Source organism: Scomber japonicus, chromosome 7, assembly GCF_027409825.1.
Source record: "Scomber japonicus isolate fScoJap1 chromosome 7, fScoJap1.pri, whole genome shotgun sequence".
NCBI lineage: Eukaryota > Metazoa > Chordata > Actinopteri > Scombriformes > Scombridae > Scomber > Scomber japonicus.
In genome coordinates, this window is record NC_070584.1 from 6,164,913 (window position 1) to 6,308,869 (window position 143,957).

Consider the following 143,957-nt stretch of genomic DNA (forward strand, 5'->3'; position numbering starts at 1 on the left):
TGAAGAGAGCCCACGCTTTAAAAAGAAGTGGCTCATTTGGGGGAAACAAACGTCAGCTGCTTCTTTTCAGGCATTATGATTTGTGGCTCTTGTGGGCTGCTGCACATGGAAATTTTGCTTTTCAACTTGCTTGCCTAGTTCCAGCAGGCAACGTAAGCGCTGTTTTTGATTGGTTGTAGCCAGGAAGAGAGGAGGGGCTGGTTTACTGTAGAGGCCACATGGTGCTCCAAGGGCAGCATCAGAGATGGACTGTTATTTGGGTCCACCTCAACAAGAACATGTTCCAGTTGGAGCTAAGGTACAATCAACCACACCCACAGTTTTCTTTGCTTGGCTAGAACATTTCAATTTTATTCTGTTAGCTTCACACTTTCCAATTACATATAAACCAAACACCATTGTAAACAAAAATTACAGGCACTAACAATTATGGTTTTTATTGGAGAGCGTTTTATCCCGTTATCCTGCCAGGTTGTTTTAGTCAAAACATATCTGACTCCAGTTGCTGTAACTCAGAATGATGGACTCGTCTGTAGGCTTGCTGTGATTTCCCCTCCCTTGTGTGCTTAAAAGGTAAAAAGATATAAAGAAATAGCTGATAATTATCTTAAATACAGACTGTGGTTTGCCTGCAGCTCATTTTGTTGTGCCAGCCTTTCCAAGCATGACAAACTCCTGACTATCAAATGTCAACGTCAGTCTCTTTATACCTCTAAACCCTTGTATGTTGGTCTAATTTTGTCCAAACTCCTCCTAACACTTTCAACAAACCACACTACAGTTGTCTTGGAAAGGAACAGGGACAATCATTCTTTAGTCTTTCAGTTCTCGGTGCCTCCCAAGTTCAACTGGCATTGTTCCCGTTTGGCTAAGCAAACCACACTTATGAAACACAGTCACTAGAGTTCAAATAATCTGCTCCAACATGCTTGGTGTGCACACACCCACAGTCCATGCTAAGAAGAATGTGAGATTGAGAATGCTGCGGCATGTCTGGAAAGCTGACTGACTGTTTTTCTTCAAAGTGGACAAATATCTCCTTCTTCTTCCCTTAAACACAAGTAATCCAGTTCTATAAAAGCAACAAAAGCTCTCAGAGGATTTATGCTCATTGCTGACTGTACAACTAATAAGATCAGGGTAACCGCCCTGTTAACAGTACAGATTTATATGACATTTCAATATTAGAAATGAAAAATCCACTGGAACATTTTATCAGATGGTATATTTGCTTTGCATATGGTAGTCAAAGCCCTACTGAACTGTCCCAACCAATACTTTTAGTTATCTGAGATGACTTAAGAAGTACAGTGATGGAGGAATACCCTAATTGCAAGTAAGAGAAGATTAAGCTGAACTGTATGTATTAGCAAAAAAAAAAGACATAGAATCACATTGAAATACAGTTTTTCCTCTTCTGTAGTGTGATGTATTTCCAAGAGAAACGGAAAATGTGAGTTAGATATAGTTGCCTCCCTCACCTGCATTGGTAGATCAAGAGGAGGAGGACAAGGATGAATGAATATAAAATGAACCTCAACTGCATTCTTTGGATATGAACCATATTTTTGGACAGAAATCCATGTAGACACCTCCCACTATGAACATGCTTTAACAGTCTTTATTTTCCTTGAGAAGTCAAAATGTCTGCTGTGAAAAGACTCTATTGATTTCATTAATGTATGTAAATGCTAGCTGAATGACAAATGAGACATATTTTGCATTTTGATACATTGATATAAACTACCGAACCTAACCCTACTACTGTAGAAGTTTGATAACAATCCAGGTATTATTAGTGGGGTCATTTACAAGATACACTGTTGGTCCCATTAGCGCCTGTACTAAGCCATTCAGCTGATAGCTCTAACTCCACCAATTTGCGACCAAGGGAGAAAAAACGGATGAGGAGATGTTTAGATAGACGTCATGGTGCAAATGACGCTAGGTTGAAGTTATGCCGAACCATCGCTTTAAGGTCTGATTAGGTTTAGGCACAAAAACCACTTGGTTAGGTTTAGGGACAGATCATGGTTTCTGTTAAAATTATGCCTTTGTTAAGGTTAGAGAAAGATGTGGTGTTGGTGTTGGTTATCTTTGTCCCCAAGGCAGCAATAATAACCACAGGGTTCAGGTTCAGATGTCACATGGAATAGATGGTAGAAATGGGAAAGAGTCCCATGTTTAGAACTTGCGAGCTTTCACGTCACAGGACAGCTCAATGCGGTTATGTGATTACACAGTTGATTGAGTGAGGGTTAAAAATACAGTGCATTGACATTATAACACCATATCCCTCAAATGTGGGTTAAATCTTCTTGAATGACGGTCTTTGGCTGATGTTAGGGATTCCTATTTGCTTTCAGACACTTCTTTATTATGAAGCGCCAAGTCGGATATATGTGAGCTTTCAAATAAATCTGGGATTTCTAGTTTTCTGGTTTCCTCTCCTAATTAGTCCTATGTACGACTTAAATGTTGAGGTGAATGCTATTTACAAGTTGGAATCGTGCAAATTCGATAATTTTTTACATTGATGCCGTTTTAGGCTTTAAGGTTATTTTCTTGTCGTTTATCGCTGGATGAGGTCCAACCAGTGATGGGAGTGCTGCTCTGTGGGTGAGCCTGATCCTCAACCACCTTGTTGGCATGTCATTTGACAGTAGCTGCCTTCAGTGATCTGCCACACTCTGTTTGCTTTCATTGATTTTAACATCACTTACATTGCTATGATGAATGATGAATTTTGGCAGGACTCACTGAATTCTGAACTCTCTTTGTACTGTATCTTTCCTGCACCACCCGTTCCTTCTTCACTCACTGCTCCAAGTAAAGAGGCTGCCATGACAGGCTGCCTGTTTTCTGAAGGCAGGCAGAGAAGAGCTTAGCAGTAGGGAGCTCTGGAGATCAAAGTATTGTACACACACACACACACACACACACACACACACACACACACACACACGTTCTTAGTCTCGGTTCACACTCTAACCACAAATACTGTACATCCAAATACATCCACGCATGCACACACATATGGAGGGATGTGACATATCAGCATCAAAGTAGAAGTGACAAGGTCTTTCCCATGGCACTTTCTGCCGCCTCCGCATGAATATATATACATGCACGCGCACACACACACACACACACAGGGAAAAAAATTGAAATCTGTAAAGGCAGATTAGGGGAAATCTCAACGGGTGTGGCGGCAACACTTTCTCTCTGACAAGAGAATCCCTTTGTGTATATACTGAACTGACAGCTTTTTAGTACTTTGTGTGCGTGCATGCGTGTGTGTTTGGCTGTAAGTGTGTGTGCACATCATGTGTGAGGTTGAATAGGTGTGACTGACTAAGACGTGTCACAGTCCCAGTGGGGATAACTGTAGATTTGACCAAATTAACATTTTCCTCCATCCTCATCCATCTACCCTCCCCGCTAACCCTTGGCTCCTTTGCCGCATCCTAACATAAAAAAAGAGGGGGCGAGATGATCCAGGCAAAGCTACTGTGGTTTCTACACAAACCAGGGATCTCCACAGAGCTCCAGATTCTTTTACATAACAGCTCATCATTCACCGAGCACTGGGGAGATTAAGATGCAATTTTAGATCTTTCTCTGAGGGCGAATATTAAAGAGAGTCTTGGGTTTTCATTTGGCACTTGAATGGGATTGTCTGAGATGCTTCGAGCCGAGCATGGGCAGTAAAAGATGCCTCTGTATGCAAATAAATGTGTTATTTTTCCACATCATATGTTCACAGATATTTATGTTAGTGGAGGTTCTGATTGGCATGGTGAGATATATCCTGTTATAATCAGGGGTTTAATTGAAATGTGGATTGAGACAAGTGCTGGACCCCCTAATGAGACCTCAGGGACCATCATGCATCTTGGTTACAGATTGCAACAAACTGAACAACCCCCATAATCCCTACCCCAACTGTGTAATAGAACCTGTGGCGGCCAAACACTCTTCCTCTAGAGCCAGTGTTTAATTTGTCTATTTTGGGCCACTGTAGAAATATGGCAGTGGAACATGGTTGTCTCTGTACAAGAGAACCAGCTCCCTATGTAGATATAAAGGTCTCATTCTAAGGTAACTACGTTTTCAGGTGATTATACACTAATTAAAACCTAGTTATTAATATTTTATTCTATTTCTGCCAAGTCTGTTCTGCCACCAAATTCTACACACTGCACCTTTAAACCAGAATGTCACCAATTTTATACATCAGAGTGTGTTTTCAGGTGTTGGGGAATACTACTGCATGTGTGAAAAAAGTTGTACAAAGCCTTTTATATCCCCAAAGGGAGATGTGTGAAATCTGCCTCGAGTGATGTCGTTTGAAAATGATAAAAAGGTTACCAGACCCCTGTGGCCCGCTCCTCATCTCCGTTTGAAGCTAGCACCTCCAAGCTAGTTTAGCCACTGCTAGCTTAAGACTCCTGGACACCAAACTGCTGGAGGTCCAGTTGTATGGTGGGTTATGTAGGTGGCGAGAAACATGACAATATAGGTCATAGAAAACACTGACAATGCTGCTATCCTGCTAATAGAGGCACCATATTAGAAAACACACTGCAGTACATGGTCAAATGAGGTATTTGGTCATTTAATTTGGAGTTGAAAGCTACAATGCTAATAGTGTTAACTTCCCAAGAAATGGACCATAACAGTTGGTTATGTACAGCTGGAATATCTGTGTCAGCAGCACAACAATATCTGAATTTGACAAGCATTAGCTAACATTAGCCACCATAAGCTAGTAGCCTGCAGCACCAAAACCACTGAGTGTATTGAGCGTTTTGATTTGAATAGTGGTGTCATTTATTGCTTATGAATTGCACTTCTCAATTTAAAAAAGAAGCTTTTGTCAATTCTTCTTTGAAATGCTACATTGTATGCCTTTAAAGTAAGTGTCATTTAGCCGTAAGACTTGTTTTTTTCTTTGAAAGCGCTTGAGTAATTCTACTTCCTCTTTCTATGAGTGAAACATGTGTAGGAACATGAGCTGTCTAGGTGATTTTAGTACTATGACCTAGCTAGGGTGACACTGAATGAATACCATCTAAAAATAAATAAATCCCTCATTCAGTTCAGAGTTGTAGTGTAAGACAGCCTGAAAGCTATTTTTGGGCTCTGCTACTGTATGCCAGTGTGTCCATTATCCATTTGTCCTTAAAAACTCACAGGCAGATGCCCCCATTACAGTTTTAATGCTTTCTTGTCCAGTCATGAGGTGGGAGTTTCAGCATGACAAATGAAGGTTCCAAGGTTCAAAAATCCTGATACAAGCTGTGATTTCTATGATATAAAACTGGTACAACAGGCAGATATAAGGAGATTGATCTTCTTCTTAGGCAGATCTTCATTTGGCAGATTATCAAAATCATAAGCCCACCTTGATTCAGCAGGAGGAAAAGCAGAAGGAAACAATTCTGCTTTTGCTTTATGGATCAGATGGCTCTTAAACATTCAACGTCTACATGTGTTCACACAAAACATTCTAGGACAAGTACGTGCGAAAAAGAATGTCAGTACTTCCTCTTTTGTGAAATGTTAGTTCATCCTTACCAAATATGCTCTTACATCAGTTCTTTCAATGAATAAAGGAAGCACAAACCAAAGGATGAAATGAAAGTTTAAAGAAGAAAAGAGGCAGTCGTCTACTAAAATGCACACAAGACTACAACAGTAGTTGAGAAAAGAGAAGCAGCTTGTGTAAGGCAGGAAGCATCTTCTCTTTCTGTATTCAGTCTGTTTGGCCTTTGCTCTGGACAGAAAGACAAATGTCACATCATCATCTCCCCCGGGATCCAGCAGTGGGTTTTCTAAAAAAAATCACCTTCTGCTTTCTGTTCTAAAGATAAAAGACTCTGTTCGTGGCTTTGAAGCACTGTCCTCAATTTATCCACGTTTTGTTTTAGGCTGGTGATATCACAGCATACAGTAGATGTAAAAGCTTTAAAATAAAAAGCACAAAACCAGTATTACAAGAAGGTACCGAAGAGTGCTAAAGACAGAACACTTTAAAAAGCCCATGAAATCAGTGAAGCAAGTAATCTAATAAAGATGTAGGAAGTGGAACCAAGTGTGTATGTGGAATAAAATGTATTCAGCTCACCTTTTCTTTCATTCTTCCTCATTTCAGTTCAGGGTATAGAAACATATCAGTGTTAATTAACATTCAAGTTGGCAGGGGGTAAAGATAAATCTCACTACCACTGAGTTCAACCAGCATCAAATGAATTCGTAGCCCAGTACTGTGTGTCTCTTTCTGGTCCTTCTGTCTTTAAGTATATGTTTTTGGGGATGTTGTGGGATGTGTTATATGGAAAATTAGAAATATTTCCATCATGTTTCAATGTTACAATAAGGGTATAAGAGTTACATGAACCTTTCAATGATTTAGACCTACCAATGTATGTATGCAGATATAGTGGAAACATTACACCTTCAAATATTTAGTAATTTCTCATGTACAACTGACGATTTCTCTAAATGATGCATACTGCAGGTTTCAAAGACATTTTGAGCTTTTGGATTCATAGAAAAAAGTTAGTTTTTATCATTAATAACAATACAATACAAAAAATGTCCGTTTTATATATTAATCATTTTCCCTTCAACTTATGTAAGATTCTGTATCACAAGTATACCATCTATGATTGACAACCATTGTTTGTAACTTGGTGCTTTAGTTTTGAGCCAGTTCTCAGTATTAGCCTGCTTTCCAGCCGCCAGGAGGATATTGACCAAATATTGGTCTCCTTCATGCACAGTTTCTTCCAAATGAGGTATAAAACTAGACAAGATTTAGGAATGACATAGCCCAATACTTCACAGAGAGCTGATGAACATCCCTCCAGAAAGGCTGTATATTCATGCATTTCCAGAAAATGTGTGTGTGGTCTGGATCCATGTGGTTACACGAGTTCATCTTTTAGTTTGACAACCTTTGTGAAAACCAAAAAGTCAGGCTTTTATCTATAACTTTACATTTATCAATATGAAATGTAGCCACTAAAATGAAAAGATTACAAACAGATTATATGAGATTTAAATGAATGTCAAATCTTCGTCTATGTTACCATGGTTCCAGCATACAAAAATACAAGCATTATTCAGTCCCTTTTGAGACCTTTACTATGCTATCATTCAAATTAACATTGCTCGTGGTTAAGGTGCTTCATGGTGTGATTCATGAGGGAAAAAACATTTCATAATGCTTGTTATTGAAGTGATTTCCATCCAGTGATTATCCCAGCACTGTATTTTCACTGCATAATCGGCTGCACAAAGTAGCTCACCGTCGACTGCTTTTCATCAGAGTTTGTTCAAACACAACCTGGAAACCACTACTGATGTAAATCTAACATCAGGAGTGCACATTAAATGGCAGCCATGCTCTTTTAGAGTGCTTTATTTACAGCTGTGATCAGCAGGCAGCCTCTTTTTCAGAGTGAATCAGAGGGCTGTTATAACAAAACGTGTTTTCCACGTTCACTGACAGATTCATATAGTGGAGTGTAAGTATCTGCTTTTACACATTTATTATATGACTCTTACTTCAATTCCTAAGTACACTTTAATCCTTGAAAGGTCAAATATCTATTGTATACCTTGAAAATTGAATTGCAAAGTGCATTTAGTCTTTAATTTGTTTATATTGAGAATGTATTGAATGTGTGCTGCGGCTACAACAAATTGAATTGAACTGTGGGTTTTGTCGATACGCTCCACCCCTGGAGCGCAGCGTTTGCACTGTGTTTGTGAAAGTGGGAGAGCATTATTATGTTTCTCAGTGTGTACGTGTATGTGTGTGTCTGTGGTAATATAGGCTGCCTGGATACAGCTGAGCCAATAACAGACATATCCTGAGTTTCCTTGGCAACACTATAGCAACCTTTGCTGTGAATGAGGCTGCTATTTCTGGGAGAATCAAAAGGATGGAAAAACAAGTGTACAGTATATGTACAGTGTGGGATTTTTTTTTCTTAATTACCACACCGTTTTTAAAAATAGTTGCATGAACAGCACACAGATACATTTATGGGGAGGGGGGGTAAGGGAAGCATGTTTGACATTGGAACTGCTCATGAGAAGTATTAGAGAAAGAATAAATGCATAATCACAATGGCAATCTTGTTTATTAGGCAAGTAAATATCACATCTTAAGAAAAGTTGCATAAAAATGTGCATTAAGTATCTATAAGTCAATGTGTCAGGTCCCATCATGATGTTTCTGGGTTGATTGAAATCATTCTTAATCAGTAATAGCACAATATTTTGCACACAGTATTTCACAATTACTATTTTTGCCAAGGCTTATAGGTTTTTAACCTGTTGTCCTTTGCTGTTGTTTTTTATTGGCCATGGTAACAGAAAGGAGAGAGGATCACCACTTTGATCCAGACTAAAATATCTCAACAACTATTGGATGGATTGTCAAGAACATTTGTAAAGACATTCATGCTTCATGCAGGACAAACTGTATTAACTTTGGCAATCCCCTCAAGCTGCTATAATCAATATTTTTTATAAGAACAATATGTTAAATGACAGTGTGTAATGTGAGGGGTTTTGCTCGTAGTGATGAACTTACACATTATGATCATCTTTTTAGCTTTTCCTTTTTTGTTCATTCATAACGTCGTTTTCTGCCACAACAGGCGGCTGTTCTCAGAGAAAAAGCTCTTTAAAAAACCCTCACTGTTCACTACCTGCTCAGCTCCAAATGTCAAACACACTTAGTGACTACCTCATGAACATAGTGGAGCATTTAGTAGCTAAAGAGCTAGATATTTCCCTCAGGATTTGATAGCAAAAACAGAGGTACAAAAGAGTGTATATTTTATAATTACCAGGTGAACAGAAACATGACTCTAAATGAATGTTGTTGCTGTGACAGTTGTAAATAAGCAATGCATGCTAACATCATCTCGCACCACCATCAGGCCAAAATAATTAATTTGTCCAAAATAATAGGTTTATTTCATACCTGCAAAATGAATGACATTCCCCTTAGCTTCAGTTGTACTTTGTGTTTAGTGCCACTTCAATTGCTAACATGCTAATATGCTATACGACGATGGTGTACATTGTAAATATTATTTGCTAATCAGCAGCATGTTATTGTCATTGTGAGTATGTCAGTGTATCATGGCTGTATTAAGAGTCATGCTGCCAGTTTTCTCCAGTGGTCAGTCATGGCACTACAACAGAAAAATCCCCTGAAGTCTAAATATAATTTTCCTTATAGATATCTTTTATTAAAGAGCTAAAACTTTTGATAATGACTCCTCCAACAGTAGACAGAATCAACCATTAAACTTTGTATTCTTATTATTATTTAAACATTGAAGCTTTATATGTGTCAAACTCAGCTCAAAGTAAATCCTATGTGCACACACCAGAAATCATTTTGGCTCATGTGCTTGATGATCAGTTTGATGGTGTCCAGTGTCTGTGGTCTGTGGTCTGGGGTCTAATGTCTGGTATGTGTTCCCATCATCCATCCATGCCAACAACAACCTCATAGAGCCACTAGTACAGTTGTAACATGGCAATGCTAACATGCTGAGGTTAAGCAAGTATGTTGACCATGTTCAACCACTTTAGTTTAGTGAGTTAGCATGCTAACATTTGCTATGGGATGAATTCATATTTTGACCTGATGGTACTAAAGGAAAAGTCCATGGATCATCAAAGTTATCCATGAATGTTAATCCATCTATTAGCTGTTGAGCTGTAGTTCCACAATAAAACATGACTCAGAAATCTCAGAATATGTTACATATGTGAGCGTGTTGCACAGAACACAGGTGCCCAGTGTCTGTCTGACAGTAAATGTGTCTGGAAATGTAGGTTTTCACTCAGTGTCCATTACAGCGATTACAGGAAACAAGGACCAGCACTAAATGACGTATACCAAAACTAAGACTTACCAGAAAGAAGGTTGATGAGTAATAAAGGATGTTCTTCTCACATTACAACAATGATGATACAAAAACATACTTGCTCCACTGGCAACTATAAAAATGTAAATACTAAAAAGATTCAATAAGACTCATGTTAACAGTTCATATCATCAAGACTGACACCCACCTCTAATTATAATGATCCAATGTTTCAGCAGTTTTTCATACAGTCTGGAAGTGGATGCTGTTGAAATCAGGATTTAACCTGGTGGACCTGAAGCCAAACTGTTATATAGTCATTTCACCTGCACCACAGTCTCTGATCACTGCTGACTGTTACCAGAGCGGTCTGATGTCTTACCTTTAAGGAGTTTATGATGTGAGCCTTACAAATGATTATCTCTGATTAAATCTACCACCTGTACTTTCCCTTATCTCTTCTGCTAGTGTTTCTATTTGTGTTACTACTTCTAAAACTAAAAATGAATTTGTATGGATGAGGAATTGAGTGTTTTACTCAGTAATGTGATTTCTCCTTTTCCAGACTTCAATTTGTGCTCTTATTAGTACACTGATAAGATGCTGGTCTGCATATTTTCATCGCAGGAAGCTTGGGATAGACTGAGGGTGACAACAGATACGAGTTGGAAGCGACTATAAGCAGTCACACTATATTCTGAGTTGCTGACAGGAAGCTTTAGCAGCATAAAATAACCGTGTGTGTGTGTGTGTGTGTGTGCGCGTGTGTGTGTGAGAGAGAGAGAGATGTGGAGGATGGCCAAATCAGCATGGTCTAATTTCAGTCCCAGCCGACCCCGAGGCGCCCTAATGAAGACAGAGCTAACAATCAGCTGCCCTGCTGGAAGACAAGAGGGAGAGAAGATGATATTTATTCCAAATTGCAGAATCCAACTTGGTTATTATGTGCATGACATGAAACCTGACAAGCTGTTCAGCCACAGGTCTCCCAGCATTTAGATGGTTGCATATATTAATTTCTCTCTTTATGCACATTAATGACTTGGGGCCATATTTGATAAATGCTTTTAGAGGCATGAATGCATTTGTCTAAACCACCACTGCAGATCTTTCACATTATGTATACACATGAAGTTTGCACATAGAAAACAGGTTGATAACTTTCATGCACCAAATTTGGTTGTATTTTTTAAGTATCATGACTATCAGTTGGAGGTATTGCAACAAGCTGTAAAGACATAACTGACAATAGTACCTTATTAAATTAATATACATGCAGAGCAGACACAGAGCAATATTATCAGAACTTTTTTGTAGTTTTCTGGCCAGCTGATGCAGAAGACAAAGGGCCAGATGCAAGAAACACTCTTACGCACAGATTCGTTCTTAAATCATGCGTACGAGTGATTTACAATCACATCCACCGATTTTCTCTTAGGTACGAACAAAAATTACGGGTGGTGCAGTCCTGTTATCACGTACAACCAACCTGCCGTTCTCCAAAGCAATAAAAAAAATTCCGGGGGGGCACTGAAAGAGGATGCCAGATATAATAATCAATTAATGAACACATGTTTTATGTGTTCATTAATTGATTATTATCCATCCATCTATTATTATCCATAAGGATATGACAGGTATCGCTCATTTAGAACAGGGGGGATTCATCATGTTTACGCAGGTCATTTACGACTGTTTCATGGCGATACAAGTGTTTGGTGAATCTGACCTGGCACACTCATAAATGTCCACCTCTAGAAAAAGGTAAGAGAAATTAAAGATAAGAATCCGAAAATGTTCTTGCATCTGGCCCAATGAGAGCGGTGAGAGTCAACCAATACACTTGTGGACTGTGATATAAAAACAATGAGCTAAAAAGCGTAGTAAAGCTGAGCAGAACTGCAGTGTTGTTGGTAGGCTTGTCACTACAAGCAACAATAAAATGAGTTCTCACATTAACAGGTAATCTATAATACTGATTAGAGCAGCTTTAAATTACAATAATAAGGTTGAACAGTTAAGTAAGGCTCATTTCATTTGCCAAGCAGAATTAGGAGCTATGATTTAAACAATGGCAGCAACATTCTACAATTCGGAGGCCCTCAGATACCAGAAAGTGATTCAAGAAATTTTAAAAAGTTTTATTTCTATTCATGTTAATGCATGAAGGAAATATGGTACGATATAAGACAGAGCTACAGAATGGAGAGCTTACCAGAATGATCCTCTTGGATCATGAACTGAATGTCAGAGTTAAAGGCCTCAGTATGCTTGAAATATATATCCATGCAAGAGAACTAGATTATATAATGCAATGCAACCACATCTACAGGCAATAGTGTGCATACCTGTTCTGTTTTATAGGACAAAAAGCCTACTGTTATAGCCTCCTCCTGGCTACACTACCTTACCCAACACTCTCCTTAAACCCTTTGACATTCGTATCTTTGTAATCATGGCACAATTATTCAGACAAATTGGGAAGACGAAGAAAAGGCTACACAAAAAGTGACAGAAGCATAGTAGTTGTGTGAGGAGTGAAAATATAAGGCTTGAGAGAAAAGTACAAACTCCCTGTCTGTCTGTGCATGAAATGTGCTTGATTGTGAGATTATCTCTTTCAGGAAGTTAGATCGACAGCCAATGTGGCAATCAAAAGAAGGGGTGTCATGTCCTGTTGGATGATTAGACAAACAGTTCAGTACTAAGGTTTTGTGAATTAATCAATCCACTCACTGACCAACATCATTCAACTTGGATCCACGGCAAAATATGCCAAAAACTACTGGCTAGATTATTGTGAAATAAGAAATTCCCCAGATTATGGTATCTAATTCATTTTATAATCCTATGACACTAACAAAGTCTCTGAGAGGGTATCTTAGAAGTAGCTGGCACATCTTTACATTAACTGACTTGTTCCTTTTAATATTAACGATTTTCTGCATATACACAAAATATAACATCTTTTAGCAACAGTTTTACATTAAATTCACTGAGCACATTCTTGTTTTCTTATTCCTCAGATGATGATCCCTTCATGTTTTGATACTCTATGAGATTCGCAACACCTTCAGGCAATAATGGCAGCTTTGCATAATGGGATTTTTTTTAATGCTAAATAGCAGATTGACATGAAATTAGCTGACCACACTCATGTTCTAAATGGGGGGAGCCTCTTTACATTGCATGACCATATGGTCTTCTTCCAATGTCACCCAGAAGAAAAACTTCATGTGGTAATGTTTCTACCCCACTGCGTCTAAGGTGCAGCATTGTTATCATTGTGTTCATTTTGCCCAAAACCTTGATATTGCTAGATGGGATTGTTTTTCTCGATGAATCTTGATGAAGTCTGGTCGTGATATTTTGCAGAAATAAAAGGCTACCAGCTCACAAATGTGAACCAGTGCTATACCACTCAATGGATATAATGTATAACTGTTGGTATATTTAGTCCAAATACTCAGAGAAGGACTTGGATACTTCATAGGCTCATGTAGACTCTGATCTGCACAACACCAACACCAGAGACGAGGCTCTCCGACTTTCATCATTCCAAAAAAAAAAAAAGAAAGACGAGCACAAAGAACCTGCTCTGAATCCAATTAGCAGAGAACTGGAGGCGCAGCAGTGAAGCCTCCGTATCCTCCAAAACTCAGACTGTACTTCATGTTCAGAGGAGTGAGTATTAACATTCAAAAGCAAGATGACACAAGCGTGGACAAGGGCAAGCTGTTATTATTATTCATTAAAGCTGGCTTCTCTTTGATGCTTTCGTCTAGTAGAACTGTAAACCATGGTTTTGGCATGTGTTCTACTGCTCAGGGCTACAACAGATTGGGGGGGTGGGGGTGGGGGTGGTACTGTATGACTTATAACTAGTCAGATTTTTAAAAATACTGAAGTCATTAATCCAAATTTCCCCAGTGCAACCCTAACCTCCCTTAAGGAATGCTTCACTACCGTCCAAGAAAGCACATATTCACTGAACTGTTCAAACATATTTTAGGTCAATTGTATCATGATGTCTGAATGCTGTTTGGTTATGAATGTTGGAATATTATAATTGTGGAGAATTTTGTCTTAATTAGAGCGATTATAGAGAAGATACAGACAAAAAATACGAGTAAAGAGATGCAACAAAGATCATGATATCTCTTAACCACTTGGCCAGTATGGTCAGTATGTCCTCAGCTTTGACTATATTCATCACAAGATGGTTGAGATCCAGTGACTGTGAAGGCCATAGTGTACTCATCAAACCAATCAGTGACCCCTCATCCCATTGTCCTGGAAGAGACAACTTCAATCAGGATAGAAATGTTTCTTCATAGGATAAAGATCATAACTGAGAACAACTTTGTATTGATTTGCAGTGACCCTTCCCTGTAAGGGGACAAGTGGACTCAAACCATGCCAGATCCCCTCACTGTAGGGGTCATGCATTCAAACCTGCTCCAGTTTTTCCTTTAATTTGTCACCTATCTGTAAATGTCTTTGTTTCTCCAGAGTCCTGTTCCAGCTGGCTTGTTGTGTTAACAGTCAATTTCTTAACTGTTTTTGAAAGTTTATCTAATTCCTGAACAGAAAACATTACTCAGCAGCTATTCTTAAGGGTGACCACTCAGTTAGAATTCTTCCTCTCGCTCCAATTACAGTTATATTTTCAAACTTTGAAAAGTCCATTATTGCAACATCGCTTATCTGATTGTGATTAAACTTGGGACCGATGATACATCCTGTTCATTTCCCCAAAGGACGCTCCTGCATCATTTATGAGAGATGACTTGTTCATTGTTTTGGATTAAAACTGTAGATTTTATCGTATGAATTGTCAGCCTTTGAGATGTTAGGACTACTTGTATGCCAATTCATTTAATACAAATTTAAGAGTTCCCCCAAAATTGTTATTTTGGCAAAACCAGTATTGGCACAATATCTGATCCTGCATAGTGTGTAAGTTATCTTGTAACACTGAGCTCAGTAATCACCATTTTGCTTATGCAACAGCCTCAAAGCAGTTACGGCACATGGTTCTATGCAGCTCCTCTCTTTTCCCTTCATCTGATCTCCTCCTACGGTATGTCCACCTCCTCACTCTGTTCCCTCGCTTTCTTTTACTCTTCCTGGATCTATTTTAAAGATGGGGGAGAGGCTGGAGGAGTGACGGAAGGACAAGGTTAAAGAAAGAAAGATAGTGAGAGAGTATGTAAATGTGGACAGATGGTAAATACTTCCCTCCTGTAGGGAGCCATGTCAGACTGCAGAGTACTGCTGCACTCTGCATGACAAGAGCAGGCAGGCAGACTGTGTGTGTGTGTGTATGTGTGTGTGTGTGTGTTAGTGTGTGTGTTAGTGTGTGTGTTAGTGTGTGTGTGTGTGTGTGTGGCTAGGCAGACTCAGTGAATGTAGGTGAAAGGGCTTTGCTGTCAGAACGCGGCAATGCAGAGCCGAGCAGAGCAGGGATAAGCTATAATCTACACTCCCCCGCCATCTTTCCCAAGGGGGTGGGGGTGGAGAGGTGGATCGATGTGGGAGGACGAAGGGTTGGTAGTAAGAGAGAAAGATAGAAGTAGCTTGATTAACTTTTCCAGTAAAAGCAAGGATTTCTGGTATTCTCTTGAGCAGTAATCTCTTTAGTATCGAATACTATGAATCCTTGAAAAAGCTGTAAAGAGGTTGTAAATTTCCCCTCATAGAGAACAGCAGCTAGTCAGCTTAGATTTATTTTGGACTCAGAATCTCATATTTGTGTTTAAAAAGCATGAAAATCCATCACAGGTATAGTAAGACCATCCGTCCATAAGCTCAGTATGTTCCAAATGCAATGCTTCCATACCGCTGTGTCATGCAGGTAACATAATACAGGTTCAAGATTGGTGTCTTGGTGTTAGAGTGTCACTCTAACATGTCATTACCTTTCAGTGATGTCTAAACAAAACTCCCTCTGGTGCAAGTCCATAAGTCAGTTGTCAAGGACAGCTACCAATTGTGTTCTTATTCACTATCTACATGGCTCAGAATGGATTAACAGCTCAGCAGCAAATAAAAACTAAAAGCAGTATGGATTTTAAATGAAGGTAGAGTGATACCTTGGAATAAACTGTAATTTTCTAATACAATAGGCACAAGACACCATAGTTAAATAAACTCCATTTACAGACAGAGTATACACATAGCAGTGAGGTGGTTATATTAGACCCCTTGTTATGACGCATAATAGACGCTTAATAGACACGCACAATCTTAAAATAAAGACACACCCACAATCTGTATCATACAAATGAAGAAAAGACACTCACGAAAGCAGCATTTGAAGAAACAGATGTGGTGTTCTGAATTGGACTTTTGTGTCACATGGTTGAAAACACAACTTCAACCAAAAAAGGAACAAGTCCTTACTCTCACTTCTCATAAATTTTGCCTTTAAATCATTTGCACTCTTCATCCATTGAAATAACTATATTTATGTTGTCAGAGCTGGCGTAAAGGTACAAAAACTATGTTGATATGCGGATGATATGATTTTGTACCTTAACAACTTTCAAGAGGTACAGTGTCTTATCTCTGAGTATTATGGTATGTTCAGACAAAACAAAGTGAATTTTATGCTGTTATAAATTAGAGATGTTGTGAGGTTTTATGAATATCATGAACATACAGACAGGTAAGAGGAACTGATACAGACTGGAACAGAAAACGGAAAAGAACCGGAGTTCCTGGTGAGTTCTATGTTCAGTAAGAGACTGAACTGAACACAAAACAAACTCCTACAGGCAGCTAATGTACAGTAATGTATTCTGGCTGACCATTTCCACACACATCTCTTACTGTGAACAGCTGCTAGAAATATATATACGCATGTTCACTTTCCCTTATGTTTTTACAATGTTTAACTTTTAAATGGACTATAGGCAATACATTCAGATGGAGTGTACATATCATTCCTGTATTTGCAAATCGGCAGCAGCTACTTAGTCAAATGAAAGGGAAGCTTTCACACACCATACTTAACACAAACAGACTCTCACAGACACGGTTGATGCCACCGTTGCTAGCTATCTTACAAATAATGTACAGTAATGTATTTTGGCTGTTTGGGGTGAATAGTCACAAATAATCCATCATATGAGTAATTTGAGGTGAAAATTATCTTTGTGTTTTGTACCATTATAAGCTGGTGTGCTTTGTTTTGGCATTTGATAAGGCTGTTACTCAAACTGGGGCTCCTGGATTGGGCTTCATATCATGCTGGTACCTGACACAACACCCCACCCACCTCCTGCATTGTTAATGCAGGGCTGTTTTCATCCTGAATGCCCACTACAAGTCCAAAGCTACAGTTAACTGCAGTTTATATGAACCATATACATCACTGGTCGCATCCTTGATCATTCTGTAAACTGGTTCAAAGCTCTTCAGAGTCCTTCCTGTCACCAATACTGATCAGTGACCCCAATACTACAATGTTTACCAGATTATAGCACCGGTAAGCCAAGTATATAGACTATCTAGTGCTTTCCAAAGTCACATGTAAAAGGTGAGACATGAATCTTATCATGCACATTTATCTTTGTTTGTTGAAAGTCACGTTACAGTGTCGCCCAAACACGTCTAAACATATCATTCTAAAATTATGTGTAAATGTGATTTTGTTACCGGTTTAACAAACAGCTGTTGCTAAGCAAATAAGACTTGATTGAACAAGTGTCTACTATTATATGATTGATTAAAGGTTGTTAGGTACAAATATGCTTCCCAATAGAATGACAAAGGGAAAAAAAGATGCATTTAATGAATGTTTTGCATACTGTAGCTCTGTTTGAACAAGGCTTTTCTGAGGTTTAGTATCATGGGAATAACTGGATGGGGCCAACTTTGGAGTTTCTAGTACAGATCAATATGATTCCAGTGTTTACACCCAATCAGATACCAGTCAGTATGTGTACTCTCTCATACAGACCCTTATATTCATATGCACTTCTTGCATGTACTGGCTAAACTCGACTGTGCAGTCTTGTTCCAGTCAATGTTAGGTTTTAACACATTCAGCAGGAGGAGAAGTGTTTATTTACTTCAGTCCAGCAGATGAGAACATACCTTGTACTTTGGGGCTTGTGATGTTCTAAATAAATACTGTCAAACCAAAACCACCGCTTCCTCTCAACGGTTTCATAACTGTCTCAGATAGAAACCTAAAAGCAGAAAGGACCGTAACATTAACATTCATGCATTTCAGTACAAAAAAAAAAGGCTGGAGTTGGAATGGAGTTTAAATGAACTGCTCATACTTTAGTGGCATACTTTTAAGTCCCTTGTTATATAACATGGAGCAGTTTTGGCTGCAGGAGATGCTTACTGTTCCTTGGGGAGAAATCTGCTTTCACTGCCTAACAAGACAGAGCTATAAACAGATAAAGATTCTGTGTGTGTGTGTGTGTGTGTGTGTGTGTGTGTGTACATGAGTGTACGTGTGTGTATTTGTGTGGGTGCCTACGTGAGCTTGCTGCAGGCATAAACTGGAAAGGACAATCAACAATTACTGGGAGGTGGGCGTGAGGATGGAGAGGAGGTGGTGGGGGAGATTTAGGAGGGGGAGGGAAGGAGAAAAATGAATCAGGGCTTGTGTGCTTGGTTGGGTCAGATAATGAATTGCTGACTAGAGAGGGGGAGGAAGAGGTAGAGGAGGAGGGCTGAGGTCACTTCAGGCCAACTCGTCTCACAGGAATAGGCAGATGAATATAGCACTGCTAAACAAAGGCCAAACAGCACACAGGAATCTGAATATTAAGAAATTAATCAAGGGGATGCTCTAGACGAATGTTTACAGTTTATTGTCCTGAGTCACCTTTCATAATGTTCTGCATATTACAGGAACTGGGAACTACCCAGTGCTTTTCTTTAACCCTTGCATACTGTTCATATTCTGACTCATAATTAGTCCCTACAACAATTCACATTCATACATTCCCCATCAGCCATTACCACATGTTTGATTATTCTTATGGAAAAAAAGACATACACAATCACTACATATTATGGCCCAGGAGAACATTTTGTAGAATATGATGAATACAACATGTATTAGTTAATATAATAATATAATAATGATAAACACAGGTCAAACATCTACATTTACATACATAAAATATGTATCAGCTGCCCAAAAATGAAAAAAGAGATGGATTTTATTTTATTATTTGTTTACTGTGGGTGTCATTAGGTGAAGTCCATCTAAAAGTAATGTGTATAGGGTGTTTTTACAGCTCTCAAATGTAAATGAACAGTATGCAAGAGTTAAAGGTACGTTTGGTGCAATGTTTTTCAAGTGGGTCCCCATTTAGTTTATTTAACCAATCCGGCATGGCAGAAACCAAAAAACTCAGGGAAGAAGAAGCTAGTAAACTACGATGTAAATAATGTGACATTTAAGGGGGAAAGTGTGAATGTTAAATGAGAAAGGAAATGCATGCAACAGTGAGTGTAAATGTAATTTTTGATTGTTTCCAAGAAAACGCGGCATATTTAAAGGAACCTCAAGGAGTTTCTGACCTCTATTGCCGCTATGGAGTATATTTTTTTATGATTGGTTCCCCATGTTGTTTATCTCACAGACACATACACACACACACCCATGCATGTTTACACTACTGATTACTGACTTCCACGTTTCAATGACAATGAATACTGGTGAAACAATACTGAGGCCTGGAAAATAGTGTCACACTTTTCCGGTGATTAAGGTGGCTGTAATACTCCAAGTAATGTAGCCAAGCAGCATCACAGGCACAGAAGACTAAACACTGGAACAATGCAGGATTTACAACCCTAACCTTAACCCAATTTCCATTTAAGCCTTGTCCACTCTGAGTACAGATATGGATACAGATCATTGAGTTGGTTGAACAGGTACAGATACAGATAATCATGTACTTGCTCACCCCTAGTATACAGTATGATACCCATCACCACATATGCTCACCAAAAGTTACAAATGATGATATCAAAGATGTTTCTCTATAAACTACATTGTTTGGACTTGCTGTCTGCGTTCTCTGGCAGTGAAATGATCCCCATCCTTTCCCTTCAATGGTCTGGGTACTGGTGAGTCTGCAGGTCAAAGTTCAGCCATTTAACAATGTGAGGTGTTAACGAGGTAAATGTATGTTAAGTATAAATGTCAGTGCTGCTGATACTCATGTTAGGAGCGTTGTGACCGCTGTAACTACTCCCACTCTTGTTGTGATGAGTTGAAAATGATTTTCACCTGGACTTCATGTCGCCATGCAAAGGTTGTTATGTTTTCTGTTGCAAAAGTACACCGCAGTTTACAGTAACCAAGATCTTGTTGTGACAAGCACAGCTTATAAAATATTCTGTTTACAGTGAAGGAAAAAGTAGAGAAAATGCAACTAAGCCTCTGATTATGCAGCTGAAACACATTGTGTTAGTGAAACAAAACAAGACATGGATACACTGCAGTTTGCACTGGAGAAAAGTTTTTAAATCTGATCCTCACATGGATTTTTGTTATTGAATATTTTCAAATCAGATTTTCACCCACTGTCCTTATATTAAAATAAACACCATCACATTACTGAATTCTTTTTGAAAAATAAAATAATATAAAACAGCCCTATATGTAATTTGGAATCCTGTATGCTGTGGTTGGCAGGATTTAGTCCTCCCAGAAGAACATGCTGCTCGACTTCTTTCGCTCCTTCAAGAGAAAAGCATTTTCTGCCAAAATACCTCTTGGAATAAACTGTCCAAGATTTGAATGCAAACACCTCTCACTACACCAGTAATACTGTACGAGTTACCAGTGTGAAAGTTCAAGCTGGGAAAATCTGTGCTAAAATCTGTCAGTGTAAATTCAAGCGGTTATCACTTCATAAACAGAGTAAATCCTGTAAAATCTCAAGTACACACTGTAACCAACCGTTTCCACACACACGTCTCTTACTATGAACAGCTGCTAGAAATACATACATGCATATTCACTTTCACTGATGTTTTTACAGTGTTTAACCTTTAAATGGACTATAGACAACACATTCAGACGGAGTGTATATATCATTCATGTATTTGCATATTGGCAGCAGCTACTAAGTCAACTGAAAGGGAGGCTTTCATACACTTTACTTCATGATTACATCTAACAGCTGCATTTTGGTGTGGACTTGTTAGATGGTACATACTGTATAAGTGAAAGAGACAAAAGTCAGCAGAAATGACGTCATTATGTCATGCTCCGTGTGTGTGTGTGTGTGTGTGTGTGTGTGTGTGTGTGTGTGTGTGATTAAAGCTACAAAAGCTTCCCTTTGTGAATGTTTTTACAATATAAGAGGTCTGAGCAGACAGACATACAGTATTAAAACTGTATTTTGGGGAATGCCCTCATAGTTATATACCTGCAACGTTGGTTTGAGTCCAGCTAGAGATTAAATGTCCAATAAAGTCACGAAAAGCCCAAAAAATAATATTAACAAAAACTGTACTTTGGTGTCTGATTAAAAAAAAAAGCACTACTTCAGTGCATGTGGATTGGTTCAGTCTTTATCATCAGATGATGACGACGAATGACATTGCACCTGCAGCGGCCTCACACCCATCAATCAAGCTCTATTTCTCCTTTGTCAGTCAGCTGTCCTTTTCTCTTTTTTTTCCACCTCTAGTACTTTTGGGTTTCACCTTTGTCTTTGCCGTGCAGTGTCAGAGGAGGTGCTGACAGGCTGTACTCAGTGTTCTTATCTGACTTTTAGACTGTTGACCCGTCTGACTCCTTGGCATGCATGAGGATGAAAAGCTCAGGTGTAACTAATAACATTAAATGTTGGCTCGGTTCCACTCAGGTGTGCCAGTAAATCACATCAGTGGGACAGCGTTGACATTTGCAGCGGCCCCTGGAGCAGACACACACCTGAATGCAAAGCAGCTGTTATAATGTTTACATTTATTTATTCGTAGATTAATATTTCAGAAGACAAAAAACGCAGGAGGAAGTGGTTCTATTTTTCTTGACTGTTCTGGTTATTTACTTTTACTGGTTGACATTTATTTTGATGCTTGTGCTGCATTCCTTAATTTTGATTTCTTGGCCAAAGATATAAAGGTTTAGATGGAACAGCCTAGTATCTCAAGGATTTATATTGAGTAAAAGTGCAACATGCTCATATTCACAGTCAACCACCACAATGTTTTACAATCATAATATTGCGGCATCTTTGATATTTTGTAAACACATATTGCAAACCGTCTTTTAATTATGTTCCCAACATGAGGTGAACATGATTATTTCTGTAATACCACACAGTCTTATGAAATGCACCGTGTGAACAGCCTCCAGCCTAAACAAACAATACAATTTAAGACCTTTAAAAAATGATTTTGCCTGTGATTCATCACTGTTGGAAAGCTGCATCTTCCCCATAACAGCTTTTATGTGGGGAAAAAACAATCTTTTAATATCTTTATTCTCATCAACTTTTCATAAAACATCTGTCCTCTCATGGAACATCAACTGTCTGAACGCCATGTCCTAGAAACTCCTCACAGGCTCCTAAATATTGACCAAGATAGGAGTGATTTCCTGTTATGTTGAGACAGTAGATAAGATGCTTTTATTCCTAGTCCTAAAAGTAGAAACAAGAATGTGTCGCGGTCAGGAGTGATATGCTGGTCTGAGAGGCTCGATAAAGACGGCCCCTGATGTCCTCGCTGACTGTTGTTCTGAAAGCATATGTGTGTGTGTGTGTGTTAGATGGGGGTGGAGTGGGCGGTGCTGGGGGAGCAGTGGGGGGAGGCATAAATGTTATGAGAAAGTGATTCCCTTAAGTGCATGTCCTCATAAAACAGTAGGTGTGTGTGTGTGCATAGAGAGAGAGAGAGAGAGAGAGAGAGAGAGAGAGAGAGAGAGAGAGAGAGAGAGAGAGAGAGAGAGAGGGGGGTAAGGGTATTGCATGGATACAGAGGATAATAAGTGGAGATGGGGCAGTGAGGTGAGGAGGGGAAGGGGAAGGAGGGGGAAAAAAGCAAACAAATCATAGAAGCATGATAGAAGTGGAGGAAGAGGGAAGGATGGAGACATTAGAAAAGGGGAGAAAGACTGAAACAGAAGGGGAGGGGGTGAAGGAGAGCAAGCCAGCATGGATGGATAAATGGATGGATGGATTAGATATAGGTTGGATGAAAGTTTAATGATTCCCATTGGGTAGAGTTGGTTGTTGTAGGAACAAAGTGGTAACAGGACACATAGAGGGAAAAAGGTTACAAATAAAAATAAACGAGGATCACGGAAAACCGTAGTATGCAAACGACACTGAATTATTCAACAAAACCCTGAAGCATTAACAGCATGTCCTAGGAGGGCTGAATCGTACTTGGTTGTAGATACTTGAAGACCTCTCATCCAAGGGGCTTCTTCACTTCTAACTGACTGGCAGGAACTCCTCCGTGGGGTCATTATGAAGGTCCCTGACACCACTTGCTTCGTTAGTGCTCCCGGCTGCCGTTACGACATTTGTTAGAGTCGGTCGGAGTCACCTGAGGCCAAGTGTAAGTGACAGTCATTGGAGGTGTCACATGAGAGCGAATGTAAATGGTTGTTACATCTCCTGGGAGGTGGTGAAAGGACGGGGCTGTGGGTGGGGGGGGGGGGGGGGGTAAGTGGTGTCGTATTGAGGGATGGTTTCTCTACTTTGACGTTGATGGCTTCACTCCTCTTTCAAACCATCATTTCAAATCTTGTAAAATAGCTGCTCCTTTTCCTTTTCAGCAGTACACAGTACAAGAGAGAAAAGGTGAAATAAGTCCATGAAAATGTGGATAACAACAAAATATGCATGTGTATAAGAAAGTAAAATACTAGGGCTGTCAAACGATTAATTTTTTTTAATCAAAATTAATCGCAGAATTTCCATAGTTAATCACAATTAATCGCGTTTTGAATTGCATGTTTAAAATCCTGTTATTTTATATTTCAAGGCAGTTTTAAGCCCATAATGTAAAGCATTTCTTACCAGAGTGTCTTAACTGGGAATCAATCACGGCTCTGCTGCGACTCCCACACTCCAAAATGGTACTTTGGTGGGGCTGAGGCTTGCTTGGCTGCACCTGGGTGTTTAGCGTGGAGGTGCTAACTCAAACTCGACGCACTCCGTTTGACACAGGTTGCATTTTACTTTTGACTTGTCAACTGAACCGTCTCGAAGTTTTTTAAAGTTAAACAAGCCGTTCAAAAGTCCAGTAGCACTCTTTCTTTCCATCACCGTGGTAGGTTTACTGCAGGAGGCCACTTCAAAGCATAGCGCTACAGCTAGAGGAGCCGTCTACGGGTGAGTAGAAGGGACAAAAAGGCTTGCAAAATTAAAATGTGATTAAAAAAAATTAACGCGTAATGGATTACATTGATCTGGATGGATTGCAAGTTGGACACATTTTTCATTTAAGTGAATGTAAAGATGTCCATACTTCAGGCTTTTGATATATTATATGTAAGTTCAGGTTGTAAATATCATTGTAAAGGTGTGTGGAAAGGTGTGTTTCAGCAAACTGACATTTTTGAAATTTACAATCACCCCCGGAGATACTGTAATATGTACAGACAGTATACTTGCAAATGGAGAATTAATGGATTGATGGTGGTGCCAAGAGGCTTTCAAGCATTAGACGTTTGGCAACTGTTAGCCCGCAAAAATGCTTTAAGCTATATTACACTCCCCTTTACTTACAGTGATAACATATGTTGACTCTAAAAAAGAAATAAGAAATGGAGACGATTAAAGTCTTTAAAACAACAGGCAAAACATATGAACACTAACACAGTCTATCCTCCTAACTGTGGCATGGTCTTAGGATTAGCATCCCCAGGCTAACAAGCACTGAGAATGGTGGTGCCTGATACTCATACATGAACAAAAAGTCCCCAAAGCATTCTGTTTGGTATTCTTCAGCATACGGGTGGTAATTTGTGTCAAGGGCAGCGAGTACGAGAGCTGGTTTAAGAAGCAGCCGAGTCGAGTGTACGGTTCTGATTTATCTCGGCAGCAAGCGTGTATAGCTACAGATGTATCATTCAGTCTTCACCTTCACTCCTTAAAGGGTGAAATGCTTTCATTTTCACTGGCAGTAATATAAGAAAGCAGAGTCGGCAGGAGTGTGAGACTGTGGCTAATTCCTAGAAGCAGGATGTACTCAAGATACATACCGAACTCAAAAAGGAATCTGTAGAAAATATACTTTTGCCAGCACCAATATATGTATGGATGGACAGATAGATGGATGAATAGGGGGATGGGGGAAATTGAGGTTAGAGGAGTGACAGACGGTGGAGTAGACAGCCAGACAGTGAGCTCTGGGTCAGGGTTAATGGATAACGTCCCCCAAGACCACAAACTACCTCTACCTAGACATGCATGGAAGGCTGCTTGAGTGCATTCATCATTCAATTCATCATGTTCGCTGACAAATACAACTGTTACAGCTTTGTGTGGAAAGACAGAAAGCAGTGAGAGACCATGGGGAGACTTGCCTTCTTGTAATGTTATGTCCTTTATATCTGGGTAATGTTGAGGTATGCTGATAGCAGCAGTAAGCCAGAGTGCAGTTAATGTTGCAACGGTACAAAATGGACATGGGCGGAAGTGAAAGAAGTTTGATTTAAATTTAGAAACTGGAGAGCATCTGTCAGCTGTCAGGTGTAGTATTGAGGCCACAAAGACAGATAGAATAGTTCTAAAACTGAGATAGACGAAAATAGTGGATCCAAAATGTAAAGAAGGTTAAAGTGTAGCTACACAGTGAGCATATATCTTGTATCAAGGTAAAATAAGCTGTGAGGCAGTCCACATTACAACTGTGCTGGGAGGTTGCCAAGTGTGCCAAAAATGGGGCAGCCTCGATTATCAAGCAAATCACTCACAATTAACAATTTCAGTTACATTAGATTTGCTGTTTCTTCCCATGAAACCCAACATGACTTCATACCTAAACATCTAAATAGTTTGTCTGTGTCACCTACAAAATGACCCATGTAATTGTACCAAAAATGGCTCATGATTTTCTGATCTCCAATCTCTATGGTGATGGTCTGGTTATGTTCAAGCAACTAAGACTACTTGTTTAGTATCAGGGAAAGATTAATAGTGGAATTTAGAGAAAAGTCTATTCTAGGTCCAGATCTCTGAATTGATGCTTATACTCAAACTACTTTTCAAAATATCACTGTTTTCTGCTAAACATCAATATTACTGGAGTTGGCACAAAATGCCAAATTTCTATCCAGAATAGCTGTACCAATCAATGGGTAATTGCATGTTGGCACATGAAAAGAACACAATGTAAAATTGCAAACTGTAGAAGACAAACAGCCTTTTCAAAGAATGCATTTTAATAATGGTGTTTAAATCTCTGACTCATTATTATAAACTACATTTTGGTATTAATGGTAGTTACAGTAATGAAACAGTAACCTATTGTTCAGAATAGCTGGTTCAGACACTGTGTCTATTGCAGCTGTCCTGTGATCAGTAGATTTAGAATCCAGTGTTATAGAAGCTTAGAGAAAATGAGCAAGAAAGAGAGAAAGAGTGAGTGAATGCTTAGTTCTGCCAGTGGGCAGTTGCTATTTAAGTGAAATGTGGAAAATAAATAGCCTACTTGCTGGGTGACACCTGGCATCTTTTGGCTTTTTCAGGCCTGTCGACATCAGGGACTAACTTCTGGGCAGTTGCAACTTTCACTTCGTCATTCAACAGTTTCGGGCGTGTTCATGTTCATTGCAGAGAAAGCCCGCATGTGTAGATGCTTTGTCCAAACATGTTAAGTATGTTTGATACAAAGGCGTGTAATTATTTTTGTCTTGTCTGTAATTTGGTGCCAGGCATTGATAAAAGGATTCCAAACCAACAGACACAAATGTATCCTTCACTACAGTTCTATTAGCTCAATTTAGAGGTAGAGATAGTGAATGGAAAGAGTGCAAAGTACAGCTGATTTTACCATTCCATTTACCTCTAAGAAGAAATACAGCTCTTTCTATCTCTTTTCTCTGTCTTCCATTTATGATCATCCCAAAGAATAACTTCCCCAACGGCGCTTACAATTACCCATGGGTGCTCGGGGACCATTGGGTGACTGAATGTCTATGGCACCAATGTTTCTGTGCAGCAAGCTGTAGTAATTCCACTGTGAAATCAACAACTGCAGCAAAGTAATACTGTCTGTCATTATGATCAGTCAGTGCTGCCGCCTCCCTTTTCCTTCTATCCATCCAACCATCCATCAGTTAATGAGAGAGAGAGAGAGGGGGATATGAGGAGGGTGGAGGTAGGCTTAAATGAATGGAGGGGCTGGATGGAGAGAATAACAGGGTGTAGTGAGAGACTCTGGAATCTAACATGGAGAGAAATTAGAGAGTTAGAGAGGGGAAATGAGGGGAAGCATAACGATGGAAATATGATGAAATGAGAGGGGGAGGAGAGAGAGAGAGTTGGGGGAGGAGGGGAGGCGAGTTGGGGGAAATGAGTGTGAAATTGCGGGTGAGAATAAGAGAGGAAACATGGGGAGAAGTGTGTAGGTGTGGGTGTGTGTCAGCTGCAGAGAACAGGCAGGGTGATGGCAAGCTGTGCTGCATGATCAGCACTGCTATTTATAGATCCATGGAAACAGGCAAAAGAAGACAGGACCAGCAGTACTGCAGACCTGCACTATTATCAGCCTTAATAGTCTCATATTATAGTCAGTTGAGGAGACACAGGGTGAGTCTGATCCTGAGTTTGTGACTTTATGAAGACCAAAGGCCCTCATAAGCATGGAGACGTGGAAGTGTTTTATGCCAGTCCTCACTGCTGGCTATTTCATTTCTATCTTCCTCATATGCTGTACATCTCCCTTTTTTTATTTATTTTCATAAATCATGTTTTTTGATTGTGTATTTCAGGTAAGATCAATCAAACTGCAGTTGGATTGTTTTAAATAAAAATAACTCAACAGAATACACTTACATATTTACCTTTATTGAAAAAGTGTTTCAAGTGTTTTTTGTTTTATTTAAATTTAATGGATTTAGCTTTTTTGTAAGTGGAATATTTTATATTCTTCAACATGAAACAAGAAGGTTAAGTGCTGAAAATTGCAACAAAAACAGTCCATTAATGTGCAAAACTACTGCACATTTAAACAATCATACCTTAGATAATCCCCTGAGCATGAACATGCTAATGTTTTAACCTGCAGAGTGTTATTACAGACCACAGCTGTCCTTTTTGGCTGGACTGACCACAGCCCTATTTCTACAGCTGTCAACGAGTGACTGACTGAGTAAGAGATGGAGTTATATCATTGGTTGGTCAGCCAAGTGTTGGAGTTTCCCCATTGGCAGTTGCTCTTTCAAATGAAAAGGCGCAAGATGATGGAAGCACTGCAGAGTGATTGAGTTTCCTGCTCTGAGCTCTGATGCTCTCAGCTCCGGTGTTAAATGCAGCGAAGTCAGCTGAAGTCCTGTTTAAACAGACGTGCACTATCATCTCTACTGTCTCCTACCTTACCGTCTGAGAGACTATAGCCAGACACACTGTGCTGCACTAGCATTTTATAATTGTACTAATACCACACAAGCTTTTTATTTCTCTGACATTTTCACTTCATAAATAATGAACAACAACATTAAAACACAAGTCTTGCAAGGTAAAACATGCAACTCATACAGCTGTTATCAGATTAATGTGGGGCGGCTGCTCTGCAGGTGTGCTTGATTTTGAGTGTAATTTCAGTAACTGGGTGGAGATAAGCTTCCTGAATTTACACCCAAAATTCTGTCAAAACTCTAATTTACAATTTGCACCACAGCCTCTATGATCATTGACTGGGAAAGAGGCAGATAAAAGGCGCATAGATGCATGAGGGAGGGCGCAGCGTGAGTCAGCAGATAATTAGAATAGTTATAATTAGACGTAAAATTAGTTCTCTTTCAAATCCAACATCCCAAAATATAGAAAGTAGAACGTATTGTTTTTGCAGCTGCATTTATAGCCTTTTACCCTTTTTTTGACTCAGCATAGCTTAACCATGTGTGATATACTACAGTACACTTTGACAAAAAATTGCAGATGAACATTTAATATCCAGGAATTCACTGTATAGACATCACCACTGACTATCCCTGTCACAAACTGGCCACTATTTTAAATAGTTTTTTTGGTTTTGACCTAGTCTTGTTTAAAATACCTACCACAGTGGCAAACCAGAGAGCCTAAAGTGTGTCAAGTTTTTTAGTGTACAATCAATACTTTTGGAAGTGCACTAAACTGGAAAAACATAACTATCCAACACTGATCTAAACAACAATAAAAACATCTGACGTGGTCGGACAAATGTAGAGACAACCGGTTTTGAGAGACTAATGTGGTTAAAAGTATTGCAGTAAAAGTTGTGGTTTGGTCCCTCTGACTGATATATTATTATATATGACATCATTAGATTATTAATAGTGAAGCATCAGTGTTAGAGCAGCATGTTACAGTTGTAGCTGCTGGAGGTGGAGCTAGTTTAAACTACTTTATACACATAGTATAATGTGTTGGATCATTATATTGCTGCATTGTTCTAAAATTGTACACTGTTCACCCAATATAAGCATGGACACCTTCAGACACTCTTAATCCTAAAAGTGTTTTCCTCCTTTCTATCTTTTTCTTTTGTCCTTACTGTTTCTCAGAGTCAGCAAAACAAAAGCATAAAATTGGAGCTGCGCTGGAAGAATAATAATACAGACTTGAAATATCTTGACCATGAATTACAGTATATCAAGTGATCTTACATTTCCAAGTGGTTTAACTCTTTTCAAACTGGAGTAATTCTACATAAGATAAAGAGATGTCTAAAAAAGATAAAAGAGAACTAAGACAGACATCTTAATAGCCTGAGACACAAAATTAAATGATAAAAGAGTAATACGTTATTTCCTCTAAGGCATCCATTCAAACGTTTGCCTCCTGCTATAATATAAAGAAGATAGTGGTAGATGTTGATGTCATGTTTTTAAGAGTTCAACAGTGAACTCTGACCACAGTCTACCATTTTCTGGTTGCTGACAGTTTTAAAGAAGTGTCAACTGTTGCCAAACATTTCATGCTGAAAGGCTGGACCACCCATTGAGGCATATGGTGGTTGGACCTTGAAGAAAGTAGAAATTGATATCATTATTATGGCAATGTCCAATTTTACAGGTTTAAGAATTAGGACCCACGTACTGACCCGGCAGCAAGGCAACAGGCTTTCTCACAGTGACTGAGAACATGTCATAGCATGGAAAGATTAGTCTTTTGGAACAAATCGTCAGTCCCTATGGACATTTTCAGTCAGGGTTGGTAGGCCTTGAAAGAATGGGTTCTAAATTGGAAATGGTTCCAAATTTACATGAACTGAGAACATGAGTATTGCTTGTCTAGGTATCAGAAATGCACTTTTTGATTCTCCTTCATTCCTCAATCCCGAAAAGAAAAGACAGGAAAGACCTACTGCACTCCTATAAACTGTGCATCACCAATTACACCTTTCGTCAGAGAAGAATGACACCACTGAACAACGCAAAACCTGGATTATGGTCAATGACAATGTTTTTTAATTATTTATTTATTTCCAAAAGTTTTCAATTGCATTATTTGTCTGTCTCTAACATAAGAAGGATTTAAGTAGATTGTATTACAAATATTTGTTCACAAAGTCATGAATGAATCTATAGGGAACCACAGAAAGTGCTAAACAAAATATAAATAGGGCGGTTGCAATGCTGCAGAGTGTAATTTCATACAGTGAAGGAAGTTCCTAAGTTATGCAAGTTTATAGTATAACTACCACAATGACTGTGCATTACAGTTATTTTCACAGTATATATTGCAGTCTGCCTAAGTAATGTGCTTTTAATTGTAATTATCATATGGTATTTACTAGATTTGAAGTCAACTTTGCATGCATGATTTAATTAAAATTAGATTAGATTTATTGTATTCACTGCTTCAGTCCTGTTCTACTTGGAGTGCCACTTCATGAGGCTATATAACAAAAATATCTTTCCTAACACATAACAGCAAATGAAAACCTTCTCAAGGACACTCTTTCACTTCCCTCTTAGTGGATAATGAAGGAAAGCAGCAGGAAGAAATTGAACGCAAATGGTAGGAATTGCTCTGCTTGTGCAATGAATAGTAAAGGGTAAAGTGACATTTCTCTCTATTTTGACTTTATTATTGTATTCCTTATTTCAGCACAGACCATTAATATTATCCTCCAAAATTATTGTTCTCGTTTTATTAGTGTCTTCTTTTGTCCAACTTCTCTTCGTGATTGGTACTTTATATCCCCTCATTTCCTCCAATACATCCTGTCCTATCATCCTATCATTTTACTTTAACTATTTTTCCTTATGTTTGCCCTTTCCAACACTACGAGGTAGGTATTTATGATGGTCTATGCACACCTCTACTGCTCATTTCCGTACACATCAGTTACATCCAAATTAATAGCACACTGAGTAAGAGCTGTCTTATAATAAATTGTCTCTCAAACGTGGCAGAGAAACAAAGCCTCCATTTGCCCCAAAGTGGAGATTAAATTGGATTTACCCTTTGCGTCCCTCAGAATGACCACCTCATGTGGACAGGAGCTAGGGTCAGGATAAAGGCCCCACCATGGTTCTTGTCCTAGCCTTCACACTTACTAGCTCTGAAATTGTTGCTGTTGAACAGGTAAGGCAAGTTTATTTGTATAGCAGAAGTGAGTTGCAATACCTCTTTAAAGTTGTTTGCCTAACCTTCACCCTAGTTAGTTACCATGTGTAGAAGTTTTTGAAAACATAGGCATCGGACATAATAACTGTTGTCACTGAACGTAATCTTCGGTTTTGCAGAGTCGTCCAATATCAACCTTCTTGTCTGGACAAGGTATTTGCAGGTTTACCCAGTTTTATATTGTCTTCCCCATGGCTATTTTTGGTCTACTTGCAATAGAAACTGTGTATGAATGATGGAGTATGTACAATAGTTGCTGACGTGGGCACAAAGCCACAGAGGAAATGGCACATAGATTGGTGTCCATGCTGATCCATTTAGCCATCGGTTCTCTAAAACCTGTGTGTTTGTAGGTTTCTAAATTGGAACAAAGTGGTCCTGTTAGAACACATTTTTGAACATTTACCATATTGGAGTTTGTTGGACTTATGCTAAATTATGCAGCAAAGAAAACATCAGCCAGCTACTGTAGTTAATTATTAAGGAAAAGCCACAGCAGCCAGAGCACAGACACTGGACTGCACACAAGAGAAGACATATAGTGCATAATGACCCTCATTACACAATACAAGGCAGAACAAGATCCTTAATTAAAGGGTGGGATAATGTGTTTGGACAGAAAATGATCCAACTCTCCTCTCCTTACTCTCATCCTTTTCTGTTGATTTCTCTTCTCGCTGTCTCTAAGCAAGTCATCAATGCCAAGGTCAGTTTAACAGCGTGAAAACAAAGTCTCACATTATATTCACACCCTCCTTCCCATCTGAACAGCTTGTACTGCAACACTCTGACTCACTAATAAATACTCCTGGGCTTTTAGCCTTGTTCTTGTTAGTATCATTATACTGATTAAATGTTTTGCAGTGATATGAATTCAGCTCCATTTATCCACAACTACAACATGAACAGTGAGTACCATCATTGTAAAGCAGTGTTTGCTGCTAACCAAAAAGCTATGATTCACCTAACCTTGAACACATTCACAGGCCACAGTGTTGCATTTGGCTGCATGTCATCTCTGTCAGTGTGTGTTTTTACATAGTGGTTTATAAGGGTTTTTTGAAAATGTTCATGTTTTGCTGTTTTAGGGATTCATACACTCTGCAATTCTAAAATTTGAACAAGACTAAAAGCGTTACGGTAGCTGTTCTGCATCATTGCGGTGCCAGCATTAGCATGCTAGCAGGCTCACCATGACAGTTAACATTCTGATAATGTTTACCATGCAAGCTAGCACTGAACACAAAGTACAACTGTCTCTGATGGGAATGCCATTAATGTGTTTGGCCGTAAAACTAAAGTAAACTGAAATTTTGGTTCACTTGTTCATTGTTAATTTACTACTTTTGATTTTTGATGACACCACATGAAAAATCCAAGCTTTGCTAATGATGCTAGCCATGCTATCTAGCTGCTAGCAACTATGCATGAAGAATATATATATCATGGGCGAGCGGTCATAATAAGCTATAAATGCAGTGCATGCCCAAGCCCTTCACTAAAAATAATTGAAAATATCAATCTGGCAGTGTGTTCAATTATACAATACCTTAGTTCTACTGTTTTGGTCTTAAATCCGTGCCTAATCTGTCCCGTTTTGCTTGCGAAAAGCTGGAAAGCTGACAGCTTGTTTCGCGCATAGGCACTGTGACACTGAGTAGTACAGTTACTGCTAGAGCTGTGTTTACTGTAGATGAGCATTTTGAATGGCAAAAAAGCTGTCAGTGAAGCAGCTTATCTTAACATCAAGGGGAGATTACGTGTATTTAGACGATCCCCACCGAGGGAGGACCTAATTTTCTGTGTACAACGTCTTAATTTTTCAACAAATTAAACAAAAATTGTTGGCACTCTTACATCTTGCACATTGTTTGTTTATCAGTAACTTTGTCTGAGTTACCGGTACCGGCAAACCGAGCGGGCAGCTATGCTCGGGGTCCGACATGTATGACGTCATTGCAGTTATTGTCCAATGACACGCCTCGAAATTTCCCGGGGGGTGTAACTTATTTTTTGTTTGTTTGTATGGTTACCATGGTTACCATGGATCTGCTGCTGTCAAGTTACCGGCTGTCAAGCGTCATGTCAGTGCTGAATATTTCTGCTTTCATTTAGCCTACATACACACACACGTTGTTGGTAACATGGGGCAACATGAGTGTGAGAGTGTCAAAATCGAGTTGATATAGTAGTTAAAAACCATATTATATTTTATATTAATAAATAAATATCCCCCTTACGGGCGCACATGGTATTGACACTTCAGCATGACCACAGTAAAATGTCACCGCTTGCCACTGATATATATATATATATATATATGTATATATATATGTTTGATATATATTCAATTTCACTGATAAATAGTTGCTCACTCCTTGCAGTAGCTATATAGTAGAAAGTCAAATTCAAATGCTTAAAACCTTTTCCCATTTGTCCAAAAGTCACAAGAGTCTCGGTCATGCGTTTTTATGGAGTAACTCAATCACATAGAAGGCAATACAGTAGAGAGAGCTTTTCAATCTAAAAGTAGTCCAGATGGAGAGCAGCCAGTGGGTGGCTGAATAGGTAGGTACACTATGTGATGGCGAGGAAGAGGAACATTAAGAAATTGGATGAATTAATGATTAATCTGCAGGAAGGCACCCAAGAGCTAAGGGAGAGTGAGTATGTGTGAGAAAGACACACACACACACACACACACACACACATAAAGAGATAAACACAGTGCAGAATGAGAGAACCAGAAATAGCTAGTGTGAAGCAGAGTGTGTAGTGTATGTGAAGGAGAGTCTTAGATGGCTCAGTGCCAGCAGTGTCAGAGCAGCAGAGGCAACTCCGTATCAATACAAGACTAGGTCAAAAGCTAGGATATGCAGAAGCATGTATGAAATGCTAGAGGGCTTTAAACTTGAACCACGGGATTTTAAATTTAAACGGATACAGGGAGAGGTGGTATTTAGTTGTAACTTCATCAGTCAGTCAGTCAGGGACAATTGTGTTTATAGGGCTGGCCTCACTGTAGCGGTTCATCCAACTTGGTTGGGTTGGATGATAAAAACTGGGAGGTTTGTGTATATTTATTTAACACGATAGATTTAAATTGATGCTAGACTACAAGCTCAGCATGTAAACTGCCACCAAATCAATACAACATTTAGCATTTGGGGCAAGGCAGTGTCCCTGTATATTATATCAGGGTATGTGAGAATGCTACAGACTTAAGTTATTTATTGACTTTTGTTCACCACAGTGCCACGTTTAATTTACAGCTAGAGCTTTATACTTTTTTTTACTTTTTAGTTCCCCTCTGACAGAAGTCATCTCCTGCAGAAACAGCCAGTCTGAGACGAGGCTGAGGGGAATGAAAGAGAAGCGTTACTGCAGCTGTTTGGCAGCCCTTTTGCTCAGATGACATCAGACAAGAATTTGATTTGAGGTGAGCTATATGGAGCTGTGTGGGAAAAAGTAGATGATGGAAATACAAGAACAGTCATACTAAGTAAATCAGTCTGGTGTGTTGACTTTCAGTGTATTCACCAACTGACTCATTTACTGCCATCAAAACAACATGTGCATCGGTGCAAAATGCAGTTTTTGAAGACAATTTCAACATTTTGGTAAATACACTTATTACTTATTACACTTACTTCAAAAAAGAATGTCTACTAACACCTGCAAAGCTAACCAGTTAAAATATTGAATATTGTTAGTCTAACCCAAATTAGTTGTGAATGAAACAGTTCTCACACCGAGGTTGCTGGGTTTGGGGTCTTTACAGAAACATCTTTGTGTGCTTACCAACTGAATCTGGTCTCTGAAGCTAAAGCATGAACTTTTGTTGATAAAAAAATGGTTACAGCATGTAACATAACATCATTATTGATATTTAGCTGTGTTGGTAAGTGTTGAACTTTGGAGAGAGACAGGCGAGTAATTTCCCCGTTTTGAATCTCAATGCTAAGCTGTACTCACCACATACCAACTCAAGCTCTATAATTAACACAACACCATGGGACTAGTATGGAGCTTTTATCTTATTCTTTCTAATCTAATTTCTTTAAAGCAGCATTAAGTGATTTTTTGGTCAATCAATGGGGCAGCTGAACAAGCTACAAAAATGTATATAACATGTTATAAGGTGTTTTAACAAAGAATTGGCATATTTGTCTCACTTCATAGTGCCTAGTGTTTGTATGTTGCATGTTTTTTAGTTATGTTGTTGCCTATGTTTTATTTGTTTATTGTATCTTGTATCGTACTATTTTCATGGTCTTATTTTTAAAATAACTGTACTCTTGTGAAGCATCTTGTGACCTGCTCTGTGAAAGATATGATATTAAATCAACTTTACTTACTTACTTATCATTTTAATTTGTGTGTCTGGTCACCTGACCAATGGAAGTCCAATGTTAACTGTCCTTTTAGCTCTGTGTTTGATCTCCACCAACTCCTGATGGAAATATTTGGCCAAAGGTTCTTATATCTTCACCAATCTGCAATTTGATATTGTGCAGGTAGTGTACAGTAGGTTTATCAGAGCTTTTTCTGAAAACAGCTGCTTGCTTTGACTGGAAACATGGTTGGTGCGACTGAACCAAACATTAATATTATGGGCTGTAAAACCAAAACAATGAGCTGAAAGACACATAAATTCTATAGAGCTAATAAATATATATAAACTACACAAGACCTTTACACATTACAGTATTTTACTCATTTGAACTACTGGTATGAAATGATTGTTCATGCAGCTTTCATTTTTGTGACTATGGTTTGCTGAGAGCCTGTGTAGTGCCTGTATTCCTGCTGTGCCTGTGCTGTACTTACAGTTCTATTCTGAGCTATGTGTCAGTGCCTCTGCTTCCTTAGATAACAAGACACAAGACTAGATCAAAATATAGTATGTGGCTGGACTGGTATGAGGGCTTTTAATTTGAAACAACTGATGCAGGAGGTGGGGACACTGTTGACCAATGGTGTAACTTCATCACTCAGTCAGTCACTTAGTTTGTCAGGGACAGACTTTCACATTTATAGCACTGGCCCCTGTGGTCCAGCCAATACAAATCTTGAAAAATGAATTTCCCTTCATCTGATATCTGTTTTTCCCTACTTTTTATATTCATCAGCACAAAAAGTGCAGTGCCTGCCAGGTGGCTTCCCTGCTCTGCCCAAGTGGCCAACATAAAAGACTTTTATGTAAATGTTGGAGAATTCACAAGCTGCAACAGTGCCAGCACAATTTCCGGCCTGCCAGAGAAAGCGTGCACAGAAAGTGAATGATTAACTATCTCTCTTTAATATTACTGTCAAGGTGCTTGAAAGATGCTTGCAGCAAAGAAAAATAGGAGAAGGTGTTGTTGTATTGTAAACAACATAAGACCGTGACAGAGTGGCCTCAGTTATTGATCCTGGGATTAACAGTAGAGTGCCATGATCCTGTGTCTCTCTGACCTCTCTACCTGTGTGTGTGTGTGTGTGTGTGTGCGTCTGGTTGTGGAATGGAGACAGGTGTGCTGGAGTCTCGAGCAGAGGCACAACGATTCACCTAATCTCAATAATCATGACCTCTACAAATACTCAGACCTGCCACTTCCGCTCTGTCCGATAGTCACCTCTGTTTCAGTCAGTGTTGGTACGCTTCCAGCCACTTTACCTGCATTTCTTGTTGTTTCTTGCTTACTTGTGCCTAACCCCTTTTTCTGTCTCCTGCAGTTACGTTTGCTTTGTCTCATATCGTCAGTCTTTATTCTATGCCCTGGATCCACCTCTTCCCAGCTTCCTAAGCCTTAGCCCTATGTTCCTAACTTCCAGCCCAAGCGTCAGTCCTATGTTCCCAGCTTCCAGCCCAAGCTTCAGTCCTATGTTCCCAGCTTCCAGCCCAAGCCTCAGTCCTATGTTCCCAGCTTCCAGCCCAAGCCTCAGTCCTATGTTCCCAGCTTCCTAAGCTTCAGTCCTGTGTTCCCAGCTTCCAGCCCAAGCCTCAGTCCTATGTTCCCAGCTTCCAGCCCAAGCCTCAGCCCTATGTTCCCAGCTTCCCAAGCCTCAGTCCTATGTTCCCAGCTTCCCAAGCCTCAGTCCTGTGTTCCCAGCTTCCAGCCCAAGCCTCAGTCCTATGTTCCCAGCCCAAGCCTCAGCCCTATGTTCCCAGCTTCCCAAGCCTCAGTCCTATGTTCCCAGCTTCCCAAACCTCAGCCCTATATTTCCAGCTTCCCAAGCCTCAGCCCTATGTTCCCAGCTTCCCAAGCCTCAGTCCTATGTTCCCAGCTTCTAGCCCAAGCCTCAGTCCTATGTTCCCAGCTTCCCAAGCCTCAGTTCTATGTTCCCAGCTTCCAGCCCAAGCTTCAGCCCTATGTTCCCAGCTTCCAGCCCAAGCCTCAGTCCTATGTTCCCAGCTTCCAGCCTAAGCCTCAGCCCTATTTTCCCAGCTTCCCAAGCCTCAGTCCTATGTTCCCAGCTTCCAGCCCAAGCCTCAGTCCTATGTTCCCAGCTTCCAGCCCAAGCCTCAGCCCTATGTTCCCAGCTTCCAACCCAAGCTTCAGTCCTATGTTCCCAGCTTCCCAAGCCTCAGTCTTATGTTCCCAGCTTCCAGCCCAAGCCTCAGTCCTATGTTCCCAGCTTCCAGCCCAAGCCTCAGTCCTATGTTCCCAGCTTCCAGCCCAAGCCTCAGTCCTATGTTCCCAGCTTCCCAAGCCTCAGTCCTATGTTCCCAGCTACCAGCCCAAGCCTCAGCTCCTATATTCACAGCTTCCAGCCCAAGCCCCAGCCCCTGTTTCCACATTTACGAGCCCAGACTTTCCCATTTCTTTATTCTTTTTTCCAGGCCTTCACAATAAATATGTTGTTCCTATCATATTCCTGTCTGTCTCCTTGCTGTTGCACTTTGGTTCACCTCCTCCATCCCCTGTGAGGAGCAGCACAGACAGCACAGTAGTACGCTCACACACAATAAACCACCAGACACACACTCTTGTATGTGTCCATATGTACAATATGGTACTATCATATTTTTTGTCTCTGACGCCTTAGAAATTTGAAATAGTATCTATTAAGTATTGACACTGTTACTCCCAACAACCTGCATTTCTTAAGATTTCCTTGAGGGGACCAGAAACAAGTCCAGAATATATGATCAGGCTCACTGCACTATTGATGTGTTAAGAGTTAGGAGAACAACAACTGGAGCCACTCTGCAGGTGAGAGACTTCATTCAACACCTACTATACAACCTGCTCCGCATGCTGAACAGGAAGACAGATAAATAATAACACAGTTGCTGCAGGGCCTGAGTTGTTTTCACTATGCTGTGCACAGAACCGCTACTACTACTATACAGTTATACAAATCTGAAGAATTCATATACAGTGTATTACACAAAACACATTCACATTGTTGTCACATTTGTAATTTTATTTTGAATTGATTTTTTTTTACCCTACTTTTTAGGCATTCTGTATTATCTTACTTTGGATTTTCTGGACATTTTATGCCTTAATTAAGTCGACAGTGCAGAGGAAACAGGAAATGAGTGTAGAGTAATGTGAAATGCAACAAAGGACTCAGCAGGGTGCCTCTTACGGTTGGGTATCATTTAAAAAGTGATACTGATACCAATACTGATACTGATACTTAATTTGATACCCATTACACATTTGGTGCTCTTGCTGTTATCTGGTGTAACAGGCGTGTATTGTAGACACACTTCAGAGTGTTTAGGTGGCATCTTGGCTGCTGAACTGCTAAGCTGCCAACTCAAATACACCACGACTTCACCATCACGGACAGGTTGTAGCTGCTGTGGCAGTGGGCCAATCACTGAAGATTGCTTGTGTTGATTGGCTGTGAGCAAGTCCATACAAATAGTCATATTTTCTAGCTCTGGGTGCAAAAAGGATCGATTGCAGGTATCGTTTGACAGGAGACGTTTGGATACTACTTGGTATAGATTTATTTCGATTGGTATCAAATACCAATTCCCAGCCCTAGTGGCCCTAAGCTCCTTGTCTTACATAGACAAAACTTAGTGTAGTCCATCAAAACACCTAACATTTGCATCATAATTAAAATCACACTTTAATAAATGTATTTTCTTGTTATCTATCCCTTTATATACACAGGTAGTCTCAATAAGGTCAGAGCTCTTTTTCAGACTGTAGATGTAAGGTAGCAGTTTTTCCAAAAGAGCTTTACTCTCTTCTGTTGGTTAAAGGAGGACCAGCCCACAACAGTCAGTTAGAAATTGATCTCATGGGTCTGTTATCCATCCAAATCCCCAAATATATTTGTAGCATTCAGCAGTATTAATGTGAGAACCCTGAAGGGTCTGGATATGTGCAGTATGAAGGATTCTCTTCAGTGACCTTGCATACATTTTGTTTGATCAGCATTTAAAACAAGAATATGTTAGAAAAGAGATGCATCAAAAGTAGACTGTGTTTTTACAACAACCAGGCAAATCCAATAGTATAATCTGCAGTAATTGCCATTTATTTTGTCTAGCACATTTCCAACAGTGATAAAATACCTTGTGTAGTAAAATATTAAAACGTCAAGTGGAACTAAATGAATGTTTAATGTGGTGAGTAATGAGTCACTGCAGAAAGGATGCTTTATTAAGATGATAACAATTTCAGTAATTGCATTTTTTCTTGAAATCCAACTAATAAAAACCTAGTTTGAACAAAGCTCCACTTCTATAAATTAAAAAAAATGGAGCGTCTGATCTCTTCCTCTTCCACCGCTGACTTCTCTATTCAGTGAATGAAATATGCCTCTTGTTCTAGTAGTATGTTGAAACTTGACAGCATCATGTTTTGTCTATTTTTGCACACAGACTTCCTGTTGATCTGTTCTCCGTCTCACACCACTGTTGCCAAACGTCTGCATCATTCACACACATGCACCAGGTCGGATGAGATGCAGCAGACTCTAAATGAAGTTGTGTGCTTTGAATGCAGAGCAGCTACTTAATGATAAATGTCACTTTCTTCTTCTCTGCTCCCATTTGGGACTTTAATTAGAGACACATTAGCTCAGGTGTTGATGGATTAATACCCAGTTTGGCTCAGTTCATTTCATCTTCATCCCAGTGGACACAAGGAGGGGAACAGCTATCAGATAGTTTCCACTCATTCGCAGAGGACTTTTGTTTGTACTGACATGTATATAAGCACCAGATATAATCTAAACTGTCCAGTTGTATCCTGTCAAGATCTGAGGAGTTATAAAATATTCAATAGTGCAATTGTTGTGTCATTTCCTTGTACTCTTGTCATGCATTTCATTTTAAATCCACTGACCTCCTTTGATCTCTCAACGTGCTTCACCACTCAGCTCTTACACAGGGGAAGTGAAAACAGACAGGTTCACATCCTTTTTTTCTTCTTGCCACTGTACATTTTAGTAAGCAGCTGTCACTAGTTACTTTCATGTCTGATTTGTATTTGAAGCTGAAGTTAGACAGTGAAAGCTACAGTAAAACCGCTTCAATTGTGTATTGATATTGAATCATTTCAGAAAAATGAGAACTGTTGTATGTATTCAAATTTCTTACTGTAGCTACTTCAATTTCTGAATTGTTTTAACTGTGGTAGCATGTCAGATTTGGGTGCTAATAGAGTGCAAACCCATTTTGGATGTTACCAGCCCATTAAATGTCCGTTATCAGTTGTTATCATGAGGATTATAATGCTTCAGATGGTGCACACTGCACTCACCAGTAGTTGCATTGGAATAGGGCATTAATGACATCAAAGTAATGATGCTTTAAGGTGTGACAATGCTGTGCATTGGTCTGATTACATTTAAGCATGGTTAGGATGAAGGGAAAGTTCATGGAGTGGTTTAAATGATTTCTTGATCTGTGTGGTTCAATGTAGCAACCAAAGTCATATTTATTTATTATTTTTATTACTGTTATTGTTGTTATTGTGCTTCTCTGTGTCTCTCTCTCCCCTCTCCTTCTCTCTCTTTATGTGTCAACCCAACCCATATTGAGGCAGGCGGACACCCACCTAGAGCCTGATTCTGCTAGAGGTTTCTTCCCATTAAAACAGAGTTTTTACCTGCTGCTGTCACCAAGTGATTGCTCAGGGGGGAATGCAGGGTCTCTGTAAATGAAAGAGTATGGTCTAGACCTGCTTTATGTGAAAAGTGTCCTGAGATAAATTCTGTTGTGATTTGGTGCTATATAAATAAAGTTGACTTGACTTAAACTGCAGTAAGATGTGATAAAAAATGTCCTGACCAGGATTTGGATTACGAATATGATCTTTGTGGGGGTCTCTAATTGAACTAATATTGCGCTTTCAGTCAGAAAGAGATTTCACTGCTCACTATATGGATTAACAAATTACATGCGCGCACACACATACACACACAACAGCCCAGTACATGCAACAACTGCATGGTGTAGATTACCACAACAATTATTTACAATACTGAAATATGAAGTCAAAATTTTTGACACTGGACATAATTTGTCCTAGTCCTGGCGAACTGTTGCGTTGTGAGCTTTTATTGACATCATCCGAACTACGTCACTCCCCCAGGTTATAATTACTACAGCCGCAAGATGGTGTTTGTAACTCAAAGGTGACCTCCAGCTCACCAATAGATGATAATGGCCTACTGAACCGATAAGGAAGTAGAATAGGGCCGTCCTACCTCAAATCTAAGGGTCCTGAAGACAACTGATAACCATCTATAGCTATTTAATGAGCTGATAACATCCAAAATGGGTGGAAGGAATGCATCCCTGAATCCATTCTCAAGTCTCTCAGGAATTACTTCTGTCAGCATCCGATGCCTGGACAAGACTTGTTTTTAGAGAGTTAAAGCTGGTTTATTCATATTTTGGCCACTATGGGGCAGAAAATCACCAAAATAAGCTACGAGATGCACATTACTGCCAAATTATCACCTTATAAAGTCTTACTGTTACTGTATAAGAAAATAAGTGCTTATTTATACATCCAGCAGACATGACTCAATGTTAGCATTCTCTTTGACTCATGTTTCTGTTTCTAACATCCACTTAATTTTACTAGCCGATAACTTTATCTGTAATGACGTTTGGTGCTGCGTACAGTGTGTTTTTCACTGCAGCTGGAAACAATAAATGCAGTAAGATTGAACCATATATTATAATTGCGGGCTGTAAATGAAAATGATGAGCTAATAGAGGCTAAAAAGCTTCACAGGGCTGGAGTGTTGTGAGTTTATTTTGGATACTCTTTATTTGGTTCATTATTAATAGAACAGATATTGTAAGATAAGTGAGACTTTAAAAGGAACCATATGCATTTCAACAGTCTACAGTATGTGTGCATAATAATAACCTTCCTCCACTTGACACAAGTTGTTCTCTGGCTCCACACACTGTGAATTCATCACCCAGTCAAACTGAGTATCCGTCCGCATTAGCTCTGCTCCTGTGAAATATTTAGCGAATTAAGAGTCAAACATGTGTAAATCTTCTGTCACGATGGATGAAATCAGTACAAGACTGCAGCTAACGACACCGCACACTGCACGGACATTTTTCCCTGTCGAGTGTTTTTGAAGAACAAATTGAAAAGACGCGAAGGGAAAGAGGCAGGGAGTTAAAGTGGAATCGGGGCATTTGCAATTCATCGGTGGCTGCCAACATGTTCCTCCTTTCTGCATCTCTCTCGCTGTCTCCTTCTGTCTGATGAGCTGCTGTGTCCTTATGCAACTCTGCCAATGTCAGTTATAAATAGCACCATAGCCTAGGGTATTCACTGCTCACACCCCAAAACACACACGCCACACACACACTTACACGCACGCAAACAGAAACACAGCTTGAGAATACATTTTTAACAACAGATCCTTCTCATTCAGCTGTCGTTGGGTTTGGCTGAAGCCTACTTATGGCATTATATTTGAAATATGTGACATTAGAAGACAGGCTGAATTCAGGTGATAAGCTATAGACCTTATAGCTTATTGAATGACTGAATAAAAGCTTGGATGTTTCACATTTCTCTGTATCTCTCCCTTTACAGTGACAAAGATTCAAATGTGGCTTGTGGAGCTGCAGTATTTTACGCAGTATGAAAGAAGAACAATAAGAAATCTCAGTTCATCGCGCTCCACTGAACTTTACTTGGACATCTTAACTTAGCTTGAACTTTTAATGCAGCCTGGCTTCTCTTTTAATTATCTATTTCTTTTTTCTTTCTTTCTTTCTTGAAATCTGTCTGTTGCAGACTTGTCATCTGTTCCTCTCTGCCTCCCTTTATCTCTGCAGGCTGGCAATCCTCTATGTGTCTGTCTGTCTCTTCAACTTGTTTCTCTGTTGGATACTGAGCACTTCTGAAGACTCTTAGCCTCTCTCTCTCAAGGGAGGGAGGGAGGGAGAAACGGAGAGGAATAGAGGGTTAGGAGGGGTAGAGAAGGAGAAAGAGGACTGAAGGATGTTTCAGATGCTGTCAGGATTTGAAATGAACACTGACTGGTGTAGGGGTTTTAAAACCAATCAATAGTGCTGATAAATGTGCAGTGAAGCTACCGATCAAATCGGATCTGAAGTGATCACTCAGTTCTAAACAAGACTTGACCTGAATCAGAGTTTGGCAGAATCCAAATTAAAGTCTTTCTAATCAGCTGGTTGTGCTACCATAGGTCTCGGTTCTGCATTTAGCTCAGATCATGTGATGCTTCTAAGTCATCACAAGAGTAAAAGGTGTTTTTTAAAGGTGTGACAAGGAGTGTTAGCTGCGAAGAAAAAAAAACATAGTGCATGTGTTGCTTTTCTTTTTCTGCTCATTAATTGGTGGCCCATCACCCCGCTGTCGTGTTGGTGTTGTTTCTCTATTAGTGTTTGAGTCGACTGCCTTTTCTTTGGGTAAAAAACTAATGTATGCACTTAGGTTCAGGTAGGTTTTCCATGGCTTTATTTCGTATAATTAATATAACATGCAGACCATGATAAAAAAATGCTGAAAATAAATCCTTCCAGGTTTTTTATTTATCAAAACACCGTCTGTATCCTTGAGTCCTAACATGTTGAATGTGTAAAACATCTGCAAAGCTTTTTGTTTCCTTTGGCATATTCTGAAACCTGCATTATTTACATGCATCTTTGCATCAGCTAGGTCTTCCCTGCAGATTTCTGGCCGGTTGCTACATTTCTTGGCAGCAGCATTTACTACCATCAACTGTCCATTAGTGGGTCAGAGTGAAATTGAGGGAGGTCATATTGCAAACTCCCTTTTATTTTATGGACATAGCAAATGTCTATTTCACTGCACTCTAAAAAAAAAACTGGATGTAAATCTTAATGATCCGTGTCTGTACAGCAGGTACAACCAAACTAGGTTATGTGATGGAACACATTCATCTGTTTGGGGATTTAATCTGAGCCCTGATAAAGTGAATATGAGTTTGCTTTATCCAGAGCCACCTCGTCTTCATTTGATTGCGGCCGAGAATGATTTTTCCTCTAGTATACCTCCCTGGTTTGGTCAAGTAGCTAATATAATCAGAGGGCTGGCCAGTTTAAACAAAGCATTGAAATCTATTTCACATGGTCAATAAATCAATTCATTTGTCTGTGTGTGTTATAATCATGTCAAGCCAGTTGGTGAGGTTGCGTAACAGCGACCACAATCACACACACACACACACACACACACACACACACACACACACACACACACACACACACACACACACACTCGTACAGAGCTCTGGGATTGTTAGCAGTGAATTAATGTTCCAGTTCTATTTAAAGCTGCTGCTGCAGTGAGAGACAGATTTTCCTTCATTAGTGATACTAGTGCTGTGCCCGTTCAAAATGTGCCTGTTCAGAACGAGCTGATTGCTTATTATTTCTCGGGAACCGCATATGTACGTATCAATTTACAAACGTATGAATTAAAACGATGATGAATTCATATATTAAATGGTCCAGATAGACAGAAATACAGACAGAAACATCACCAGTGAAGCAGAGGCTGAATCACAGAAGCAGTTTATGGCGTTAAATGTGATTCTTCTTTAAAATCAAAGGTCTCTGCTTTCCCAATGACTAGTTTTATTACCTCTGCCTGTTTTATTCTCCTGTGTATGTTCGTTCTTCTCTTTTGGGCAGTTTAACTGAGCAGGTTGCCTGCTTTTATCCACCTCAGCAAGTCAGAGCCCAGAAGTCCCGCCCCCGCCGTGATATGAGTGGCTCACTGTTCGCTTGTTCATTCAAAGTTTATCAAATGTGTCGCGTGTCCTAACAACTTCACACTTAGTCCTTAGACCTTAGGTCCTCAGCAGTACACCCAACAAGAGTGAAGTTGAGTCAGAGCCCAGAAGCACGCTGTGATGTGATGGTGTTTACATCAAACAGCCCTTGCTGCACTCAGAAGTGGAGCTATTGACTCACTTATTCAAAGCTTAATAATATTATATGTGTCTTGTGCCCAAATTGCACCAAAATCAACACTGCACATCCTTGGGTCACCAGCCATGCACCTGCCAAATGTGAAGGAGATTGGATGAAGAGTTCTCGATATATGCAAGGGACATACACACAGAGATTCCTTGGTTTTAGTTCAAAATGTGTCCAAAACATTCTGCAGTAAGTCTTGAATGCACATGTTGAATTTCGTTCACAGTACATAGTTCAGTAGTAGAGTTTGAGTCTCTTTTTCAAGTCATTAACACCATGGATGTAATCCTATTGTCGACCGAAATGTGGGTTGCAATGGCAGAGTGGCGCTCTTTCTGCTTGTTGATTCCATGGGCAAAAGAAGAAACAGAAGCAATGTTGCTAAAATCTGCTCATCCAAACTACCTTACACTTTACACTGCACTTCTTTGGGTGCCCAGCAATACATCTTCTGGATATGAAGTAGATTGGATGGAGCGTTTTTTCTAGATATAGGAGGGACAACATACAGACATATTTCAACAGGAGGCATGTTGAGAGCCAGGAGGATGTTGACAGAGAGAGTAGAGGTCAGTACTGGAACACTGTCTTGTTACATCAATGATTTAACTGTTGAAGTGTCATTAGCTTTTGTCATTCAACAATCAAGTCAGTCCTGTGAGGTCATGTTGAGCAATAGTAACCTGCCTGAGGGAAAATACTGAAAATTCTGAAAAAAGAATATCACAAAAAAGTTTTTCTACTTGGCTGAGATGAAAAAGTTGGTGTATCAATAAAAGCAAAATGTAATCAAATGCAGTGGAAAATATCGAGTTGTATTTCCATCATGTCTTCAACATTGTTTTTTATGTAAGACCAAGCTCCCACAAACAGCAGGGCCATGAAGTAATTGAGGCTTTTAGCAATTTAGTGAGCACACTGTGTAATTACGACTCCCTGGCCCAAAAAGTGTTTTTCCTATACACAATCACTGAAAAAGGAGCAGCTGTAAAATGGTGATTGCATCTGACCATCATAAACCCTCCCCCCCTCAGAATGACTATCTTAGTGTGAACCATTTGCTCCATACACATATGGCCACCAGCCCGACCTCCACACCCTTACTTCCCACTAGGGCTGGGCGATTACGGCAAAAATGAAAATCACAATTAATTGAACTTTTAACCTCGATTACGATTAATGAACGATTATCTCCACCCTAGATGTACAATTATGTATTTTCACAGTTTCTTTTGTTTTGTATTTTACACTGCTGCCCTCACAATATTTTGTGATATTTTCACACATGAGTATCTGTGGTTAATGTCTAGTTTACTTGATTAGAACTAAATTTTAAAATTTTATCTTTAATTCCTTAAAGATATGCAACCTTTACTGTCATGGCAACAGTGAACACCATGATTAATTGACATGAGCAAGATTAAGTCGATTAGAGTTTATATATGTCGGTTTCGATTATTTTTCGATAAATTGCCCAACCTTACTTACCTACCTTACTACCACGTATAGCAACATTTTCTGAGGTAAATCATGAGTTGTGGGGTTGTCCATACTTTTCAATTTCATTTATTTATAACCCTGACCTGGGGTGAACAAATTCATATTCATTTCGCAACAAATAACACTAGGCACAAACAAGAATAGCCACTACTGTATCTGCAAGTAGTCACCAAGCCTCTGGCACCTCACAAGGACGCTGAAAAAAATCTTTTATTCAACGTTTGACAAATCCTAGCAGAGAACAGAGAATATTGAGTCTAATCACAGTACCTGTAGACTCAGAAGTTAAATCCTCATTTCACTGGCCCAGCATCAAACCAAACCAGAACATTTCCTGTCCTGTTTTCGCCTTTACGCTGTCCCTCTCAGTCTGTGTCAGTGCCGAGAAAACACTCAGGGGAGGAAAATGACCTCTTTCTCTTGTAAAGATAAAAACAGCAACACTCCATGAGCTCCACACGCTGAAATCTGTCTTGACATAGACGATGCAGTGCACGACATAGAGACATGGGCTTTTCAAGGACTGTTGCCAATGGTGTTCTTTTGAAGCTAATAATTCAGTGGGATCCAAAGATGAGTCATTTCATTTTTTTTGCAGGGATGCTCAACACATGTACACAATTATGTTTAAAGCACTGACATAGTTTCTACAATGTGGATAAGTGTTTTTCATCTTTTAAAGTGGTGCAAACACTCTTCTGTGTAGCCGAATTGCTTTACAACATATAATGGAAGTAACACTAGCAATCAAAAGACAGCATTGTATTAACCTCGGGCATCAAAATAAGAGGTAAGTCTCAACAAAGTGGGTGAACCTTATGTAAGACACTACATTCCATATTCAGTCCACACTTCCCTCAGATGGTTTGAAAGGGAAAAGCCAATGGAAAATAAATTATGATTTGCTTTTGCACAATTGACCACAATCACAACATCCGTGAATATGAAATGTAAGTTTTCTTTGTTATGAGCTTTTAAAAGTGGCATGATGGCAGTAAAATATCTGCGTGCATTGAAGATTCACAAATCAGTAATGCTATGCTGACGCTTTCATTTTACAATACATTACAAAAATTAGTGAAAAAACACAAGAAAATAAAACAAAAAACATGAATGCTTATCTCTTTTTCAAACTAAGCTATGTCCTGTTGTATCTACTCTTCTGTTTCAACCTCAGTGCCTTTCCTTCAAAAGCATTGGCCGAGAGTCAAAAACATTTTTCCCTCTAAATTCTTATTTCCCTCTTAATATATTGGTCACACCGTTTTATACTTAACTATTAAACCTACTTTTTTCATAGTTCATAGTCATAGTTCTCTTAGACTGTACACAGAAATGTTAGATGCAATTAATGTTCACTCCTTCACAACTCCCTCTATAATTGGCACAATAATTTAGTAATTAGCAGTAAATTGAGACACTTAGAGTAGTAATCATCATCATTTTGTGTCATTCACAACAGTAATTTACATCTATAAAATGTGGCACATTGCATTGCGGGATTGCTAGCAGAAAGTACTGTAGTGTGCTTGTGAAATTTTGAGGACACTATACAATCAATCAATCTTTATTTATATATAACGCCAAATCACAACAAAAGTCATCTCAAGGCACTTACAGTCAATATATTTAACATTCACAATAATATAGTGGACTATACAGGTGATAGATTTCAGAATCAGCCAGAGTTTACAGCTACTATTGCAATGAACTAAATGCTAACATCAACATGCTAACATGCTTACATTGACAATGTTACTAGACTAATAATGAGCAGGTAATGTTTCCCATATTCACCATCTCAGTTTCTCATTACTTTTACTGATACATTTCATTATAAATACTTTCTATACACAGCTGAGCTCACAACTACACTGACTATGGATAAGTACCAAATACAACCCCACTTTAAAAAACCCAAACTATCCCAATAATATATGTTTACATCACATTTGCAATTACCTGTTAAGGAGGCATTGTAATGCTTTAATGTAATATTGTTATTGGTTTCAAAATATGTTTTGAAAATAAGTTTTAAAAAAAGAATTAGCCAATAAGTGACAAGATAGTTTGGAAGAAAATACATTGCATCCAATGAAGTTATACTCACAAAATATAAACATAATGTAACTATAGTTTTCAGTGTTGCTGTAGACATAGACTGCCTTTTGAGAGAAGCATGATTGGAGGGTGTATGGAACATCTGACTTCCATGCCTGCTTGAACTACCGCCATACTCAATCATGAATGTCTAAACAATTGAACTGGTGGACCGACTGAGTAATATTGAGGGATGTGCCAACACTGATGGGCCAACAGTTTACTGGCCTATTACATGTTAGAGCGTTGGATGTACTGAGTGAGTTATATATGGTAGTGTCTCCCAACACTGTGTTTAATATTCATATCACAGTGTCTAAATGTTGGTCAAATTTGTCAGTTTAAAAAAAGAGCATGAATTTTGATATTTGGTAAGATTTATATTTTGTATCAAACTGCTCTGTTCTCAGACATTATGAAAGTATCAAAAGTTTGCAGGTCATAAAAATGAGCTTTAATCCCACATAGTATTTCTATGGTAGACTGTTGTATAGTATATTCTGTCATATTTCCCCCTGCATTGCAGTGCTGTTGTGCACTCAGGTGATGTCCTTGGTGAATTAGTTGGAGGTAATTTGCATCTCCAGATGGCTCACTTATCAATAATTCATCATGTTTTGAAACTTTCTCACTCTACATTCTTTGCACTGAAACATCTAGATTAAATTTTTAATATAACATTTGAAACACAAAGTTACTCCAACATTATATTGTCAAACTGATTTTCTTAATTCGACTGAGCTTTTTCTGAAACATGACAATAATTTTCATTGGCAAGGCAGGTGTGCTCGTGTGTTGATGGCAGAGTGGGACTGGGACAAAAGAAGGTTTAGTGATATTCTGTATCTTTTCTTACCAACAAATCCAATGGAAATATCAGTATGAGTGTATCCAAAGCCTCAAATATCTTATTTCTCTGTACAAGATACACCCTGTGGTTTATTTATGAATTACTTTGACCAAAGCCACTGATCACAATAATTCCATTGAAATAAACAGACTTTGCCGACATTCTCCTTTTTTAAAATGCTTGTGTGGCCAAACCTTTGAACTGTATTAAGAAATCTAGACATATATGAGAAATCGGTGGAGTATTTTATTTCATGTTTACTTACTACTTAATAAATTAATTGTTCAATCTAAAGCTGGTCACAATGGCTACAGTACAGCTTGAGTATGCTTTCAATTAAACACAGTATATTGGTACATAGATGTAGCCAGTTAGCCAGTAGGGTGGGGTGTGTTAGTGATCATGGCCATGTCACTAACTAAAACCAAGGCTTTAGGCTGGATTTCACTCTCATCTATTGAGGACTATGTTAATGTAGAGTATAGTATTCTTTCTATCTTTCCAGTATAATTCAGATATTTTAATTTTCCTGCTATTAGCTACACTGTAGCTTCTTTGTATCTCGTGAATGTGCCTTCTTCTTCTTTGTGGAATACTTGACCATAAACATATAGTACACTGTAATATACAGTTGATTTTTTCTTTAGTATATGACCATACACATATAGTATACAGTAACATACAGTAGATTTCTTCTTTAATATATGACCATACACACATAGTACACAGTAACTTACAGTGGATTTCTTCTTTAATATATGACCATACACATGTAGTACACAGTAGTAGTGACAAATTCTACAGTAAAAACAGCATCAATACAGCAGCATGGTATAATTCATGTGGCCTAAACTCACTGGCTGATATCCAATTTTAAATTAAGAGATCAATATTGCGCCTGTATGCCAGTAAACCCATATATCTGTGTAAACCTATTTATTCACCATGCAGTGTTTCATCTTCAGTAACAGCCAAGCAGAAACACAACTCTTCATTTGAGCTGGAGCACACAGCCTCTGGTCTCCTAGGCAACAAGCCAGGTTTCCCGCGGTAACAAATCGCTGGAGTCCATTGGTGGGAGGATGAGGAGCTCCCTGCAGCATTCCCATGGCAACCAGCTCTGTGGTTTCTGAGAAATGATGGCATATTGTTTTTTTTATAACTCTGTAACACTAGGCTCACCCCCATACTGACTCTCACACACAATTTATACACTAACACATCTGTCTTCTCTCACATGCAGTAAACACAAAAGCAGCCCAGTTCTGCTCTCCGCTGACATAAGTGATGAACATGTTTGTGTTCTATGGTTCTTCTTTGTCGAAATAGCTCCACTTTTTCAAAGGGTTTGTATTCATTTCACACTACCAGCTTTCAGTTTACCTAACGGACTGATGAAAAGGACAAACCAAAACTTCTAATAAACGCTTACATTTGCAGGATTTCTCAGTTGTTGTAGAGTGACTGCAGAGAGGATGAGATGCGACAAAAGCCATGAGCAGGCTTTCATCATACAACCAACACTACTGCACTCACTGAAACGTGCAACCATCAACCACAATGCTATGTGACATCTGTCGGTGTGTTGTGTGAGTCAGAAAGAAGGTTCGCTGTGCCAATATGGTGATAAACACAAATATAAACCTTATGATTCTCATTAAATACTGGCACAAATGCATACAGACGAGGTACATTCAAATGAAATGGTCCCCACTCCAGCAGTTGAGGCATCTTTTATCTAGTCCTTTGTCTAAACTCATACCCACAATCTCAATCATCACTTATGACCCACTAGAAGTGTGTGGTGTTATATTTATCTGCACAGACTCTGCCCCCTGCCTGTATTTCCTCATTATTTTGCAGTGTTTGGGATGTTTCTGGGCGTCAACCTTTGGACAGTGGGTGTGTAGTCCCCAGCCAATAACAACAAGCAGGGCATGAGGTTTGGACTCTTACCAAATCCGGCACTGCGGTGCCTTCCCGCAGGGTTGTGTAGAGGTGTGTGGAGGTGTGGGTGTGTTTATTTGTGCTTTAGAACATAGCCACTGTAAAACAATTAGAAAATAACATTTTATTTCTCTAATTCACTTTGTTCACTTGCTCTCTTCATTCACTCTTGACCACCGTTACTCATTGCTCTCTCTCTCTCTGTCTTTCTGCTGATTAAGTGGTTGGCCACCACTGCATGACACTGGGTTGTGTTTCTGCAAAAGTTGATTCTGGTTCAACTTCTTCCCGCAGTACCATGCTTTTTCTTTTGTGGAACCCCTATGTGGTCCCTACTCCCGCAGCCCACACCCACTACCCCTATGCAAATGAAAGGGAGGACTGGTGTTTATCCTGCAGTGGCTGATTTGATGTGAGTGCAGCCTTTAATCTTCTTTATTTTTCTGTAAGCCAGACATGATACTGGTGCAGGTTGTCCTTTTAGAGGCAGAGCTGTGCACTGAAGCACCACTGGGTTATTTTAAGCCTGAAACATGTTTCTGCATCTGCAGGCACAGGCGTCGTGTGCAGATGCTTACAAAAGTGTGGGCCAACATGCTACGTTTTTACATGTGCAGCAAAGGTCTGATCCCACTAACAAATTGACATACAGGAGACGAGCAAAAGTGGAGGTCATCAGTCTTATTGTTTTTTTTTTATATATTTTGAAGAGGGATTCTCAACATTGATTTTTGTATAAGTGCCATCTGCAAATTGTTCATTGATATGCTCCAGTTTGTATTTGTGATCTTTTGTCTTTTCTTGAGTCTCAACAAATCTATACTTAGGACAGCAAATAAACATGTGGTGTAGCTGAGAACTTGCAAATGTGTGCTCTAGTTCCTCTGTGAGCTAGATTAGCCACCTCTCCAAAATGTGTTTTCACAAAAGCATGTTTGAGCTTTCAGACAGTGACCACGTGGCCGGTATCAGGTCTATTGGAGCGTCGAATAACTTTCTTAACTTTCCGAACACAACAATCTGACAAGCACATTTCACATAGTGATTAGCCAGGTAGTATATAGGGATGTGAGAAAATAATCTTCCCTCTCAAACTTCCTGTGTACAGACAAGTACAGCGCCACAAATGTCTTTTTCAGTGAGATTTCATCAGAAAACAAGCTGTTGTTTGTTCAAAAGCTTAAAGATATTTACGTTTTCTTGACATGACTCTTGTGGTTGTCACTAGCCAATGGACTCGCCTTTTCCCCCCAAGCTGTTCACCCTGATGATGTCTAAGGCTTACCAAAAAGATGTTCTTTAGGTAGACAGAAGGTAGAAGGGTTACATTAAAACTAAAAATGCTGAATAAACCGAAATATTAGATTTTTTTTTTTTTTTAAATCGAATGACCATTTCTTTTGCTCTGACACGTTAGCTAATATTTGCCAGTTAGCTAACGTTTAGCTAATGTTTGCTGATCCTTTAGCTCAGCCCTTTGAGGTTAAGAGCATGTCAGATTGGAAATTGAATTGTACTAGCAGGTGTCACTGACACCACTGATGTACCAGTAACCTACCATCTAGGAATTTAGCACTTATGGTACATAAATATACATTTCTGCATAGCCAGTGATGTATGAGGCAAACACACACACATACACTGGGTTATCAGGCCTGCTTTGATCATCCTGGTTTGATTCAGTGGTTGCTATGCCAACTGACAAGAATAAAGGTTTGAGCTGCAGTACTATGGCTTTTATGACTGATGCAACATTTACCATAACACCTCCCAACCTCCGCCCCCCTCTCAGACACACACACACACACACTAAAAGAGCGAGAGTCTTAATTTTTCTCCAGCAGTTTGGCGGCTTCAGTATTTAGGTCACCTCTTTGTGAAAGGAGAGAGGGAGGAGGGAAGGAGCATCCCGGTATAATGGTTTTTGTTGATTGGTCAGAACGCACATACGCACACACACAAAGTACACACTTGCGATCAATACACTGCTACTCTGCTCGCTCTGTCCGTCAGTGACTCTTTGTGTCTTTGTGCCCCCGCTGTTCATCTGCCAAAGGACACAATCAGGGATTCTGGGAGGCCGAGTGTCTCGTCCTCCTCCCTCTTGTCTCCCTTCTTCTCCTTTCTCTTCTCCTCTTCCTCCTTTCCAGCATGACCTACATTTCCTCCTCATGCTTTGGCCCTGTGGTTCCTTCCTGTCTTTTCTTCGTTCACACCTTCAAGCACATAAAAAAGACACACACATACTAATATGCACGCACACGCACACACACACACACACGCACACACACACACACACACACACACACACACACACACACACACACAGACACTGTCGCTGCAGGATGGGGGTGGGGTGGAGTCACTAGTCCATTTCGAGCTGTTAAGGGTGGAGTTTTAAAATAGAATGCCAAGCTAAGCCCTGGGTGAACCCTTTTTCAAAACACTGCCAGAGTGTGTGTGTGTGTAAGAGAAAGAGAGCATTGGAAAGGTTATGACTATAGTGCCTCCTATGGACAAACAGCACCTCTCTGTTGTTGACGTGCACGACTCCACACTGCCCCCTATTGAGCTTTTTCAGGAGTACAGCCTCCTTTCATTCTGACTTCACAGTCTGAGCGCCTCTCTACTTCCACCCAGTGGCGACAGTCAGGAAACTGCAGAGAAGTTTCTATCTACACAATGTAAATCCTGCTACACATGATGATCCAAATTTCTCCTTTAGCCATGTTTTAATGGAAATCTGACTTCATTTTATATATATATATGTATATATTTATATATACATATATATAAGTGGAATACATTGTTAAATGATTTTACATGGAAAATGAATGCTTTAAAGTTAAATTCAATACATTTAAAGCTCCAATTGATTATTATGTGGATCATTATCAAAGTATTACAGTATGGATCAATACTAAATCAGATGAGCTACAAGATAACAACTTGATAAGGATATTTTATCCACTGATTAATTTAGAACAACAGAAAACTGAGGTGTAAAAAACACGGAAAAGCACTTATTGTAGAAAAAGGGAAATAAGTAAAAGTAAAGTTTTGGATTTTATGCAAAATCAAGTAAAAATGGCCTTCAAAGAGTTGAAATAATAGGTATTTGGACATTGAAAAGGAATAATAATAATAATTATTAATCATTATCTTTGAGTAAATGCAGTTACAAAGGAACTCCATTGCGTAAGACTTATAGGGATCTTTATTAAAATAAATAATACATATTGGCAGGAATTGAATATAATATTCATAAGTATGTTTTTATTGTGTATAATCATATGAAAATATCTGCATTACAGTATATATATCTGCATATACAGTATATGCAGGAAAATACAGATGTGCTACTGTGTGTCATCACAGTTAAATCAAAATGTTGAGGAAGGCAGTGAAAACTATGCCTCAGTTAGTCATAGTTTGTAATGTTTGTGCACTGTAGAGGATATCTGGGAATATGAAACAAATATAAAGACATAGTCTTTAAGATTTGGTTGTAATATTTGAGTTTTCCCAAAGTTAAAGATTTTCTGTCTGAATAAAAAGTTACGGTCATACAGTCATTGTTCTGTAGAAAATGGTTTCTAAAAGGGTTAAGTGTCTGAGCTCAAGAAATATGAGAAAACTGTCAACAACTGCCTTCACCAAGTCAAAGTTCAAACTGAAACTGGATGGAAATGTGTAATCGCGGCCGCCCTCTCTCACCATCAGGAAAGTGAGCAAAGCCTCCACTTCCTCCAATTCTCTCTGTGTTTTCATACTGGATTGCACTCCATCCTGTGGTTTGTGTGTGTGTGTGTGTGTGTGTGTGTGTGTGTGTGTGTGTGTGTGTGTGTGTGTGTGTGTGTATGCAGCCAGCCCCTCTCAGTCTGTCAGCCAGACATCAACACAGCAACAGCATGCTACAGCAGAGGAGCTTCAGAAAGGCCGGCGCCTGTGACACCCCAGGGTGAGCCCATTGATCTGTTTATCCATTCATTTACAATGTAGTGTTTTTGGGTGTGGTAACTTTCCCCTATAAAAGATAGAGTTTTTCAATATTTAAACTTTGCATGTTGTGGGAAACCATATTTGTATAGTAAGTCTGAAAAAAGAAAAACATTTTTAGAGTAATAGAAACAATTCTTTAGTGAAAGTTACGCTTTTGATTAGGTTTTATGTAAAATCTGTTCTATTTAACAGGAAAAAACTAAATACCAATAGAATATTAAAATTTCTCTCTCTTCTTAACAGACACTGATATCAATCTTCTCATCTATCTCCAGGTAAAAAGTCAAACAAGGGTATTCCTCTACTTGTAAAAGGATGGTAAGACCTTTTTTGACTTGATGCTGTGAAAGCCCATTAGAGTCTCAGCCCAGCTGCTATGTTGTAGGCCAGCCACTAGAGGTCACTGTGTTTAAGATTAAAGACAAACCTGCTGCATGTATGTCTCACGTGAGGTTTAAGGACAACTGCGGTGTACTGTAAATGGGATTACATTGCTCTGATAATTTTAATAGTAACATAACATATTAACATGTTGCTTGTAACCTGTAAGGTTCTTACGAAGATTGGGGCGATGTGAGCAAAATCAAATATTACAATATTTTTGACCAGATACTTCAATATCAATATGGTGACAATATTGTAGGGAATGCTATTGGTGCTTTCAAAATATATTTACACAATGAGATTTTTAGTAAATAATCCTATAAAAGACAGCTAGAACAGTCCAGTAAGTTCAAAAAATTACATCACTTTACTGTAATGCAGCCTTTAAAACCAGGAAAAGAAAACACTTAGGTCGTATTTCACAGAATTAACACCAAACTCAGCAGTTCCACTCAGCTCTGTATAGCATTAGCATAATTTAGCTCATTGTTTGGTTTTACAGCCTTTACTATTTTAATCCACTTACTGTACTTTCATCAATCTTGTTGCTTTGTTGAGTTAAACAAGCAGACAGACAATACAAGCAACTACCTGGAAGTTTTAGCTGTTAAAGATAAAGATATTTCCATCAGGAGATGGTGGAGACCAAAACAGAGCTAAAGGAGGATAATATTTTAGGCTTGTATTCATCAGGTGGCCAAAAACACAACTAGTGCAAGTTTGTTATATTAAAGATATGACAATGTTGTGTTTACAGCTTACCCTATCACCACCAAATCCAGTAGTTTTACTTGACATGCAAGTTATCATCAGTCGTTGTACGAGTTGTGTTTCAAACGGTCAAATGTAGTGTAGTAGATGCTTTACTGAGAAAATGTTTCACATTGCTGCTTTAAAGTGCTTTATCATGTGTTTCTGGTTATGTTTCCTTCCTCAGTCTCTCATCTCCTCCTTCTGACTCTCCCCTTCCCCTCCCACACCAAACACAGTCTCTCTCCCCCAAATCCCACAGACAATCATCATCATGATTATTAGTTTGAGCAGTGAGGGGCAGTGTGGTTATTACTGTTGTGGCTCAGTCAGCAGTCCAATGAGAGGCATGTTGAGGGCTGTCGGAGCTACTCCATTCCTGATAGACAGAATATGTCAAACTGGTTCAGCCTAGAGGACACTCCTTAAAATACCATAGGATTCAAATACAAAATGAGCACCTGCAGCCAGGAAACTTTGTGACTACAGCAGCGAGTTACGGTAAGCTTAGAAAATGTGCAGAACTGTTCATGGAATTGAGTGGGAAAGTCATATGATGGTGTTTTGGTTGCTCAAGAAGGTGTCTGGTTACACTGCACAAACGTTATGGGGATACAGGATTACTATAACAGGGGTGCAACCTCAATGGTGGAGTAGGTTTCCAACTAGGTGAAGCCCTTTTGTTTCTGCTGTGTAATGGCTGTCTTTGTCAATCACTGCAAAATCATTATAGTTGATTATCTTATACCTGATTACTTTGCCTACATCTAAGGTGGTTTAAAGCTCATTGTGACATTTTTGTGCTGCATTTATGGAGGTTTAATACTATGACATTATTAACACAAAAGTTTTACTAAAGAACTATAGGTTGAATCACTATTGTCTTAAAAGAGTCATGTGATGGTAAAAATTGACATATTGTCAGTCAAGGAGTGCGTGTCTGCTTTGGAGATACAGAAGACTTCTGAGTTTAAATCATTGTAGATTAAAAGAATGGTTGGAATATTTTTTTTTTCATTTTTTGATTGACATTAGATTGACAGAAGACTGATGCCGTTCTCATACCTATACAATAAATCAATAAAGTCAGCAGAATGTTAGCTTAGTGTAAAGAATGGGGGTGGGGGACTAACATGGTTTGTAATAAAATCCACCACATGAGAAAACGTGTTATATGTAATCTTTAATCTGTAAAAATGACAAGTTGATGATGTAGCTTACATGATGTATCACACTATTTCTCATCCTGCTTCCAGTCTTTAAAGAATGTGTAGAAGGAAATTGAGTTAACCAGATCCTGGTTTATATTCAATATACAGAAGTATCAATCTCCTCATCTAACTCTCAGCAAAAATGACAAACAATTCCATTCAATCTTTGTTTAACACAAAAATTCTGTCTACTCATTGCTCCTCTTCTCATCATAATTACCACTATCTGGCATTTAGATGCCACAAATAAGCACAGGTGTGTGTCTTTGGGGACACAGTAGCTATCCACTGGATGAGTTGTTTTGAATGGTTAATATACACCTATAGTTTTTCATAATACATAATCACAACAGTAAATAAGCCAATTTGAGCACAATTTTAATTGAAATATTGTAATTTTAGGGAAGACTGAATGTTTGTTTAATGACCACACTGACAACTGGTTGCCAGGAACTTTATGTGAAACTCAAAAGAAAGGAAACAAAAGGGTCTTTAAAGCATGTTACAAGTATGACATTTTAAAGGTGTAAAGATTTGGCTAGAATTTTGGTTTAAAACATTCAATATTCAACATAACTAAAATGATTAACAGAATGTAAAGAAATGTGATGTGGTGTCAAAGATGTCTATGTGTTGCAAAGATATCTACTGAGGGGTGGGGTACTGTTCTTTCTGGTGATACGCCTGTTTGGAGCAGGTGGCCAAATCATGCATATTGTACATTTTAGGTGTATATTAAAACAGCTGGAAAACTAGAACATATCCACTTCCCTTTCTGTAATTGAGATATAGAAAAAGTAAGAAAAGTTGGTCATTTTTAAAAATACTTTCCCAAAATCTGAATTCAGATGAACTACCACCAAGCTACTGTAAACTGTAGTTCAGCAGCTGATTTAATTACATGTACTGAAATGACTTCCCAGCAGTCAGGATCATTCCATTAACGTTACCTCGCTGTGGGGAGTCACCCAGTCTAGTCTGAATCATTAACACCAGCTGTCTCTACTCCTCTACTATTAGCACTCATTCTACAACTCACAACAAAATAAGTCTGAGACAAGCCTTTAATCCCACTTACAGTATTTTACAATTTCCATTTCTCACTGTCCTGCCATTGCAGCTGTAACTTTACAGAAAGATGACATAACAATGAGCCGGTGATAGGTGTCAATCTTACCTCCCATGTTTGCATTCTATCTAATTCTAAGTTCTAACACAACTCGTCCAGGCAGCCATATTGGAGGGCGCAGGTTCTAAGGCAACAGTGTTAGACAGGCCTATCCTGATAATCAGACTGAATTTCATTTCACTGTATTAATTAATTCTGCCTAATGTTGTGTTCATGTTATTGAAACTTTGCACTGTGTTGCTTTTTCATTAATAAAGGTAGGTAGCTGCCAGGCAAAAAAAGGCTTTGATTGTTGTTGCTGACTGAATCGGCCATAAGAGACATTAATGGACACAACATCTATTTGAATTGTCAAAAAAAAAGAAGAAAGAAATGTGGGTCATTCAGAGGTCTAGAAACATGTTACCACATGCCATCAGGGATCTATCTGTTGTCATTTGCATGCCACCCAATGCTCCTTCATGACCCTCCTTCTATACAGAGTTGGACATGGGTCCTTGGCTGCCCAGCCTTGGAGAACTGGTGTTGCTACCATGAATGTAAATTAATGCAATGACATAAGTAAAATCCTTAAAATCAATGATCACAAACAGTGAACTTGGGGGCACTGGTTGGGACCCCCACTTTCCCAGTTGGTTCAAAGTTCAAAGTAGACTTTGTTCTCCATACCATATATGTGGAAATTGCACGGCAGAACAAAATTGTGTTTACTCCTCGGTCAATGTCCACATTAAAAGCACAGTTCTTCTTGACGTCAACAGTGATTTCTTTTGTTTTGCCTACATTTAATGACAGGATGTTTGTCTTCCATCAGTCTACCAATTGGTTCACTTCCTCTCAGTGAGATGATTCATTAACTTTCCTGATAAGGGCCCACCACCATTGTGTCGTCCACAATGTTAGTGATGTTGAACTGTGTTTGCCACAACAGTTGAAGGTCATCATCAGTATGAACAGCAATGGACTCAGGACGCAGGCCTGAGGAATGCCAGTGCTCAGTGTGATGGTTTTGGAACTGTCCTTACCAACCTTTACTAACTGGGTTATGCCTGTCAAGAAGTGTAGTATCCAGTAATCTCATGGACTCAACTTGCTTATCGAGGGATGATTGTATTGAGGATCCAGCTGAAAAGCTGAAAAGAATCCACACATACAGTAAGTGTTATTGTTCTCTCGGCTCAGGTACAGTGCTGAGGATACGGTGTCATGGATAGTTTTTGGATAGTATGTAACTTGAGTGGGTGTGGTGTGGAGTAAAGTCTGGATGTTATATGGTCCTTGACCTGCCTCTCAAAGCATTTCATCATGATGGATGTGAGTTCTAGGGGGTGGTAGTGGATGAGACCCAACACTGTAGACTATAGACACTGTAGGCACTGGTATGATGGTTGTGGCCTTGAAGCACAAAGGGACAATAGCCTGCCTCAGGGAGGTGTTAAAAATGTCTGTGAGGACAAGTGTTAGTTGATCAGTGCATTCTCTAAGCTCACAACATGGTATGTTGTCAAGACCTCCAGCTTCCCATGGACTGACTCTGTTTGTGGTGTGCCGAACATCAGCAGGGCTGGGACAGTCACCTGGTCATAGTGGTGTGGCATGTCTTTCCTCACAGGAATATAGTTTGGTGCCTCAAACTGCCCAAAATAACAATTGAACTGGTTGCAGGAGTCAATATTGTTGTTTGCAGGGTAATTGAGCAGTCATGCGCCCGGAGTCTGTAGAGTAATGGAAGTGACACACAAGTGCCCTGATGCTCGGGTGAAGGTTAGCCCTAGCTAATCTAAGGGCCATTTTGTCATTGGACTTAAAGGCAACATTGCATGCTCTCAACAGCACATGCGCCAGGGCTTTTGGTTGGCATGTGTGGTGATGTTCTCAGTGTCAGTGACATCATCAATACACTTTTTACATATTCAGCTTTCTTTTCGTTTCTTTTTCAGCTACTATTATGTTTGGATGACTCTTGTAGTAAACATGCCTGGGTTAAGAAATAACTAATTTATCAGTAAATATTACTGACACCACCTATATTTCACCTTAACTTATTTTTTATCAGGGAATCTGGCTCACTTTTCAAGTTACACTCATTCACCCCTGCCCTGGAAGCTGCCCAGTACAACCACAGTGTGACCTGTGGCTGATTAGGTGGCACAAAATGTAAAATACTGTAAATCTGATGTCTTAAAAATGACAACATTCAGATTAAGGTTAAAAGAATAGCTTTATTATTTAAGCTATAGCTCTTTGTTCTAAAGAAGGCTAAGCAGCTGTGTATCTGTTCTGATGTCAGTCAGGTGGCAAAAGACAACTGCAGGGTGCATACACTGAAACACATACCATACAAATAACCTTCCAGAAACAGAAACATGACATCATTGCTAACGCACTGTGTGTATGTGTGTGTGTGCATGTGTATTTGTGTGTGTGTGTGTGTGTGTGTGTGTGTGTGTGTGTATAAAGGCATGTCAGTGAGTCTTCAACCCCGTCACCGGGAACAGCAGCAACTGTGGCGTTACCATGCCACCTGACGGTCCCGCCTTCCAGGAAAGCTGTGAGGTTTATATGTCGAAGAGAGACAAGTGACTTGGCTTATGAACTGCTAGAGATGAAGCCAGCATATGTGTGTGTGTGTGTGTGTTTCCAGCTTGCAGTATGTGAACATTATGTGCAAGCATGTGTCCACCATATGTATGGCGTAAAGCAGTGTGTTGACCACATCACAGAACATTCCTCTTCTCATGACCTTTTTAACAGTTGTAAGAAACGTGAATAAATAGCATGTGTGTGTTGTGTGTGTGCATATAATGTAGCAAGACTTGTAAGCTTCTGTGTCCCCTTGATATTTGATAAGGTTTATTTAATACACTGTGGTAAATATTTAGCACCCCTCTGAGTGAGAAGAATGGATTAAAAACCAAGTCGAAGTTCTCTTTAGTTTTCTTTATTATCAATCAATCAGAACCCTGCCTAGGTCAGTGGAGACAGAACTTTATCAATTTGAGGCTGCTGAAGGTGTCCCGAGTCCAATGGAGCCTTCCGTTCTGTCTCTCCTCTCTGTCTGTGTGTAAGATCATTTATACAAATGTTACAGCCCATACATGTGTACGTTTTCCCGGGCACGAGCACTCTGCTAAGCCTACTTTTCAACCTTAAAAGGATACAATCTATACTTGTTTATATTCAAGTTCCAATGCCTTTACTGTCTGTCAACTCCCAGATATTAATGGTCATTATACTGGTTCATACTAAGGCCTTTTAAAGAAGCAGAACTTTTAGTATTAGAGTAATATAAATCTGTAGCAGAAAATACACAACAACACAAAGGCTTTTATGTAAAATACGTTCACATCACCTTGAAAACACAAACACACATATTGACAAAGGTATTATTTAATACGTCCGCCATGCAGTTAAAGGTCAAAGATAGTGTTTCTCAGACTGATGGAAATACAAAGTGTGGTGCCAGATGTTAGATAATGGCTGGCAATGCATTTTGGATTATGGCCCATCCACCAAAAAAGGTAGCAGAAGACTATGACAACAATAAACTCCTTTCACAACTGCCACTTTTACTTTATTTGTCACCCTGCAGTTGTACAGATGACAGGCAATGACTGGATCTCTTAAACGACATACGCCACGCACACGCACACGCACACGCACACACACACACACACACACACACACACACACACACACTATACACTGCCATCCACCCACCTCGTCATCTCTAAAGGGAGAAAGAGTTCTTGTACCGAGAGCTGCTTGTTAGCCTAGAATGACTTTGATGGTATTTTCTGGCTACCTGGTGAATATGAATTTACCCTTTTAGGTCTATTTTGGCCCTCTGTGGTCTCAGGAGTGGTTTCTACCACCCAGGTCTTGGACTAGCTTGGACTATTTTCCATCCTGGTGCAATGCTCAGTATTAGTGGAGGAAGGAGTGCACCATTTATGGAGCCAAGCAGAAAGTAAAGAGTTCAGAGTGGTGGATGGGTGTGTAGTGCATCCAGCTTACGTGTAGAAGATCATGTCTGCAGAGTCTGAATCCTGTCGCAGGAGAAACTGATCTTCAGCACGTACATAACCTTGCCATTTGCAGATTCTGTCAAAATTTTTAAAAATGTTGACTTTGGACTGTTGTTATTAAGCCTAAATTGTATTTTTGCAGAGTAATCCAATATCAACATTTTTCCTGGCAACATGGCTGGCAGTCCTCTCCTCAGAACCATATCAGCCTTTTTAGCTGTTAGATGTTTAATTTGCCCACAGCTAATTGCTAATTTATCTAATTTAAAATTTCAAGCTCTCCAAATGTGCATGTTTTAAGACTGGAACACCATGCAAACTACACAAAAAGCTAAGTACTGGAGTGTCCTGCTGGTGGTTGAGTGGTTAGAGTGCATGCCACATAATTGCAGTGACCCTGGTTCGAATCTGGCCAGGGACCTATGCTGCAAGTCATTCCTCTCTCTCTCTCTCTCTCCCTGTTTTCTGTTGGCATCTTTGCCAGTTACTCTCTAAAATAAAGGCAAAAAAGCCCAAAATAAATCTTTAAAAAAAAAGCCAAGTACTGGAAGGGTCACTACTAGTTTTCTCCAACTCCATCTCCAGAGCACAGAAGGAGCACTGCTTATGATGGCATGATGGCACTGACAGCACTGAGAGTGATGGTCCCATATTATTTAAATTGTGTTTTTCATACAAGCGTTATTGATTTGCAAGATGTCACTTTGTCAGCTTCTGTTTCCTTAGTTTGATGAGTAGTATGTGGTGGTGGTGTGGAGTCGAGGTCAGTGGAGACTGACATTAGTGGCATTTAGGGAGTGTTAAGACACTTTTGGAGGAAGATTGAAAGGACTTTGTGGTAGTGTCTTGGGAACATCAGTGTCTTCATGCTATGAGTCAACCCTTCATCCACACAGCCCAGCCACCTCCCACATCCACACTGACAGATGCTGATGAGGCTGACGTAAACTCAGCGTTACACTGCTGTTATAGAGACCTGACACCTCAGACAGAACAGCTGTCAAAAGCTTAACCACAAGGCTTTTTTCAGCATAGCCACAAAGATGTGTGGGTTATAGTTGGAGAATGACTGCAGATAATGGATCTTTATTGACAGGTTTCTGTTTTTTCTTCAGATTGCATCGGTTTGCTTTAGTATGCATGAGCAAATGTTGTACTTTGTTACTTAGCTTCCCTTTTGAAACAAGCAAAATAATGGCTTTCTTTTTTTTCTTCTTTTGATATATAATGTTGAACAGTGTGGCACGGGAGTGAAAATCATTGACAGTTTTTGTTGCCGAGCTTCAGCAGTCAGAAGTGAAGACTGCTGAACATAAGCAGCAGCAGCAGGAACTTTTAAATTAAATGGCAGCAATTTGGATAAAGATGAATATGACCCTATAAATGGAGGTGATTTAAAGTGCAAGGTGCCATGTTAGGGGACAACTGCTCCGACAGTCTGACCATTGACTTTTGTCCGACATCACCATCAAATGCCAGGTGAGCTCAGTTTTATATAGTACTTGTAAGCTATGCTAAAAATGAACACTATATATTTGTTTAAAAAAAGCATGTAATTACTGGCTTTATATAATTTCCAGTCCACACGTCATGCAAAGCCATGATCAAGTCAAGCTTACATGATTCTGTTCAGTTCTTGTGTTTTGGGTTGACTACTATCTTCCTCTGCTTCACTGGCAAACTGACTTGTCAATTGAACCTGAATATAAATTATGACTTTCATTATTCACAAACACAAAAAAAGTGAGTTGTTCCTTGTATACAGTGCATGACATACAACATCTTTGTTAATGTTCAGTTTCAGGAGCACAAGTATTAGTAGTAGTAGTAGTAACCTAGCAGAGATTGTGGGTTACTATTTAATATTGCTATAAGGCCAGTTGGCGAGGGCACTAAACAGTCTCAGTCTGAGTTAAATGATTTACAGAAATCTTAATGGTAGATAAATTGTAAATTGTGTTTTTCAAGATAACCATGATCACAAACTTAGATTTCTACATTAATGGAAAAAATGCATGAAAATAATATTTCCACGTATAATTGGATATAATTCAGTAATTGAGTTTAATGATGATATTAAAAAATGACATTATTATTGTTATAAAAAGCTAGAAACTTAGGACTGACAATGTTTTGTTATCAGGCTGATTACACTGAGTGTTAATAGCTTTACACAGTTAGCTGCAAGCTAACACTAACGCTAACATTAACGCCACAGACTGACAGGATGAGCTGCTTCACAGCATCCTGGAGGTCTTAATTAAGAGCTTAAAAGTTTATGGTTAAAACTGGAAATTTCTCACCACTCTATTCACCAGCTGTCAGTCATTTACACTCAACAGTTAGGCGATTAAACAGATAAACTGCGAGCTAAGTGAGGCAAATAGTAGACATTATCATACAGAACATATTAGCCAGGCAATAAGCAGGAGTTTTGTTGTTTAGCTAACTTGGCTGTAGCTAATTAATTAGCAAGAAAATTTGCTGTAGCTGTTGATATTTATGATGGTGAAAATGACTGAAAATTCCACTTGCTACAGTTTGTGGTTCTTGAATATGATTTGATATAGAAACAATTCATCTTCAGCCCTAGTCTGAGTGAAGCTTTACCCAAAATGTTAAACATAGCATTATAGCATCTATAGCATTATGATGGGATCATAAATCAACTGGGCTAAGTGGCAGATGAAGCGAAGACATTTGAAACAGTGTCCGTGACAGAAATTGTTGAATTTCTTTCTTAGTTTTTTTTAATGTTTTTTTTTGTTAGTTTTATTTTCTGACACTTCTTTACACAAACAGTAGTAAGGTGAGATGTAATTAGTGTGTGGAGGTCCCTGACACTGGTTTCTAGCCTTTATGGCATGTGACCTTTTCTAGCAAAGCAATGTCGACTCGTGACCCCCTGTGACAGTTGGCATGTGAATGAGTTATGACCAGTGGAACTAAAGAGTTTATTTGGATCGTTTTGAATGCGTAAAAAAAATAATATCCAGTATTTCACAATAAAAAAAATCATAGTGAAGCAATGTTTGTTTTTTCCTCTATCTTGTAACTTATCTCATGTTTCAGGTTTATTTAGAGACTTTGGGAGTTCCTGACCCCCATGTTGAGAACCACTATAAGAGAGTTTTTGGATTTCACACTTACATTTTAAAGCTTCACATCCTTTGTTGACATTTCCACCATCTTATCACCAGTGTTGATTTCTCTGAACTCAAAGCTGTCACTAAGCTGCAGCTAAGAACTCTGAGTGCTTGTCTGAAACAGTGTTCACAACAACCAAGCAGACATACATATACCAGATAAGCAAATATTGACTCAGGCAACCTTCAGGTGGTCCATCATTCATAGCCCTATTACTTTTATAGGCTGAGCGTGTCCGTCGTGTGTGTGTCTGTGTGTGTAGTGAAGCGTGCTTTAGTCAATATTTAGCCCTGTCATGTTGACTGTGCCTGCTTTAGTAACCAGGTGCCAACAGCTTCCTGATGGTTTGGTCTTCTCTTTGCTCTGATTCATGTTTAACTACTCGCCTGACTTATTTCCAGGTTGTCTGTCAAAAATAACATGAATTTAGTCTTTTAATGGTTCTGTTTGCTGCTCAGTGAACCACTAATTACCTGTCAGAGCAGGGTTAAAGTGTCAAGCAGGCAGTCGATTTAAAACATAGATAAAATATGTAATATTGATCTGCGTGTTCCTCAGGCTGTATTGTGTGTGAATTAAATTAGGCATACATGTGTCAACAGATATATACTGTACTGCGGCAGATCTGGAAGAGGTTTTGCTGTTGTGTTTTTGACAAAGGCACACACACACTCACATGTAAGCGTTGTATTTCCAGGCAGTTATATATACGAAAATGCACAGTTTCCAAATGAAAGCGATATGAGAACACTTGAAAATTATAATTGTAGTATCTTTAAAGCCATTGAATTGGACACATGGACCCGTTCTTTTCAATCTACCCTGAGTGTTGTATTTACAGCACATTGAATGAAAAAACCCACACACATAAAACACAATTTAAAAAAAGGAAAGAAAAGCAAAAAGCCAAACTCTTACTCCACAGCACAGGACATCCCATTCAGGTTTAATGACATTCAGAACAGGTAGATCGATGTGAATCATTGTCTCTTGAAAACTCTCAAACAAAGCAGGAGGAAAAGAGATATTTAGTTTGGCATTTGAACAAAAGGTAAGGAAGGACATTATATCAGAATAACTTTTAAAATAGACACAATATACAGTATGTATCACAAAAAGATGAGATACATTTTAATAGGATAACAGATAAATAAATAATGAAATGATTAAATTGTAAAAACATATGTATTTCTTTAACATTGTTTGGTAATACAGAATCTATAATTGAAGTAAAGGTGAGTAAAGCGTGGTAGTTATACCTACAGTATAGTGCACCTGTAGTGCATTAGCGATCAACACTCAGCAGGTCTTAAAGGACAGGTTCACAATTTTTCAACCTTTAAATACCAACAGCCCACAGTATTATCTATCAGTTATTTGTGTCTTTATACATTCCACAATATTATATTTAAGGAACATCTTACATCAGTGAAATGCTGCAAAAACAATGACGCTACACAGCTTCATCTGTCTGCTCCTGTTTTAGTCTTCCTGTCCAGCATTTTCAGGGTCATGGCCTTTAGTTGGAAGTTGCAGGACAAGTAATTCAAGCAGTGTGTCTGTCTTATTTCTGATTTACAGGGATAAAAGCCACAGTTGTAACACTTCACAAAACATGACATTGTTTAGTGCTAGTTCTGTCTGGTTCCAGTCACAATGTGTCCTGACCTTCACTACACCACCTTTTATGAGTGAGCATGTTTTCCATTTGGGCAGGAGGTCTTAAACTGTAGAGGAATGATAGTTATGTTCTGTAGAGAGACTGTCCACAGACCACTTCACGTTTGTGTGTGTGTGTGTGTGTGTGTGTGTGTGTGTGTCAGTGGGGTTTTTCCATCAGTTTACAAAGATAACTTTCTCTCGACAAATATAACAGTCAAAGACACATATGTAGACTCGTGTAGGCATGCAGTCAGTCAACACACTCCTCACACATAAATCAAACCAACACATGTTCTCAGTGTTGCACACACCCAATGTAAGTCCCAGACTTATTTTAGCTGTTTTTTTCCACACCAACAGGCGGATATGTTGTCACACTGAATTTGTTGTCTACAGATATTTAATTTTGGATTTTATGATCAGAGACTAAATATACGACACCAAGGTGTGTTCAGACCAATATTAACAATGTGTAAAAAACACAGCTTCTTCAGAGAGCCCTGGCAAAACAGCAAACAGTCCTCCATTGTGCAGCAAGGTACTACGGTATGTTGGCCAATCACATATGTGCAAGCAAACATCCCTGTTAGATTATGTTGTAGTGTCAGAGTATTTCTACTGTTTACCTTGCAGTTGTCATTACTGTCATGTTTGCTTTCCAGAGAAGTAATATCCAGAGAGTATGTATGAATGAAATGTTCAGCGATAACACAGTTTTCAACCAAATATCTGATCTTGCAGCACAATATCTACCAGAACATCTGTGACTACAGCAATGTAAAAACTTTTTATGGTTATGTTTAAGCAGTGGCACCATTTGATTAAGGTTTGAGAAAGATCACAGTTGTGACACCATGATCCATGACCAACCTTACCCAAAGTGCTTTTGTTTTCCTAAACTGGGCCTCAGGATGTGAACTCTGTTGTCGGAGTCCGGTTTCTGTTGTTACAGTCTGGCTTCTGTTGTCAAAGTGTGGCTTCTGTTGTCAGAGTCCGGCTTCTTGTGTGTTTGCCAACCATCCACCTTGACGTCCTTGATGGTGGTCAAAATTGTCAAAATTGAAGCAGCTGACAGCAATGTGTCCTGATTTTTAGTCTCTAGTATGGGTCAAAGTTTCAAGTTCAGAGCTTATTGGTTGGAGACTCACAGAGGTTCAAGGAGACTCTTAAATTCACATTTGTCAGTTGGTGAATTCCCAGAAACCTGTGACTCTTAATCTTCATCCACTGAGGTTCAAGTTGAGTTCTCCTATCCCAGAGCAACTACAGTCTACAACACAAACAGTACACCCACACAGACCCACAACAGAGCTGTCATTACTATAGCCTCTGACAGTGAGTGCAGGACTCTTATTGATGGCTGATGAAAGAGACACGTTAAGCCTGGGTTGTAAATAATTGTGAGGCATGCTGGGTTGGGGCAGTGCTGACAAGAATGGTATGGTCGACAACTTCCGGAGGCTGTCTTGGCCTCTTTGATATTACCGGCAGTTGGTGCTTGTGGAATATTGGCAGTGGTATACAACTGATACACTATATTGACAGATAAGGCCACTCATATTTAAAAATGAGAAATGGAAATGTTAAAATTGTACTTGTTGCTCATACTGTAGGTTTCCAATCCTCTGTTCAGTGTGGTTTTTCAGTAAGTTGTAGCCACAGCCTAGAGTTTCTCCAGAACCGTTAGCACGACAGTAGAGAAGTCTTATGTGGTTTTTCAATAACGGTCTCTGCATGTTTTGCAGGTGGGTCGGCAACGGCGGTCTACAGTTCCCCCATTCCTCTGATAGGATGTTTCTGTGGGCAGGAAGTAAAGCAACAGACGGAAGAGGTGACCGCAGGTATTGAGTACTGACTTGCCTGTGTTTGCATTAATGCCAATATGATGCTTTTTTGGAGCTCACAATCACCTTTAGTCTTTATCTTTAACTTAGGAACAACTAGCAAAGTGTAATTTCACTGAAGTAGTTAAAGCTGCAATAACCATTTTTTTCAAATTAACAACTGATGAATTTAATATGTATAATGTGAAAGCTGTTGCTCACAGTGACAAGCCTACAAAGATTATCACCTGACTCTGCTCTTCCCATCAGCTCAACAGAATTTTTAAGTCTATTTTGGATGATTGTTTTGGTTATCCAGCGCTGCAACTGGCTCTCGTCAACATTATTTGGCTTGTAGTGACTATGCAGCTCCTCTCGGCTTTCTGGAGCTTTATTTGAGCTCATTGTTTAGCTGTCTGGCTGAAACTTTACTGTTTTGGTTGACTCTCAGCGCTCTCATAGCGTCATTTTTGGCCACAACAGGCAGCTGTTTTCAGAGAAGAAGCTTTAAAAAACCACTCACACTACTTGTTCAGCACCAAATAGCAGAGAGACACATTAGCAACTATCTAGTGAACATGGTGGAGCATTTAGCAGCTAAACAGCCAGATATTTCCCTCAGGAGTTGGTAGAGAGCAAAGACAGAGCTAACCGAGAGCAAATATTGGACTTGTATTCACCAGATGGACAGAAACATGGCTCTAAATCAATGATAATGTTGCTCCATAACTGCTGGATTAGGAAATAGTTAATGGAAGATATCAATTTAACAGCTAATGATATGTCAGTGTTGTGTTCACAACTTGTTTATACTGCCTCGAAGTGGCCTAAATCTGTTACTGTAGGTTTCAATGTTTTATAAAAGTATCTAGTTTATTGTCACAGGTAAACAGGGATCACAACCACAATTAAAATGTGCTCAAATGCTTCTGATGCTTATGTCATTTATCAAAATAGAGTTTGTTACTTCAAACACTTATCCAAAATCTGACAAGGGACAAAATTATTTGACAAATGTGGATGATCATATGGCATCATTTAGTGATTTACATTTTCCAAAAAGAGACTTCACAGGTTCCTTTTCACCCTCTGACCCTGACTGACAAAAAAGTGAATACACACTTTCAAGTTGTATCTTTCATGTCAAACTTTTTCAGATCCATCTACCAGAAGTTCCGTGAGTATGATGTCCTGGACAAGAGGAAGACGGTGACAGCTCTGAGGGCAGGAGAGGACAGAGCAATACTGCTGGGCCTCAGCATGGTCCTCCTGTCTGTCATGATGTACTTTGTCCTGGGAATCACCATACTGCGTTCTTACTCTGACAGGTGATAACAGCTCATAAGGTCAATTAAGGTTTCAGTTTCAGTTTGCAAAACCGCAAATACACACTTTGGTGTTTTGTGACTTCATAATGATTAGAGTCAGATTGGTTTACATCTGCAGAAACTAATGAAACACTTAAAAGCAGTACCAGATAAAGATTTGATCTCAGCATGCAGTGGAAATACAATCATTTCTCTGTTTTGTCTCCAGTGTGTGGACGGACGAGGCTAGCTGCGCCATCATAAACTCCACCATCGTCTATGATGTAAACTGTTCATACAGCTGCGGAGCAGAGTGTTGGAAGAACTCTCGTTTCCCATGTCTCCAGGTCTTTGTCAGTCTCAACTCTTCAGGAAAGGTGGTACGACTGCTGCACAACGAGGAGACGCAGGACAGCAACCCTGAGGTACTCCACCACTGCTGCTGCTTCCTCTTCTTTCTTCCTTTGCTTCAGTTTTATAGAGGAGGATACATATTTTAAGTTGTCAGCGTTATTTAATATCTGCTGCTGCCTGCTTCAGTCCCAATCTGTGATGGAAGAACAGCACCCTATATCTGCTTTAGTCAGTTCATCAGACCCAAGTGCTTATCTATACTTTTTCAAATATGCTCCATGTCAACTACATACATACATATTACCTATGTCCATACAAGCTCCATGAGGCTAAGCAGTTCAAAATGCGTGAAATTAACTAGGTTGTATATCATTTGACAAAAATGAAGGCAAAAGTGTTTAAACCTCATCCAAAAAGCCTGCTGTCCTGGCCTCTCCTACTGGCTACATCACACTGCCTCCTCGACCTCCCCGAACAACTTTTGTGTGTCTTTGTTGTGTGAATACAATACAATAATTGGAACCATATGGAACAATTTTAACTTTCTTTTACTTTTCTTTCTTCCAGTGTTTCTACATCCCAAAGTGCCGTAAGGACTACGCAGCCACACATGCTATGGTGCATAACATATCTGAACGTCTCAGATCTCAGCACACAGTCCAGTGTTTCGTGGACCCGACAGACCGAGTGGACAGTGCCATCTTGACGCAGATTTACGGCCGAGTCGCCGTCTTCCATTCGCTGTTCTGGCCCACCTGCACCTTGATCGGAGGAACCATTATCATTGCCATGGTGAAGCTGACCCAATACTTGTCAATCATGTGTGAGCGACTGAGCCGCATTAAGAGGTGAAATGTCAGGAGACCCATAAGTTCCCATTATATGGACAAGGGAACAACAATATCGGTTTCATGGGGCCAAGACTGAAAGACAAAGTGGATGGAAGACAGTCTGAAAGTGTTGTACTGTACTGTAGGAAACATGCATGTCAGTGGGAGATCACACTGAGAGACAGTGGAAATCCAGACATGAAGATAAACTGATGCAGGTTTGCAGCTTGAAGCCAGTGAGGCACGCTGGTAGCTGAAGCCCAGCAACAACCTTTGAAACCTTAATTTCCATGATATTTGCAGGCCAGTCACTCATTTTCTAAGTATTTACAGTATAGTAGTAATTAAAGTAATTGTGTTCCTGTTCTGAAACAGGGAGGTTTTCTATAGCTTTAGCTTGGTCGCCAAAAGTGCATTTTGGGTCATCTGGGTCCCCATGTAGTGACAGCTGTTAATAGTTTATTGCAGCTGTGTCTTACAAAGAGACAATTTACTGATTTAATGCTTTAGGGCCTATATGTGGAAAAAGTTAACCAGGCACTGCTCTATTGTTAGAAAGTCTGTATACTGACACTGTGAACTGAATGTGAAGATTATGTGTGCAACCAAGTAATAGTGATTTCTTTTTGTTGTTGTTGTTTTGTTTTGTTTTTTTACAAATAACTGTGTAAACCCCAAAGCAGAGCACATTTTGCAACAACTGTAAAGAAAAAGAGAAATACAGAAGCTAAAGAAGTTGATTTGATTGCATTTGTATTTGTAAAACGTCTTTAAAATGCACATAGTTAGAGGAGATGAATCAAAAGGTTTTCCATTTTAATGCCTGACTCCACTCTCCACTCACTTGCCACACACTGTAATTCTCTTTAAAATCGAGCTGAAGCTGCAGAAACTATATTCTGCACATGACTGCAGCTGCTCTTAACTTAAGAAATGCCTCTCAAGAGAAAAACCAATGATGCCTATTTTCTGCTGCCAAGCTTATTCAGGATTTTATTCACAGCTTCACACATTAACACCACTGCTGCCTGAGATGATTCTACATTTTCTTTCCAAACATGTTTTATTACCTGAATGATTGTTCTTTCAAATAAACACAAAGTGCTGCTTAATTATTGATAATGATGTTTGATCCTTTGATATTGATTATTTATTTTGATTGTGTCAGAATTTGGATGATTTGAGGTGGTCCGTGATGATTGACTGAGCTCTGATTGGTTGGGTGATGACCTGAACCATCACAGATTAACCAACAGGGAAATAATAGTGAAGACAGAGTGCCATCAAGTATACAGTATACATTATGAGATAATTTTTGCAGACTGAGATACTTTAAATACTTTAATAAAGATGGTATACTGGCAAACAGGCTCATACTACTACTATGTATTCTATCTTTATTTATCTAGTTTTATAAAGCTACAGTGTTATTTGGACAGCGATACAGTGTGTTTTTCATTGTTCTCACTCTATTTTTCTTATTTATTACTCTATTTCTCATGGATGTTAAAAGCAATCTAAAATTAAAAATACTGAGCCCACAACTAATGAAGTCATCCGGTTCACCATGAGCAAGTTTTTCAAAATTGTTCAAGCCTCCACATTTCTTGAAAACCCCCACAGTGTCATCAATAGTAGTAATGGGCCTAGACATGGGGCCATCAAAAAAAAAAAAGGTTTACGTGTCTTCTACACACACTTTGAATTATCTACTTGTTTTTTTCCATCATTGTGAATCCTCCACAGTGACGCTGCACAGCTGGAAAGAGGAAGAGTTGATCCTTGTTTCAGATGAAAGATTTACCCGTCATGGTTACCAGACACATTTCAATCAGAGGGCTCAAATACATTAAGTTGATATGCCTCATATTAGTTGAGTAATGCACAACCCATCAGCTCCAAAGCTTTGTTCAGAGTCTGGAATACCTTGTTATATGAATTGACAACATCTTTGCATGGGAGATGAATTGGTGAGGCACTTCTAGTGTTTGATAATAGCATGTCTCCACAGTAACCAACAAACGTGAGCATATGACTGTGATTATGGTGCGGAGAGGTCTGGTGATCTTATTGTGTAGCTACACTGTTATTATGAGCTTTAAAATTCCCATGCATTATTCTAAGCACAGCTCCTTCACTGCAGCTATAGACCCACTCAATCAAATGCACAACATAATATGAGTAAACAAAACCGAATACCAAACCACAGGATTAGAATTAGAACAGGGGAAACATTTATTATAAAACCAGGTGGTTCACACCCACCCTTTTCAAGTTGATTCATTGAACCATTTTGAGATAATCTGATGCTTAAATCATACACAGCATACAGTAGCTACAATTTCTCTCTCCATAGGCAGATTAAAATATTAATTCAAAATAGAAATCAAATTGTTTTCCACAAATTCCACCAGATTCGTGTTCTATGTGTTCCCAACTACCTTTGTAGAGATTTTCAAGTTGATTCATTGAACCATTTTGAGATAATCTGATGCTGAAGTCATACACAGCATACAGTACAAAACCTGTTTTCATAGGCAGATTAAAATATGAATTAAAAATAGAAATCAAATTGTTTTTCTACAAATTCCACCTGATTCTTGTTCTATGTGTTCCCAACTACCTTTGTGGTAATTTTCAAGTTGATTCATTGAACCATTTTGAGATAATCTGATGCTGAAGTCATACACAGTGTACAGTAGCTACAACTTCTCTCTCAATAGGCAGATTAAAATATGAATTAAAAATAGAAATCAAATTGTTTTCCACAAATTCCACCAGATTCGTGTTCTACATGTTGCCAACTACCTTTGTAGAGATTTTCAAGTTGATTCATTGAACCATTTTGAGATTATCTTTTACTGTAGTCATACACAGCGTACAGTACAAAACTTGATTTCATAGGCAGATTAAAATATGAATTAAAAATAGAAATCAAATTGTTTTCTACAAATTCCACCTGATTCTTGTTGTTTGTGTCCTCAACTACCTTTGTAGAGATTTTCAAGTTGATTCATTGAACCATTTTGAGATAATCTGATGCTGAAGTCATACACAGCGTACAGTAGCTACAATTTCTCTCTCCATAGGCAGATTAAAATATGAATTCAAAATAGAAATCAAATTGTTTTCCACAAATTCCACCAGATTCGTGTTCTACATGTTGCCAACTACCTTTGTAGAGATTTTCAAGTTGATTCATTGAACCATTTTGAGATTATCTGATGCTGAAATCATACACAGCGTACAGTAGCTACAATTTCTCTCTCCATAGGCAGATTAAAATATGAATTAAAAATAGAAATCAAATTGTTTTCCACAAATTCCACCAGATTCGTGTTCTACATGTTGCCAACTACCTTTGTAGAGATTTTCAAGTTGATTCATTGAACCATTTCGAGATTATCTTTTACTGTAGTCATACACAGCGTACAGTACAAAACTTGATTTCATAGGCAGATTAAAATATGAATTAAAAATAGAAATCAAATTGTTTTCTACAAATTCCACCTGATTCTTGTTGTTTGTGTCCTCAACTACCTTTGTAGAGATTTTCAAGTTGATTCATTGAACCATTTTGAGATAATCTGATGCTGAAGTCATACACAGTGTACAGTAGCTACAACTTCTCTCTCAATAGGCAGATTAAAATATGAATTAAAAATAGAAATCAAATTGTTTTCCACAAATTCCACCAGATTCGTGTTCTACATGTTGCCAACTACCTTTGTAGAGATTTTCAAGTTGATTCATTGAACCATTTTGAGATTATCTTTTACTGTAGTCATACACAGCGTACAGTACAAAACCTGCTTTCATAGGCAGATAAAAATATGAATTAAAAATAGAAATCAAATTGTTTTCTACAAATTCCACCTGACTGTTGTTCTACATGTTCCCAACTACCTTTGTAGAGATTTCCAAGTTGATTCATTGAACCATTTTGAGATAATCTGATGCTGAAATCATACACAGCGTACAGTAGCTACAATTTCTCTCTCCATAGGCAGATTAAAATATGAATTAAAAATAGAAATCAAATTGTTTTCCACAAATTCCACCAGATTCGTGTTCTATGTGTCCTCAACTACCTTTGTGGTAATTTCCAAGTTGATTCATTGAACCATTTTGAGATAATCTGATGCTGAAGTCATACACAGCATACAGTACAAAACCTGCTTTCATAGGCAGATTAAAATATTAATTAAAAATAGAAATCAAATTGTTTTCTACAAATTCCACCTGATTCTTGTTCTACATGTTGCCAACTACCTTTGTAGAGATTTTCAAGTTGATTCATTGAACCATTTTGAGATAATCTGATGCTGAAATCATACACAGCGTACAGTAGCTACAATTTCTCTCTCCATAGGCAGATTAAAATATGAATTCAAAATAGAAATCAAATTGTTTTCTACAAATTCCACCTGATTCTTGTTGTTTGTGTCCTCAACTACCTTTGTAGAGATTTTCAAGTTGGTTCATTGAACCATTTTGAGATAATCTGATGCTGAAATCATACACAGCGTACAGTAGCTACAATTTCTCTCTCCATAGGCAGATTAAAATATGAATTCAAAATAGAAATCAAATTGTTTTCCACAAATTCCACCAGATTCGTGTTCTACATGTTGCCAACTACCTTTGTAGAGATTTTCAAGTTGATTCATTGAACCATTTTGAGATTATCTGATGCTGAAATCATACACAGCGTACAGTAGCTACAATTTCTCTGTCCATAGGCAGATTAAAATATGAATTAAAAATAGAAATCAAATTGTTTTCCACAAATTCCACCAGATTCGTGTTCTACATGTTGCCAACTACCTTTGTAGAGATTTTCAAGTTGATTCATTGAACCATTTCGAGATTATCTTTTACTGTAGTCATACACAGCGTACAGTACAAAACTTGATTTCATAGGCAGATTAAAATATGAATTAAAAATAGAAATCAAATTGTTTTCTACAAATTCCACCTGATTCTTGTTGTTTGTGTCCTCAACTACCTTTGTAGAGATTTTCAAGTTGATTCATTGAACCATTTTGAGATAATCTGATGCTGAAGTCATACACAGTGTACAGTAGCTACAATTTCTCTCTCAATAGGCAGATTAAAATATGAATCAAAAATAGAAATCAAATTGTTTTCCACAAATTCCACCAGATTCGTGTTCTACATGTTGCCAACTACCTTTGTAGAGATTTTCAAGTTGATTCATTGAACCATTTTGAGATTATCTTTTACTGTAGTCATACACAGCGTACAGTACAAAACCTGCTTTCATAGGCAGATAAAAATATGAATTAAAAATAGAAATCAAATTGTTTTCTACAAATTCCACCTGATTCTTGTTCTACATGTTGCCAACTACCTTTGTAGAGATTTCCAAGTTGATTCATTGAACCATTTTGAGATAATCTGATGCTGAAATCATACACAGCGTACAGTAGCTACAATTTCTCTCTCCATAGGCAGATTAAAATATGAATTAAAAATAGAAATCAAATTGTTTTCCACAAATTCCACCAGATTCGTGTTCTATGTGTCCTCAACTACCTTTGTGGTAATTTCCAAGTTGATTCATTGAACCATTTTGAGATAATCTGATGCTGAAGTCATACACAGCATACAGTACAAAACCTGCTTTCATAGGCAGATTAAAATATTAATTAAAAATAGAAATCAAATTGTTTTCTACAAATTCCACCTGATTCTTGTTCTACATGTTGCCAACTACCTTTGTAGAGATTTTCAAGTTGATTCATTGAACCATTTTGAGATAATCTGATGCTGAAATCATACACAGCGTACAGTAGCTACAATTTCTCTCTCCATAGGCAGATTAAAATATGAATTCAAAATAGAAATCAAATTGTTTTCCACAAATTCCACCAGATTCGTGTTCTACATGTTGCCAACTACCTTTGTAGAGATTTTCAAATTGATTCATTGAACGATTTCGAGATTATCTTTTACTGTAGTCATACACAGCGTACAGTACAAAACCTGCTTTCATAGGCAGATAAAAATATGAATTAAAAATAGAAATCAAATTGTTTTCTACAAATTCCACCTGATTCGTGTTCTATGTGTCCTCAACTACCTTTGTAGAGATTTCCAAGTTGATTCATTGAACCATTTTGAGATTATCTTTTACTGTAGTCATACACAGCGTACAGTACAAAACCTGCTTTCATAGGCAGATAAAAATATGAATTAAAAATAGAAATCAAATTGTTTTCTACAAATTCCACCTGACTGTTGTTCTACATGTTCCCAACTACCTTTGTAGAGATTTCCAAGTTGATTCATTGAACCATTTTGAGATAATCTGATGCTGAAATCATACACAGCGTACAGTAGCTACAATTTCTCTCTCCATAGGCAGATTGAAATATGAATTCAAAATAGAAATCAAATTGTTTTCCACAAATTCCACCAGATTCGTGTTCTATGTGTCCTCAACTACCTTTGTGGTAATTTCCAAGTTGATTCATTGAACCATTTTGAGATAATCTGATGCTGAAGTCATACACAGCATACAGTACAAAACCTGCTTTCATAGGCAGATTAAAATATTAATTAAAAATAGAAATCAAATTGTTTTCTACAAATTCCACCTGACTGTTGTTCTACATGTTCCCAACTACCTTTGTAGAGATTTCCAAGTTGATTCATTGAACCATTTTGAGATAATCTGATGCTGAAATCATACACAGCGTACAGTAGCTACAATTTCTCTCTCCATAGGCAGATTAAAATATGAATTAAAAATAGAAATCAAATTGTTTTCCACAAATTCCACCAGATTCGTGTTCTATGTGTCCTCAACTACCTTTGTGGTAATTTCCAAGTTGATTCATTGAACCATTTTGAGATAATCTGATGCTGAAGTCATACACAGCATACAGTACAAAACCTGCTTTCATAGGCAGATTAAAATATTAATTAAAAATAGAAATCAAATTGTTTTCTACAAATTCCACCTGACTGTTGTTCTACATGTTCCCAACTACCTTTGTAGAGATTTCCAAGTTGATTCATTGAACCATTTTGAGATAATCTGATGCTGAAATCATACACAGCGTACAGTAGCTACAATTTCTCTCTCCATAGGCAGATTGAAATATGAATTCAAAATAGAAATCAAATTGTTTTCCACAAATTCCACCAGATTCGTGTTCTATGTGTCCTCAACTACCTTTGTGGTAATTTCCAAGTTGATTCATTGAACCATTTTGAGATAATCTGATGCTGAAGTCATACACAGCATACAGTACAAAACCTGCTTTCATAGGCAGATTAAAATATTAATTAAAAATAGAAATCAAATTGTTTTCTACAAATTCCACCTGACTGTTGTTCTACATGTTCCCAACTACCTTTGTAGAGATTTCCAAGTTGATTCATTGAACCATTTTGAGATAATCTGATGCTGAAATCATACACAGCGTACAGTAGCTACAATTTCTCTCTCCATAGGCAGATTAAAATATGAATTCAAAATAGAAATCAAATTGTTTTCCACAAATTCCACCAGATTCGTGTTCTACATGTTGCCAACTACCTTTGTAGAGATTTTCAAATTGATTCATTGAACGATTTCGAGATTATTTTTTACTGTAGTCATACACAGCGTACAGTACAAAACCTGCTTTCATAGGCAGATAAAAATATGAATTAAAAATAGAAATCAAATTGTTTTCTACAAATTCCACCTGATTCGTGTTCTATGTGTCCTCAACTACCTTTGTAGAGATTTCCAAGTTGATTCATTGAACCATTTTGAGATTATCTTTTACTGTAGTCATACACAGCGTATAGTACAAAACCTGCTTTCATAGGCAGATAAAAATATGAATTAAAAATAGAAATCAAATTGTTTTCCACAAATTCCACCAGATTCGTGTTCTATGTGTCCTCAACTACCTTTGTGGTAATTTCCAAGTTGATTCATTGAACCATTTTGAGATAATCTGATGCTGAAGTCATACACAGCATACAGTACAAAACCTGCTTTCATAGGCAGATTAAAATATGAATTAAAAATAGAAATCAAATTGTTTTCTACAAATTCCACCAGATTCTTGTTCTACATGTTGCCAACTACCTTTGTAGAGATTTTCAAGTTGATTCATTGAACCATTTCGAGATTATCTTTTACTGTAGTCATACACAGCATACAGTACAAACCTTGATTTCATAGGCAGATTAAAATATGAATTAAAAATAGAAATCAAATTGTTTTCTACAAATTCCACCTGATTCTTGTTGTTTGTGTCCTCAACTACCTTTGTAGAGATTTTCAAGTTGGTTCATTGAACCATTTTGAGATAATCTGATGCTGAAATCATACACAGCGTACAGTAGCTACAATTTCTCTCTCCATAGGCAGATTAAAATATGAATTAAAAATAGAAATCAAATTGTTTTCCACAAATTCCACCAGATTCGTGTTCTATGTGTCCTCAACTACCTTTGTGGTAATTTCCAAGTTGATTCATTGAACCATTTTGAGATAATCTGATGCTGAAATCATACACAGCGTACAGTAGCTACAATTTCTCTCTCCATAGGCAGATTCAAATATGAATTCAAAATAGAAATCAAATTGTTTTCCACAATTTCCACCAGATTCGTGTTCTACATGTTGCCAACTACCTTTGTAGAGATTTTCAAGTTGATTCATTGAACCATTTCGAGATTATCTTTTACTGTAGTCATACACAGCATACAGTGAAAAAATTGATTTCATAGGCAGATTAAAATATGAATTAAAAATAGAAATCAAATTGTTTTCTACAAATTCCACCTGATTCTTGTTCTATGTGTCCTCAACTACCTTTGTAGAGATTTCCAAGTTGATTCATTGAACCATTTTGAGATAATCTGATGCTGAAGTCATACACAGCGTACAGTAGCTACAATTTCTCTCTCCATAGGCAGATTAAAATATGAATTAAAAATAGAAATCAAATTGTTTTCTACAAATTCCACCTGATTCTTGTTCTACATGTTGCCAACTACCTTTGTAGAGATTTTCAAGTTGATTCATTGAACCATTTTGAGATTATCTTTTACTGTAGTCATACACAGCGTACAGTACAAAACTTGATTTCATAGGCAGATTAAAATATGAATTAAAAATAGAAATCAAATTGTTTTCTACAAATTCCACCTGATTCTTGTTGTTTGTGTCCTCAACTACCTTTGTAGAGATTTTCAAGTTGATTCATTGAACCATTTTGAGATAATCTGATGCTGAAGTCATACACAATGTACAGTAGCTACAACTTCTCTCTCAATAGGCAGATTAAAATATGAATTAAAAATAGAAATCAAATTGTTTTCCACAAATTCCACCAGATTCGTGTTCTACATGTTGCCAACTACCTTTGTAGAGATTTTCAAGTTGATTCATTGAACGATTTCGAGATTATCTTTTACTGTAGTCATACACAGCGTACAGTACAAAACTTGATTTCATAGGCAGATTAAAATATGAATTAAAAATAGAAATCAAATTGTTTTCTACAAATTCCACCTGACTGTTGTTCTACATGTTCCCAACTACCTTTGTAGAGATTTCCAAGTTGATTCATTGAACCATTTTGAGATAATCTGATGCTGAAATCATACACAGCGTACAGTAGCTACAATTTCTCTCTCCATAGGCAGATTAAAATATGAATTAAAAATAGAAATCAAATTGTTTTCCACAAATTCCACCAGATTCGTGTTCTACATGTTGCCAACTACCTTTGTAGAGATTTTCAAGTTGATTCATTGAACCATTTTGAGATTATCTTTTACTGTAGTCATACACAGCGTACAGTACAAAACCTGCTTTCATAGGCAGATAAAAATATGAATTAAAAATAGAAATCAAATTGTTTTCTACAAATTCCACCTGATTCTTGTTCTACATGTTCCCAACTACCTTTGTAGAGATTTCCAAGTTGATTCATTGAACCATTTTGAGATAATCTGATGCTGAAATCATACACAGCGTACAGTAGCTACAATTTCTCTCTCCATAGGCAGATTAAAATATGAATTAAAAATAGAAATCAAATTGTTTTCCACAAATTCCACCAGATTCGTGTTCTATGTGTCCTCAACTACCTTTGTGGTAATTTCCAAGTTGATTCATTGAACCATTTTGAGATAATCTGATGCTGAAGTCATACACAGCATACAGTACAAAACCTGCTTTCATAGGCAGATTAAAATATTAATTAAAAATAGAAATCAAATTGTTTTCTACAAATTCCACCTGACTGTTGTTCTACATGTTCCCAACTACCTTTGTAGAGATTTCCAAGTTGATTCATTGAACCATTTTGAGATAATCTGATGCTGAAATCATACACAGCGTACAGTAGCTACAATTTCTCTCTCCATAGGCAGATTAAAATATGAATTCAAAATAGAAATCAAATTGTTTTCCACAAATTCCACCAGATTCGTGTTCTACATGTTGCCAACTACCTTTGTAGAGATTTTCAAATTGATTCATTGAACGATTTCGAGATTATCTTTTACTGTAGTCATACACAGCGTACAGTACAAAACCTGCTTTCATAGGCAGATAAAATATGAATTAAAAATAGAAATCAAATTGTTTTCTACAAATTCCACCTGATTCGTGTTCTATGTGTTCTCAACTACCTTTGTAGAGATTTCCAAGTTGATTCATTGAACCATTTTGAGATAATCTGATGCTGAAATCATACACAGCGTACAGTAGCTACAATTTCTCTCTCCATAGGCAGATTAAAATATGAATTAAAAATAGAAATCAAATTGTTTTCTACAAATTCCACCTGACTGTTGTTCTACATGTTCCCAACTACCTATGTAGTGATTTTCAAGTTGATTCATTGAACCATTTTGAGATAATCTGATGCTGAAGTCAAACACAGCATACAGTACAAAACCTGCTTTCATAGGCAGATTAAAATATTAATTAAAAATAGAAATCAAATTGTTTTCCACAAATTCCACCAGATTCGTGTTCTACATGTTCCCAACTACCTTTGTAGAGATTTTCAAGTTGATTCATTGAACCATTTTGAGATGATCTTTTACTGTAGTCATACACAGCGTACAGTACAAAACCTGCTTTCATGGGCAGATTAAAATATGAATTAAAAATAGAAATCAAATTGTTTTCTACAAATTCCACCTGACTGTTGTTCTACATGTTCCCAACTACCTTTGTAGAGATTTTCAAGTTGGTTCATTGAACCATTTTGAGATAATCTGATGCTGAAGTCATACACAGCATACAGTAGCTACAACTTCTCTCTCCATAGGCAGATTAAAATATTAATTAAAAATAGAAATCAAATTGTTTTCCACAAACTCCACCTGATTCTTGTTCTATGTGTCCTCAACTACCTCTGTGGTGATTTTCAAGTTGATTCACTGAACCATTTTCTGAAAACCTGATGCTCTGATGTGTGTGTGTGTGTGTGTGTGTGTGTGTGTGTGTGTGTGTGTGTGTGTGTGTGTGTGTGTCTGTCCATATTCCAGGATATCCCCTCATCCCAGCAGCAGCCCAAATCAACCGGTCACTTCCCTCTTCTTTTCAGTTCATCATCCTCCCGCCCACCATGTATAACAATGAAGATGTGGACCCACGATCGGGATAAAAAGATGAATGGCAGATCTAGTTATTTAGTCTCTTCATCGGCTTTGAAGTTTATTACACAAAAGCACAAAAACACTAGTGCTAAGCGGGAAAGAGACTGAACCAAACTGAAATGATCACCGGAACACCAGACAGTGAGCAGGCTGAAAACTAAGGAAACTAACACAAAATGTGTAGCACACTCAAGGTTTCACCTGATTATTCACTTGACCTACTGAGTGATGTGACCTTGTGGAGCTTTTGAAACAGTAGATGTGAGAAATGTGTGCAACATATAGGCAACAGATCTCCAGATACTCCCATCATGGCTTTCTGCTTTACAATTGCAATTTCCTAAACACTGCGATTTAAAAAAAAAAAAATCAACAATAGCAAACAACAACATATCTGTTTATTCCCACGTATGTCTTCTATGGCTTTTAATTTTGCTTTAAAGCAGGTGTAAGGACATGTTGTAGCCCAATCAATCAATAAAATATTCAATGAACAAAATAAACATTTTGCCCCTTTTTTCAGTTTTTGCCAATATGTAATGTATTTTAATGTGTTATGATAGGTGTTTTTATTGGTTTAAACATACTGTGTCTCTCCATTACTTACCTGCAGTCCAACTCTCCAACGTTTTTGAAAAAGTTTTGATTCATGGGACATAGCAAACAAAATATTTATTAATAACAATGTTATGTTGTACATAGATAGACTACATCGGTTCTAGATAGATAGCCTTAAACCTCAGAGCAAGGACATTTCAGTTTTGGCATAAAAGCATACATTTCATTTGTAAAAAGATATGATTACTTATAAATTGTATAATTATTACGTTTTGACAAAAAGCTATTCTAGTTTGATTTGTCATAACTTTAATGTCTTCAATATGTGATATTCACTCATACAATAAATCATTTTTAAATAAATGGACCATTTACCCATTTTGATTACAGTATGTTTTTGAGTAGCCTAATTAATTCATTTTTATGGTAGTAATTTTTAGAAAACTTAATTAGAATAATAATGTGAAAACTAAGAGGCCCTCTTGGACAAACTACGTCACATTATCACGAGGGATGCTCTCAGCGGACTGGCGCATCAGGTATTGCGTTCTTAATTGACAAAGCCTGCAGTAGAATTTCGATTTAAACGACAATTCCTCATTCCTCCACGCTGGAATTTTTTTTGATCCAATCAGAAAAGATAAAAGCGGAAAATAATGCCTGTTTAGGCCTACATATTCGTCATCAGAATTTAGAAATGACAGAGCAAAAGAGACAAGATGGGTGAGTTTTTTTTCTTTTTTTTTTTGCATAATACTAAGTTGACCTTTTTGTGCATACATTTGATTCTTTTTTAAGCACAGTTTGTTTGTTTGTTTGATAACAGTGCATTGTTGGTTTTATGGGAAAACATTTATTAAAATTAAAATGTATAGGAAAATAATATCATCAGGTGGACATGAAAATTGCTGAAGTTCCCTAATATTGTAACTGTTTTAAACTACTGAATTTAAAAGAAATGAACTTAATTTTTATTTTTTAAACATTTTCCATCTAGAATTGTCTTCAAAACATTTGGAAGGGTAAGAACTATATGCTATACTAACACATTTCATAATTTTGCTTTTTTTTCATACATTCATTTAAAGTTTGCAAATTATTTTCTTCAACTGTTAAAAAGATTGCTTTTGCCTCAACAGTCGAAAAGAAAATATGTATCTCATGAGGACATCTCAAAACACACCAGAGAACTTCTGGATTCATTATCTGTGCAGAAAACAGGGCAGTGTCCATCAAAAGACCCTAACTTCTGGCTGGAACTGTGCACAGTTTTGGGTGTATCGAACACATCCACAAATAGATATAGACTGAAAAGGGCACACATCAAAAGTACTAAGGTATGACATATCTATCTATCTATCTATCTATCTATCTATCTATCTATCTACCTATCTATCTATCTATCTATCTATCTATCTATCTATCAAACTGTTTATAACCTTCTTATAAGCTAATGTCCATCTTCTTGTTAGGTCTTCATATGTAGTCTCTGTAATATGTTGTTTGTTGTACAAAAATACTTTGTTAATTAATCAAACTTGATGTGAAATACCATCCTTCAGATGGAGATACAGCACAGACTGACACTGTTGATGACATTGAAAAAGAAGAAGAAGCAAAGGATGGAGCTTTAAAAGAACACAAATCTGAACAAGAGGATGGAAATAAAGAAGAATCAAAGGTGGTAAAAATGGTTGAAGAAGATGAAGATGCACCACAGCTGGAAGCTGCACAAGAAGAAGATGTTTTTCAAAAGGAAGACGATACCAAGCAACAAACAGTGAAGAAGGACTTAATACAAGAGCAAGAGGACAAAGCTTTAAAAGAGGGGTGACCAATGCCCAGGCAGAGGAAGATGTAAGGAATTACAAAGTTTTTTTGCACATTACATATACTCATTTATCTCTATGTATAGTGATAATATGGTATTTTTTCAAAAACCATCGCAAATGTTAAATATTAAGTTATTACACAATAAAATGTAGCTAAGTACTTTACAAACAAAATATAGTTTCCTAATTTAATAATGTTTGTCCTGCAGGTCCAAGAGGAAGACAGTGACACTACCTGGACTGATAACGAGGATGATGTCACTCATGACAAAGAAGAAGAATTCTTCATCTAGAATCTTCCTCCTCCACCTTCTTTTTTTTATCACTCGCACTGATTGGACAAAACTCAGGAGAACTCAAAAGAAGGACCACTTCAAGGGACTGCAATGGACTAATATTATTTCAGCTGGTTGTATCAGGTCCTGGCTAGGTCTCCGCTGACAGATATATAGATAATCCTCAGATGGAGTTTTCCTGGAAATATTGAAAATATGGCCTAATAAATAAATCTGCGACACAGGACAACAGTTGCTCCTTCTCCATTCATTTGGATTATGAGCTCAACTTCCCCTGCGCACTGCTAAGAGTCCCAGAGTGACGCTACTGGTGGGTGCTGCCACCAAGTATCCATTTTATGCAACAGCATGACATTGTGTGTTTCTCTGTAATCTCTCATTACAGATTCTATTAGTCAGAATAAAATAAAATATGTTTGCAATAAACCAAAAAGTGAAAAATAATCTTAACAAAACACCTATTTTGTGAGTATCACATGGTATTCGCAAAATTCATCCACATTGCAGTTTTTCATTTTTAGGACACAGGGTCAAAGTTCAGGGTTCCAAAAGGATTTCACCTCTTTTTAAATGCTCTGCCCAATGCTCCTTCAGTGACTGCAAAGTAGAATTAGATGTCATTGTGCAAAATGAGACCACACTTAAAGCACACGTGTCCTTCAGAGGCAACACAGTAGTGCATAGTACAGAGCTGCAAAGGCGACCTGTCAGAACTGACGATCAAAAAAAGATGTACCAGCAACTTCTAAACACTCTTCCAAGGGCACTCTATCTGGAAAACTTAGAAAAACTGGAGGAATTTGTGGTAGAATCAGGCTGCAGAGATGAAGCCCCATCACCAGGAGTTCTTAAATCAATGACCTGCAGACAAAGACTGAAGGAAAGGAAACATAATAATGAAACACTTCGTCTCCAGAAGATAGTAGAAGAACAAAAAGAGGATCCTGAAGTGCTTCAGAAGGTTTTACTTCATCCCAAGGGTGTGATGCTTTGGTCAAAGAGAAGTATCAGCATTTTCCACAAAAGATAAAAAGAGGACATTGTGTACCTGGATGCAACAGGAAGCATCCTTAAAAGATCAAAAAACAGCGAGGGTCCTTTCTATGTGTACGAGCTGGTGGTCAGAAACCCAAAGAAGGGTTCTTCTCCTTTTCCAGTCGCTACATATCTCACATGTGACCACACAACAGCCTCTGTTCTATATTTTCTTAGTGCTTTTCAAACAGATCATGCAAAACAATATGAACACCAAAAAAAAAAAACACCAGTCCAATCATGGTAATATGTGATGGCTCCCTGGTCCTAATGCAGGCTATAACAATGGTTTTCTGCAAAACAAGCCTCCAGGCCTTGCTCCAAAGTTATTATAACATCTTAACAGGGAAAGGCACTGCAGAAGACTTTGGCCATCCTGCTTATTATGAAAATGCAATGATTTGTATTTCTCTTGTAGTGCGCCCAAACAACTACAAGCTGGCCATGCATGTGTTTGGACTCTTGACATCAGCTACTTCCATCAGTGAGTTTGATGAAATGCTCCTCAGCTGCACTGTCATCTTCTCCAGCCCTTGCAGCTCTGAAAATGTTCAGAAGCACTTTGACAACATTCAAACCATGCTGACAAATATTGATGACTCAGCTGTTGATGACAGCAACATTGCTCCTGATGACCTTGAGGTATACAATTAATATTATAAATAATGATTAGAAATATTGGCCTTTGTCAATGGAGTTTTAAATTCACAAACAGCTATACTGTGTGTGTGTGTGTGTGTTTAGAAATCACCACAGAGGTAGTTGAGGACACATAGAACAAGAATCAGGTGTGGTTTTCAGAAAACAATTTGATTTCTATTTTTAATTAATATTTTAATCTGCCTATGGAGAGAGAAGTTGGAGCTACTGTACACTGGTGTATGACTTCAGCATCAGATTATCAGAAAATGGTACAGTGAAAAAACTTAAAAATCACCACAGAGGTAGTTGGCAACATGTAGAACAGGTGGAGTTTTCAGAAAACATTTTGATTTTGCTATATAATTTGTAATCTGCATTGTGTGTGTGTGTGTGTGTGTGTGTGGGGGGGGGGGGGGGGGGACAGACAGACAACTGCGCTGTCTGCGGTAGTGAAAAAGAAGGACAGAGGAAACAAAAGTTTTGGTGTCGGCGCACCATGCAACACCATTAGCAAGCAAGTAGGGCGGACACTTAGCCTACTTTGTTTGTAGATTTGTCGTGCTTCAGCAAAGCCCTTGGCAGGTTGTTCAGGTCACAATATCCCTCTTTGACCAATACATTGTCACTCCCCGCCAAAAAAAGTAGACATGGAAAGCAGAACTGCTTGCTAGCCTGACCACAGCCACACAACCAGTCTTTCTTTTCGTACCATTCCATTCGGAAAGTCCTCACCATGTTTTGTCCCTTCCTTTGGATTAAATCCTTAGTTCAAGGTTTGGTTTCCCAGTTAATATTACGTTTTCCCCCCTTGAGAACAGACTACGCATGCGCGAACCTCCTAAACTGTTTGCATTCATTTTATATAAAGTAGAGAGGCCGAGATCGAGTCTGCCTCCTGTATTCACATACACCAGCTTTGAAAACAAGCTCTCCTGAGTAGAGGTCAGGGTTGGGGAGTAACGGATTAGCCTAGGAGTTACGTATTTAAAATACAAAATACGAGTTACTGTATTCCGTTATAGTTACAGTTTAAATTGGTGTATTCAGAATACAGTTACTTTCTTAAAAAAGATTACTAGCCTACTGCACCACACAGGTTGCATTATACGTATATATGCATATATTTCTTATATACAGTCTATGATTATAAGCTGCAAATCAATGCGCGAAAGCACTTTCCACACAACATCAAATGACAATGATAGAGAACGACATGAACGACCAAGAGGAGGAGGACAAAAATGCCTTTTTTGGCATGGACATACAGAGAACATTTTACCCACACACCTAATAAAGAAGGTTATTAACCCAGCAACTATTAACCTCTTAAGCCCGAGAGCCCCCTCCGGCAGGGGTAACAGCGCCCCCTATATATTAAAAACATCTCAGGCAACAAGCACGAATATAGTCATATGACCGTAACTCGCGGAATAAACCATTGAAGAAAAATCCAAACAAACTTCCCATTGTACATTTACAACTACAAATGATGTCATACCTTCAGTGTTTTTATGGTTAAAAGTTGTGTCTGGTCGCTTAATATTCCTAGTAACAGCTACTCCAATGTCTCTGGATCATTCTGAGTCGATTCAAGCCAGTTTCCATTTATTGACATGGCATGGGGGATCAATTGCAGCCTGCCGCGTTGTCCTCAATGCGAACACGGTCTTTGTCTCCATCTAGTGGTTGAACTGTGCTATTGTGACAGATTTAGCCAACTACTTTCTAGAGGGCGTGAACTTTCATTAGAGGCGTCAATCTTTCATATTGCCCTGTCAGCTGGAGCCCAATTTTTTTATTCATTCATCAATATTTAAGTATACAAATTTTCATTTTAATTTCCCCAATTTCTGAGCTGTGGAAATTAATAAAGGTAAAAGAAATTGAAGAATGTTGACTCTTGGATGCCATTTTTCCTACCCTGCCTCTCCTGGCTGCAAACCAATGGGTTTTCTAGAGGTTCAGTGCACACACTACTGTCTTACTCAGCATCAATTTCATTAGGCTAGCTGTAAAACTCATTTTCTGTATTTTAGTTTATTTTATGTCCGTTTAAGCTTTGGATAAATTAGAGCAGAATCAATAAACGTGGTTAATATTGTTGTTGAAGGTCCAGCACCAAATAAATAGTCTCTGTCACTAATTGAAAGGTGAAAAGTTATTCAATAATGTCAAAGCTATAGTTACCTGTAGCAATTATTAAACAGTACTCTGTTGTGTTTGTTCAGCATATTCAAGTATTTTCCAGTCAGTAGTTGTCCTGCTCTTACTGTTAATATGTTTTTGACCTATAGCCACCTGCTTAGTTAACACAATGAAAGTAAACGGTGTCCTACCTAATTGTCAGCTCACAAACTTCATGCAGCTTTTTCTATTATGAAAACACCAGATTCATTTCTTGAGAGGAGGTGAAACTCGACAAGGTTTAAAAACCAGAAAAACACTATGAACTATGGGTCTAACATAGGTGTGCAGCACATCTTGTAGCTGTTGAAGCAGGAAAAAGTTGTTGGATGTATTATAAGATCCCCATTATTATAAAACCCCATCATTAAAAAAAAGAGTGTATTATGTAACACATATCATCAAGTATCAGCCCTTAGAAATAAACCTCATGCAGCCATGAATACACTTGAGACACCAGAAAAGCTCATACAATCATTATTATCATAGACTTATAGTCATATATGGATTGTTTGTTTTTTTCTGATCTGCAGAGGTCATGTGGACACTATTGAAAGATTTTTCATTTATTTAAATCCCAAACTAGAATCCACTCTAGTGTTTAAGAAGGAGGCTAAATATGGTACAATTTTCTTCAAAACTGGAGAATACTCATACTGTAAAAAGGTCACATCACTTACTTACCTTTAGATGTCAAATCTTGTAATGTGTTCTCACTGTGCAGCAGTACGTTGGCAAAGCTTAGATCTGCCACAAGAGGGCGTCCAATGTAAGAGACTAACCACATAATTTCTGTTATGGGGATGGAAGTATAGGGTTACACATTATACAATAGGTATCTCCAACTGTACGTCCTACATGGCTTAAATTAGTTATTAGTATATTCTCCTGTCTAACATTACATTAATCAGACACCTATTGAGAAACAAGAGACCAGACACATATTGGTTCAAGTCAAGCATATTTTTATTATGAGATACTCAAAGACAACAGCATGAGTACCACAATTCACTCTTAACTGGAAGGCTATATAGCATGGACTGACTCACACCTATTCATACATGTTGGATGTGTCTTTCATACAGTGAACTTCTCACATTGTGCTTCCTCTGAGCAGAACAAGAGTAACAATCATTAGTTTTCAGTCAACTGTGGGACATTTCATGAAGAGCAGGACTGTTGCCTGATGATAAATTATCCAATGGTAAAAATGAATATGAACTCTTTATAATTTATGTTTTCACTGAGAAGCATGATAATTTATTTGGCCAAATTGATCGCCCCGCTTCTTCAAATATCCCACTGTTCTCTGGAACATCATCTAATGTCCAAATCCAACGTTAACACAACATTCACCACACTGGTTCTCAACCAGACTGGTTCATATGAAATCAAAAGGAAGACATCCACTGACAAAAGGCAACAATTGCCATTAGGATTGTCTTTTGATTTTTGTCTTAAATATTATAAAGACACGACATTTCTGAGTTGTTCAGACTCTGAAAAAACTCAATTACTGTGCAAATTATCCCATCTCCTAAAATTTCATGTTTTGGTATTTTGGTATTTTTAGGCCTGTGGAGCTTGTGCACTTTCACATTTATTCTCAAACCTGATAAGACAACAGTAGTAGGCAAATTTTGGTTTAAATTTTTTTTTTATTTTTATTATTTCAGGTTGGGGCTCACAAAAATGTCTTTACAGCTGGGGGACAGTGTCAGATGTGGAGGACAGATTTTATGTGAAAATACCTGAATGTTCTGACCTAAGGCAGACAGTTAAAGCTACACTAAACCACATTTCCATATTGACAATGGATCAAATGACTACCCACAATGTGAAATTGGTCTCTAATAGTGATAAACCCACAGAGAATTATGACACCACTCTGTAATTGTTCCGTTTTGGAGGTCAGGACTCTTGTTTCCTGGCCTGCACACTTGGCTATCACCAACCTCTTCTCCAGCTGCAGCAGCCAGCTGTTTTCATCAAAAAAAAGCTGATGTTGTTCTGTGTCTACTGGACGTATAAACCAGTTCACCATGATAACTTTATCATGAGATAATGATGTCAGTGTGTTTTAAAATTGTTCTGCTGACACCTAGGGGCCAAAAAAACCCAAAACATTATTTTTTCTTTAAATGACAGCTTTAAATCAGAATTGGAGTGCAAAATGACTTCTGTCGTTCACATTAAAATCATTCTTTTTGTGCCACCAGTAAACACACTGACGATCAGATCAACAAAGGATCTTTGTTGAAGTTGCATCACAGTTACATGGACTGTTTAAAAATGGACCAACAGACAACATTTGGAAGTAAAATTTGGAAGTAAAATTACACATTCACATTAATACTCACTATTTGCACCAATTCATGGAGTCTTATTGACTTGACAGCATACTCATGAAAACTTCAGCTGGCTTCAGTAAAAGTTTGTCAGCTTTTGTTCAGCAGAATCAAATCACTGATTCATGTTTTTTTTAATTCTATTTAAACATCTTTGATATAGCTGAGCTCCAGCTTTTATGGTCTGTGCTGTAGAGTTTCAAGAGTTAGCCCACGTCATGTGTGCTTTTGTTCATAGGAATGGATACTAAAGACATTAGTGTATAAACAGCTGGCTGCACTTTTGCATAATTTTTCCTCAGCTCCAAACGGATTCTTTCAAAAATGATTCCAGATCGCCTTTTTTTGCAAGCTGACGCTTCAGCTACAACACACACACACACACACACACACACACACACACACACACACACACACACACACACACACACGGAGTAAAATAGTCTAAATTTGCCCGACACGCAATGTTACACACATATCTGTCACACCAAAGTAGACAGCTCTTGTGACAACAATAATCACTGCCTTTAAAAGCCTCTCTATTTCATCCTCTATGTATGTTTGCACACACCTTATCTAGACACACACTAACGTACAAAAATGTGCTGAGAGCTTATCAAAGTCGAGCTGAGAGGTCAAGTGCCGTGAAATTAATAAAGCACGACCCCGAATCTCTGTCAGTGCACGAAGAAGCCACGCTGAGCAGCAAAAAAACAAGAACAGGAGAGAAAAGTTCACGACAGAAATATGGAAGGTAAACTGACTTTAGGCTGCACTTAAGCTCATTGGCAGACCCAAAGCGCAGTGGAGGAAGTGTTTGCAATGTGTCATAAATCATTTAACGCAGCCTCAATGAGTAAAGCCCAAATTTACAGAATTTGAAGAAGAGACTGTTTGGATTTTGCTGGTATTTCCCACGAGCAGGGATTTCCCTTTCCCTTTAGTACCCTCACACAAAAATCTGAATTGAATTCAAACAGATGGGAAGACCAGGACAAAATCTTGCTGAGCAGCTTTTAAAAGCTGGAAGAGTAACTACTAAAGAGGCTTGAGACGGGAAAACAAAGACAGGGATGGAGAGCTGAAGGGCCAGGCAGGAAGAGAACGGAGCTGAGTGTGTCGCCAAACACACACACTTCTCTAACTCTACAATATGAAGTTCAGTAATGTCTGGAAGAAAAACAACTGTCGGCTCAGGATCACCTAGGATCACACATTAGTGTGACACAGCTCTTACAAGCCATCTGATTCTCTTCTTCACCCTGTCTCTTCTCTGTTCCTGCAGACCATCACCCTGTAAATCACATCAAATCAGGTCAATCTGGATTGTTGGCCAACACAGTGTCACTATAACTGAGATAAAGTAGAACAATAATGCATAAATATACAGTTTGTACTAAGAGAAGACTGTTTGATATGTTTCCAATTTTTCACAGCTTCATATATCTGGAAGGGATATTTATCTGCAAATCACACATGTGACAAAACACATGGAACTATCTATGAAAGAAAAACTAACTTCATACGAATATATTCCCCAAAAAAGAAAAAAAAAGGCTAATTCCATCTAATCATATATTAATAGAAATGATAATTGTGTAAAACAGAACATAAATTGAGCTCATTCTACCAGAATGATCAGCATGCAGCAAACTTTATATTACATCATTCAGGTTGACTGTAACCTGAATTAATATTTGAGTCTAATATTAAAACACTAACAAAGGGTTTCCTGTTCCACTGCAGACATGGTAACAATTATTTTTAAATGCTGAATAAATGAGTAGCATTTTCATTCATTCATAAAGGCAGGGCAGTTACATTTAGTTCTAAAGTGCAGCCTTCGAGAGAGAGAAATGTGCTCTACTTGTTTCTACACAAACTACAAACTGTAGAAACCCCAAACTCCAGAAACAACAAAAAAATCACATACTAACATGAATCAACAGCAAACACTGTCAGCAGATTCATCCAGTGTGTGATACCAGATGACAAACTATCTGAACCAGTTAGAAACTGATTTGTTGCAGTGCATTAAGCAAAGGCAGTGAAGCTTCAAACAGGCTCTTCAGTTTATGCTATGGATGATTATAGCACATATGAGTTACATTAAGTTCTGTCTCACACTTTTTTATTTCAATATATCTCTCTGTAGATCACCTGTTTGTTTGTAACCTGTGGTTTAGTGTTCATGTCTCCTATCATACAAAGTTATTATTAATGAGGAGTGAATAAAGCTCACTTAAAAACCCTCGATATGGACCTTGATATGATGTGTGAAAGATAGAATAATTTATGTGTTATTTGTATCATTGTGTCTGGTAAGGATTCGCTGTTGCACCATTTGTTGCATGACTTGCTGCTACTCATCATTAAATATATATCACTATGAAGCCAATAAAGAGTATAAAGGTGGTGTAGTGGTTAGACTCATACCTGCAACCTGCATTCATTGCAATGTGGTCAGTGTAACACAAGCTGTCAGACCTCTCTCTCCCCATGTTTCCTGTCTGCATCTACAATGGAAACCACCTAAAAATAAAAGCAAAATGCCCCATCTCACACCCCGCCCCCCCCCAAAAAAACAAAAAAAAAACAAAAAGAGGGGTTTCACTAACTGGCCCTGCATGCCCAACTTAAAAAACAACTGCTCTATATTTTACAGGTCTGTCATTTTTTACATACTTTTCTAATATTTTCCTAATTTTTTAAGACATTTTCTGTAAAGTGACGTTTTATTCAGTGCACAGCAGGTCAGCTGAACATGAATAAATGTCAACTTTGTATGCAGGTAAACATATAGTTTCGCATATGTGAAGAAAATAGGTTCCTTTCAAGACAATTTTCTACTTTGCCTGCAATTAATACCAAACATTATGAGGATATTACAGACCTACATGTATAAAATAAAGCGTACCCAAAAATACTTTTGATCATTTCACTTTCTGATCATGTAGACTGAGTCTAACACTTCACATTCAGAGGTAACCCGTAACACAGATTCTACTCACACTCACTAACACAGCCCTTCCAATTATTCAAGTCTGCACTCACACAATGTCTCAATACCATGTAAATAGCTCAACGTACACACACTGATTTGTCATGCATCATGTCATCAAACACAAACAGCCAAAGGGAGTTCTTTTAACAATGTCCAAACTCTCCTTATAGTGCTTTATAAGCCACAGAGTTTAAGGCCCATTATCAGTAATTGTATGTCGGCCTTATGCCTTAGAGGAATATCCTTTATTAGAAAAGATGGCATCCTTGACAAACTATGGAACACATTTTGACAACAACAACAACAACACCGATGGAGCTTTTAAACCCCTCAGTTCATTCAAGAGCAGGAGGTTGCGTTATCTGCATCAAAGACTGCTCAAAAAGACATTTGAACTTTTTAAAAAGATTAAGTGGACTCTTACTTTTGTACCACAGACTGCTAATTTGAAAGTGCTGTATAGTCAAGTGGTTGGAGTCAAATTCAAGCTTTAATTTTAGATTAATTAGTGCCTTTGTGTGGCAACTTTGTAATTTACATTTGTGACATATAGAAATAAAAAGTTTTTTGGAGTCCACAGAAAAACTGCAACTTTTCACATTTTCAACATATCCTAGGACTCTAGGTTTTTATATCTTTAGTTGCACAATTTAAACATATTCTCTAACATGGGAAGGGGAAATACATTGTATAATAAAAATAGGTCTCAGACAGAGGATTTTTGTCTTCAAGATTAAACTATTTTCTTATTTCACATGAATATCTAGTTTCTTTTACTCAAATCACATTACCCGTTTGTGCTCTACAAGAAGAGCGAACCAATGTCCGCTCTTCACACATTGTCTTTAGAGAGCAGAAATCACACATTCTACCTCTTTGAAATAACAATCATAAGAATAATAATGCTTCTTTTGTATAAAGTAGAATTGGTGAGGAATAAAATGCATCCTTGCTCAGCTCAATTCAATAAACTCAGAGTTTTGCTGCTACAGCCTTACATGGTCTTGTTTGACAAGTAGCGTTGGTGGCTAATGTTAGCTGATATTAGCAAACTCAATAGCACACATTAGTGAGTTAGTTTGCTGACTTTATAACTCTTTTCTACTTGTGCTACTGTGATGATATCTTAGTATTTTAGCTAAATGTTAGTTTAGCATTGTAGTTTAGAGTTAAGAGATACGTCTGCTTTGACAAGAATATGAAAATGAACAATGCCGCTTAATGAAGAATGTGAAATGGGCGACTGCTCCATTTTATTGTCTGTAACAGTCTGTTTTTGTGTTCTGTTGGGAGGGAATTATTTTCTAAGGCATCTGCGACGGCTCGGGCTACATAAGGAATTGACACACACAGATGTAGCAAGACCTGTTGTTATAGCAGCATTTTGGTTGGTTAGCTAGCTTGTGAATGGCATAGGGCACTTGTGTAGAAATCATGTGGTGTTTCAGTGTGACAGAATGGGCTTTGACGCGGGTTGCATATCCACTAGAATTACCAAGCGGAACAAATAGACACAACAAAACCAAGATACCAAAAGCGTAACCAGTTCAATGTAAATAAGAGTACATTCCACAGCAAAAATTCAAAGTCTGCTGACTCTTTGTCTTCGCCGTCCAACATAAGCCTGCTTCTTTATGGACCACATTGGTCAAACTGTCTTACTGCCCTGATATAACCAATATAATATAACATCAACAATTATATAATAATGCTGGTTCCAAGAAATATTTCTTTCAAGTTTTTGAGAAGCTAACCACGACTCAATAAATGCGCATTTTTATGACATTTCGGTCACATTATGTATTCTTAGATTTCTTTGTTACTCAACTGGCAACATGTTTTGAATTAGTAACAACTGTAGATCCTGCACTTGGGTCATTCTGAAAACAGAGGCCCAGGTGAAATGTATTTAATTCCACAGGACAACAATATGCTACGTGCTAACTTTGGACTAGCCATCTGCTCAACCCAGTGGTTCATGCACAGACTAATGAACAACAGTATTTACTGAAGCACTGGAAGACTATTTAACATTACATTTTATCAGACTGGATCAGACTGTACCAGCTTTTCGTAAATCCAATACTAAGACTGTGTGTAATGTCCTTCCTAACTTCTTAGCTATTAGCTAGAGGCGACTTACTAAATATTAGAGCTTCATGTCTAAGCTTGTAAAGACTTCAGTAATGTGTAAATTAATTTCTTGGAAACGTTGGTAGTCTAATCAAAAGCAATTAACTATGCTAGCAGAAAGTGACTATAGTATCACTAGCCGTAATATTTCAGTCAAAAATATCAGTTTAAGAGAGCTAAAAATATATTACTTTACTATACCTTACTGCCAATCATTTTACTTTTATTTTTATTTTATCTATATATGCACACATGGAGAAATGTGTTTATGCCGTTTTGAATGAGAGGGAAATATCAGGTTGTACTAACCTAACCAACATTACTTTGTCATTTAGCCGAATGCTATTCTCACTGCATTTTGTAATTTGTGGTATTGTGTTATTCTTGTGAAATCTAACCTAAAATATTCCCATACATTTCATCTCATTTTTAAACAGCATTTTGTATGAGTGTTACATCTATCATTCTTGACCATATTCCATTCACTTTTTTACTCTTAAATATTATATATCATATATTAGCAATCTAACGTTAATTTAGTCAAGTCAGTTAGTTACATGACAGTTCAAACTGGCAGTTACTGGGTGTAATATTTAGTAACTAATCTCTAGTTTGAATGTTTATAATTTACATAATAACTAGGCTATGTTTGAACGTACAAACAACTGGTACAACCAACTCCTCGCAGGTTAGGATAGCCACTGCAGAAATCTCCCTCTTGCCATCTCAGTCTTTAAAACCACCATGTGTAGGATTTGAAAGTATCAGCTGTTGGCAAAAGCAGCACATAAACTGCACCAATTTCCACCAGTATTGTCTCAACTGTGCTAACAAAAACTTTAAAATAGTTTAAAACATGCTGTAAAAATTCCACACATTGCGTCTTCTAACTATTCCTTTTGTCACAGAGCAACAGATGAGAATGTATAACTGCTACTGTATGTCTGCTTTTTGTATCATCTCAGTGAGACTCTGAATAGTGATATACTGCTCAACACTTTGGCTATAGACTGTGATTCATAATACACCATCTCTACAAGGTAAAACAAAAGTGTACTTGGCTTTAATTAATTAGAAGACATTTTCTACTGCAGACTAAAAGTCAGCGACTTTTGTTCATAGACTCATTTTCCAACATATTTACTGGATCTGTCACTTTTCTAACCACACAAGACAAACCAATGTGTTGTCATGTGTTTCAGTGTTGCTTTGCAATCACAAACCTCACTATATCACCATCTTCATAAACAAGAGCATAATGTTGATATAAATATACTCAGAGAATGTCTTGTGTAAATAAAAAGCTACAAACCATAAGGCTACAGGACAGGGCACTAACTGTCCATGGCTTGCTCAGATAATGGCAGAGAGTGACTGAGTGAAAACTACCAGCTGGTGGAAGAGTCACTCAATACCATCTCTCACTGAAAACCATCTGAGGAGATGGCAGAGACACCTATCCCCTTGTACCATGCAATTCCCCATACTTAACATAACAAATATAATTAGGCAACAATAATATGATAATTAATATTCATGTAACAACACTATCTTTTGCCACAGGGTATATTCAGTTTACAGGGATGAGATTTTCAGGGTATTTTTGTCATCAGGATTTTAGGTTTTAGATGTAAAACTCCCATTCATGCATTTACCTGATCGCATCCCTGACTCAACTGATGAGATAAAGTGTTTCACTTATGATTTATCTAAAGTGATGCAGCTATTTAGATGTCATGTAGATAAAGGATTCTCCAACTTGATCATGTCTGAGGCACACTACACTACCATTTGATAAATACTTCCCATCTGCGATCCCTCATTACAGCAGATTTCAGTGAGTATTACACATCCTCTCAGCTAATCCTCTGAATGAATGAGAGTGAAGCTGAATTAAACAAGACATATGCAGGTCACCTTGAAGCGCTGGATGGATATGCAGTAATAAGATTATCGCACAGGATGGACTGGATGCGGAAGAAATGAGCTGTTTGGTGTATGCTCCTCACAGCTCAATTCAATTTACACTCTGCATGAAACACAGATTTACTGTGGAAAACCACAAGGATAACATGCAGAATGTCTAACTACACTCATTTACATTAAAGAGAATTCTTCGGACTTAAACTGCAGGGTAACCCCTTGTGACTTTGTGTTGATTGTAGCTATTTTTAAAGAAGGAAATCTTCCTTCTGTTTTTTTAAAAACATGCAAACAGTGCAGAAGTGTAAATTGAGCTTTAGGGTTTCATTGCACTGTCTGGTACAAGTAACCTCTTTTATAGGCGCTGAGAGGGTAGAAGGTGGCCACGACAAACTTCCCATCAAAGGTTCGGCCAGTCAGCAGCCTCTGAGCTTCTTTGGAGTCACTGGAGTTAGCATACTCGACAAACACCTGGGGGACACACAAAAGACATGTGGAAGAAGGGAATTATTAAGCATTTCAGTAATTACTTCCATTCCAGATGTATATACAATATTCTTCTTAGATTAATAATGTGTCTAATATGTTTTTTCAACAAAGAACAGTTAATTTCTCTCGTTAAAGTCTTTAAACAATGTCTCTACCTATTGCAGACTGTGGATATATGAAAATATTGAACTGGTGAATACAAGATGTCTCCTACTTCACTGTAAATTCCATTCTCAGTGTTCATGCACATGCACAAAAAAAATCCACTGCATATTGAAATGTGATGGAAGGATTGTGTCAGTGCCACTCACAAAAGAGTGAGATCATCCTTTTTCATCACATTTTAAATCTGATCTTTTGTTTTTATGACAAAAAAAAGTGCTGTGTGCTACTTCCTGATGAAGGCTACAGAATGTTTGAAACACATGTTTTTGTTGTTGTTTTCTTTTGACAATGAAATAGCTGTGAAAGATTGTTTTTTGTTTTCCAACAGCTGAACTGAAACTGTTCTAAAGAGGCGTCCTCATTAATTACCTGTCCTTTCCCTGGGTTCTCCTTAGGGATGAGCAAGGAAACCACTGAGCCGTACTTCTGACACTCCTCTTTCATGTCCTCCAGGATGTCTGTGAGGAACAAAGACAGACACTTTCATTGCTAACCATTATACATTCATAGGACTCAAGGCATTCAAATACTAAAATCACTTCAGAAATGTAATCATTTTAAAACAAGCAAATAATACAAAAGTGCTCTAAAACAATCTGATGAAACAAAATGACAGAGACTTAACAGATAAATTGCTTTGTAATACCTTCATACTCTTCTTCGTTGTGCAGATGGCTGTCATCAATCAGGTTGAGCAGCCGCAGGACAGGAGAGGGCAGCAGAACCAGGTCCTCAATGTGAGGAGCTAGAGGATACACAAACAGCAGAGGTAAATATAGCTGCTGAGAGATGTGTTCATTGTGGTAGATGTGTCAAATATTAAAACATACCGAAGGGAATACTGAAGAACGGGCTCAGCAGGGCAGTTTCAGCTGTGCATCTCTGCTTTGGATCATTGAGAAGCATGCTGCGTGCACAAAGTGACAAACATCAAGTATAAATCAATGACATTATTATTATTATTAGTGTGGATAATATTCCACTGCACAGTACGGCACATACCATAATAGACCTATCTGAATTACAGTAAATTCACTACTACATGTGGCTGAAATTACCTTTTAATAAGGTCTCTGAGGTGATAGACTGGGATGGCAGGGCACACCAGACTGTTGCTAGCGAATATGTGATCGACAATGGCCGCACTGTTGTCCTGAAGGAGAGAACAGAGTGTAGAATATTATTTTACATTCACAAAACAGCTTTTTCCCCCAAGCTGTTAAACTAATGAACACAGCCTGATTCCCTCATCCCACTCACCCACACACACTCACTGATTGTGGCCTACTGTTACAATGAAAATTGCTACTGTTTGCACCTTTTATATTGCATATTGCTTTGTTGCTCTTATAGATTGTTATCTATTGCTATCTAAATTTAATTATATTGTTGTCTGACCCTCAATATAATGACAACAAAGCTACTAAACTACTAAGAAAGACTTTTCCTCACAAATAACATTCAAAATTTGTAAAACAATTCAACCACTTCCTGCAGTTTTTTAAAGCCATTTTGATACTCTGCTTGCAGCACATGATGGTGTTAAAACTGACTGGTGGGAAGTGTCTCCTGTCTTTATTTGCATATATTTTTTCTTTTTTAAATAAGCTGAACTACTACACAATCTTTCCAGTTTCTGAACAACTGCAGAAGTAGAAACACTAATCTAGTCTCACTCTGTTTACTCTCCATGCTAGAATGCAACTTTTTGCAACACATGAAGATATTTCAAGACCTACTGTGACCTTTAATATCAATCGTACATTGAATTACTGAGTAGGGTTTGGGTTTACCTTCCACTCCTGTGAGCGGACGGTGTCTTTAAGTTTCATTCCTGAGAACATCTCCAGCAGGATGATGCCCAGGCTCCACAAGTCCACGGCGGACGTGCAGCCTGAGTCTCCGTCCATCTCCACCCCGGCCTGGGCCAGACTGTTCTGTAGCTCGGCCTCTGGAGCGCGATACCCGTCTGTCTGGATGTATTTAACGTCCTGCAGGAAGTCATGAGGCGTACCAGTTAGAAACATAGTCAGCAGATGTCCCGGCTCATCTTTTCCAAATCTATGAATTCCCACACACACATACACACAAATACACACACCTGGTTTCCCTCTTTGAAGCTGAGGCCAAAGTCAATGAGCTTGAAACATTCGTCGTCAGCGCTCCAGAGGATGTTGCGTGGCTTGAGGTCTGCGTGGACGTAGCCTTCCCTGTGAAGGAAGGCGAGAGCCTCCAGGATATCTCTGGCACAGTGCTGGACGAGCCACATGGAGTGACCCTGCTGGGGTCTGCCGAAAATATATCATGACATGAAATTAAACACAAAGCCTAAACTCTCCTTTGTATATGACAGCTTTATTTATTATTTGATCTTTAAATAGCTGTGAGACCTTCTTTCAGGTCTGAATGGCTACAGAAACAAGTACATACTATATACAATTATTGAAATACTCACATGCTAGGAGGCTTCATTTTTTTGGTCTGCACTATAAGGCAGCATTACACTAAACTGACTCAGTTCATGAATAGCATTAGACGAATTTATTTTACTTTTAATTTACTTTATATTTTATCAAGATTTATTCAGTAAAAGTAAACAATAAAGTCAACAAAAAACACACCAGTACACAATTCACAATAGGGGAACTAAACCAGTTTTGGCCATTAAGCTATTTGCACCACACATTAGTGCTGCATTATGTGTCATGTACTAAATCCATGTGCTGGTTATTTGCAGGACATTTGCTTTACCAGTAGATGGAAGTCTGTACCGTGCTTCATTTCACAATCACATATTTGAATGCTTTGAGAAGCACAAACACACTTCCATTCAGCTCCATTATATTAAGGGTAGCATTAGATGTTTGTAATGATATTGCAAAACTGGGGCAAATACAGTAGAAACTACCTGCATGGTAAGATGCTAGTGGAAAATTAATGTTATCTGGTAACTTGGGTGGAACAAATGCACAAAATCTCAAACACATGCCAGCAGTCAGGGTTAAACCGTATGATGAGTACTGACATCACTTCACGTACCTGCCACCCTGGGTACCACCACTGCCTCTCACCAACAGCTCCGACACGCTGACATCTAAGAGCTCCAGCAGGAGACAGCGGGTGGCAACGCCCATACAGCTGTGGTTGGTGAAGACACCGTACAGTGTGGCTGCATCGAGAGGAGAGAACAGATGCATCACTGTAAAACACAACAGCCTGTACTGTTGCATTCAGACGACATTACTGCATAACCTTACTATTAGACATTCACTTAAGCTGCTGCAGCATTATACTCAACTGAGTATCATGATTTGGGATTTGATACAAACTGATAGTCATCCCTGATCTTTTGTGTGGGAGAAATGTGTGGTACAGCTCATCTGCAGAGGTGTATACAGTTTTACAATATGTTATTTACATGCAACAACACAATGACATTTGAAGATTGATATATTAGTGAAATAAATTCTTATTTCCTGGATTATCATAAGCAGAATTTTAAAAAATACCCTGACATGTTGTAAAACATCTTAGAGAATATCAGGGCTAGCATAGAGCATTGATGACAAGCAGGTTGCTGTTAAATTTATAGATTTTCTAATGGAGTTTGGCATATTCTCGTTTTAAAGTACTGTGACACTAAAACAACACATTAAGACTATACATAGGCTTGATTAAAACAATCTAGCTATCATTATTGCAATGCCATCATCATGCAATGTTTCTGTCTCTTATAGAGAGGTATATAATGATATTTAAACTCCATGTCAGCTAATCCAGGTCTGCTGACAGGTGTTACGTTCATACCCTGCAGGCTTACCGATGTTTTTATGTCCCTGGATGTCCTCCAGCACCGATCTCTCCTTGTGAAACCCGTAATCTCCTCCCTGAGTGTCGGCCTGAAACTCCTTGACGGCGGCGGTGGTGGCTCTGCCTGAGCTGACCCGGTACACCGAGGCCGACACTCCCTGGCCGAGCCGCGACTGGACGGTCCAAATCTCGCCGAAGATCTCAAATAGCACCGGCTTCATGCTCTGGTCTACGCCGCCCTGCGACCCCATGATAACGGCGCCGCTGTCCGGACGAGGTGGCGGCTGTACCTTCGCGCTGGGCTCGGAGGAACCGCAGTGAGCCATCGGGAGACAGGAGGAGGAGGAGGAGCAGGTGGAGGAGAGGCAGCTAGTTGACAGGCGGGAGCAGCTGCAGGAGCATAGCGAGCTAACAGGGTTCAAACATGAACCTTTAGCAACGAGCAGAGGAGCTGGCTACACCCGCAGTCTGCTTCACACTAAGCACAGAGTCATAGCTGAGCATATTACACCACTGTTTGCTTACTGGAGCTGTCAAAATGAGTTCACAGCAGTCAGCTGACTAAACCTGAGCTAACTGAGCTCCTCTAAATGCCTCAACTAGCCTCCGAGTTTACGAACAGAAACAAACCACTTCCACGACGTGCAGGAAAACACCTCCCCCATAACGTACCGGGCTTTATTACGACATTTCCATCGGAGTTAATACCTCAGTGGAGTTTATCTGTTCCCACTCCAATGAAGTTTTGCTTGAGTTGTGGAAACTCAGGTTGTTGATATTAAACTGACTTCCGTTTCTGCTTTCCTGTCTGCTGGTTTGCGGTGCGTGTTTTCCTGCAGTCTGCCCCCTGTCGGTCAGGAGTGTCCCTTCACCTTTCCCTCTACCACCATAATACTCTCCTGCTTCTATCAACACTGTTTTTGTATTGCAGGCCATTACATAAGAAATCTAGTTTTGCTTTGTCTTTAATCAAGAATCACTCATTATTATTATTATTGTTATTATGAAACGATAATCATTACCTATACAGTCTCTCTAGTCACCTACGCCCTTTTTGACCATTGAATGGTTATTATTTTAAAACATTGTTACCTAAAGTTTTAAGTTATTCATATGCATTTATTTCACCACCTTAGCCTATATATATATTTACTTTTTTTTCACCTAAACTATTATCTTCTAACCATTTAGTCCTAGATTCAGAGCACAAATTCATCAATTAATGAATGTTAACTCACAGTTACATTCCTTTATATGTCACCACATTAGTTGAGTCGTTCCAGAATACACTTCATATCATTGTTGAGTATCAGTGACTTGCTCCAGGTGAGTTGTCATGTTCAACAGTGAATAAGTTATTCAAATAATCCTGAAAAGGAAGACTGAGAAAGGGATTGTATAGATGTAAATTGTCTCACCTTGACAAATTAAACTAAACATGAGTGTCAGGAAGAATCACAGCCAGCACTCATTCACACAGAAACACCTGTGTGAGTGAATCATGGACGCTGTCGCTTTGTCAGCAGCTCAACCATGGGCACCTGGGGGTCTGTGGCCCCTGAACAGTTGACCTCTTCGACCAGTTTGTAACAAAGCCTTACAAATAACAGTTGAAATCTCTCATCGGCATTCTAACAATGAAGAGCAAGGAGTTCATTTAGTACAACTTCTTTTGTATAGACCTGTGTTGTATACGCTATATTTTGGTGGTATTGATATTTTGTATAGACTTTTTGTATAGAAGTTTTTTATTTTGTTGCTCTCAATGTCCTAAAATATTACACAGTATTATACAAGCTTCATTTTCAGAATAAAGTTTCAACTTGTAAAACTCTTAACACAAAATGAAACTTAATAATGGCTTCAACACTTCAGTGTTCAAGGGATCAATATAGGACGCCATGACTAAACTAAGTTTGGTTACATCTGTCCTTTCTTTCTTTCCTGTCTTCTCTTCTTTCCTTCCTTCCATCTGTCCTTCCATCCTTTATCCTTCCTTCCATCCATCTTTTCTTCCTGTCTTCTCTTCCTTCCTTCCATCTGTCCTTCCTTCCTTCTTTCCTTCTAGATTAGTTACAGTTACAGCAGAGTGGAGAGTTCTTGTATTTAGTCAGTAGAGATTTCAGTCTAAATCCAGTAGATGGCGGTAATGCTTCACTACTCACCAATGAGAAAAAGAGGAGGTGCAGTTCATCCATCCTATACACCACTCTCATATTTTCACAGGAAAGAAAAAAACATATGTAAGCTGTTTTAACCGGAAACAGAGGAATCTGCATCCCGGAAAGGGAAACGTCACCAACATGAGGTGGTGTTTTTGAACATTTGGCAGGAAGAACACAGTAGCACTGTAACTGCAACACTCGAGGACTACAAGAAGAAGAGGAGCTGCCCGTCGCAGGTTTTAAAGTGGTGCAACAGTAAGTTAACGTAGTGACTGGATCATGTGATGTGATTTGACAGCCGGGCTGAATCAACCATGCAGTCATTGAAATGTCAGCTGCTAAAACAGATGCTCCGTCGTTTGTGTTGTGACACCGGGCGGCGGGTGAGTGAGTGAGTGAGTCCAGCACTGTGAAAATGTGTCGTAGTGAAGGTTGCAGGTGTGAACACAAACAGAACAGAAACAGGATAGAGACGTTAAAACAGGTGCTACAGCTAGCTGCTAGCTGCTGTTACAGGAGGCGGACCTCTGAGCTGAATTTAATGGAGAGTTGTTGTTTACAGCGGAAGAAAATAGTCCCCTGACTGACCACACAATGTGTATCATTTCTGTATTAATACATTCAAAGGTAAACTCGTGTTGAGCTCGAGGACACGAGCGAGGTGTGGCTGTTGCGCGTGACTCTTCAGGAAAATCAGCTGACAGAGCTGGATTTAGGAAAGATCTGGAAAATGTCTCTTTGTCTTCTGTATTTTATAACCTACTGTTATTTATTTATTTATCTCAAGCCTTTCTCAAGACATTTTTACCCCAAATGCTTCTCACGAGATGCGTTCCTTACAACCATAACAACTATAGTAATGCATTACAACCATAACAATAACAGCAATATTTAGAGCCCGACCGATAGTGGAATTTTGGGACCATTGCCGATACCGATATAAAAAAAAATATTATTATTATTTTTATTATTAAAAAAAAAACTCTACATGCACACATATAATGGAGATATAAGAAGAAACTTACATTTTATAAAACAACATCACTGCAATGAAACAGTAAACTTCACTGGGAATTTAATGTAGCCTATATAATAATCTTGAATTAGGAAAAAGGATGAAATACACATAAAATGCTGCCTATATCTCTAAAAAAAATATTGGCACATATTGGACAGCATAAATACTGATACCGATATATCTGTGATAGGTCAATATCGGTTGACCGATATATCAGCTGGGCTCTAATATAAATATAAAAGAGGAACATAAAAAAATAGAATAAAAAATTTAATTGAATTGAATAAAAATTGATAAAAAATAATAGATTATATGACAAGCTCATTGCAGTAGGCTATGACGTTTCCCCAAATGTAATAGTGAATGAAAAGCAGAGAAGTGTATTCATCAAGATCATCCATCTGTTTGTCAGTTTCAGAGCTGCAAAACAAACAGAAACATCAACTCCTGCTGCTGTAGTGGTGCAGTCAGCTGACAGTTTCACAACAGACAATATCATAAACATGATGTACTACAAGCATAAAATAAGAAGAAAAGATAGTAAAATCAGACATAAAGGTACCAGTACCATATAATATAAAAACACTGAACCAGTGTCAGCCTTATTAATAAGCAGGATATTCATACAAAATCATACTCTAGTCATTAATAGAGCAGAAATGATTAGTTGATGGACTATTAGCAGCCAGCTATTTATATAATCAGTTCATATTTTGAGTAATTTTTTAAGAAAAAATATCAGATTCCAGTTAAACTCACGATAAGAATGTGAAGGTCCTAATATCCTGATAGGATCGCAGGAAAGAGCAAAACCCTTAATCTGCAAGAAAGCCACTAAGCCAGAAGTTTTGTCTGTTCATGTGCACAGCATTGAATTTAAATACATAGATCTGAGCGTGGGACTAAGTTTATCTCCTCAAGCTTATCTAACACTAGCCTGTTTAGTCATTTGGAAAGTTGCAGCAGCACTTTTAAGATATTTTCCATACCTACCTGAAAGCCAGTGTAAAGATATAAGAGGACTAAATGTGCTTAATTTCCTGGCAGCTGCACTCTTTAATGTGCTGCAGTGGTCTAATTCTGTTTTCGGGACAGCAGACTATTATATTAGTCAACCCTGCAGGAGATTAATGATTCTCTCTAAGTCATCTCAGGATATTAAACCTCAAACTCAGACCATTTTAGATAAGAAAAATCAGTTTCCCCCCAGTGTCCTGATTTTGCTGATGCAGCTTAGATCTATTAAATCACCCAGTGTTTCTAACTCTGCCTTTAAGTCTTTATAGTTGTGCAGTATAATATAACTTGTGTGTTTCCTGTTTGTTGCCAAATATAATGAATTGTGTCATGTCTTTTTTAAATCAAAGGAAATTGTTCTGTTTCTGTCTGGAGACCGGAGGGAAAAATAAGTCAGCAGCAGACAGTGGGCCTGTTCTGTTTTGCTGATTATAGTGCAAAAAAAACGGAAGCCAGTGTTTAACCAGAACAGAGTAGAGCCTTCCCAGTCAGTTTGTTAGCTACATACAACTGCAGAATGGGCAAAACCTCTGCACTACTTGATATCTCTACCACAAATATAGACTGCTAGTATGATTTTGCTACATCAGCATCTAACACAGTTGTCTCATGACACCAGCTCTCTGATTGCTGCTATAAAGTCATTTGATTCATCAGGAAATGGTAAAACATTGGTGTCTGGTTAAAAGGGACTTTAAAGAAGGGTCTGGGAAATGTCCCAATGTGTATTCAATAAGTATTCAGGTTTTGATATTTGGGTGGTTCCACCAAGATCATTTTGTCAATCGAGATAAGTTTGACACATTTTATACTGAACTTTCCTGGAGATTAACATTCAGTTCCTCTTTTAACCACAGTACTGATTTGTCCCTAGTGCTTGCTTTTGGCAGCCTTGTTGCAAGAGATTTTAATTGTTTCTTGCAATTTTCTGTCCGAGATTGTAGAAAAATGAGACAGTTACGCCCAATAAACCGATAAATGGCTTATATAAAGGGTGTATCTTACATTGAATTGTTGCTGCTGCAGCTTTAAGCATCAGAGTCAGATTGAATCACTCTCTTCTTGTCATTTTTTAAGGTGCTTCTGAGAGGCATGAATGACTTTGCAGTTCTCAACACGGGGCGGAAGATGCCCCTCCTCGGACTGGGGACATGGAAGAGTGAGCCAGGAAAGGTACAGCAGCTGCAACACTTTTTAATGTCTTGTTTTTAACCTGTTTGAAAAATATGTTCATGTTCATAAAGGTATCTCTGTAATGTCAGGTATTTAAGCTGCAGCACTCAATATTTTTGTAATAGCAATATATGAAATGAATGTGTAATGTGAAATGTGTCCTTCCTGGTAATGAGCATACAGAGAATTAACTAGCTCTACAGAACATTTTAGCCTCTTTTAGCTCATTGTTTTGGTTTTACAGTTCCCAAATTTACTGTTTTAGTTCAGTCTTACCACTCTCATCAACCTTGTATTATTATGAGAGCGAAAGCTGAAATAATAGTAATAATACATTTAATTTGCACCACACTTTCCATTTATACTGCAATTCAAAGGACACACAACATAAAGAAAATAAGAAGAGGTACAATGAAAAAGCCTCCTTGAATAGAAAGGTTTTTAAGCCTTTTTCAAGAGCATGGTGCAACAGAGCAGAAAGGGGGGGTGACTCAAGTCTGGTGTGCCAATAAAGAGAGCTTGTTTTGCTGCTCTTTAGCTGGAGGAAATTTGTGTCATCCAGGCTTTTATCTCTGTAAAGGTGCAGTGTGTAAGATTTAGTGGTACCCAACAGTGAGGTTGCAGATTGCAACAAACTGAATACCCCCTCTCCAAGTGTGTGTGGAAACCTACAGTGGCCATGAAAAACACAAAGGCCCTCACTAGCTAGTGGACCTATGTGTATATATGTATATATAAAGGGCTCATTCTAAAGTAACAAAAACTCATTGATTCTTAGTTTAATTGGAAACTTATTAAAACAAATGTATGGATATAATTATTCCATGCTTCAGCGTTATCAGGTGATCATATCAGTGTCGTCTCCAGTGAGTGCTGGCCCCCAAGTGGCCAAAATATTAATTGCTACCCAAATATGGAAAATCAGTCAAAAATGAGTTTGTTCATTCACATTCAAGAGTGAATGTGAATGAAACTAATGTGTGCCAAGTTCCACACCTTACAAACTGACGGTCGTGTCTGTGTTTATATTTAACAGTTGTCCTATTTTCCCTCTAGGTGAAGCAAGCAGTCGTTTGGGCCTTGCAGAGTGGTTATCGTCACATTGACTGTGCAGCCATCTATGGCAACGAGGTTGAGATTGGAGAGGCCCTTCAGGAGACACTTGGCCCTGACAAGGTAAAACAACTGAGAAATTTCAATCAGTCTTTAAAACAATGTCACTTCTCTTTCACTTTGTTTTATCGTTGTCTGTACTGATGCTGCCTGTGCACCAGACCCTGAGACGAGAGGACGTGTTCATCACATCCAAGCTGTGGAACAATCGACATCACCCAGACGATGTGGAGCCGTCCCTCCTGAAGACCCTGAAGGACCTGAAGCTGGAATATCTGGACCTCTACCTCATCCACTGGCCCTACGCCTTCCAGTAAGCTCAACCTCCGCTCAGGTTGAACGATGAGATAATTACCTTCTTATCCCATAAAGACTACCTTTTGTGTCTTTAGATAATGAGATAATTAACACGTAATCAGGAGAAAACAGCTTGTTTATCCTCAGATAATGTGCAAATGAATTTGTTATTATTTCAGGATAGTGAGTAGACCTTGCAAAGGGGTCATACTTGTTAAAGAAAACTAGTTTTGAATTGTTTTCCGGTTCAGTATGTTTATAATCTCTCTTTTAATTGTGGTCTTCTTCTTGGTATCCCCTAGACGAGGAGACGTTAGTTTCCCCAGAAATGAAGATGGCACCTTGCTGTACGATGACATTGACTACAAGCTGACCTGGGCTGCCATGGAGAAGCTGGTGGGGAAGGGCCTTGTCCGAGCCATCGGCCTATCCAACTTCAACAGTCGGCAGATAGATGACGTCCTGTCTGTCGCTAGCATCAAACCAACTGTGCTTCAGGTACAGGGTGTGGGTCAGCAATGTGCTGGCAAGATTATTTAATGTGTTTTAAGTACAGCAGGTGTAGAATGTATTAGTCACTCTGGTATCTCTGTGTTTGGTTGGGCAGGTAGAGGGTCACCCCTACCTGGCCCAGGTAGAGCTACTGGCCCACTGTCGGGATCGGGGTCTGGTGATGACGGCTTACAGCCCTCTGGGATCTCCTGACCGGGCCTGGAAACATCCAGACGAACCCATCCTGCTCAATGAGCCTTTGATTGCCACCCTCGCAGAGAAATATAAAAAGTCGCCTGCTCAGATTATTCTCAGGTGATTTCACAAGCAAAGTTTCTTTCCAAATGTAGCACACATTTGTGAATTAATGTGCATTTCTTTCTATGAACGGAAATTGGGCACGACTAACTGTAAACCCTGTAACATGTTATCACCATATAAAGTTGATAAAGCATGGTGTTGGAAGTGCATATTGCTTTCAAAAACCTGCACTGTATTATCCCCAGTTAAATTGTCATATAAACTTGGTCAAGGAACTCTCCAGTGACTTTATGTTCCAGCAAACAACAAAATGTCAGTTGTTACAATCACAAAATGTTTTGTATTTCCAGGTGGCAGACCCAGCGAGGAGTGGTAACAATCCCCAAGAGTGTGACAGAGTCCCGGATCAAAGAGAATATTCAGGTGCAGTAAAATTGCAGTCACAGAAGTTCGCTTCCAAATCATGAGACTTTTCTTCCTGCAAGTGCTTAAAAGTTAAATATAGATGTGAATCACACTTTTTCATACAATTTGTGTTTTTCTCAGGTGTTTGACTTCACCCTTGAAGCAGAGGAGATGAAAAGTATCACGGCTCTAAATAAAGGCTGGCGCTACATTGTACCAATGATTGAAGTAAGTAGACTTTATGTACTGAATCTCCAATGGTTAGAATTATAGTGTTCGTTGAAAACTTTGTGTTCTCTAGCTCACTTTAATAATATAATATAATATAGTCTAATATAATATAATACAGGAGCCAGTGATTACCCTTGGAAGGTATGTAGGACTGGTGTTGTACGCAGGTTTAACTTTGGTTGGGGTGTTGCAGGTGGATGGAAAGCGGGTTCCCAGGGATGCGGGACATCCTCACTACCCTTTCAACGACCCCTACTGATGACTCACACTACAACCTGAATTTGTGCCTTCAAAGACCCCCCCACCCCCCATCAACACCACATCACCCTCCTGTACTTCACTTAAAAAAAAAAAAAGGTTCTGGCTATTGCCATTGGATTATGTCTTTAGATTATGTCAAACCCTGCACTTCAAGTTACTGTTGGTGATGGAGACTGGGAAGTCTGGTATGCCTGTATACATACTGTACTGTACGTGTTATTTTTTAAATAAACATTTTGTTACTTCCCTGGCAAGTGTCTTTATTAAACCAGCTGATCATAGCAAAGTGAATGAAGGAGAGAAACATTATTGCACACTCAATTTCCACTTTTGGAGTCTATTTTATTAAACCAGTGCATTATAACAGAATTATAGTCATTCTTGTCAATTCTGTAGCAGTCCCAGCATTGATGTCTTACATTATTTCACCAGCAATATGGAACTGTCAAAAAAAAATAAAAATCTTTACATATACAAAAGCTCAACATCCCATAACATACACTGACACAGTGACTTTAAATGTATGGCAAGATTTCATCATATTAGACTCTTTTAATTCACACCTCAATGGCAATGATTAACAACACATCTTAATTCATCACATAGTAAAAAATATAGTATTAAATAAGTGTGTATAAAAGTATTCTTTTAATAAGAAGTGTGATCCAGGATAGTCAGTGCTGGTGCTCACACAGACTGGCAGTCTTTCATCTCCTGCAGCACCTCCTCTAATGCTTCCTCCATTGTCAGTTTGGGAGGTGTGTGCTTACGGATGTACTGTGGAAAGAATGAAGAGCAGTTGTAGACAAACCAGTGTGTGTGTGAGCATTATCTACAGGTTTCAACATTTTAATCTTTTAATGCAGTTTGAAATCCAGAGTAATACTAATTTAAATTTTACAGGTCTATCTCATGTTATGTTCTACTATGTGCACGCAGCCAAATTGTGTATCATCATGCAGAGAGAAATTATATGAGCTAATGAGGAAGCAATCACTTCTGTTGGGAGAAACTTTGCAGTAAAAACTACTCATGTGAAACAAACATGATAATCAGCTATGTGTGTGTGTGTGTATATTTACCTCCTTGGTGTCTTCCAGAGTGATATATCTATAGTTTGGTGGCTCCAGGCTCCGCAGCAGGCTGGAGTGCAGATGGCGGCTGCTTTCAATGAAACGCCTCGTCATGGTGAGATGCTGTTTTAGAATTTCATTGAGAGCGAATGCAGCTGGATTGAAGGTGCTGAAAGCTGAGAAGAGGACATGGGACACATGTTAAAAGAAAATAGCACACATGTACAAATCATCACAGGATTTGTAGTGAAACAATACTTGTGCCAAGACTCTTCCAGCACCACTAGTGTGAGATAACTGCTACACCACACCAGGTATCACCACTCATCTAACAATCATATGTGAACAGCAAAATGTAGCAATTTTATTTAGAGCGGAAATAATTGAGTTTCGATAACTGGTAATTAGCTGCAGTTGTCATTTTAATACTTCTAAATCTAAACAAAGTAGTGTAGCATGGAAAGTTATTTGTGCAATTTTCAACATTTTTTAAAGCTTTATAATACATTGCATATTCATCTGTAAGAAGTGATCATTGTTAGCTTTAACCAGAATCAACTATAAGTTTCTGTATTAGACTGTGTTTAATCTGTCACAAAGACTTCAGCAAACTTCCTACATGTGGCATTTTAGTACAACGCTACAGACTCTTTGAGTTTAACTTGGAGAGGAAAAATACTAAATTGTTGAGCGTGTCGGTTTCACTGCTCAGCCTGTTCTGGGTTTCCTTTGTCAGCGTTGTCATAAATTAGATGTTTTTATCACTGTATTGTGTTTTGGGTCAAGTACAGGTAGCAGCTCTCTCCTTGAACCTCAACTACATCAGATTTACATACATCAGTTTCAAAAGTAATGTTTTATCCTAAAATGCTTTAATATACCCTACAAATGCCATCATTCCATTAAAAATCAATAAAAAAATTTAAATGAGCCCCAAAAAAGTTTGATTTTTTAAAATTATTATTAATATTGATATAACAGGTCTATCCTTGTAAGCAGTCAAAATTCAATAGTGTTTCACCTACAGATGGCGCCACAGCAACATGATTCATTTAAATGGCCTTCCCTACCTACCAGTGGTCATTTGATATAGGATTCAGACTGCATCAAGGTTTAAGTTTCCTGTTGTCAAAATGACACTAAAATGAGTGAATAGGCGAAATCTTTCTAAGTGCTTCCACATTTTCTTGGTGTATCTACGTTGTATGTTGTCCTGTTTAACTGGGTCTCACCTTCCACAGTAACTGGGGTTGGATTCATGTAGGTCATGCCCACTGTAGGATCCAGAGTAGCCATACCTAGAGAGAGAGAGAGAGAGAGAGAGAGAGAGAGAGACATCAGAAACCCGTGTGCTCTATATAGAACCTTCAAACAGAAATATGATGAAGTGTATGGCAGACTAACCGGATGACCATGTGGAAAGCTGCGTCTGTACCGCTGCCTCTTTTAAATCTTTTCTAGTTGGAGTACGCTTTCTTGAAAGACGGGATGATTCCCGGTCACTATGTGAGACTGAGGATCTGGAGGAACTGGAGGATCTGGAGGATCTGGAGGATCTGGAGGATCTGGAGGATTTGGAGTCTCTGCTTCTGCTCAATGATCTCTGACTGCGATCCGAAGTCTGTGAGTCTGTGAAAGTGCTCGAATAATCGTCTTCTGTCCTCCCGCGAGACGCATCCGACTCCGATGCCTCCTCTCTGACCTCTGATAAGACCTCTTCCTCTCCGTCTCCTGGCAGGTGCTCCGAAACCTGGCTGGCGCTGTAATCTGGCTCCGTCCTGCTCTCGCTCTCAAAGTCACTTCGGTAGTCCACCTCACTCTCTTGTTCCTCTCCCTGCTCCTTCAATCCCTGCAGCTGCTTATATCGGTTTGGAGATCTAGAAGCAGGGATGCTGTGTTTGTCTCGCTTCTGTTTTCCCAGCAGGCAGAAAGCAAAAAGATTAGTCTATTGAACCCTTTAGGGTGTTTTTTTATCTCATATACAGTGCTGTTCAATACTAAATAAAAAAAAACAACACACTGTTTTATCATGACAGTGTATTTTTGTTTATTACTGCAGGGCTCTGTGGAAATAATATGTCTAAATCAGTCAAAGTTAGTGCTCTATCCCTTAAAATTCATCTTATTTTCATAGGTTTAACCTTTTAAAATGTCAATCAATTATACAAGAGTGAGAGTTCACATAAGTGGTCAGGCAGGCTTTTAACAGGTTTAATCATATATATCTATATTAGGTATCTGGTTGTGTAAATGAAGGCAAACGTGGAACATTACTCAGACTGTTGTAAATGTCTAGCTTCTTCTGTGTTCAATGCAAAACACTGTATTCTCATGCTCACCACCAAACAACAGCCACACAACATTAGTGGCTAGCTGGTGAACACAGTGAAGCATTTAGGCATTAAAGAGCCAGATGTTTCTTTCAGGAGTCGGTGGAGACTAAACGTATGGAGTTTATTCCCTATCTTAATTCAAGAGCATATTAAATGGATTTGAGAGCAGTATTTATTGATTTCATGCTCAGATTTTGTGATATTTTCTCTCAAAAACTCTGCTCTCGCGCTCAAATTTGCTCTGTACATGCTCGCACTGTGTCCTCACACTCGGTTACAACGCTGCTCGCACAGATTTCCTGCGCTCAAACTCAAGTTCTTCCTCTCGTGCTCAGGGAACTTGTGCTCACGAATCTCTGCTCTGCTCTCGGATGTTTTGTGGATCAAAGCTGTCAACCAATCGAAGGCCGGCTAGTATTGACTAATCAGACTGTCCCTGTTTATTTACGGGTGCGTTCGCTGTTCTTCGAGGAGCGTTGCATGCGGGCGGGCACTCTTTCAACCGGGTTTATCCACTCCTGACCTCCGGTGCTGTAACAAATGTGGTTTCTTTAATTTTTTTGACCACTGTTGGAATAAAATATCATTTAATAAATACACAACCGTCCGTGATTAAAATAGCTATATTGTATTATAATAGTAAAAAAAAGTTTTAATTTCCTACCCCTTTTTAACTATTTTTCAGTTTGTAACAAACTATTACCAAATATTACTACACAGGTATGCATGCTTGAATGTTGCATGTTGCATGAACAACTTTATTAGTCTGATTGGTCAATACTAGCCGGCCTTCTATTGGTTGACAGCTTTGATCCACAAAACATCCAAGAGCAGAGCAGAGATCTGCGAGCACAAGTTCCCTGAGCACGAGAGGAAGAACTTGAAATGAAATCAATAAATACTGCTCTCAAATCCATTTAATATGCTCTTGAATTAAGATAGGGAATAAACTCCATATAAACGGAGCTAAAAGCAGAGTCAGTATCACACTTGCATTCATCAAATGCCCAGAAAACATGACTCCAATTTGCTGCTAATGTCGACTGGATGTGTATACAGGGCAACTGTTTGCTAGGAGACCAAAACAGAGCTAAAAGGCGCTACAAATGAATGCTAACATTGCTCCATGTCTGTCGGATGTGTAAATAAGCACAACTAATTTGTAACTTTACTTGAATCCACGGTACTTTGTTGACTTCCTTAATTTCCCACCTCTTTTGCTGGTGTTTCCTCAGCGAATCCAAGAGAAGCTGGGACCAGGTCGTCTAATGTCATCACATTAATTTTGAAGTCTGCTGACAAAAAGTCACAGTGATAGAATTTAACACAGTGATAAATAGTGTATATCCACTCAACTGGCATCAACAGCACTGCTAGTATTACTTTATAGAGTGATGACTTCTGTACCTGGTTGTCCATCTAGGGTGCATAAGATCAAGAGTGAAGAATAAAATAGGATTAATTAACAAAATTGAGCACATCATGTATGGAATAAATAGCAAACAATGACTACAATTAGAAACATTCTCTTAATCATAGTTAATGATGACACTAACAGCAATCTGAACTTCTCTCACCTTCAGAAGAAGCCAAACTGATCTCACTGTGTGGATCTTCGGAGCCAGGCCCAACAGGGAAGAGCTCCTCCAGAGAGAGTACCTCTCCATTAGCCGACATAGAGGAGAGGGAATGTGGTGGACTCTGAGCTCTGTGAGGAGATGGGGAGACAGAGGGAGGAGGGGACGGAGACAGCACAGAGGGGCTGAAGTGGGCCTGAGCCTGGCCGGTGAATCGAAAAGGAGAACTGTGGCGAACAGGAGAGGCGGGAGAATGAGGCGGTGCTGTGTTGGCAGCAGGAGGAGGAGGAGGTGTGGAGTAGAGCCTCTGACTGCTCCTGCTTGACATCTGTAGAAGACCCACAAATAAAGATGGAGGAGGGGAACAATGGCGATGGGGGTCAATAGAAAGATGAGGAAGTTTCAAATTTGTGGGATATTTATGGAGAAGCTTCTATTCAAGCCAAACAAAAAGAGTAACACCCAACCCTTAAGTTAATTATGTGCACGACAGGTAAGTAAGAGACCAACTTCCTGATTTCTTCCAGGCTCTTGCCTTACTTAGTGGAAAAGAGGTATTTGCCCAGTTATCAATTTACTTGTTTTGAACTGAGCATTCATGCCAGTATAATGTGAACTTAGACTTGTTTGGCATAACTAAAGCTCAAAATATCCCATCAACATGACTCTTATATCACTGGAACACTAAAACTTGTGTCCATTCACAAATAAATACTTACTCTGTGTTGAAGACCTGTGGACATATAGGACATTTATAACGTCTCATAAAAGCTCACCTCTAATTCATATAGAACCACGGATATGCCAGCTGGTTGCATCAACCTAGCTACTCTTGAAAATAGCAATATACTGCATGCCTTGCAGTGAGTGCACTAAGCCACCAGCCTGTCATTAAAGTTAGAGGATGTATGTGAAAGAAGGAGCAGGTTTCACCTTGTCTGCCGTTCTCCTAGAAGAGGGTCTCTCTTGTCTTAAGCTGTTGTCTGTTGAATCTGAAGAGTCTCCGAGCAGTTTCCTCATGTCCTCTTCATCACTTTCCAGACTCACACCCCTCACTAGTCTCACTGATTTTGACTCCAAACCCACCGAAGGCACTGATGCAGCTCTGGATCTGGATCTGAAAGCAACATCTGGGCCTTTTGGAGACCCAGCAGAAGCTGCTGCAGTATCAGTACTGTCAACAGCTACAGCCACCTTGCTCTTGAGGAAACGTTTCCCCTTCTGGCTCTCCTCAGTGCTGGACTGTGTTGAGAGCAGCACAGGGGCCCCAAGGGACTGGGCGACTACTGGTGGTGGTGAAAACCCCATGTCTGAGGTTAGATTGTGGGCAGGTATTGGCCCCTCTCTTGTCTGTTCCTGAACCTGCTTCCGACTGCGGATGCGGTTCTCAATTTGAACGAGTCTTCTCAAAGCAGCTGTCTGGGAGCCACGCTGGGAAGAAGACACATATCTGAGCAGAGAGAGAGAAGAATTAAGAGCGAAACATATATATGAGGTTCAGCAGCAGAGGTGAATATATTTATGGATGTTATAATATCTTCCCAAAAGTGAAGCCAAAACATGTTGATCGCCTCCTGGTGGCTGGCTGCAGTATTGGTCATAAGTCCTGCCCCTTCCATGTTAACAGATGGGATATGAGCCAAATAAAAAAAAATCAAAGTACACTTTCAATCAATTTTTCCTACATTTTTCTGTCATTTTAGGTTACACTTATCACAGTTATTTGACAGCTGTGAGAGCCGCTCACAGACCTGTCGGGTAGCAGGGGGCATCCCACCGATCGACTCTATTGCTCAGACTCTGGCTCCAAAAGATATCACACAAGCAGATGATATCTCCTCCCAAAAAGGGGATAATTTGGCTTCACTTTTGCTTAGCGGCAGGAAGTGGAGACACATTGTCCATATTTACATACATTCAATGATCTGATCTCTTGATTTTAAATTAAGTATGTTCTATCAACCTGCCCAGGGACTACGGGTGGAAAATAGCAACTTACTAAAACCCGGTGCAATGCATCTCTCCTTGTTTTATACAGGGTTAATGTTTTATTGCACACTGTCCCTGTTCAAATAAAGATAAAAAAATACATTTTAAAAAAGAACAGGTTCAGTAGAACCAAGGGTTGAGGAGACAGAGTTTTCCAATCAAGTGCTCTATAAACTATGTTTCTTTAGAACCATACCTGTGTTCAGGCACCTGCTCCATCTGTCTCGTGTATACAGGTGACTGGCTGCTGTTTGTTACAGGTGGTGGAGCCTTCTTCAAGAACCTGCTCCCCCCTCCTCCTCCTCCTAATCCTCCCCCCAGAGAGCTCTGAGGCCTGTGATCCTGGCAGAGGAAAACAAGGAAGGCTCAGAAAGCATCACATCAAGTTGACCTTACGGTCCCACTGTGTTGAGGTTTTACAAGTAGTATCCTTCAGTTGTTTACCGTGGTAGGTTCTCCTTCTCTTCTCTGGTGATTCTTGGCATCAACAGATCCCACAATGTCAACTCCATGCTCAGAAGCAGAGCTGACTGAAGACAGGTCACTCAGGTCTGACAATAACGTGTGTGTATTTGGAGGCACCCCACCTACAGCACCCTAGGCCCAGGGAGAAGGGAATCACGGTGTTTCAATGTGTGGACGGCTTAAAATACCTGTAACAATAATACTGCTGCTTATAAACCACGAGAATACATGAAACTCACTGTATGTATGGTTGTTTTGGCTGTTGGCTCCAGTGTTGACTCGGTGTCTCCTCCGCTGCTTCTTTTCCCGGACAGCAGCGCCTGAGCTCGGTCCAGAGCGCTGCTACGACCGCCTCGTCTCCACATCTTTAAATTGGTGCTCCTTTGGACGCTGTATCACTAGCGGTTAGACACTTCATACACTTCGGTATATATTAATAAATAACGTGTGCATTTGGAACATATTGTGCAAGTTCGCCACAGAAGTATTGTTTTTTCCCCTTGTTTTCCTTAAGTTTAAGTCGCTAACTGCTCATTCTGGCGTCCTTCGTCTCCATGGAAGTTTCCTCGCCCTTCTTATTCTTCTTTATCTATAACGGCAGTTCATGTCCACTACGGGAAACAGCGACACCAACTGTTCATTGTGCGTACTTTTTAAGAATGTATGCACAGTCCTGAAGAAAAATATATATTTCCTAGAAGTGTAATAGAATTTTTTTTAAACTCCTGTTGAAGACACTGTCTGGAAACACTTGTGTGATTGACACACACAGAAAGAAAATGTTATGGTTTGCATGTCAAAAAATTGCTGAGTTAGATTTTGCATTTCACACAAAATTACAATTCTAGACAAGGAAAGAACATAGGCTTTTAATTCTGTCTATCTCTAAAAGCATGAACATTTACACCAATTAAATGGTGCCTAAATGGTTATTTGATCAATCAAGTACAGCACAGTGTGTGGATTTGACAAGAAATTTCAGAACAATGTCACAGCATTTGATCAATTTTGCAGAGAACAAAATGGATAAAACCAACAACCTCCAAAATCACACGTAAATCAATTTCACCAGATGACTGGGCACTCTATGTCTGCAACTGTGCGTAAAATCAGTGACTTTGATTAAGCCTAGCTGTGACTTTGATTTGCTATTAGCAAGCTGAAAAGAGATGTCTCTGTAATTTATTGTTTAACTCTCCCTTAATTTGAGTCACCAGGTACTTGTTTCAACATGTTTTTTTTATCCTGGCCTTGGTATTCATCCTTTGTTTTTAAAATATATTGTTCTTGTACATAACCATCTGCATGTGCCCTATTCATGTGGCCTGAATGCATTGGAACTATCTGCCTTGTATCAGACTGTTAGCTCCAATTTGACAAACAGAATCCTCTACATTAGTATACTTCTCTCTGAGATGATCCGTATACATACAGTGTGCTTAGCCAAAATGAATTGATAATGGTCTGATCGTGGACTAGGCTAAACTGAGGTGCTGAAGATGCAACTGTGGTAATGTGGTCAGGGTTGCAGCTGCCATTGAAGGCACTGAGGTCAAGCCTTGTCTGATGTTCAAGTAGTTGGTTGACCCACCACTTTGGTCCATATTGATATATCTCACAAACTATTGGATGGATTTGGTGCAGGCATTCAAACAAGCAACAATCAAGGCTGTAGACACTTTGCTTTGTTACTGTAATACTTGATATGCAATTCAATAATCTAAGTGCTGTTTTTTTGTTACATTTTACAGAATTGCTCCACGGCAAATCCTGCTTACATTTGTCCTCTCTGTGTTTCTGTCTAATAAAGTTGTTTCTGAATGGTAGTAATGCCCATGTGTGTCTAGAAGGTCACATTTTTTACTTCAAGATGCGGCTGCTTTTTCCTGCCTCAGATTTTCCTGCCTTCAGAGCTGCAACAATTATACCCTAACCTCTAAGTACCTTTCAGTATTGTCTTGCAGAGAAGAAGAATGCAAATGGGAACAAAAGCACTTTTATTTGACTCTACAAAAGACCCCTTGCATGAATAAATGCAGTTATGTAAGTATAATTCCCTAATATTACAAGTTGCCATGACTCCATAGTCCTGTCAACTTGTCGACTCAGTAATGAGTCCCCTTTCCACCTTTATTTTGACAAATATTTATTTTGAAGTGTGGTCATGAATGAATGACGGAATTTACTTGAGGTATTTTTTTTTGTGGCTTCACTGAGTGATTAAGTGAAACACAATTTGCATTGTATTGCATACCACAGGCTAGTTCGAGTTATGTTGTGTTGTTTGTAAGTAAAATTTTATTCAAGGCCAAACTTAATCCACAAGTGAAGAGGATTATGCTGGCCTGGAGCTCATGGAAAGAGCAGAAACACAAAACATGGAGAATCTCAACAAAAATAACTTCTGACATCGCACAGCTCACAACCTTGGTCACTGAAGGGTTATCTCTTCTGAGGCAAACGTAACTGTCACAATAAACCACCATATTACACCCAATGCAATGCACTTACAATTATGCACAAATAAATGCACCCACACCTCCACATAACAAATCACATACAGTCTCACCTCCACCATCAAACACACCACACCACAACATCCTGCTTAGTCCTCCTACACGCAGGCTCTGTTCCAAGATAATGAGCTATTTGAGTAAATACTAATGTAGCAATTAGGCATGTATGATTACACAGTCTCTTAATACATGTCTTATCTAACAGCAATGTGACAACATGTTTATGTACTACTAACTATTTAACTATATATAACTACATATGTATATGTATGTGTGTGTGTGTGTGTGTGTGTGTGTGTGTGTGGTGTGTGTGTATATATATATATATATATATATATATATATATATATATACACATAAATATATGTGTGTGTGTGTGTGTGTGTGTGTGTGTGTGTGTGTGTGTGTGTGTGTGTGTATATATAAATAATCACTCCCTTCAGATAAGGTTTTACTTGAGTTGACAACGAACTATGCTCATTACTGTAGGTGCAATACAACTACTGCAAGTAAAAGGCCAGAATGTAATTTATCAAACCACCTGTTCAACAAGCATAAACATGTAGGAAAGTGATATTTTTAACTCTGCCTGTAATGTCCCATTCACCACTGGTTGAATACAACCACAGCAAACTGGTTAAGCTAATAACACAAAAGCTGTCTGTATGTAGCCTAACTGTTTATCAGAGTCTGCCACATATCTTCAAATTTGGCACATTAGTGTAAACTTAGCTGCTGGCTGAGACAAACCAGTCTCAGTCCCTGTACCTCTACCAGTGGTACCTGCAGGCAGTGTGTCACATCAGCAGCAGAGGCAGGAGGAAAGACTGCCTGCATAGAGAGTAGCTGTGCACACACCTCTTGGTTGAGGTGACAGATGGGATGAAATTGTATGTTGTGTGTAGGTTGTGTTTCTTAGACAATCTGGCAAACTTGGGTACTGTCAGACAAACATACAAAACTTAAGTTGTGTATGACAATTGTTCATAATGAATATTGAGGGCCATGCAAATAACAGTTTTCTAGAAGAAACAACAAAACGTGAGCACAGCAGCAGAAGTTAAAATATGGGAGAAACCTGGGAAAAAGAGGAGCGTTGGTAGGTCTACTTCTAAGTGCTCCAACCGTTGCCTTCAATCACCCCTCAGCAATTACTCTCTCTCTCTGAGCTGGGGAGGAGGGGCCAACTTTGAATGTTGCGTGCACAAACTCCAATCCTATATAGTATACCTTTAATGTGTCATTAAACTGCATTATACATGCTTGACAGTGTTAAATATTCATCACAGCTAAACCTATAGAGCCTCCAGACAGATGAAAGCACATCAGCTTGAGCTGCTTCGCACTGCTTAAAAATAAATGATTAAGAAACTCTGTGTATCATCTTTAAATATATGCTTATGTATCATCCACAATGGTGCGTTAATGTTGCTCACTAATTTTGAAGTCCTTTGAAAGTTAATTGGGAACTTCAGCTTCAAACCATCAAGAAGATTTAGGGATCTGAGTGTGCTGTAACAAAAACGTGGAGTTTACTTTGCATCTACAAGATGTTTGGCTCCTTTGTGAAGCACTTGTATGAATTGCATAGTAAGTAATAAGAGATATGAAGTAAGCAATGTGATGTCCTAGATATAAATCTGTTGGCTGTGCTAATGCTGACTGATATGACTGAAAAGACTGAAAATATCACACAATAGAGAGGAAATAATCTGAGCAGCTCTAACTGCAGCTTCGGTGCCTGGATCCATAAAATATGCATTAGTTGAGGTAAGGGGAAAAGAACATTTAAAGACATTGGTGCAGCGAGATCAAAGTTAAGTTGAGCATCAAAGGAAAAGATGCAGCACACAGGCATGTGCAGTCATAACTTTAATAACTTTGGAAAAAAACATTTATCAGTAAGAGGCACTTAAGCTGCCAAATATCTTGCTATATACAATGATGTGAAACAGGTCACTAACAAGCTTGTTAAAACAGAGACTGACATCACATGAATATTCATAAAATGAAGTGAGCAGTCAACAGGAGAATTCACAACAACAACAACAACAAAAATGATGGTTTCTTCTTTTTCTTGTACATATCTTATCTTGCTTTTTCGAAACCAAACACAAATCCAGCTGCAAGTGTCCAAGCAGACTCTGAAAAATCCCAAAATTTGACATTTTTAGAGCAGACTGGAATGATGAAAGAATTTCAAGAACTGCGAAAACATAAACTTGATTGTTACAGCGCCACCTTGAGGTCAATGACGGTCATTAAATGTGACTGAGTAGTGGGTGGAATTTGCAATTTGCATTTTTTGGTGTTTATACATCTTATGGTTTTTGCTGCACTCTCACTTTATTTTATCTTATTTGTATTTATGACATCAACTGGGTTTTACTTCCACCTTATGTTACATGAATGGTTTTTTTTTTTTTTTTTTTACATGTTTTTATGTTCTTTTCATGTGAAGCACTTGGTTCATGTGATTTATTTTGTTGTAAAGCACTTTGACCTGCATTTCTTGTATGAAAGGTGCTACACAAATAAAGTTATTATTATTAATAGAAAAAATACATTTTCACAGGGTCACTATAGGCAACCTTTGACTCTAAACGACCTCAAAAACCACTTGAAAACATATCACATGCAGGAATTAACACATTGTTGTTGTGGATTTATGGAGAGACATGGTTTCCATACACTGTCTCACAACTTGAGGCAATGACATCACATGGGCAAAACGGGGGTATTTTTGTAAATTTAAAATACAAAATGTTCAGAACATTTTGGAGAAAAAAAGTCACATCAATCTGCTGGTTTCTGATGTATTATAAAATATTTTGGTGACATTTTTTCAAAAATGGGATGAAATAGAAAATGATGTACTTAGACTACAGTACAAATTACAGAAATATATTTAATATCACAAGCACATAATTTGACATACATGTATTGAAGACCACAAGAGTTCACAGAAGATGGGCAGAAACTGCAGGATGCATACACTTTGGTGCCAGGACATATTTGAACAGGTGAGCTTGTTCAAATAAGTTTAGACCACGGGACCATCAGGACAATACAGGTATCTTTCTGTTCATTCAAGCACTTTTGAAAATCTTGATTACTGGAAAAATAATCTGTGGGAGGGGGTGGCCATTTTCCTGTCATTGTCCATGTTAATGTATTTATTTATTTAAATTTAAGTAAGTTATAATTTTGGATACATTTACTCATATAAGGTTGAATTTCACCCAATCAGGAAAGTGTTGAACCACAGTGACTGTTAAACTTTGAACATCCAGTTAAAGTTCCAATTTAGCGCAATGTGTTTCCAGATGAACAAACTTAACAAAGTATTTTAGCAATTTACTCTACCAGACACAGCTGTGTTACATTCTCACTCCATTCCAAAATATAAATGATATAAATAAAATATTCAATGGCAATAACATTCAGGCAACAGGACAGTGACACAGCTGCATCCAGTGGTCATCCAGGGTTGGGGACTTCTCAAACACCTATGAAATCAAAGCAGAGGAGGAACACTAGAGCCTCCAATTTCCATGATGCTCCTCAATAGACCATCCCTGCCAATGAGCAAATAGTTACCTGGATGTCACTACAGTCCTATGAGTGCATGTGGCTTATGCCACTATAGGTTTACCCCTTGAGGATCTGGCGTGGAAGAGCACCATTAACAGCAGAGAAGGTCAAATAAGAAGAAGAATTCAGAAAGGGCACAAAGAAAACTTTAAAAACACAGAGCATCTGGGTAAACACAGTACCCCAGAGATTTCTGTTGTTTGTGGAGCTCACTCTATATGCCAGATTCAACAAAAACATTTCTGAGTCTGCAGTGTCAATGGTTACTTTTCATTCAGAGAATGCACTGAGGTTATTTCTCAGTTGGTCTCGTTTTGAGAACAAGGGATGAATTCTTCATGTGTTTTTTGTTGTAGAAACTGGAATGCTGAACTAAAATGCAAGTGACAACCTCTGGACTTTGGGGAGCTATCAAGTGAAATTCACTCTAATAAATTTCGTATAACTTGTCTTATCTCATTCATGTTCTTGTCTGTATTAAGTTCTTGTAATTTTGCAGCTCGTATGGCTCAGTACTTTTATTGTTTTTGTTGGCTTTTCTTTAAACGTTATTCAAGCTTTGTGCACTGATGAAACAGCACATTGATGTATGTCCTCCCTTTGAGGCAATTGACAAAACAAAACAGTAGTAGAACAGAGAGAGTTTTGTTCTGTATGTTGATTGACTCAGAAACAAAATGAACAAGTATATATGACAACAAATACTTTAAATGATTCCCCAAAGTAAAGTTAATAAATACAAAAATGTGAAGCAACCGTAAACACATGTGCATCTGTTTTCATTCTTGCATTTTAATTTTTATATGCTGAAATTTCCTTGTAAGTGTTTGTAAACACAAAGTTTACAAGTTTGGAAATCAAAATTCAACCCACTCTGTAGCCTTCTATTGAGGAAGGATACAATATAGTGAACAGATTGGTGTAAGAATCAAAGTTAAAGTTGGTCAAAAAGTCCAAAAAGTGTGGCAGTCTATGTAGGACCTTCAACATTGATAGACGTGACAGTAGCCATGAAACAGCGCTGGAAAAGGCGGTCAGGGTCTGGTGGCTGGTTGTCACAGTCCAGCTTGCCTCTCAGGAAGTGTTTCCTGAGGCCTTGAGGGCCAGCAGGGACGCTGATCTGACTTGGTCCTGGTCCTTGTGGACTTGATCTAGAGTCTGGAAGACAGAAACATATTTTAACTGCTATTTGAAAGAAAATTACAGTTTTAAAACTTGGGGATTACTTTCATACTGTAACTCAGGTCATGGGTGCTATCATTTATGGTAAAATTGGACTCACAAAAGTTACTGCTCTGAATATGGCAACAAAATCAAGTAGTCAGACATTCAGGTTATAAACAAGTTGACAGTTTAGCAAAATCAGCTACTTCTTCATTTGAAGGGAAAACCAAAAATGAGTGTTTTGTTGACTGTGATGAATCAGTAAAAAATGCTAATCATGTGGTTAAAGTAAGGTTAATTATCACATGGTTGATAAGTATGTCATTTAAAAAAAAATTTAAGTACAAAAAGTAATCCAGAAATAATGGTAACTAGGCTATACGGAATCACTGCCAAGTCATAGCAACATTGAAGGTCATCATTGATGTCATTGTTGAGATCATTGAAATAAATCGACTTTTAACTAATGGTGGAAAATGTCTGGAATTGTGAAAACAAAGATGAGCCAAGGGCAAAAAAAGCTCCACAACAGGAAGAGCTGAATTGGGTATATATATAAAACGTAATGCTTACAGAGTTCTGTTTCAGTGTCTGCTGCATGGACCACCCTCGGTTTACTTGTGTAACGCTTAATACACAGTAATCCTGTGTCTCAAATTGCGTACTTCTGTATTTGTACTTAATATTTTGAGTGCATAGGTGCATTCAGATACATTAGTATGAGAAAGAGTATGGAAAAATAAGGAAATAGAGGCCGAGGACGTTGTAATAACAGTGAACATCACCATGTAAAACAAATTAATACATGTGTTAGTTGCACTAACCATCACTATACTGTTATCACATATAAACTATGTGTAGATTTCTTGGGTTAATTTAGCAGTGTTAGCTAGTTAGCCTGCTAACTAGCTAACAGTCATTTCCTTAAACCGTACAACAGCTGTGTTCGAATTGAGACAACACCAACCTTTGTGCACTACATAAGTAAGTAGGTTATATAGTGTACACGGTGAATTACACAGAAGTGTACTAACAGAAGTATGTGATTGGAGACACAGTATAGATCACTGATTACATTGAACTCTACCTGATTAAGTGTCTCCATGATTATTAGAGTACTTTTCTTTGTTTATGGGATAAATATGTTGTGGAGGACCTGAAGTCTTATTTTCCTGAAGTTTTTCCTGAAGTTGAGCCGGGAAGTAGAGTTGTAAACTTTGGTGGATACTAAGGTAATTTTACCATTCATCTACATGTTCTGTTCCAAATAAGTTTGACAAACCTGCAGGTTTGTTTTCAAGCCGTGTGAACACCAATGCTTGTTGCCCTATAGAGCCTATTTTTTAGTAATGTTGCAGCATTTCTTGTTCTAAAAGCAATCATGGTGAGTAAAATGTTATCATGGTTGTTTTTAAGGGCTGATTATGACGTCTTTAATCAAAATTTGACTATATGCTGAAAAACTGAATTACATTATATTGCAGCATTAAAAAGAAGGCTAAAATAGCATTTAGGCTATCAAAATTAGATTAACTATTATTGAAAAATGTAATGACTATATAAAGTGTAGAAAAATCGCCGTCGTTGTCCTTTCGAAGTTCTGCGTCGAGGGAACGTGTTGCTGAGGAGTCTCTATCTGTATCCTTGCTTATCTTCCGGTCACAGTAGCATGTAGCATTGTGCTATGTGCTCTAATAACAGAAAACACATACCTTTTGTTCATTATTAATAAATAAAGCAACTGCTGGAGGAACTGACGCTTTGACAGGACCAATCACAGCCCTTGCGGTCCGCGTTGCCGTGACTCATAGTTAAGATTTTTTGGTAGTGTACTTTATCAGAGCAACTGATTCAAGGTTAACGAGTGGGGGTAGATTGAATTAAGACATACAGTTGTGTGCTATAAATCAAAATCAATGAGCTGAAGGTCATTAGAACTCTTTCTGAGCTGAAGGACACTAAATGCACTCAAAGATCAGGTACAAATGATGTTACTATGAGCGACCCATTTCACATTACAATCATTTTATTCATTGTTAACATAAAAAAAGAGAGTACAGCTTTAAGAAATGTTGTTTTGGTGGCTACATTCCTGCTGTCATAGTTTTCATTCTCTTTAATACCATCAGACAAAGAGAAAACAGTAGAGACCACAAAAGAAACATACTCCAAAGTGTCATATTTCCAATTTAAATGTTAAGTTTTTTCCAAGTTACAAAACTTGCAGTCCCTCAGTGCTGGAGTGTGTTATCTCTGTTCCCACAGCAGATACTCGAGAGCTGACACAATGACAGTTTGCTTGCAGAACTGGGGTAAAACTCAGCCTTTTCGACAAAGAAATAAGAAACAGTATAGACACAGTACAGTACAGTACATACACATAGTATATAGAGTTTGGATTGTATCACACAAGGACAGCCCACGGTAGTTGTTTGGAACGGAGTCATGTCATATGAAATATAATTGACAATGAAGTCTAACACTATTGTATATTAAGTTGACACCATCTCATCTGCCAAAAATGTAGTTCATACCTAACGTACTGACATGGTATCCATCTTCTTATCTAATTCATGTCAAAAAAGCTTGATTTTTATTTTAACGAATCATGGCTAGATTGTTTTTGTCTTAATGAAAAAAAGAAATTCTGCAAAAAGACTAATTACACTAATCATTACTGATGATTTAAATATTTTCTCTCTATTTCACTGTAAGAACAACTGTAGTGTTTTGCTGTTATAATGAATTCAGTTTGAACATCTGAAATAAAGCTCAGGGTAAAGACAAGTCAATTGATGTGGGAGGGGTTCATGTTCTTCACAAAAAAGACCACATAACTCCATTGTTTCTCTGCAAACACACACAAACAGCCTAAATAAAGGGCAACCTCATTAACCATAAAAGAGAAAAATGAGCACAATAGATATTTTAAGCTTACAAAGTGAGTTTGTGTTGTTAGATCTGAGTTGAGGGTTTCCTTTGCTCAGTTTCTTTTAGGGTTTTTATCCCTTGATGAAATGCAAATTCAGAGATCCATTTGCTTTGACCTGCAGATTATGTGTTGTATTGATAAACTTCACCTTCTAAATTCTGTTGGACTTCTTCAACATAAGCTTGATCCATAGTCTGCAAGTGTGAAATAAGTACTATATGAAGAGACGTATGGACGTATGTCCTTACACATGGGCAAAATTGTCATCAAGTAACGAGACTGCTCTAAAACAGCTGGAGAAAATGATGAGAGCAGTTCCTAAAGTGCACCGAGCATAAAACCAAAGCATCTTGTGCTTATTACCTCAAGTACTCTTTCAAAACCATTCTGTTCAGCCGTTAATAAATGTTAGAAGGTAGCTCTTAAATAATTCAGTGTATTTTTATTGATGTTTTAGTAAAAATGCACCCTGGAGAGATACCGAGATGTAGTGAGTACCTGGTTCTCGGAGTGGCAGTCCATTGTCCAGACCTCTGGGTTTGGTGGTGATGAACAGATAGCAGAGGACACAGAGAGTGATGATGAACGCAAGGAGAACCACTGCTGCTACAGAGAGACCTGTTAGAGCTCCGAGACTATAAGACATAGAACAAAGACACAGTAGTAGTATCACCTTCCACATGCTCTATAGTAGTATACTGTACAGTAGAAGATAAATAACATACAGTAGATGCATAACATCCAATTGCATCTATTTGTAATGTTATATAGAAAAATATTGATTGGATATCCATTATGATAATTGGCCGTGATAACATATTACTCATCAAGTCACTTGTTGAATTTGGAGGAAGCAGAGAGACTGAAATGGGGACAAAGATCACAAGGCTCCTACAGCTTTCAAAAGAACTTAAATTCAGCAGTTTTTCAGTCAGTAAGTCTTTGTATTCCCCTGGAACACAAAGCTGTAGATCCCCGTAACTGTGTTTCTCAAAGATTCTACAACAAAGGCAGTGAGTAAAAGTGTTATCATGACCAATATTCATCAAACACAAGATGCTAGCAGCTCTGTAAGGCTGTGTTTTGGCACAGCAGTGCTTTGAGTAATGTCATGCTAACCAGCTGATGCTTAGCAGATACACTATGATTCCCAGCACTGTCACACTAACACTAACACATTCTAATTGGCATGAAACAGAAAGTACAGCCAAGGCTGATGTGGTTGTTGCAAGGATTTGGTCATGAAGCAAAAAATCTAATCTGAAGGTGACACTAAATTAACAGTCAGTCAGCTATTTAAGACATGTAAATCAAAACCAAAAATGAGGGGCACCAACAGTCACTAGATGCTCCAATAGACTTATATACAAAAAGCCTAAACTCCTCTCTATGAATATTAAGATCCTCTAATATGTGTGCTGATGGTCATTTTTGAAAAAATCACTCCCTTAAGATTTGAAGGATTATGGTTGTTTTGATGTTTGCTGTGTTGGCATCGACTGCTAGCTGTGATTGACAGTTGGCCCATCTGCTGCTCTCCAGGGCCCCAAGACTCGCCAATACTGGTTAAAAGGTTTCAGGTTTACTATTACTGTGCTTGACTGCGATAATAGCCCAATGCCTGCCCTGAAGTAGCTATTTGATGTCTTTTGTAGGTTTAAACATTTTGTAATCTTGTACTTAGTATACAGTAGGTCAATAGTCACTGGCTGGCACAACTGGTTAAAAAATTAACAAGATTAGTTTATTCATTAATTACACATTTTTTAAGATTCTAAGAGGTTCATTTAATGTGTGTCAGATAGTTTGCTTAACTACCATCCTTTGCATGAGAACAGATCAATACATAATCATTTCTCTTTGCTGGGTCTAGTGTTATACGTGTTCAGCTCTTATACTTTTTGGAAGCTCTAATCTTAGTCAAATCATACTGAATCAAGCTGAATCGTGGGTGGAAGGTGGGATTTTACGGAAGTCCCACAATATCAAAATGCTGAATGAAAAATGCATATTTGGTATGAATGATCAGAGCCTAACAATAGACATCTAGAGTATATGTGAATATATCAAAGGTGGTTCCATTTGAATTTCTCTAACTCTCTTGAGATGTTTACTGTCTTATGTGCTTCAGTGTAGTGGTGGGAATGATGTGTGGTGCAGCATATGAACACCTACACTGTACCTTAAGAGCAGTGAGGCACTCCCCTGCAGTGTTTCAGTGGAATTCTTGTTACATATAATGACACATAATGATGCAGAATGGCCAGGAATATGCTGCATGGGGCCAGCTAATTACACTGGAGCAAACCTCCTACAGAGATGATTTGTTAACATGTCACGTCAATTGTATTGTGATACATTACAAATTGATTTAAAGCCTATTATAATGCAGCATACATTTATTTGACACAGATAGGCTTCACACACTTACATTTGACAACATTACTAATTATATAATGAAATATTTAGGATCCACATACTGTATACTCACACACACTACTGTGCATTACAATGTGATTTTGTGTGTAAAATGCACTTTCTGTGTGATGACTTAAATAGTCCATTCACCAAAGTGCAAAAACACATTACCTCACTTATCTTGAGTGGCACCTGGTCATGCAGATCAATTGTCAGCATTCACATCCACTCAGTGTGAACAGTTCATTAGAACTACTTTCTAAACCCTAAACTAGTGACTATGGATTATTCTATCTGGGGAGTAACAATGACCCAGTGGGAAAGACACATTAAAACAGAGCGCCACAGAGTAAATTTAATCCACCTAGATTGTACTAAGGGTACATTTCTCAAATCCTTGAAAAATAAAAGTTCAACCCTCTGCACGAGAGATGCCAGTAGAGGTAAGTGAGGTGAATGAAATGTGTGGTTTTTGTCATTAGCATTACAACCAAAGCAGTCAAAACACCAACATTTAGATAGAAATCCATTCAAGTAAATGCCAAAGCATTTTGAGCAAAAATCACTCACTTAAAAAATGTAAGTAAATGTGCTTTGGTTGCTTCTACATACCAGGACAAACTTATATGTGGAAAAGCTCGAGTTTATGCCTTGCATGGTCAGATCTATCATAAAGGCAATCTGGGCCAAGTGCCCAGGTGCCCTTGAGCAGAAAGGAGCCCTCAAGGATGGGAGAAAAAATGTGTGCAATTTCTTTTTCTTTTTCTTTTCTTTTTTTTTTTGTTTTGTTTGTTTGTCGGGCTCCACAGAAATATGACACAAGGCTTGATCCATTCTCTTGATGTTGATAATGGTGATAATCACTGTTGGAAACCTATATCCAAAAACAAAATATGGAGTCACAAGGTTTCCACCTGACAGCAGCCTTTTCCAATTGGAATACAATAAAAAATGTTTGGGGGGCATGAGCTTCATAGCCCAGGGGCTCCTGGGGGTACTAATGCAGACTCAGTGTCTCTCATACTATAATTGTAATTAGGCCTGCAAGAAATGATAATTTTCATAATGGATTCATCTTATTATTATTTTTCTGATTAACTAGTTAATCGTTTTAGTCTGTAAAACATCAAAATAGTGAAAGATGTCCATCACAATATCCTGGTGTCCACAGTCATGTCACCAAATGTCTTAATTAATCTGAACCACAGTCCAAATTTAGCCTAAATATATTCACATTTCAGTAAAGAACGACATGAAAAAGCAGAAAATACTCAAATATGAAAATCTGAAACCATCAAATTTTGTGCATTTGTGTTTATGAAAAGACTTGGTCAGTCAGTCGACTAAACGATTAACCATTGGAGCTGTAAAGTTAATACATGACAGGTTCAAACTGTATCAATGAGACATCATCTACCAACACTGAACATAAACTAATCTGGATAGCAGCCAATAGATAAGCTGTTTTAACAAGTCTACCACTCAACCTGCATCATAATTGACCTGTTAAACCATTTTGAAAGACATTAAAATTCCACAACTTCCCTCTTATTGATTGAAGATAGGTCCACTGGCGCTAAAGGCTACACCAGAAGTCTTCCTAATAAGTCAGTATCTCACTGATGACAGCTAATTAGCCCGATTAGAGCCAAACTGAGACAAGCTGTGAAATCCCATCAACAGGTTGGCTCCTGAGCACAGAGCGCTGATATATACAGCTAATGATGTGCTTTCTAATGCACACATGTACGTTTACTTTTAAAAGCTATTTTGAGCAGAATTGCTGTTTACTGCAGGTGAAATCATGCCCGATGATGCTCAGCTGGTATGTGTTATAATGTAGCGCTGTGAAGATGCTGAGTGATGCTGAAGATGAAGATACACAAAGTGGTAAGAAATTCAAGACAATACTTTTCATTTGAATGTGTTAATCTCTCTCCTTACCTTAACCACCACATGTATCCATACTCGTATGGGAAAAAACTGTTGGGGTCATCACAACAGTACTTCAAGTCACTGAACCCGCAGCAGAAAAGTGCCGTGGTGTCACTGTCCGCTTTGGGACACGTGAAGCCCTCCACGAGCACGTTTTCTTTGCTGTAATAACTTTCGCAGTCCGAGCTCATGTCAGAAACAGTGTGTCCGCACAGGAGCAGCCGGCTGCGGTGCGGCGCACGTCAAACCCCGCTCTCACTCCGTCCATCTCCCACTGCAACCTCCAAGCACCAGCACACATGCTGTGTGCACTAACAGCTGCACCTCCACCCACCTCTCTCTCTCTCTCTCTCTCTCTCTCTCTCTCACCCTCATTAAAATGTAAATTCATGGGCGTTATCATTAGGTATACCCAAACCCCTAACCAAAGCACTGATAAATACTGACATTAATCAATCAATCAACCAATGACCAATGACCAATCTATCTATCTATCTATCTATCTATCTATCTATCTATCTATCTGTCTGTCTGTCTAAATAAAGAGGTTTTCTTCACTGTAATCATTCCTCCTGTTCATACTGACTATTAAAAGATCCACAGTGTGTCCACACAGTTATTTAAAAGTAGATGATCAGCTTCTATTGAGCTTCATCAGTGTGAGTTAGTCATATCAAGTGATATCTGACACATTTACAGTCTTTTGAGCATAAAATCCCCTCTTAGTGTTTCCCTGTTGAGCTGTGGTGGAAGTATAGTAACAAAAAGAGGAACCTTGCCACTAAAAAGGCTAACATTAAAATATCTACTTGATTTGACTCATTTGATTGACTTGATACATTTTTTCACAGAGGAAGGACTGTGGGTTGTCATGAATGCATTATAAAGGTTTGCTTTGTCTGGTTCTGTCTCCAGTGTGTGTTTTGGTTTCTTTTTCCTTTTTAGAGAATGTGCCTGCTCTTATTCTATATATTGCCTACTGTCAAATACAATACTGAAGACCAAAAGGCTCAGTAATTTTCTCCAACATCTTGCCACTGCAGTTTTTAAGCAAATATAAGTCAAACAGGAGGAAGTAGTGGTAATGATGATGACTAATTTCAGCTGGAAGTTAATACGCATTTGATGTATTCTATACGTGACAGTATTTCTGGCAGCAGGATGGTGTTTGTGTGAACTTCTGAAAGTGACAGTCATAGAAACCAAATGTGTGCCTCTGAACAGTATGTTCTGCGAGAAAGAGAAAGCAGCTTCATATTAGCTTCAGATCAACTTTTAAATATATTATTGCACAAAAGGAGCTCTGTGGATTTTGCCCTCCATCACTTTTGCATTTTGAAGAGATCTTCTAATGGTCAGTATGAACAGGAGGAATGATCACAGCAAGAATGAATCAGTATTAATTTGGGCATCTGACTAAGACAGGCTTCATTGAGAACACAGTGCGTGACTATTGTAATATATTAATTATAATTGAAGGGTCATACAAGAAAGGCAGCTTTAAGTGCTTTACAACAAAAGAAATGACATGCACCAAAGTGCTTCACATGAAAAGGACATAAAAGCATGTCAAAAAATACATTAATGTAACATAAGATGAACAATAAAGCCAAATTGATAACATTGATAGTAATAAGATAAATGTGAAAATGCAATATATAAAATGTGAGCACCAGTGGTGGTAAATTGAGATGTATTAAGCAAAAAAAGTATTTTCCCCTGTGTACACATCCATAAATCATTGCTTTGGTCTCTGAAGCCATAAGCAAACAGAACCTTCCTTTTCAGAGTGGACACAGACTCACCATCATTCTTGACTAACAGAAAAAAAAACTCTGCTTTTCCAAGAATGTCTTCTCACAGGTTTAACCTCACTATTGGTCTTATCTGTGTTGAGTGCAATCCAAAACTGCCCCAGAAAAAAACTACGGACACACAGCACGGTCTTCTTCCTCAGCATCCATGTAACATGAGATGGAAAATAAAACCCAATAGAAATAAGATGCAGTAAAGTGAAAATACAATATATAGATTGTGTGCTTCAGTGGTGGTAATTTGAGATGTAATGAGCAAAAACGTTGTGTACACAATCTGAAACTTGAAGCTGCCCAGGAAAAAAACTATCCTTAGTAGTCTGACCTCAGATTTAATCCAGGGAGTTAATTTCCCTAGATGTTTTGAGGCTGAAGAGAAGAATTTCAGTTTTATGCTCATTTAACTTTAACAAATTATTGCTCTTCCATTTATTTTTTGCGAGAAGACAGTTAGCAATAGAGTTTATAGCTGAAGCATAGTTTGATTCAGCGGAGATATAGAGTTGAGTGTCATCCACGTAACTATGGAAACATACATTATACTCTCTGATGATGTCACCAAGTGGCAGCATATACAGTGAGAATAATAATGGACCAAGGCAGCTCCCTATGGAGCCCCAAAGCAGGGATTATTCTGTCAATCTTTTTTTCTTTTCTTTTTTAAAATGTTTTTTCTTTAATATAATTGACTACGTACTAGTTTCTAGTACTCAGAGGCGTATGGGAGTATTACATCAAAAACATTTGTGATTGACCATAAAAGCACATCTCTCTCTACAGCATCTGATTCATCTTTCCATCCACCAGCCTGATAGATGGCTACACCAATCTGCTCCACTTCACTTCACTGCACGACCCCACCTCCCTACAGGCAGTATGTGTCTATACCCAAGATAATAGATATTCAGGTTTCATTCTGTCTAACAGTCATATGGGGTGATGGGGCGGCTTATATGCATACTCCCACAGGTATTAATCCCAATAATTTAACACTTGAATACTCTGTGAATTACTTGTTTCATGGATGGATGCAGGACGAATCAGCAGTTAATGAAACTATAATAAGGACCTGAGGAGGTGACATAAACACAGTAATGATTAATGAAGAAATACGCAATTATAATTTAATATACTCTATATTTAAATTAGAGTCAGTTTTTTATGGAGATGTATCACAACAGATATTGGATGGATTGCTGAAATGTCTTTTATACAGATACTCATGGCGACCTAAACAATGAATACAGATTCTGGAGATCCCTCCTTTTCCTCTATCACTAACATGACATTGACATTTGAAGTTCAGAGTGAGTGACATGAATAACAACTATCGGATGAACGGCTATGGAATCTGAAGACCTTAATCCACTCCTCAGGACGAATTGTTAAACCTTTTCGTGATCCCTTACCTTTTCATTTGGTAGCAATTTTCAGGACAAAATTTAGATCTGTCCAATACTTGTCTTCAGTTTGGTATGTTCAGCCCATTGCTACTTTAAGTTATGCAGTACATAACAGCACATAGCTCACATTCAACACTGTTTCTGCGGGTTTTGTGGTTTTTAATTCATTTAATTGAATGAGGAAGTAAAGACCTGTGCGGCTGACAATGATGTTTCCAGTCCTTAGTGGAGCTTCACAGCTAAAGCTTATGATTCATTCACTGACAGTGAGGATTCTGCTCAAATATTCAGTGTTAAAGATTGGTTTGTACACACACTGAATACATACCAACAGCCTCAGCTGTACTTGTTAATCATGAAATGAGTATAGGCCTACTAACACACTTAACAAAGATAGTGATCATAGTGAACATTATACATGCTAAACATCAGCATTGTCATTGTAGGCATACATGATGACAGCATTCTACAGAGGAACCATTGAGCGTATCCTAGCACACTGCATCAAAATAGAGCAGCTGAGAAGATAATAGGTGTCTTTCCTCCCTCCATAGAGAACATCTACACTGATCAGTGTGTCAGAAAGGCCACCAACATAATAACTGACGCTTCCCATCCCTCCCAACATCTCTTTGCACTGTTGTCATGGGAAGGAGGCTCCAGAGCATCCATGCAAGATAGATCCACAAGTCTCTGCAACTGTTTTCCCCCAAGCCATCAGAACTCTGCACCCCCTCCTCCAACACCATGAGATGACACATCTGGACACATCCGGACACAAATGCACCAGCACTTTAATACATCAGCACTACCTGTCCTTTAACCTCATTGCACGAGTAAACACACCAGCACTTCCCTTAAAAGCTGCTCTTTTTTAATGGTTATATGTTTTTAAAAGTGTTAAATATGTCTTCTTTTTTAATACGAAAAAATTTTGGCGATTTGGCAAGAACAGCATTTTGCTTCTATTGTATGTTGATTGTGTATTTAGAAGTGACAAAACTGATTCTGATTTAACTCAAAGTACATGGATGTATTAAGAGATGTGGCACCGCTCAGCCTTGGTGTCCAAAAAGCATTTTCGCCATAGACCGTCATTATAAAAGAGTTGACAGGACACCTCCAACTGCAAATAAGGTCAATTATAACTCTTTCTATTATGAATTATTCAAATCTGTGTCACCATCCCATTGTGAAGTGTATAGGCTCAGTGGGAACCTCAAGGTGAAACACTCCTTCTCTGGCTCTCAACTGATTCATCAGCTTTTAGCATGATCACTATGACTAATTTCTAGAAAGAACCTGTATGTAATACTTCATGTAGCTGTTTAAACAACCTGCATTGTTCAGAGTCTGATAAAGAGATGCCTGTTTGAAGGTAAGACATCGCACACTGATACTGTGTGTTTATGGCTGTTTGATGATTATTACAAATATTTGTAGGATCCATGATCAGTGTAAAGGTGTATGTTTCATGTGAGACTTGGAGACTGACAGAGCTTCAGACTGATGGCACTGGATGTAAAATGCATGCAACAAGTGTACAGTCTCTTTTCATGATTCTTTGTAGCTGATAAATACTTATATAGGGTATTCCACTAACAAAACACATCTTGTGTATAGCTATCATCTTATATGGTTTGACAGTAAACAGCAGGATTCTCATACATGCCAACACTGGTAAACTTTCCAGAATAAAGGAGCTTTTGTGCAACACTGATACTGGAAAATTGTCAAAATAGGGACTGAGGCAAGCAGACAAAATGCAAAAGACTGACTGAGGCAGGGCTGTAGAAGACGTTTTTTTCTTCTTTGGCTGTGCACAGAAAAACCAAAAGTAGCACTGAGCAGAACAGAACTGAATAGACTTGAGAAACCTGAACGAAACAAAAAAAAAACGGAGGAGTCTAGACAGTCTGGATCCAACAACAACTAAAGAGAAAACCAAGACTTGACTACTAACAGAACTAATGAGGGAATGGGGAACAGGTGACTATACATGAGTGCAGACTGGGAGTGATTTACTAGGAAGGACACTGGAGCAGGGCAGGGCTTATGAAGCAGATGCAGAGCAGGTGTGGAGAGGAAAATGGGCTGGGGAGGAGTGTTAGAACACAGCAGGGAAACAGAGGAAACTGAAAATCAAAAGCCAGAAAACACTTACCAAATATAAACAAGCAAAACCAAATTACCAAAAGGACTGAATAAGTTATGTAGTAGACATGCACATCTGGAATAAGAAAGCAGGTGCTGGAGCAAATATCTAAATCTGTAACAGCAGGAAAAAGTCTACACACAGCAGCTCCCAATCATTTAATATGATGTTTTGAGCCTTCTGCTCTTCTACAGACTAAAGACAGAATGTATAATCACCATCTTAAATACACAAAGACTGGGGTCACCTGACAGTCACAAGATGTACCAATCCCACTCAAAATATATACATAATATATATATTTATATGTACACCTGTAAATATTGAGTGGGAGTTAGAGCCAAAGACGTCTATCAACTTGTAGCATGTTGTAAAAACATTTTGGAATTTGAGGATGTGTGCCACATGAAAAGTAATTGTAGTGGAGTTTTCTTTCTAAATATTGAAAATGTTCATATTCAAGTTTGGTGACAACATATTATATAATAGAATATGGGTCCATGACATTTTTGTGCCCATGTGGTTTAGTCAAATTTAAAGGGGTTAAAATCTGAAAATAAACGTATGAATAATTTGCATTCAACTTTTTTGTGGACTCAGCATAAAATTTCTGCTTTTAATCCCCTTTGAGAGAATATATTAGAGGATTATGGTAAAAATGTCTAAGTGGTGTAACCATAAAAACTTTGAAAAAAATAATTAGCCTTGATTAAAAATTCTCAATAAAACACCATATCAACTAGTTTAGCATGATCTTACATTATAACTTTTTATATTAAATAAAGGTTAATGTCATATAATTGTTCTAAATATTCTGGGGAATCATGTCAATTAGGAACCACCTCAACTATTTTCTAAAATGAAGTAATTATTTGTCCACTGAAATACACTGTAGGTGGATAAAATATGTAACATTTATCATTCTTTTGTGGTTACACCATTTGACATTTTCAGGAGCATTCAGTTTTACAAAAGAAATGGTCCAAATGTCATTTCAAATTACATAAATCCAACAAAAATACAAAATGTACATTTTAACAAACCTGATGCTGCTTTTAAATTGCTCGTCTTGCCAACCCTTATCTTTATATATTCTTATATAATATCCACTTTACATATAATGTCATCATGGATCATGGACTGTTGTATGTAGGCTACTGTCTGTAAAACTGCTGTGTATGTGTGTGTGTGTGTGTGTGTGGGGGGGGGGGGGGGTCATTATTAAATGTCTTTGTACTTTTTGTACTGTACTGCCTTGATGACACTACTAATTTCATTATAAATTGCTCTGCTCTGTATAATGACCATCAACAGAATTGTATTGAATTGAATTGAATCTCGTTTTCTATCCCCCTTCTATGTGTCTATCTAATTACTAGATATTTTATTAATCAATACATAATAAGTCTAATAGAAAGAAAGTCAACAAATTGACATGTGTCCTTCATTCCACCCTTAGTCAGTCTGTCACTGCTGTTGATATGTAGATTATTGTATCATGCATCATATTGTACGTTTTTGCCTGAGCTGAAGACGTGTCAGCACATAAAACCTTAATTAATGTAAAATCTGAGTAAGGTCCATGCAACAACAATATCCTCATTTCTTTTGGGATCAACTCGCTTGCATATTGTGGTTTAATTAAAACAATGATGGGCTCCTATTACCAGAAAGAATAGGATGATTACATGGGGAAACATGTCACAGGGTTGTCTAATAGCTTGTCTTAATTTTAGTATATATGCAACAAAAACAGAACATTTTGTACTCATCAGTGGAGGACAAGTTGCTTCCTTATTTACTGAAGCTGCAGCATCCAGGCAGGACTTCCTAACTACTGAAGAGAGTCTGTGCAGCTGAAGAGTAACATACTGTAGTGAAAATATGCTGATAATGAATTCCATCTCGGTCGACACATCTCAGCCCGTCTGCAGTTAGCTGATGCAGAAACCAAACTTCAGCGTGTAGCCAAGATGTAACAGGGACCGTCTGGTAATATTTTCAGTTGTCACAGCAACACCATGTGGAGTTTCAATCACAGACAATTAACCATACTGTCAATGTTAAAAAAAAGCCTGAAACAGCCAGGTTTTTCCTTGATAGTCCATATCAATTAGAAATCAAACTGTGTCCATCTGTCCATTGAATTTTTGTGTTTCTTGGTCATGTTAAAGATGGAGCTGATATTAAAGGTCAGACTCAGATGGAACATCCCAACCGTGAAATCGCAAATAGCACATGGCTGACTCTTTAGAATAACATCATCCACAGCACAGAGCAGTGTGCTGGTTCTGGCAAAGGTCATGCTATGCAAACAACAGTGGAGGAAAGTTTAACTGTGTTGATTTTGCTATATTTGCCGCTCATGTCGGATGGACTGAAGCTCCCTCTATCAGGAAAGTTGATTATTGAGGAAAGAGCTTGAGGCTACAAAACTTGAATTAATGAGGATATTTATTGCTCACACAGAACTTGGAAGTATTTATATTTCTTAGTGAAGCCAAAATTAAATATCAGGGTTTTATTTAAAAAATGTAATTCCACTTAAAAAACTGGGCTTTGCTATTTTTTGATATCAGTTAAAAAATGTGTGTTATGTCACTTGGATGTTTGATCTTCACTTTGCACTAATCATCTGAAGAAGGAAAGTTTCTCTGTTCCCTTAAATGTCAGTGTAAGACATGTTCTCAGAAGCATGATTTGTGACATCACAACTAGTTTGGATCAATCAAGATCCAGTGTGCAGTTTACACAAATGTGAAACCTCTAGTTGACAGAGACTGAGAATGGATTTTTTTCTCAAGTTGCAGTTAAACTTTGTAAAATGAACACTATTTGTGAGTTTTTCAGAGAGGGAGAAGGAGTTGATGCAGTTGGAAGGATTTTAATGAGGTAAAGGATTTTTTGAGAAACCATACATAGAAGCAAATTATTATTCTAAGCAGAATATTTTCA

At 38.4% G+C, this 143,957-nt stretch overlaps 5 protein-coding genes and 2 long non-coding RNA genes across 7 annotated transcripts; 3 read left to right on the forward strand and 4 right to left on the reverse strand.

The window, feature by feature from the left end:
• The first annotated feature begins 56,373 nt into the window (after positions 1 to 56,373).
• LOC128361883 (uncharacterized) lies at positions 56,374 to 70,577 on the forward strand. Its single transcript, XR_008321603.1, has 3 exons — positions 56,374 to 56,464; positions 56,781 to 56,823; positions 70,562 to 70,577. It is a non-coding gene; the product is annotated as an uncharacterized LOC128361883 (long non-coding RNA).
• A 4-nt stretch (positions 70,578 to 70,581) lies between these two features.
• On the forward strand, positions 70,582 to 73,152 carry si:ch211-247n2.1 (calcium-activated potassium channel subunit beta-2). The gene is made up of 4 exons (XM_053322461.1): positions 70,582 to 70,657; positions 71,797 to 71,967; positions 72,176 to 72,371; positions 72,868 to 73,152. Exons 1-4 carry the CDS (start codon positions 70,608 to 70,610, stop codon positions 73,150 to 73,152), a joined length of 702 nt encoding a protein of 233 aa, XP_053178436.1. The 5' UTR covers positions 70,582 to 70,607.
• A 19,125-nt stretch (positions 73,153 to 92,277) lies between these two features.
• On the reverse strand, positions 92,278 to 96,221 carry LOC128361529 (uncharacterized). The gene is made up of 2 exons (XR_008321589.1): positions 94,085 to 96,221; positions 92,278 to 94,029 (listed from the first exon to the last, which is right to left on the reverse strand). It is a non-coding gene; the product is annotated as an uncharacterized LOC128361529 (long non-coding RNA).
• A 4,348-nt stretch (positions 96,222 to 100,569) lies between these two features.
• On the reverse strand, positions 100,570 to 105,852 carry uhmk1 (U2AF homology motif (UHM) kinase 1). Its single transcript, XM_053322434.1, has 9 exons — positions 105,212 to 105,852; positions 104,431 to 104,560; positions 103,493 to 103,679; positions 103,185 to 103,382; positions 102,450 to 102,544; positions 102,222 to 102,298; positions 102,038 to 102,136; positions 101,761 to 101,849; positions 100,570 to 101,208 (listed from the first exon to the last, which is right to left on the reverse strand). The coding sequence occupies exons 1-9, from the start codon at positions 105,525 to 105,527 to the stop codon at positions 101,062 to 101,064; spliced, it is 1,338 nt and encodes a 445-aa protein (XP_053178409.1). The 5' UTR covers positions 105,528 to 105,852; the 3' UTR covers positions 100,570 to 101,061.
• A 1,586-nt stretch (positions 105,853 to 107,438) lies between these two features.
• Positions 107,439 to 114,225, forward strand: akr1a1b (aldo-keto reductase family 1, member A1b (aldehyde reductase)). Its single transcript, XM_053322435.1, has 9 exons — positions 107,439 to 107,621; positions 110,479 to 110,574; positions 111,631 to 111,750; positions 111,849 to 112,000; positions 112,287 to 112,482; positions 112,592 to 112,791; positions 113,088 to 113,160; positions 113,284 to 113,370; positions 113,567 to 114,225. The coding sequence occupies exons 2-9, from the start codon at positions 110,494 to 110,496 to the stop codon at positions 113,630 to 113,632; spliced, it is 975 nt and encodes a 324-aa protein (XP_053178410.1). The 5' UTR covers positions 107,439 to 107,621; positions 110,479 to 110,493; the 3' UTR covers positions 113,633 to 114,225.
• Positions 114,226 to 114,275: 50 nt separating this feature from the next.
• Positions 114,276 to 121,540, reverse strand: c7h19orf44 (chromosome 7 C19orf44 homolog). The gene is made up of 10 exons (XM_053322469.1): positions 121,311 to 121,540; positions 121,051 to 121,203; positions 120,803 to 120,948; positions 119,551 to 120,067; positions 118,618 to 118,945; positions 118,253 to 118,332; positions 116,112 to 116,616; positions 115,940 to 116,005; positions 114,717 to 114,883; positions 114,276 to 114,411 (listed from the first exon to the last, which is right to left on the reverse strand). The coding sequence occupies exons 1-10, from the start codon at positions 121,434 to 121,436 to the stop codon at positions 114,322 to 114,324; spliced, it is 2,178 nt and encodes a 725-aa protein (XP_053178444.1). The 5' UTR covers positions 121,437 to 121,540; the 3' UTR covers positions 114,276 to 114,321.
• A 6,611-nt stretch (positions 121,541 to 128,151) lies between these two features.
• LOC128361956 (protein shisa-like-2A) lies at positions 128,152 to 135,821 on the reverse strand. Its single transcript, XM_053322556.1, has 3 exons — positions 135,640 to 135,821; positions 131,776 to 131,912; positions 128,152 to 128,339 (listed from the first exon to the last, which is right to left on the reverse strand). Exons 1-3 carry the CDS (start codon positions 135,819 to 135,821, stop codon positions 128,152 to 128,154), a joined length of 507 nt encoding a protein of 168 aa, XP_053178531.1.
• Positions 135,822 to 143,957: the final 8,136 nt, after the last annotated feature.

Coding starts and splice junctions, on each gene's coding strand:
- akr1a1b (XM_053322435.1), top strand. CDS start 110,494: ATGAATGACTTTGCAGTTCTCAACACGGGGCGGAAGATGCCCCTCCTC. Junction 111,751..111,848: donor AGACACTTGGCCCTGACAAG/GTAAAACAACTG, acceptor CCTGTGCACCAG/ACCCTGAGACGAGAGGACGT. Junction 113,371..113,566: donor ACATTGTACCAATGATTGAA/GTAAGTAGACTT, acceptor GGGGTGTTGCAG/GTGGATGGAAAGCGGGTTCC.
- LOC128361956 (XM_053322556.1), bottom strand. CDS start 135,821: ATGAGCTCGGACTGCGAAAGTTATTACAGCAAAGAAAACGTGCTCGTG. Junction 131,913..135,639: donor GGATACATGTGGTGGTTAAG/GTAAGGAGAGAG, acceptor TATGTCTTATAG/TCTCGGAGCTCTAACAGGTC. Junction 128,340..131,775: donor ACTGCCACTCCGAGAACCAG/GTACTCACTACA, acceptor TCTGTCTTCCAG/ACTCTAGATCAAGTCCACAA.
- uhmk1 (XM_053322434.1), bottom strand. CDS start 105,527: ATGGCTCACTGCGGTTCCTCCGAGCCCAGCGCGAAGGTACAGCCGCCA. Junction 102,545..103,184: donor TCCGCTCACAGGAGTGGAAG/GTAAACCCAAAC, acceptor TCTCTCCTTCAG/GACAACAGTGCGGCCATTGT. Junction 102,299..102,449: donor CTCAGAGACCTTATTAAAAG/GTAATTTCAGCC, acceptor TTGTGCACGCAG/CATGCTTCTCAATGATCCAA.
- c7h19orf44 (XM_053322469.1), bottom strand. CDS start 121,436: ATGTGGAGACGAGGCGGTCGTAGCAGCGCTCTGGACCGAGCTCAGGCG. Junction 120,068..120,802: donor GAGCAGGTGCCTGAACACAG/GTATGGTTCTAA, acceptor CTCTCTGCTCAG/ATATGTGTCTTCTTCCCAGC. Junction 114,412..114,716: donor CTCTGGAAGACACCAAGGAG/GTAAATATACAC, acceptor TTCTTTCCACAG/TACATCCGTAAGCACACACC.
- si:ch211-247n2.1 (XM_053322461.1), top strand. CDS start 70,608: ATGTTTCTGTGGGCAGGAAGTAAAGCAACAGACGGAAGAGGTGACCGC. Junction 70,658..71,796: donor GACGGAAGAGGTGACCGCAG/GTATTGAGTACT, acceptor AAACTTTTTCAG/ATCCATCTACCAGAAGTTCC. Junction 71,968..72,175: donor CTGCGTTCTTACTCTGACAG/GTGATAACAGCT, acceptor TTTTGTCTCCAG/TGTGTGGACGGACGAGGCTA.